The following is a 141,696-nucleotide window of genomic DNA, read 5'->3' on the forward strand; positions in this document are numbered from 1 at the left end:
ACGGACCCACCATGGACCCACCAAGCCCACCCTGAACTGAAGACCATGGATCCAACCACAGACCCATGCCCACAGAGACCCCCAGTGGCCATGGAGACCCCCAGTGGCCACGGACCCACAGCGAAAGACCACCATGAGCTGACGACCACAGATCCAACCATGGACCCATGGCCACAGAGACCCCCAAGCACCATGGACCCACAAAGCCCACCCTGAACTGATGACCACGGACCCAACCATGGACCCATGGCCACAGAGACCCCCAGTGGCCACGGAGACCCCCAGTGGCCACGGACCCACCATGGACCCACAGCGAAAGCCCACCATGAGCTGATGACCATGGATCCAACCATGGACCCATGCCCAAAGACCCCCAGTGGCCACGGACCCACCACGGACCCACCAAGCCCACCCTGAACTGAAGACCATGGATCCAACCACGGACCCACGCCCATGGCCACGGACCCCCACGGACCCACGGCCGCAGCCCCACAGTGGCCACGGGACCCCCACCTGCTCCGCCACAGACCCCCCACGGCCACAGACCCCCGAGACGGGTGGGAGGGGAACCCGGACGCCTGGGTCCCTCCCCGGTGGGGTGGGGGGCGCATTCCTGGAGGGGCGGGGCCGTGGGTGCGGGCGGAGCCCCGGCACCGAACCCTGGGGCCCCCGGCGGGTGCCCACGCCCACGCCCGCCCCACCCGGCGTGGGAACGCGCCCCCGCCCCGGGCACCCAACGGGTCCCGGCCCGCTACTGCCACCCGGCACCCACGGCACCCATCCTGCACCCATGGCACCCATCCTGCACCCAACCCACGGCACCCATCCTGCACCCATGGCACCCATCCTGCACCCAACCCATGGCACCCACGGCACCCATCCTGCACCTGCACCCAACCCATGGCACCCATCCTGCATCTACAGCACTGCACCCACAGCACCCACACCCAATCCACAGCACCTACAGCACCCATCCTGCACCCACACCCAACCCATGGCACCCACGGCACCCATCCTGCATCTACAGCACTGCACCCACAGCACCCACACCCAATCCACAGCACCTACAGCACCCATCCTGCACCCACACCCAACCCATGGCACCCACGGCACCCATCCTGCATCTACAGCACTGCACCCACAGCACCCACACCCAATCCACAGCACCTACAGCACCCATCCTGCACCCACACCCAACCCATGGCACCCACGGCACCCATCCTGCATCTACAGCACCCACCCTGCACCCATGGCACCCACACCCAATCCACAGCACCCACGGCACCCATCCTGCATCTACAGCACTGCACCCACAGCACCCACACCCAATCCACAGCACCCACGGCACCCATCCTGCACCCCGAGAGAGGGGGTCTCACCCTCCAGCACCCACCCTGCACCCCACAGGGGGGTGTCAGCCCCCAGCACCCATCCTGCACACCACCTGGGGGGAGCTCACCCTCCAGCACCCCCAGCACCCATCCTGCACCAACGGGGGGTTGTCAGCCCCCAGCACCCATCCAGCACCCCACTTGGGGGGAGGGCTCAACCCCAGCACCCATCCTGCCCCCCCAGCACCACTGCCCGACCCACGGCACCCATCCTGCACCCACGGGGGGGGGGTGGTGTCAGCTCCCAGCACCCATCCTGCACCCCATGGGTGTAACCCACCCCCCAGCACCGCCCCAGACGCCCGGGCCCCCAGCATGGGTGCCCCCCCCCCCCCAACAGCACCCAGGTGCCCCCCCCCGCCTGGGTCCCTTCCCCGCCCCCCCGGGATCTGGCCCCTCCCCCGGTCCAAAGGGCGCTGGGCGGGGGGGGGAGGGGGGGACTTTGACCGGGGGGGGGCGGGGAATGGGGGATCCCCCCATGGGGGGGTGAATGGGGTCCCCTGAGCCCCGGGGTCACCCCAGCACCCTGGGGGGGCACGGGGGGCCCCCTTCCCGGGGGGGCACATGGGCGTCACCCCAACTCCCGGGGGGGGCACATGGGGGGTCCCCAAAACGCCCGGGGGGGGCACATGGGGGACCCCCCAATATTCGGGGGGGCACAGGGGGGTCCCCCTCTCGGGGGGGAGGGGGGATTGGGGATCCCCCCAGCACCCTGGGGGGGGGGTACACACACGACCCTCCCCCCCCCAACACCGCAAGAGGCGGCGCCGCAGGGGGTCCCGCCCTGTGACGTCACGCCGCGACATCACTCCCACCACGTCACCCCCCCAGACTGCAACAAAAGCACCGGGGGGGGGGATCCTCACCCCCCCGGTACCGAGCATCCCCCCCCGGTACCGGTACCCCCATCCAATACCGGTACCCCCCCTCAGTACCGGTACCCACCCCCAATACCGGTCCCCACCCCCCAGTACCGGGATCCTCCCCCTCAATACCGGTACCCACCCCCCAATACCGGTACCCACCCCCCCCCCCCCCAGTACCGGTACCTACCCCCAATACCGGTACCCCCCCCTCAGTACCGGTACCCACCCCCCAATACCAGTACCCCCCCCCCAGTACCGGTACCTACCCCCAATACCGGTACCCCCCCCCTCAGTACCGGTACCCACCCCCCAATACCGGTACCCCCCCCCCCCCAGTACCGGTACCTACCCCCAATACCGGTACCCCCAGCCTCAATACCGGTACGCACCCCCCAATACCGGTACCCACCCCCCCCAATACCGGTACCCACCCCCCCCAATACCGGTACCCACCCCCCAATACCGGGATCCTCCCCCTCAATACCGGTACCCACCCCCTAATACCGGTACCCCCCCCCTCAATACCGGTACCCCCCCCTCAGTACCGGTCCCCCCCCCCCCAATACCGGTACCCCCCCCCTCAGTACCGCCCCCCCCCGGTACCGGGGCCTACCCGCGCCTCCGTAGCCGGTGGCGATGGCCCAGGCGAGGCTGGCGGCGCTCCGAGCCCTCGCCCCGTCGTACTGGTCGAGCGGGCGGATCTCGGGCACCAGGAAACCCCGGCGCATGGCCGCGGCCGCGGCGGGAGGAGCCGCCACCATCCCCGGGGCAGCGGCGGCCGGTGGCGGGGCCCGGCCCGGCCCGGTTCGGCTGCGATCGGGGCGGGTTCGGAGGCGTTCGGCTCGGCTTCGGGCGGGCTCGGCTCGGCTTCGGGCGGGCTCGGGGGGCTTCGGGGGGGCTCGGCTCGGCTTCGGGGGGGCTCGGCTCGGCTTCGGGCGGGCTCGGGGGGCTTCGGGGGGGCTCGGGGGGCTTCGGGGGGGCTCGGCTCGGCTTCGGGGGGGCTCGGCTCGGCTTCGGGCGGGCTCGGGGGGCTTCGGGGGGGCTCGGGCGGGTTCGGAACGGGTTCGGGCGGGTTCGGCGGCGGGCGCGGCCGCGGGCGGGAGCGTGGCGCGAGCGCCAGGTGCGGGGAGGGGAGGGGGGGCGGGGCCGGGGCACGTGACGGCAGGTGCGCCCCGCCCCCTCCTGCTCGCCGCGCGCGCACCCCCCCCCCCGGGGGAAGGGGCGGGGCTGGGGCACGGGGGGAACTGGGGGCACTGGGGGGAACTGGGGGCACTGGGGCACTGGGTGGACTGGGGGCACTGGGGGTACTGGGTGGACTGGGGGGCAGTGGGGGGGACTGGGGAGGACTGGGAGCACTGGGGGATGCTGGGGGGGACTGGGGATACTGGGGGGGACTGGGAGGGATTGGGGGCACTGGGGGGGACTGGGGATACTGGGTGGACTGGGGGGCACTGGGGGGGACTGGGAGCACTGGGGAATACTAGGGGGGACTGGGGATACTGGGGGCACTGGGGGATTGGGGTTACTGGGAGGACTGGAGGGACACTGGGGATAGTGGCGGGGGACTAGGGGATACTGGGGGCACTGGGGATACTGGGGGAACAGAGCCCTTGTGGAGGCACTGGAAGGACTGGGGAGACTGGGAGGCACTGGGGGCTCCAGGGGCAGTGGGGCACTGGGGATACTGGGAGGGACTGGGGGACTGGGGGGACACTGGGGATACTGGGGGAGCAGGGCCCCTGTGGAGCCACTGGAAGGACTGGGGAGACTGGGAGGCACTGGGGGCTCCAGGGGCAGTGGGGCACTGGGATACTGGAGGGACTGGGAGGGACTGGGGGCTCTAGGGGCACTGGGAATACTGGGGATACTGGGGGGGCGTAGCCTCTATGGGGGCACTGGGGATACTGGGGGGACTGGGGAGGGACTGGGGGCTCTAAGGGGAACTGGGGATACTGGGGACACTGGGGGGACACTGGGGACACTGGGAAGCAGAGCCCCTGTGGGGGCACTGGGGATACTGGGGGCATCTCCCGGGGTCCCCCCCGTGTCCCCGTGTCCCCCCATTTCCCAGCTCAGTGTCCCCGTCCCCATGTCCCCGTGTCCCCCCATGTCCCCGTGTCCCCACGTCCCCCCATTTCCCGGCTCAGTGTCCCCGTATCCCCGTGTCCCTGTCCCCATGTCCATGTCCCCGTGTCCCCATGTCCCCACGTCCCCCCATTTCCTGGCTCAGTGTCCCCATGTCCCCATGTCCCTGTCCCCATGTCCCCCCCATGTCCCATGTGTGTCCCCATGTGTCCTCCATGTCCCCCGTGTCCGTGTCCCTATGTCCCTGTGTCCCCTGTCCCCTGTGTGGCCCCATCTGTGTCCCCATGTCCCCGTGTCCCCCGTCCCCATGTCCTGTGTCCCCGTGTCCCTTGTGTCCCCCGTGTCCCCCGTGTCCCCATGTCCCCCATGTCCCTTGTCCCCCGTGTCCCCGTGTCCAGGTGTCCCCCGTGTCCCCATGTCCCCCGTGTCCCCCTGTCCCCCGTCCCCATGTCCCCGTGTCCCCCCGTCCCCGTGTCCCCGTGTCCCCGTGTCCCCCGTGTCCCCCTGTCCCCCGTGTCCCCCGTCCCCGTGTCCCCTCTCAGCCCCCTCGGGCCCCTCCCCGTGTCCTATTTTCCGCAGCGGCCATGGCAACGCGGGGACCGACACGGGACACGGGGGGGGGCACGGGGGGGACACGGGGGGGACACGGGGGGGGGGCACGGGGGGGGACATGGAGGGGACACGGGGGGGGCACGGGGGGGGCACGGGGGGGACACGGGGGGGGCACGGGGGGGGACATGGAGGGGACACGGGGGGGGCACGGGGGGGACATGGAGGGGACACGGGGGGGGACACGGGGGGGGCACGGGGGGGACATGGAGGGGACACGGGGGGGGACACGGGGGGGCACGGGGGGGACATGGAGGGGACACGGGGGGGGCACGGGGGGGACACGGGGGGGGACACGGGGGGGGGCACGGGGGGGACACGGGGGGGGACACGGGGGGGACACGGGAGCATCAGTGGGGACACGGGGGGGACAGGGATGGGGACACGGAGGGACGGGGACATGGGGACACAGTGGGGACATGGAGGGGACACGGAGGCACAGGAGGGACGTGAAGGGGACCAGGAGTGAGGGGGATGGGGACATGGAGGGGACACGGGGGGGGGGGACACGGGGGGGGACATGGAGGGGACACGGGGGGGGGACACGGGGGGGGACATGGAGGGGACACGGGGTGGGGACACGGGGGGGACATGGAGGGGACACGGGGGGGGGGGACACGGGGGGGGACATGGAGGGGACACGGGGGGGGGGGACACGGGGGGACCCCTCGGTGTCCCCGTCCCCCCGGGGTGGCACCCTGGGACCCTGCCGGGCACCCAACCCCCCCCCCCATCCCCCCCCGGGGACCCAGGCGCTTGGGTGGGGGGAGGGGGCACCCGTGGGTGGGGGAGGGGCCGAGGGTGTGGCCCCGGGGACCCGCCCTGCCCCTCCCCCCCCCCTTCTCCCAGTTCAACCAGTTGAACCGGCTGCACTGGGAAGGGGGGAGGGGCCTCCTCCCGGCCGCCTGGGTCCCACGGGCGGGGGGGGAGGGGCAGCCCCGGAGGCCCGGGTCCCCCCTCCCCCCCCCGTTAATCCCCGGCACCGGCTGGAGCCGCCGGGGCCCCGTAAGAGGCTTAGGGGGGGGAGGGGGCACCCAACTGCACCCCCCGCTCCCATCCCCCCCCCGGGACCCCCGACCCCCCCTCGGCACCCCGACCCCCGCACCCATCCCCCCCCAGCACCCCCCGCCCCTCCCCCCGTCCTCTCCCCGCCCTCAGGCGCGTGCAAGGGGGGCGTGTGCAAGGTGCATGCATGTGCAAGGGCTGCGCGTGCAAGGGGGGCGTGTGCAAGGTGCATGCATGTGCAAGGGATGCATCTGTGCGTGCAAGCCTGTGCCAGGGGTGCGTGCGCGTGTGCAAGGCGTGCACCTGCGTGTGCAAGGTGCGTGCGTGTGCACGGGGCGCGTGTGCACGGGGTGCGTGTGCAAGGGGCGTATCTGTGTGTGCGAGGCGGGAGCGTGCGTGTGCAAGGTGCCTGCGTGTGCAAGCGTGCCTCTGCAGGTGTGCGAGGTGGTCAGGTGTGTGCAAGGCGTGCGCGTGTGCATGCAAGGTGCTCCTGTGCGCGCGCGCGTGCACGCGTGCACGCGCCTGGGTGTCTGCGGTGCGCGCGTGTGCAAGCTCCCGAGCGCGTGTGCAACACGTCTGCATCCTGCGCGTGTGCACCTGTGCAACGTGGGTGCAACGTGTGTGTGTGCAACGTGTGTGCAACGCGCGCGTGTGCAATGTGTGGGCAACGCTTGTGCGACGTGTGGGCAACACTTGTGCGACGTGTGTGCAACGCGCACGTGTGCAACGTGCGCACGTGTGTGCAACGTGCGCGCAACGTGCGTGCAAGTGCGTCTGCAATGTGTGGGCAATGAGTGCACAACATGTGTGCAATGTGTGCACGCGTGTGTAATGTGTGCGCGCGTGTGCAACGCGCGTGTGCGCGATGTGTGCACGTGTATGCAAGGTGTGTGCAACGCGTGTGCAATGCGCACGTGCACGTCTATGCAACGTTTGTGCTACGTGCGCGTGTGCAGCGTGTGCAACGTGTGCAAAGTGTATGCAACGCGCGCGTGTGCATGTGTGTGCAACGTGTGTGCAACGCGCGTGTGCGCGATGTGTGCACGGGTGTGCAATGTGTGCGCAACGCGTGTGCAACGCGCATGTGCACGTGTATGCAACGTGTGTGCAACGTGCGCGTGTGCAACGTTTGGGCAATGTGTGCACAACGCGTGTGCACGTGTGTGCAACGCGTGTGCAACGTGCGCGTGTGCGACGTGTGCAACGTGTGTGCAACGCGCGTGTGCAATGTGTGCGCGCGTGCAATGTGTGCAACGTGTGTGCAAAGCGCGTGTGCGACGTGTGCAACGTGTGTGCAACGTGCGTGTGCAATGTGTGCGCGCGTGCAATGTGTGCAACGTGTGTGCAAAGCGCGTGTGCGCGATGTGTGCACGTGTATGCAAGGTGTGTGCAAGGTGTGTGCAACGCGTGTGCAATGCGCATGTGCACGCGTGTGCAACGTGTGTGCAACGTGCGCGTGTGCAACGTGTGTGCATGCGCGCGTGTGCAATGTGTGCGCGCGCGCAACGTGTGTGCAACGTGTGTGCAACGCGCGTGTGCGCGATGTGTGCACATGTGTGCAAGGTGTGTGCAAGGCGTGTGCAACGCGCATGTGCACGTGTATGCAATGTGTGTGCAACGTGCGCGTGTGCAACGCGTGTGCAATGCGCGTGCAACGTGCGTGTGTGCAACATGTGCACGTGTCTGCACACGCGTGTGCCTGGCCAGCACCCATGGGTGCCACCCCCCCCTCAAGGGAGCTCCCAGCCCCCCCCAGTGCCCGGGTGCCCCCCCAGCCCCCATGGGTGCCCCCCCCCGGTTCCCCTCCCCCCCCATGGGTGCAGCGAGCAGAGGCGGGGGAGGGGTAACTATCCTTTATTGGGGGAGGGGCTGTACAGGGCCTGGCCCCCCCGTGGGTGGGGGGCACCCGTGGGTGCTGGTGGCCGGGGGGGGTGGGGCGGGGTCCAAAGCGCCGGGGGGGGAGGGGAGGGGTGACATCGGGGACACCGGGTGACGTCGTACCTGGGTGGCCCCGGGGGGGGAGGGGGTGCAAGGGGGGGGCGGGGGGTGCTGGGGTGGGGGGGGGAGGGGCTGGAATGTGATGAAGTGCCAAAAATGGGGGGGGGTGTCCAGAGTGGGGGAGGGGCCCCTGGGGGGGAGGGGCCCCAGAGTGGGGGGGGGTCATGGGTGGGGGGACCCCAGGATTTGGGGGGGGGCGGGGTCCCAGTTTGGGGGGGGTCCCAGGACAAAGGGGGGCCCGGGGGGGTCCCCAAGGGGGGGGCTGCACACTCCCCGTACCCAGTGCACGAACGGGGGGGGCCCAGCCCCCCTAAACTGGGGGGCACTGGGGGGTCCCCGGGGGGGGGTGGCAGTGGAGTGCTCAGAGTGGGGGTGTCCCCAAAGTGGGGGGGTCCCTGGGGTGCCAGGGCTGGGGGGGGCACTGGGGTGTCCCCATACTGGGGGTGTCCTTTGGCTGCCCAGTTTGGGGGTGTCCCCATGTGGGTGCTGTCCCTGGGGTGTCCCCAATTTGGGGGTGTCCCCATACTGGAGCCAAATTTGGGGGTGTCCCCCTTTTGGGGGTGTCCCTTGGGTGCCCAGTTTGGGGGTGTCCCTAGTTTGGGGGTCTCCCCAGTTTGGGGGTGTCCCTGGGGTGTCCCCATCCTGGAGGTGTCCCCAGTTTGGGGGTGTCCCTGGGGTGTCCCTAATTTGGGGGTGTCCCCAGGGTGTCCCCACACTGGGGGTGTCCCTGGGGTGTCCCCAGTTTGGGGGTGTCCCTTGGGTGTCCCCATCCTGGGGGTGTCCCCAGTTTGGGGGTGTCCCCATTTAGGGAGTGCCCCTGGGGTGTCCCCAGTTTGGGGGTGTCCCCAGTTTGGGGGTGCCCCTGGGGGACGGGCGGACGCCCCCTCTCAGGCAAAGACCTGCATTTTGGGGGGCTGCTCGGGTGGCGGGGGGGGCAGCTGAGTTTGGGGGGGGCCCCAGCACGGCCGGACTGGGGGTGGCCTCGGACCAATCAGAGAGGGAGCGGGGGGAGGGGCTCGCCCACTGCTCGGGGGACTCGGGGGAGGGCGTCAAATAGGGGTGCTCGCTGGGGACCCCCAAAAACCTCCCCTCCGCCCCCCCGGCTCGGAACCCCCCCGCCGCCGTGGGGTACTCCTCCCCGGCCTTGAAAAAATGGGGGGCGGCGGAACGGGGGGCCCCCCCCGTCTTCGGGTTGGGGACCCCGGGGAAGGGGTTCGGCGGCGGGGGGGGGGCACCCCACGGCGCCGTGGGGCAGCAGCAAGGCGGGGGCGAAAGCTTGAGCGGAGGAGGGGTGTAAAGCGGGGTGCACCCCCCCCAAAGGCGGGTTGCAAGGGGTTCCCGGGGGGACCCGGCTCCGCCACTCGAAGGGGACGGTCACCGCCCCCAAACCCAACCCTAAGCGGGGGGGGGGGACCCCCCGATAATCGCCCAACGCCCAAGGGTGGCCCTAAGGTGACGGTAAAGGGGGGGTCCAACCCCGGCGGGGGGAAGAGCCCGGGGGACGCGGGGTTGGGGACGTACGGGGAGTCCAAGGAGTCGACGGGGGACAACGTCACCGAGCTCTCCAGCCCCGGCGGGACACTCGCCCCCCAGTTTCTTCCCCCGCCCTTTGGGCCCCCCGCTTTTGCCCCCCACCCGCCGGTTCTTCTTGCCGCCGGTGGGGGGTTTAAGACCGGGTAGGAAGGAAGTTGGGGGGCCAAGGAGGGGGGGGTAGAGCGGAACTGGGGGGCAGCGCTCCCGGGGGGCTGCGCCCCGTGTTGTACTCGTCCAGGAGGCGGACGATGTCGTGGTGCATCCGCTCGTGGCCGATGTCCCGCGGGAGGCGATCCAGGTGATCCGTGATCTCGCGGTTGGCGAAATGATCCAGGAGGATCTTGGCGGCTTCGTAGCTGCCTTCGCGGGCGGCCAGGAAGAGGGGGGTCTCCTCCTGGGGGGGGGGGGAGAAGGTTTGGGGGTGATGGGGCGTCTGGCGGGGGCACGGGGGTCTCCTGGGGTCAGTGGGGGTCTTCTGGGGTCATTGGGACGTCAGCTTGGTCAATGGAGTCAATGGGGGTCTTCTGGGGTCAGAGGGGGGTCATCTGGGGTCAGTGGGGGTCTTCTGGGGTCATTGGGGTGTCATTTTGGGTCAATGGGGGTCTTCTGGGGTCAGTGGGGGGTCGTCTGGGGTCAGTGGGGGTCTTCTGGGGTCAGTGGGGTGTCAGCTTGGGTCAATGGGGGTCTTCTGGGGTCAGTGGGGGGTCGTCTGGAGTCAATGGGGGTCTTCTGGGGTCAATGGGACATCAGCTTGGGTCAATGGAGTCAATGGGGGTCTTCTGGGGTCAGTGGGGGGTCTTCTGGGGTCAGTGGGGGTCGTCTGGGGTCAATGGGGGTCTTCTAGGGTCAATGGGACATCAGCTTGGGTCATTGGGGGTCAATGGGGGTCTTCTGGGGTCAATGGGACATCATCTTGGGTCAATGGAGTCTATGGGGGGTCTTCTGAGGTCAATGGGGGGTCTCCTGGAGTCAACAGGGTGTCATCTTGGGGCAATAGGGTGTCTCCTCGGTCAATGGGGTGTCATCTTAGGGCAATAGGGTGTCTCCTCGGTCAATGGGGTGTCATCTTAGGGCAATGGGGCAATGGGGCAGCTCCTGGGGTCCATGGGGTGTCTCCTGAGGTCAATGGGACATCTTCTGGGGTCAATGGAGTGTCATTTTAGGTCAATGGGGGCAATAGGGCAGCTCCTGAGGTCAATGGGGTGCCTCCTGAGGTCAATGGGGTGCCTCCTGGGGTCAATGGGGGTCTCCTGGGGTCAATGGGGTGCCTCCTGGGTCGATGGGGGTCTCCTGGGTCAATGGGGTGTCATCTTGGGGCAATGGCATCAATGGAACAGCTGCTAGGGTCAATGGGGGTCTTGTGGGGTCAATGGGACATCTTCTGGGGGCAATGGGGGCAATGGGGCAGCTCCTGAGGTCAATGGGGTGCCTCCTGGGGTCAATGGGGGTCTCCTGGGTCAATGGGGTGTCATCTGGGGTCAATGGGGGTCTTCTGGGGTCAATGAGGTGTCTCCTGGGTCAATGGGATGTCATCTGGGGGCAATGGGGGCAATGGGGCAGCTCCTGGGGTCAATGGGGGTCTTCTGGGGTCAATGGGACGTCAGCTTGGGTCAGTGGGTCAATGGGTCAGCGTCTGGGGTCAATGGGTGAGCGTCTGGGGTCAATGGGTCAGCGTCTGGGGTCAATGGGGTGTCATCTGGGGTCAATGGGTCAGCGTCTGGGGTCAATGGGGCATCTGGGGTCAATGGGGTGTCATCTGGGGTCAACGGGGGTCTCCTGGGGTCCAGGGGTGTCATCTTGGGGCACAGGGGCAGCTCCTGGGGTGAGTGGGGTCCCCGGGGGGTCCCCTGGGGGGTCCCCTCGGGGTGCAGGGGATCCCATTGGGGGGCACAGGGGTAGGGGGTTCCCACGGGGGTCCCCTTTGGGGGTGTCATGGGGGGGGCCCGCCTGGGTGCAGGGGTTCCTCACGGGGGGTCAGGGTGTCGGGGGTCCCGTCCCACCTTGCTGTCCTGCATGTCCTTGTTGGCCCCGTTCTTCAGCAGCGCCAGCGTCGCCTCCATGTTGTTGACGGCGGCGGCCCAGTGCAGGGCGGACTTCCCTGGGGGCGGGGCACGGGGTGAGACCCTGCCCACCCCCCTCACCCAGACCCCCCCCAACCAGAAGGGGCCCCCCCAGCACCCACTAACCTGGGGGGGGGTGTCTCCCCTTCCTACCCCCAAGCCCCACCCCAGCTCCCACCATCTTGGGGGGTCCCTCAACCTCAACCCCCCCTCACCCAAGGACCCTCCCCAGGATCTCAGGTCCCCCCCAACCACCTCCAAGGGCTCCCCTCCCCCCACCCCTCCCCCTCCCCTCGGGGGTGCCCCCCGGCACCCACCGGTCTCATCGACGGCGTTGACGTCGGCGTGGCAGGCGATGAGCTCCTCCACCATCCCCTCCACTGCCAGCCGGGCCGCCAGGATGAGGGCGGTGGAGCCGTCACCCATGCGGGCGTCCAGGTCCGTGGAGCGGTTCCGGATCAGGATCTGGGGGGGGGGACACAAGTGGGGGGGGGGGCCCATGGGGTGCCCACCCCACGCCGTGCTGGGTGCCCCATGGCAGCACCTCACGCCCCCGCGGCCATTTCTGGTGTTGTGGGACATCACTTGGTTCCCCATGGCCACGTTGGGTGGCCCATGACATCACCTTGTGTCCCATGGCCATGTTGGGCGCCCTATGACATCACCTTGTGCCCCATGGCCGTGTTGGGCGCCCCATGACATCACCTTGTGCCCCATGGCCATGTTGGGCGCCCTATGACATCACCTTGTGTCCCATGGCCATGTTGGGCGCCCTATGACATCACCTTGTGCCCCATGGCTGTGTTGGGTGCCCCATGGCCACGTTGGGCGCCCCATGACATCACCTTGTGCCCCATGGCCATGTTGGGCGCCCTATGACATCACCTTGTGTCCCATGGCCATGTTGGGCGCCCTATGACATCACCTTGTGCCCCATGGCCGTGTTGGGCGCCCCATGACATCACCTTGTGCCCCATGGCTGTGTTGGGTGCCCCATGGCCACGTTGGGCGCCCCATGACATCACCTTGTGCCCCATGGCCATGTTGGGTGCTCCATGACATCACCTTGTGTCCCATGGCCATGTTGGGCGCCCTATGACATCACCTTGTGCCCCATGGCCATGTTGGGCGCCCCATGACATCACCTTGTGCCCCATGGCCATGTTGGGTGCCCCATGGCCACGTTGGGTGCTCCATGACATCACCTTGTGCCCCATGGCCATGTTGGGTGCTCCATGACATCACCTTGTGTCCCATGGCCATGTTGGGCGCCCCATGACATCACCTTGTGCCCCATGGCTGTGTTGGGTGCCCCATGGCCGTGTTGGGTGCTCCATGACATCACCTTGTGCCCCATGGCCATGTTGGGCGCCCTATGACATCACCTTGTGCCCCATGGCCGTGTTGGGTGCCCCATGGCCATGTTGGGTGCCCCATGACATCACCTTGTGCCCCATGGCTGTGTTGGGTGCCCCATGGCCACGTTGGGCGCCCCATGACATCACCTTGTGTCCCATGGCCATGTTGGGTGCCCCATGACATCACCTTGTGCCCCATGGCTGTGTTGGGTGCCCCATGGCCATGTTGGGCGCCCCATGACATCACCTTGTGCCCCATGGCTGTGTTGGGTGCCCCATGACATCACCTTGTGCCCCATGGCCATGTTGGGTGCCCCATGACATCACCTTGTGCCCCATGGCCGTGTTGGGTGCCCCATGGACATGTTGGGTGGCCCATGACATCACCTTGTGCCCCATGGCCATGTTGGGCGCCCCATGACATCACCTTGTGCCCCATGGCTGTGTTGGGTGCCCCATGGCCATGTTGAGTGCCCCATGACATCACCTTGTGCCCCATGGCTGTGTTGGGTGCCCCATGGCCACGTTGGGTGCCCCATGGCCACGCTGGGTGGCCCATGACCGTGCTGGGTGCCCCGTGGCCACGCCGGGTGCCCCGTGGCGGCCACCCCATGGCCATGCCCGGTGCCCTCACCTGGAAGACGCCCTGGGCGTCGGCGGTGACGGCGGCGTGCAGCGGCGTGCGCCCCGTGTTGTCCTGGGCGTTGGTGTCGGCGCCGGCGTCCAGCAGGCGCTTGGCGGCGTCGGCGCGGGCGTAGCGGGCGGCGAGGTGCAGGGCGGTCTCGCCCGTGCGATCCGTTTGGGCGCCCAGGCTGGCGCCCTGGCAGATGAGGTCACCGATGATGCCGGCCGAGGCGTCGTCACCCTCCTCGTCCTCGGTCACCTCGGCTTCCAGGCCGCCGCCGCAGAAGGAGGCCAGCATCAGCGGCGTGAAGCCATCTGCGGGCGCGGGGGGGAGGGGTGAGCGGCTGCCCGGGGGTCTCCCGGCCCCTGTCACCCACCCTCGAGGACCTTCGCCACGACCACGGTGGCCTCTGGACCCTACCTCAGCTCCACCGGGTCCATGGTGCCCTCCACGTCCCCAGTGGCCTCCATGTTTGTCCCACCTGGCCCACGGTGGCCCCCCACACCCACAGTGGCCCCACACCAGCCCTACAAGGTCCGTGGTGGTCCCTCATGGCCCACGTCCGTCCTACCTGCCCCATGGTGGTCCCCCATGCCCATGATGGCCCCCCATGCCTCATGGTGGACCCCCATGCTCATGGTGGACCCCCCATCCCCCACATCCGTCCTACCTGGCCCCATGGTGGCCCCCCATGCCCCATGGTGGCCCCCCATCCCCCACATCCGTCCTACCTGGCCCCATGGTGGCCCCCCATGCCCCACATCCATCCTACCTGGCTGCATGGTGGCCCCCCATGCCCCATGGTGGCCCCCCATGCTCCACATCCATCCTACCTGGCTGCATGGTGGCCCCCCATGCCCCATGGTGGCCCCCATGCCCCACATCCATCCTACCTGGCTGCATGGTGGCCCCCCATGCCCCATGGTGGCCCCCATGCCCCACATCCATCCTACCTGGCCCCATGGTGGCCCCCCATGCCCCACATCCATCCTACCTGGCCCCATGGTGGCCCCCCATGCCCCACATCCATCCTACGTGGCCCCATGGTGGCCCCCCATGCCCCATGGTGGCCCCCATGCCCCATGTCCATCCTACCTGGCCCCATGGTGGCCCCCCATGCCCATGATGGCCCCCCATGCCTCATGGTGGACCCCCACGCCCATGGTGATCCCCCATGCCCCATGTCCATCCTACCTGGCCCCATGGTGGCCCCCATGCCCATGGTGGTCCCCCACACCCACAGTAGCTCCACACCAGCCCTACAAGGTCCGTGGTGGTCCCTCATGGCCCATGTCCATCCTACCTGCCCCATGGTGGTCCCCCATGCCCATGATGGCCCCCCATGCCTCATGGTGGACCCCCCATCCCCCACATCCGTCCTACCTGGCTCCATGGTGGCCCCCATGCCCCACGCGCATCCTACCTGGCCCCATGGTGGCCCCCCCATGCCCATGGTGACCCCCCCATGGCACGTCCATCCCACCTGGCCCCATGGTGGCCCACACCCGCGGTCCCTGCCGTGCCCACCGTCCCCCCGTGGGGTCCCCGGGTGCCCCCACCCCACCTGGCCCGCGAACGTTGACGTCCACGCAGTCGGAGTCGAACTCGCCCTGGGGCGGGGTCAGGGCCATGGCGGGCGGCATGCGGATGTCGGCGGCGACCAGGTGGTGCTGGGTCCACTGCCGGCAGTCGACGGGGTCCTGGGGCTCCGCCTCCTCCACCTGCCCGGGCACCCGGTCACGGGGGAGCCGGCACCCCCACCCACGAGGGCGCCGGGACCCCCACCCACCGCGCTGCTGGGGAGCCCCTGCCCAAGATGGGGCTGGACCTCCTGCCCATGGTGGTGCTGGACCCCCACCCATGGGGGTGCTGGAGACCCCACCCACCCATGAGGGTGCCCGGGTATGGGGGTGCTGGGACCCCCACCCACGAGGGTGCTGGAGACCCCCACCCACAAGAGTCCCAGAGCATGGGGATGCTGGGACCCCCACCCACCAGGGTGGCAGCACAGGGGGGTGCCAGGCCCCCCACCCACCAGGGTGCTGGGGCATGGGGGTGCTGGGACCCCCACCCATGAGGGTCCTGGAGACCCCCACCCACCAGGGTGGCAGCACAGGGGGGTGCCGGGCCCCCCACCCACTGCGGTGCCAGCGCGCAGGGGTGCCAGCACCCCCATCCCCCCCCGTGCCTGGTACGGGGGTACCGGCACCCCCCCACCCCGAGGGTGCCCGGGGTGGGGTCACCGCCCCCCCCGCCCCCTGGGTGCCCCCCGGGAGCCCCCCGGGGTCCCCTGGGTGCCGCGGGGGTACCTTGAGCCTCTTGGCCTCGGGGCAGTCGCCGGGCGCCCACTCCTCCGAGGGTTCCCCCATCAGCGTCTCCCCCTTCCCCATGGCCCTGGGGGCGCGGGCGTGAGGTGGGTGCCCCCCACCCACCCATGGGGGCGGGGGGGGGCACGGACGGGGCCAGCGCACCCCCAAACCCCAGGGAGCGCGGGGGGCCCCCAGCCGGGACTGGCCCAGGGCTGGAACCCGGTGAGCCCTCCCCGGTTGAACTGGGACCCCCCCGGAGCCCCAGTATCCACCCAGTTCCACCAGTCCCCCACCCAGTGCCCCCCACTTGCACTGGGACCCACCCCAGAACCCCAGTAGCCTCCCAGTTCCACCAGTCCCTCCACCCCAGTGCCCCCCAGTTGCACTGGGACCCACCCCAGAGCCCCAGTATCACCCCAGTTCCCCCACCCAGTGCCCCCCCCACTTGCACTGGGACACCCCAGAGCCCCAGTACCCTCCCATTTCCACCAGTCCACCCACCCAGTGCCCCCCACTTGCACTGGGACCCCCCTAGAGCCCCAGGATCCCCCCAGTTCCACCAGTCCCTCCACCACAGTGCCCCCCAGTGCCCCCGCAGTTGCATTGGGACCCCACCAGAGCCCCAGTATCCCCCCAGTTCCACCAGTCCCCCCACCCAGCGCCCCCACCCAGCGCCCCCCCACTTGCACTGGGACCCCCCCAGAGCCCCAGTACCCTCCCAGTTCCACCAGCGCCCCCCAGCCCCTCACTTCATGCCCAGGGCGTCCTGCCCCACGGGCTCCCGCCGGTCCCTCTTGCTGTCCTTGGCCAGGCTGAAGCCCTCGGGGAACCAGAGGGTGCTCTGCTCCCGCCGGCGCCGGGCCACCAGCACCCCCAGCACCGCGATGGCCAGCAGGATGACGCCCCCCACCACCACCAGCGGCAACAACCGAACCGGGTCCGGCGCCTCGGGCAGCTTGTCACCTGCATGGGGGGGGGACAACGTCAGGGGGATGCCACCCTGGGGCGTCAACGGGTTGGAGATGCCACGGCGGAGCTGGCAGCGTGGTGGCACTGGGCGTGTTGGGGACGTCATCGGGGTGATGCCACCATGGGGCACCCAGAACGTCGGGGACACCATCAGGGTGTTGGCACCATGGGGCACTGGGCATGTCGGGGACGTCATCATGGTGATGGCACCATGGGGCACTGGGCATGTTGGGGACACCGTCATGGAGCTGCCACCATGGGGCACCCAGCACATCAGGGACACCATCAGGATGATGCCACCACAGGGGTACCAGGCATGTTGGGGACACCATCAGGGAGATGCCACCATGGAGCACCCAACATGTTGAGGACACCATCAGGGTGATGCCATCATGGGCAATCACATGTTGGGGACACCACCAGGGTGATGCCACCATGGGGCACCCACAAGCTGGGGACACCATCAGGGTGCTACCACCTTGGGGGCACCCGTCGCCACCAGGACACCCCACAGGGGACACGTTACACGGCAGGGTCAAGGTCACCCCCTCCATGAGCTGGGGACATGCCACGTATGGAGGGCCACCATCACCACCAAGACGCCCCGTTCGTCACCCCAGCCCCACACCAGGGCACCCCACCCCTTGCAAGCCCCCATGGCATCATTGGGGCCACCCTCCCCACCGCGGGGTCCTCGTCCCCAAGGGCCACCAGGATGCCCCTCGTCCCCAGGGGCCACCGGGAGGTCCCTCACCCCGCACGGCCTTGATGGGGTAGGGGAACTGGAGACGCTCCAGGGCGGAGAGGGCGGCCAGGTAGTCGGCGGCGCTGCGGGTGTCGGGGAAGCACTTGTCGGACGCCTGGGCGCACAGGCGGTTGTCGATCTCCAGCGTCACCACCGAGCTGCCGGGGGTCACCGGGGGGGGGGTCACAGAGGGACACGGGGGACCCCCAGGAACGGCGGCGCTCGGCGTCCCGTGGCTCAAGATACCCAGCACCCGTGGCCTCATGGCATCCAGCACCCATGGCCCCGTGGCACCCATGGCCCCATGGCCCCTATGGCCCCATGACACCCATGACCCAAGACATCCAGCACCCGTGGCACCCGTGTCCCCATGTCTCATGGCACCCAGCACCCATGACACCCATGACCCATGACATCCAGCACCCATGGTCCCCTGAACCATGGCACCCATGGCCCAAGACACCCAGCACCCATGGCACCCATGTCCCCATGGCTCATGGCACCAAGCACCCATGGTCCATATGACCCAAGACACCAGCACCCATGGCACCCATGACCCATGGCACCCACGACCCATGGCACCCATGGCCCCATGGCCCCCATGGCCCCATGACCCAAGACACCCAGCACCCATGGCACCCATGACCCATGGCATCCAGCAACCATGGTCCCCTGAACCATGGCACCCATGGCCCAAGACACCCAGCACCCATGGCACCCGTGTCCCCATGTCTCATGGCACCCAGCACCCATGGCACCCATGGCCCATGGCACCCACAACCCATGGCACCCACGGCCCCATGACCCATGGCACCCATGACCCATGGCACCTGTGTCCCCATGGCTCAAGGCACGCAGCACCCATGGCCCATGGCACCCATGACCCAGGACACCCAGCACCCCTGGCCCTATGGCCTCATGTCCCATGGGACGCAGCGCCGCCATCCCCAGCACCACCCCCTCCCGTGTCCCCCATCCCCCCCCCTCATGGCCCCCATGTCTCCCATCCCATGGCCCCCCCCACCACCATCCCCACCCCATGTCCCCCAGGCCATCCCACCCAGCACCGCCATCCCATGTCCCCCAGCACTGCCATCCCCACCCCATGTCCCAATGCCACCCAGCACCACCATCCCCATCCCGTGTCCTCCAAGTCTCCCACCCCATCCCACCCACCACCCCCATCCCCATCCCCACCCCATGTCCCCCCCCATCCCACCCACCACCACCACCCCATGCCACCCACCACCACTATCCCCATCCCATGTACCCCACCGCGCCCCCTCATCCCCACCCCACGTCCCCCACCCCACCCCACCCATCCCCACCATCCCCACCCCACGTCCCCCACCCCACGCCACCCATCCCCACCATCCCCACCCCACGTCCCCCACCCCATGCCACCCATCCCCACCATCCCCACCCCACGTCCCCCACCCCACCCCACCCATCCCCACCATCCCCACCCCATGTCCCCCACCCCACCCCACCCATCCCCACCATCCCCACCATCCCCACCCCACGTCCCCCACCCCATGTCCCCTATCCCCACCATCCCCACCCCACGTCCCCCACCCCACATCACCCATCCCCACCATCCCCACCCCACGTCCCCCACCCCACCCCACCCATCCCCACCATCCCCACCCCATGTCCCCCACCCCACCCCACCCATCCCCACCATCCCCACCATCCCCACCCCACGTCCCCCACCCCACGCCACCCATCCCCACCATCCCCACCCCACGTCCCCCACCCCACGCCACCCATCCCCACCATCCCCACCCCATGTCCCCCACCCCACCCCACCCATCCCCACCATCCCCACCATCCCCACCCCACGTCCCCCACCCCACGCCACCCATCCCCACCATCCCCACCCCACGTCCCCCACCCCACGCCACCCATCCCCACCATCCCCACCCCATGTCCCCCACCCCACCCCACCCATCCCCACCATCCCCACCATCCCCACCCCACGTCCCCCACCCCACGCCACCCATCCCCACCATCCCCACCCCACGTCCCCCACCCCACCCCACCCATCCCCACCATCCCCACCCCACGTCCCCCCCCCACATCACCCATCCCCACCATCCCCACCCCACGTCCTCCAAGTCTCCCACCCCCCCAACTCCCCCCGCCCCCGCTCACCCGATGACCTCGGGGGCCACCTCCCTCCTCCGCAGCCGCTGGGGCCGATAGTAGGGTTGGATCATGTAGTTCCCCTCGGGATCCAGGCGGAAGCGCAGGGAGGTGCGCAGGATGGCGCTGAGCCGCTGGAGGAAGGCGGCGCTGGTCCGGCGCAGCTCCTCGGGGGGCAGCAGGACGGTGACGACCAGCACCCCCCGGGCCAGCGCCTCGGGGACCTCCTGGGCGCAATCCAAGCCGTCCCAGCCGCACTCTTCGCTGTTGCACCCTTGGTCGCAGCGCCCGTCGGCGAAGTGGTCGGAGCAGTACTTCTCGTAGACGGGGCTGGGGGGGCAGCGGTGGGTGGGGGTGGGGGTGGGATATGGGAGGGGTGGGGGATGGGGGGAGATATGGGGACATGGGGGGCCCGGGGACATGGGGGGGTGTGGGGACATGGGGGGCGTGGGGGGACATTGGAGGGATATGGGAACATGGGGACATGGGGGACATGGGAGGGGTAGGGGGACATGGGGGGCATTGGGGACATGGGGACATGGGGGGATATGGGGACATGGGGGGGCTGGGGGACATGGGGACAGGGGGACCTGGGGGGCACTGAGGGACACTGGAGGGACATGGGGACACTGGGGGGACATGGGGACATGGGGGGGACATGGCAGGTTGTGGGGACATGGGGACATGAGGGGCATGGGGGGACACGGGAGGGATATGAGGACATGGGGGACATGGGGACGTGGGGCCATGGGGGGCCACGGAGGACAGGGGGGATGCAGGGAGACATGGGGGGACATGGGGGGGACATTGGGGGGACAGAGACACACAGGGGGGCACACGGGGGGCACACAGTGCCACATGGCAGCATGTAGTACCACGGGGGGTGACAGGAGGTGGCCCTGGGGACCAGGGGTGGCCCTGGGGACCGGGGGTGGCCCATGGGGACGGGGGTGGCCCTGGGGACTGGAGGTGGCCCATGGGGATGGGGGTGGCCCTGGGGACTGGAGGTGGCCCTGGGGACCAGGGGGTGGCCCTGGGGACCCAGAGGTGGCCCTGGGGACGGGGTTGGCCCTGGGGACCGGGGGTGGCCCTGGGGATGGGGGTGGCCCTGGGGACGGGGGGTGGCCCTGGGGACCGGGGGTGGTCCTGGGGACGGGGGTGGCCCATGGGGACGGGGGTGGCCCTGGGGACTGGAGGTGGCCCATGGGGATGGGGGTGGCCCTGGGGACTGGAGGTGGCCCTGGGGACCAGGGGGTGGCCCTGGGGACCCAGAGGTGGCCCTGGGGACAGGGGGTGGCCCATGGGGACCGGGGGTGGCCCTGGGGACGGGGGTGGCCCTGGGGACAGGCGGTGGCCCATGGGGACCGGGGGTGGTCCTGGGGACGGGGGGTGGCCCTGGGGACCGGGGGTGGCCCATGGGGACAGGGGTGGCCCTGGGGACCGGAGGTGGCCCTGGGGACAGGGGGTGGCCCTGGGGACAGGGGATGGCCCATGGGGACCGGGGGTGGCCCTGGGGACAGGCGGTGGCCCTGGGGACCGGGGGTGGCCCTGGGGACAGGGGATGGCCCATGGGGACCGGGGGTGGCCCTGGGGACGGGGGTGGCCCTGGGGACACTCACTGGCAGGCCCTGTGGGGGGGCCGGCAGTCGAAGTTGTCGTAGAGGCAGTGGGGGGTGTCGCAGCCCCGGTCGCAGCGGCTGTTGTTGAAAAGGGGGGGACACTCGGGGACCCCGCAGTGTCCCCAGGGGTCCCCCACCAGGAGGGAACAGTCGCCCCCGTCCCACTGACAGCCGGGGGTGTTGCACTCCCGGTGACAAACCCCGTCCCCCGCCTTCCCCCCGCACCCCCCCTGGCACTCGGCGGCGGGGGGCGGGGGGGGGCCCCTCCTGGCAGCGGGGCCCCCCGAAACCCGGCGGGCAGAGGCAGCGGGCGAAGGGGGGCCGGGGCGAGGGGACGCAGGTGCCACCGTGGAGGCAGGCGTCGGGGGCGCAGGTGGCGTTGGTGGCGGGGGGGGCGGCAGGGGGGACCCCCGGCGCCGGGGGGGCGCGGGCAGCCGCCGCCGTTGGCGCAGGCGGGGTCCAGGCAGGGGGGGGGGGCGGCTCTCGCAGTGGGCGCCGCTGAAGCCCTGGGGGGGAATGGGGGGGGGGTCAGGGTGGGGGGCACCCAGGAGTGGGGGGGTGGGCATCCAGCCCCCTGCCCAGCCTGTGCCACCCCAGCACCCCCAGCACCCCCCCCATGGCTCTGGGCGCACCCAGACCCCCGCCCACCCTATACAACCCCAGAGCACCCCAGCACCCAGCCCTATGCCCACCCTGTGCCACCCCCCAGCACCCAGCACCCAGCCCCATGGCCCTGGGTGCACCCAGACCCCCGCCCACCCTGTGCCACCCCAGCGCCCCCCAGCACCCATCCCCATGGCCCTGGGTGCACCCAGACCCCTGCCCACCCCACGCCACCCCCCAGCACCCATCCCTATGCCCACCCTGTGCCACCCCAAAGCACCCCACCACCCACCCAGAGCCATGCTGCACCCAGCCCCCTGCCCACCCCCTGCCACCCCGGCCCCCCCAGCACCCACCCCATGGCTCTGGGCGCACCCAGACCCCTGCCCACCCCATGCCACCCCCCAGCACCCAGCACCCATCCCTATGCCCACCCTGTGCCACCCCAGCACCCAGCACCCAACACCCCCCACCCCCATGGCTCTGGGTGCACCCAGACCCCTGCCCACCCTATACAACCCCAGAGCACCCCAGCCCCAGCCCCCCGGCCCCCGGGCGGGCAGGTGGGTGCGGGTGGGTGCCCCCACTCACGGGGGGGCAGCGGCAGGCGTAGCCGCGGGCGGCCGCGGGGTCGGGCTGGCAGCGCCCGCCGTGGCGGCAGGGCAGGGACTGGCAGGGGCTCGCCGGGCTCTGGCAGCGGGGGCCTGCGGGGCGGGTGGGGGTCAGGGGGCGCAGAGACACCCCCCCCCGAGGGTGGGCACGCGGGGTGGCACCCTGCCCGGCGCCCGCACGGCACCCTGCCACGGCACGGCGCGGAGGGGCCCTGCCCGCCCTGGCACCCCCATGGCACCCCCCATGTCCCCTAACCCACCCTGGCACCCCCCATGGCACCCACCCTGGCCCCCAACCCACCCTGGCACCCCCCATGGCACCCCCCTGGCACCCCCCATGTCCCCTAACCCACCCTGGCACCCCCCCTGGCACCCCTCATGCCCCCTAACCCACCCTGGCACCCACCCTGGCACCCCCCATGTCCCCTAACCCACCCTGGCACCCCCCATGGCACCCCCCTGGCACCCCTCATGCCCCCTAACCCACCCTGGCACCCCCCATGGCACCCCCCTGGCACCCCTCATGCCCCCTAACCCACCCTGGCACCCCCCGTGGCACCCCCTCCATGCCCCCTGCCCACCCTGGCACCCCCCATGTCCCCTTACCCACCCTGGCACCCACCCTGGCACCCCCCTTACCCACCCTGACACCCCCTCATGCCCCCTAACCCACCCTGGCACCCCCCTGGCACCCCCCATGTCCCCTTACCCACCCTGGCACCCCCCCGGCACCCCTCATGCCCCCTAACCCCCCCTGGCACCCACCCTGGCACCCCCCATGTCCCCTAACCCACCCTGGCACCCCCCTGGCACCCCCCATGTCCCCTTACCCACCCTGGCACCCCCCCTGGCACCCCTCATGCCCCCTAACCCCCCCTGGCACCCACCCTGGCATCCCCCATGTCCCCTAACCCACCCTGGCACCCCCCCTGGCACCCCTCATGCCCCCTAACCCCCCCTGGCACCCACCCTGGCACCCACCCTGGCACCCCCCATGTCCCCTAACCCACCCTGGCACCCCCCATGGCACCCACCCTGGCACCCCTCATGCCCCCTAACCCACCCTGGCACCCCCCATGTCCCCCTACCCACCCTGGCACCCCCCATGGCACCCACCCTGGCACCCCCCATGTCCCCTTATGCACCCTGGCACCCCCCTGGCACTCTCCCTTACCCACCCTGGCACCCACCCTGGCACCCACCCTGGCACCCCCCGGTGCCCCGCACAGCACCCACCGGTGAAGCCGGGCCGGCAGAGGCAGCGGAAGGCGTTGGCACCCTGCACGCAGGCCAGGGTGCCGGGGGGGTGGCAGGGCCGGCTGCGGCACTCGTTGACGTCCCCCTCGCAGCGGGCGCCCGCGTAGCCGGGGGGGCAGGCGCAGGCGTAGCCCCCCACCCCGTCCAGGCAGGTCCCGTTGTGGAGGCACTTGGGTGCCAGGGCGCCGGGCGCGGGCGCGCAGTCGTCCTCGTCGATCTCGCAGAGGACGCCTGCGGGGACGGGGAGGTGACAGCGGGGACGCAGCTGGGTGCCACCCTGGGGGGGGGGCCTGAGGGGTGACACCATGGGGCGGGGACGTGGGGACCCTGAGGGTGCCACCCTGGGGTGGGGACATGGAGGGGTGACACTGTGGCGTGGGGATGTGGGGACCCTGAGGGGTGACACCGTGGGGTGGGGACACTGATGGGTGCCACCATGGGGTGGGATGTGGGGACACTGATGGGTGCCACCATGGGGAGGGGACATTGATGGGTGCCACCATGGGGTGGGACATGGGGACTTTGAGGGGTGACACCATGGGGTGGGGACATTGATGGGTGCCACCATGGGGCAGGGACGTGGGGGACCCTGATGGGTGCCACCCGGTGGTGGGGACGTGGGGACCCTGGTCACTGTCACCCTGGGCATGGGAACATGGGGACCAATCCCTCTGCCCACCCAAGGACACGGGGGGTCCCTTCCCACCAGCACCCAAGGACATGGGGACATGGGGACATGGGGACATGGGGACATGGGGACACTGGGTCCCTTCCCACCACCACCCAAGGACATGGGGACATGGGGACCCTTCCCACCAGCACCCAAGGACTTGGGGACATGGGGATATGGGGACCCTTCCCACCAGCACCCAAGGACATGGAGACATGGGGACATGGGGACATGGGGACCCTTCCCACCAGCACCCAAGGACATGGAGACATGGGGACATGGGGACATGGGGACATGGGGACCCTTCCCACCAGCACCCAAGGACTTGGGGACATGGGGATATGGGGACCCTTCCCACCGCCCACCAAAGGACATGGGGACATGGGGACATGGGGACCCTTCCCACCAGCACCCAAGGACTTGGGGACATGGGGATATGGGGACCCTTCCCACCGCCCACCAAAGGACATGGGGACATGGGGACATGGGGACATGGGGACCCTTCCCACCAGCACCCAAGGACTTGGGGAGATGGGGACACGGGGACCCTTCCCACCAGCACCCAAGGACACGGGGACATGGGGACCCTTCCCACCAGCACCCAAGGACATGGGGACACGGGGTCCCTTCCCACCAGCACCCAAGGACACGGGGACATGGGGACCCTTCCCACCAGCACCCAAGGACATGGGGACACGGGGTCCCTTCCCACCAGCACCCAAAGACATGGGGACATGGGGACACGGGGTCCCTTCCCACCAGCACCCAAGGACACGGGGACACGGGGTCCCTTCCCACCAGCACCCAAGGACCTGGGGACACGGGACGCCCTCCCACCCCCGACAGGCGGCCAGGGGGCCGGCCCCCGCGGTCCCCGCGCACCCACCCCGGGTGCCGGGGGGGCAGGAGCAGAGGTAGCGCCCCACGAGGTCGAGGCAGGTGCCCCCGTTCTGGCAGGGCTGCGACTGGCACTCGTCCACCTCCAGCTGGCACTCCCGGCCCGCGTAGCCCGGCGGGCACTGCGGGGACAGCACCCAGGGGTGCCCCGTCACCCCGGGCCACCGCCCCCGCCTCAGGGCCACGGTACGGGGGGTGCCGGGCGCCCAAGGGCACCCCAAAAGGGTCAGCTCAGCCCCAAATGGAGCAGTTGGGTCAGGAGAGCACCCATGGGTGCTCCAGGGTGGAGGCACCCATCACCCAAGGGTCACCATGCCAGGGCGACGCCACCCTCGGTGGCAGGAGGGACATGGGCACCCTGGGGTGTCCCCAGCCTGGAGGAGGACGGGTGCAGGCTGCTTGCACCCACGGGTGCCCATGCACCCAGCTTATGGGGAACCAGGGTGGGAGGGTGCAGGCTGCTTGCACCCATGGGTGCTGCTATCCCCCCCCCAGCACCCAATTCACGGGGAAACCGGGATGGGTGGGCGCGGGGTGCCCAACCCCATGGACACCCCCAACCCCTGTCCCCCCCCAGCACCCACCGGCCCCAAGACCCCCCCCCAAGCAGCACCCATGGGTGGGGGGCGGCACTCACCTCGCACTCGTAGCCCCCCCCGTAGCTGCTGCAGGCAGCGCCGTGCAGGCAGGGGTTGGGCAGGCAGCGGTCGCGGGGGGTCTGGCAGTAGCTGCCCACGTAGCCCTCCTGGCACAGGCAGCGGTGGCCGCCGCCGCCCGCGCCCACGCAGCGCCCGCGCCCGTGGCACAGCTGGGCCAGGGGCACCCCTGGGTGGGGGGAGAGGGCGGAGGGGGAAACTGAGGCGGGGCGGGGGGGGCACCCAGCCCAGGCGCCATGGGGAGGGGAGGCGGGGGGCTGGGGTTATCGACACCTCCCAGTCCTCCCAGTGCCCCAAACTGGGAGGGGACCCAGGCACCCAGGCTCCTTCTAACCCTCCCAGTCCTCCCAGTACCCCAAACTGGGAGGGGACCCAGGCACCCAGGCTCCTTCTAACCCTCCCAGTCCTCCCAGTACCCCAAACTGGGATGGAACCCAGGCCTCTGGGCTTGTTACACCCTCCCAGTCCTCCAAACTGGGAGGGGACCCAGGCACCCAGGCTCCTTCTAACCCTCCCAGTCCTCCCAGTACCCCAAACTGGGAGGGGACCCAGGCACCCAGACTCCCCAGTCCTCCCAGTACCCCAAACTGGGATGGAACCCAGGCATCCAAGCTCCCCAGTCCTCCCAGTACCCCAAACTGGGAGGGGACCCAGGCACCCAGGCTCCTTCTAACCCTCCCAGTCCTCCCAGTCCTCCAAACTGGGAGGGGACCCAGGCACCCAGGCTCCTTCTAACCCTCCCAGTCCTCCCAGTACCCCAAACTGGGATGGAACCCAGGCCTCTGGGCTTGTTACACCCTCCCAGTCCTCCAAACTGGGAGGGGACCCAGGCATCCAGGCTCCCCAGTTCTCCCAGTACCCCCAAATCGGGAGGGAACCCAGGCATCTGGGCTCATTAGCCCCCTCCCCAGTCCTCCCAGTACCCTAAACTGCGAGGGAGCCTAGGTGTCCAGGCTCCCCAGTCCTCCCAGCGCCCCAAACTGGGATGGAACCAGGCCTCTGGGCTCCCCAGCCCCCTCCCAGTCCTCCCAGTGCCCGAACTGGGATGGAACCAGGCCTCTGGGCTCCCCAACCCCCTCCCAGTGCCCGAACTGGGATGGAACCCAGGCCTCTGGGCTCCCCAACCCCCTCCCAGTGCCCGAACTGGGATGGAACCCAGGCCTCTGGGCTCCCCAGACCACTCCCAGTCCTCCCAGTGCCCGAACTGGGATGGAACCCGGGCCTCTGGGCTCCCCAGCCCACTCCCAGTGCCCCAAACTGGGATCGAACCAGGTCTCTGGGCTCCCCAGCCCCCTCCCAGTCCTCCCAGGGCCCCAAACTGGGATGGAACCCAGGTCTCTGGGCTCCCCAGCCCTCTCCCAGTCCTCCCAGTGCCCGAACTGGGCGGCCGCTGACCTCTGCGGGCGGCGGCGGCGGCGCAGGTGACGTTGGGGACGTCGCAGGCGCTGCCCGTCCAGGCGGGGGGACAGCGGCAGGAGACGGTGGCACCCTCCTGCCGGCACTGCCCGCCGTGGCGGCAGGGACCCCCCTGGCACAGGTCCAGCAGCGTCTGCGCGAGGGTGGGGGTCAGGGTGGGGGTCAGGGTGGGGGGCACCCAAGGGGGCCACTGGGGTGGGCGGGGGGCTCAGACACAGAGTTTGGGGGTGCCCGGGTCGGTGGGTGCTGGGGAAACCAGTTGGAGGGGAACTGGGTGGGAATGGGGAGTGGGGAAGGGGGGGTCAGGGTGGGGGTCAGGGTGGGGGGCACCCAAGGGTGGGATTGGGGTGGGTGGGGGTCTCAGACACAGAGTTTGGGGGTGCCCGGGTCGGTGGGTGTGGGGGGAACCAGTTTGAGGGGAACTGGGTGGGTGGGAATGGGGAGCGGGGAAGGGGGAGTCAGGGTGGGGGTCAGGGTGGGGGGGCACCCAAAGGGCACCCAAGGGTGGAATTGGGGTGGGTGGGGGGCTCAGACACAGAGTTTGGGGGCGCCCGGGTCGGTGGGTGCTGGGGGAACCAGTTGGAGGGGGACTGGGTGGGCATGGGGATGGGGAAGGGGGAGTCTGGGTGGGGGGTCAGGGTGGGGGGCACCCAAGGGTGCACCCAAAGGTGCCATTGGTGTGGGTGGGGGGCTCAGGAGCAGAGTTTGGGGGCGCCCGGGTCGGTGGGCGCTGGGGCACCCGGTTGGAGGGGGACGGGGAGAGGGGGACAGGGGGTGGGGGGCACCCAAGGGCGCCCCTTTGGCCGAACCGCGGTGGGGTCGTTGCCCGCCCGCCCGCCGCACCCATGGGTGCCCCGCTCACCTGGCACTGGGCGCCGGTGTAGGCCGGCGGGCAGAGGCAGCGGTAGGCGTCCCCGGCGCTGAGGCAGGTGCCGCCCTGCAGGCAGGGCCGCCCCCGGCACCCGTCCGCCGGGTGCTGGCAGTGGGCGCCGGTGAAGCCGGGGCGGCAGCGGCAGGTGAAGGAGGCGACGCCGTCCACGCAGGTCCCCCCGTTGAAGCAGGAGCTGGGGGGGGGGGGGGGCACGGCTCAGCACCCATGGGTGCTCCCCCAGCGCCCTTGGGTGGTGGTGGGTTGGGCTGGAGAGGGGAGCTGTGGGGTGGCTGGGGGCACCCATGGGTGCTGGAACCTGTGGGGATGTTGTAGGGACAGGGGGAGGCTTGGGGACATCTGGGGGCACCCATGGGTGGTGGTGGGTTGGAGAGAGGAGTTATGGGGTGTCTGGGGGCACCCATGGGTGGTGGTGGGTTGGAGAGAGGAGTTATGGGGTGGCTGGGGGCACCCATGGGTGCTGGAACCTGTGGGGACATTGTAGGGGCATGGGGAGGCTTGGGGACATCTGGGGGCACCCATGAGTAGTGGTGGGTTGGGCTACAGCAGGGAATTATGGGGTGTCTGGGGGCACCCATGGGTGGTGGTGGGTTGGAGAGAGGAGTTATGGGGTGGCTGGGGGCACCCATGGGTGCTGGAACCTGTGGGAATGTTGTAGGGGCATGGGGGGGCTTGGGGACATCTGGGCGCACCCGTGGGTGGTGGTGGGTTGGGTTGGAGAGGGGAGCTGTGGGGTGGCTGGGGGCACCCATGGATGGTGGAACCTGTGGGGACATTGTAGGGACAGGGGGAGGCTTGGGGACATCTGGGGGCACCCATGGGTGGTGGTGGGTTGGAGAGAGGAGTTATGGGGTGTCTGGGGGCACCCATGGGTGCTGGAACCTGTGGGGACATTGTAGGGGCATGGGGAGGCTTGGGGACATCTGGGGGCACCCATGAGTAGTGGTGGGTTGGGCTACAGCGGGGAATTATGGGGTGGCTGGGGGCACCCATGGGTGCTGGAACCTGTGGGAATGTTGTAGGGGCATGGGGGGGCTTGGGGACATCTGGGCGCACCCATGGGTGGTGGTGGGTTGGGTTGGAGAGGGGAGCTGTGGGGTGGCTGGGGGCACCCATGGGTGCTGGAACCTGTGGGGACATTGTAGGGACAGGGGGAGGCTTGGGGACATCTGGGGGCACCCATGGGTGCTGGAACCTGTGGGTGCAGATGGGGACATTGCAGGGGCAGGGGGAGTCTTGGGGCCACCCAAGGCCACCTGGGGCCACCCAAGGGTGCTGATACCTCCAGGTGCAGATGGGGACATCCCATGGGCATGAGGAGTTTTGGGGCCACCTGGGGCCACCCAAGGGTGCTGATACCTCCAGGTGCAGATGGGGACATCGCACGGGCACGGGGTGACCCGGGGCCACCCGGGGCCACCCATGGGTACCTGTCGGTGCAGTCGGGGACGTCGTGCTGGCAGCGGTGGCCGGTCCAGCCGGGGGCGCAGGTGCAGGTGAAGCTGTTGACGTAGTCGGTGCAGGTGCCGCCGTTGCGGCAGGGCCGGCTGCTGCACTCGTCCTCCTCGGCGTCACAGCGGGGACCCCCGAAGCCGGGGGGACAGGAGCAGGAGAAGGTCCCCACCCCGTCCCGGCAGGTGCCACCGTTCAGGCAGGGCTCTGGGGGACATGGGGACACAGCGGGTGGCACCTCGAATTGCCACCTCCCCGGTGGCCCCAGGTCCCCCCGGCGTCCCCAAGCCCCCCAGTGTCCTGGTGTGGCCCCAGGTCCCCAAAGGCCCCGGTGTCCCTGTCCTCCCCAGTGTCCCCAAGCCCCCCGGTGTCCCTGTCCCCCCTGGTGTCCCCAGGCCCCCCAGTCCCCCCAGTGCCCTGGTGTTCCCCCAGGTCCCCAAAGGCCCCGGTGTCCCTGTCCTCCCCAGTGTCCCCAAGCCCCCCGGTGTCCCCAGTCCTCCCAGTGTCCCTGTCCCCCCTGGTGTCCCCAAGCCCTCCAGTGTCCTGGTGTCCCCCCAGGTCCCCAAAGCCCCCCAGTGTCCCCAGTGCCCCCGGTGTCCCTGTCCCCCCTGGTGTCCCCAGTCCCCCCGGTGTCCCCAAGCCCCCCAGTGTCCCCAGTCCTCCCAGTGTCCCCAGTCCCCCCAGTGCCCTGGTGTCCCCCCAGTGTCCCCAGTCCCCCCAGCACCCCTGTCCCCCCCCCGTGTCCCCGTGTCCCCTCACCGGGGTGGCAGTCGTCGAGGTCATGCTGGCAGGTGCCCCCCCCGTAGCCGCGGGGGCAGAGGCACCCAAAGGTGCCGGGGCCGTTGGCGCAGACCCCCCCGTGCAGGCAGGGGCTCTGCCCGCACTCGTCCACGTCCTCCTGGCAGCGCTCGCCTGGGGGGGGCGGGGGGGGGGGTCAGGGTGCCCGGGGCGGGGGGTCAGGGTGATGGGGGGGGGGGGTCAGGGTGCCCGGGGCGGGGGGTCAGGGTGATGGGGGGGGGGGGGTCAGGGTGCCCGGGGCAGGGGGTCAGGGTGATTGGGGGGGTCAGGGTGCCCAGGGCGGGGGGGTCAGGGTGCCAAGGGAGGGGGGGGTCAGGATGATGGGGGGGGGGAGGGTCAGGGTGCCCGGGGCGGGGGGTCAGGGTGATGGGGGGTCAGGATGATGGGGGGGGGAGGGTCAGGGTGCCCGGGGGGGAGTCAGGGTGATGGGGGGGTCAGGGTGGCAGGGGAGGGGGGGACAGGGTGCCCGGGGCGGGGGGTCAGGGTGATGGGGGGGTCAGGGTGCCCGGGGGGGGAGTCAGGGTGATGGGGGCATCAGGGTGGCAGGGGAGGGGGAGTCAGGGTGCCAAGGGAGGGGGGTCAGGGTGATGGGAGGGGGTCAGGGTGCCCGGGGGGGGGGGTCAGGGTGATGGGGGGGTCAGGGTGCCCAGAGAGTTTGGGGTGACAATGGGGGGGGATTGGGGAGGGACCCAGGGGTGCCCGGGGAGGGGGGGGGGGGGTCAGGGTGCCCGGGGGTGTTGGGGGACCCATGGGTGCCAGGGGGTGACCCAAGGGTGCTGGGGGGGGGGGGGGCAGGGGTGTTGGGGGACCCAGGGGTGCTGGGGGGGACCCAAGGGTGCCCGGGGGTCCCAGGGGTTTCAGAGGGACCCATGGGTGCCAGGGGGTGACCCAAGGGTGCCGGGAGGGTCCAGGGGTGTCAGAGGGACCCACGGGTGCCAGGGCCACCCCGGGGTGCGGTACCTTGCCAGCCGGGGGGGGCAGCGGCAGGTGAAGCCCCCGTAGTCGGGGGTGGGGACGCAGACGCCGCCGTTGTCACAGGGGTTGGGGGTGCAGGGAGCCAGCGTCACCTCGCACGCCCGCCCTACGCCCCGGGGACACCGTCAGGCACCGCCGCCCGCAGGGTGACACCCGGCCGGGCACGGCCACCGCGGGGTGCCAGGCAGGGTGGCACCCAGGAGGCTACGGCCACCACCGGGCGCCCAGCGTGGTGGCATCCATGAGGACATGGCCACCACAGGGACACCCAGTGTGGTGGCACCCATCAGGGTACCTGGCATGGTGGCACCCAGGAGGCTACAGCCACCACCAGGCACCCAGCGTGGTGGCACCCATGAGGACGTGGTCACCATGGGGAGACCCAGCATGGTGGCACCCATCAGGGCACCCGGCATGGTGGCACCCATGAGGACGTGGCCACCACAGGGACACCCAGCATGGTGGCACCCATTGGGGCACCCAGCAGGGTGGCACCCACCAGGGCACGACCACCGCTGGGTGTCTGGCATGGTGGCACCCCTCAGGGCATGGGACAAAGCCACCAGGGATGCAGCCCCCCACCCATGGTGCCACTCAGCACCCATGGGTGCCCACCCGTGAAGGGCAGGACGCAGACCCCCCAGCACCCATGGGTGCCCACCTGTGAAGGGCGGGGCGCAGAGGCAGCGGTAGGTGCCGGCGCTGTCCAGGCAGGTGCCCCCGTGGTGGCACGGCCCCGAGGCGCACGCGTCCACCTCCACCTGGCACTGGGCGCCTGCGGGGGGGACGCGTCACCCCGGGGCACGGGGACAGCGGGGACACGGGGATGGTGGGGACACGGGGATGGCGGGGACATGGGGACAGTGGGGACATGGGGACGGTGGGGACATGGGGACACTGGGGGACATGGGGATGGTGGAGACATGGGGATGGTGGGGACGTGGGGACAGCAGGGACATGGGGACAGTGGCATGGACATGGTGGGGACAGCAGGGACATGGGGATGGTGGGGACATGGGGATGGCAGGGGACATGGGGACAGAAGGGGACATGGGGACGGTGGGGACATGGGGACAGTGGCGTGGGCATGGTGGGGATGTGGGTATGGTGGGGACATGGGGACAGCAGGGACATGGGGACAGTGGCATGGGCACAGTGGGGACAGTGGCATGGGCACGGTGGGGACAGGGGGGGACATGGGGACGGTGGCTTGGGCATGGTGGGGACATGGGGACAGCAAGGACATGGGGATGGTGGGGACATGGGGATGGCAGGGGACATGGGGACAGAAGGGGACATGGGGACGGTGGGGACACAGGGACTGAAGGGGCCATGGGCATGGTGGGCACGTGGGGATGGCAGGGACATGGGGACAGTGGGGGACATGGGGACAGTGGGGGACGGGGTGGTGGGGACGTGGGGATGGTGGGGACGTGGGGACATTGGCATGGGGTGGTGGGGACATGGGGGTGGTGGGGACAGGGGGATGGCAGGGGACATGGGGACAGAAGGGGACATGGGGACGGTGGGGACACAGGGACTGAAGGGGCCATGGGCATGGTGGGCACGTGGGGATGGCGGGGACATGGGGACAGTGGGGGACATGGGGACAGTGGGGGACGGGGTGGTGGGGACGTGGGGATGGTGGGGACGTGGGGACATTGGCATGGGGTGGTGGGGACATGGGGGTGGTGGGGACAGGGGGACAGAAGGGGACATGGGGACAGTGGGGGACATGGGGATGGCAGGGGACATGGGGACAATGGAGGGTCTGGCTGGGTCCCCAGGGTGGCCAGGGGGTCCCCAGGGTGACACCAGGGTGGGCAGGGGGTCCCCAGGGGGTCCCCATGGGGGTGGGGGGTCCCCAGGGTGTGCAGAGGATCCCCAGGGGGTCCCCAGGGGGTCCCCATGGGGGTGGGGGGTCCCCAGGGTGGGCAGGGGGTCCCCAGGGGGTCCCCAGGGGGGTGGGGGTCCCCGGGGGCCGTACCCTGGTAGCCGGGGTGGCAGGCGCAGCGGTACCCCCCACCCAAGGGGGTGCAGGTGCCCCCGTGGTGGCAGGGCCGGGTGGCACAGGGGTCCTCCCTGCGGGCGCACGTGGGGCCCCCCCAGCCCGCCTGGCACTCGCAGGTGAACCTGGGGGGGCGGGGGGCACGCATGGGTGCTGGGCACCCAAGGGTGCCCCGAGGCAGCCCCCCCAGGCACCCACGGGCATCCCCATGAGCACCCATGGGCGTCTCCCTTGGTACCCCCCAAATATTCACGGGCACCCACACGCATCCTCTGCCACCCCCATGGGCACCCCCCAGGCGCCCCCCGAGCACCCATGGGTGCCCTTGGCAGCCCCCCGAGGTACCCATCAGCACCCACACCCCCTCCCAGTCACCCTGAACCCCAGCTTGGGTGCACATTGACACCCTCGGGCACCCCCATGGGCACCCACAGACACCCTTGGCCCCCCTCCAGGCACCCATCAGCACCCAGACCCCCTCCCAGTCACCCCTGAACCCCCCATGGGCACCCACCGACACCCTCGGGCCCCCCTCCAGGCACCCAGACCCCTCCCAGTCACCCCTGAACCCCCCATGGGCACCCACCGACACCCTCGGGCCCCCCTCCAGGCACCCAGACCCCTCCCAGTCACCCCTGAACCCCCCATGGGCACCCACCGACACCCTCGGGCCCCCCTCCAGGCACCCAGACCCCTCCCAGTCACCCCTGAACCCCCCATGGGCACCCACCGACACCCTCGGGCCCCCCTCCAGGCACCCAGACCCCTCCCAGTCACCCCTGAACCCCCCATGGGCACCCACAGACACCCTTGGGCCCCCCTCCAGGCACCCATCAGCACCCAGGGCTGCTCCCAGTCACCCCTGAACCCCAACTTGGGCGCCCACGGGCACCCCCATGGTTGCCCACGGACACCCTTAGGCCCCCCCATCAGCACCCAGACCCCTCCCAGTCACCCCTAAACCTCCCACGGGCACCCTTGGGACCCCTCCAGGCACCCATCAGCACCCAGACCCCCTCCCAGTCACCCCTGAACCCCCCATGGGCACCCACGGGCACCCTGGGGCTCTCCCCAGCCACCCCTGGCCCCTTCCCAGCCTCCCCCCCAGCACCCAGTGGGCGCTCACACCGTCGCCGTGGTCGCGGCAGGTGCCGTGGGCGCAGGGGCTGCTGCGGCAGGGCAGGGTGCCGGGGCGGCACTGGGCGTCGCGGGTGCCGGGCGGACAGAGGCAGGTGAAGCCGTTGGCGCCGTCCACGCAGGTGCCACCCTCGTGGCAGGGGTTGGACGCGCACTCGTTGACCTCCACGTCGCAGCGGGGACCTGGGTGGGGGGGACACGGGGTGAGGGGTGGGGGCACCCTGGTGGGCACCCAACTGGGGGATCCCGGCGTAGGTAGTCAACACGGGCGCCCAACAGGGGCACCCAATAAGGGGCCCCAATGTGGATGATCAATGGGATGTCCAAGATGGACACCCAACGTGGGCACCCAGCATGGGCACCCAGCGTGGGGAATCAATGAGGCACCCAACAAGAGCACCCAACATGGGCACCCAACATGTGCAATCAACAGGGGCACCCAACATGGATAATCAATGGAACACCCAACGTGGACACCCAACATGGGCACCCAGCATGGGTAATCAATGGACACCCAACATGGGCACCCAACAGGGGCACCCAACATTGTCACCCAACAGGGGCACCCAGCATGGATAATCAATGGGGCACCCAACATGGGCACCTAGCATGGGTAATCAATGGGTGCCCAACAGGGGCACGCAACATGGGCACCCAGCATGGGTAATCAATGGGCACCCAACAGGGGCACCCAACATGGGCACCCAACATGGATAATCAATAGGGCACCCAACATGGGCACCCAACATGGATAATCAATAGGGCACCCAACATGGGCACCCAACAGGGGCACCCAACATGGATAATCAATGGAACACCCAACGTGGGCACCCAACAGGGGCACCTAGCATGGGTAATCAATGGGCACCCAACAGGGGCACCCAACATGGGCACCCAACATGGATAATCAATGGGGCACCCAACAGTGGCACCTAGCATGGGTAATCAATGGGCACCCAACGTGGGCACCCAACAGGGGCACCCAGCATGGGTAATCAATGGGCACCCAACAGGGGCACCCAACATGAGCAATCAACATGGGATGGGCACCCAACAGGGGCACCCAACAAGGGTGGTCAACAGGGGCACCCAGCATGGATAATCAATGGAACACCCAACAGGGGCACCCAACAGTGGCACCCAGCATGGGTAATCAATGGGGCACCCAACAGGGGCACCCAACACAGGTAATCAACACGAGCACCCAGCGTGGATAATCAACAGGGGCACCCAGTATGTGTGATCAATGGGACACCCAACATGGGCACCCAACGTGGGCACGCAGCATGGGTAATCAACAGGGGCACCCAACATGGGCACCCAGTGGGTGCTGAGCCACCCCAGCACCCATGGGAGCACCCAGTGAGCACCGTGCCCCCCCCCAGCACCCAAGGGAGCACCCAATGGGCACCAAGGACCCCAGCACCCAAGGGAGCACCCACTGGGCACTGTGGCCCACCCAGCACCCATGGGAGCACCCAGTGGACTCCGTGCCTCCCCAGCACCCATGGGAGCACCCAGCGGTCACTGAGCCCCCCCAGCACCCATGGGAGCACCCAGGAGGCACCACGGACCCCCAGCACCCATGGGAGCACCCAGTGGACTCCCTGCCCCCCCAGCACCCATGGGAGCACCCAGGAGGCACCACGGACCCCCAGCACCCACGGGAGCACCCACGGGAGCACCCACGGGCACCCACCTGTGAAGCCGGGCTGGCAGACGCAGTCGTAGCGGTCGATGCCGTCCTGGCACACGCCGTGGACGCAGGGGTCGCTGGCGCAGTCGTCGGGGTTCACCTCGCAGTTGACACCTGGCACCCAAGGGTGGCCGGGCCTCAGCACCCACCCCATGACCGGGGTGGGGCACCCAGGGGTGCAGGGCTGAGCCACATCAGGTGGGTGCCCAGGTGGGGCACCCCGGGGACACCCATTCCTGGCCCATGCTCAGGTGGGAGGTGGTGGCACCCAGTGACCACCCTGTGGTGTCACCCACTCCGTGCCCCGGTGGGACCCAACGCCATGACCAGCACCCACCCTATGTCCAGCACCCACCCAGTGCCCTGATGGGACCCAGCACCCACTTCACGGTCAGATGGGACCCAATGCCATGTCCAGCACCCACCTTATGACCAGGTAAGACCCAACGCCATGACCAGCACCCATCCCCTGACCAGTTGGGACTCAACACCATCTCCAGCACCCACCCAGTGCTCAATGGGACTCAACACCTTGTCCATCAACCACCCCGTGACCAGATGGGACCCAGCACCCTCGCCAGCACCCACCCCATGCCCAGATAAGAACCAACGCCATCGCTAGCACCCATTTCATGGCCAGGTGGGACCCAACACCATCTCCATTGACCATCCCAAGACCAGTTGGGACCCAAAAACCCCACCCAGCACCCACCCTATGCCCTGAGAAGACCCAGCACCCACCCAGTGCCTTGATGGGACCCGACACCATCTCCATCAGCCACCCCATGGACAGCTGAGACCCAACACCACCCCCGGCACCCACCCCATGCCCAGATGGGACCCAATGCCTTCTCCAGCACCCACTTCATGCCCAGATGGGACCCAGCACCATCTCCATCAACCACCCCATGACCAACTGGGAGGCAAGGCCATGTCCATCAACCATCCCATGCCCAGAGAAGACCTTATGCCTTGTCCATTGGCCACCCCAAGACCAGTTGGGACCCAACGCCACGTCCAGCACCCACCCCATGCCCAGAGAAGATCCAGCACCTTCTCCATCAACCATCCCGTGCCCAGGTGAGAGCCAACACCACTCCCAGCACCCACCCCTCGCCCAGAGAAGACCCAACACCATCTCCAGCACCCATCTCATGACCAGATGAGCCCCAACGCCACCCCCAGCACCCACCCCATGCCCAGATGAGACCCAACACCACACCCAGCACCCACTCCATGCCCAGAGAAGACCCAGCACCTTCTCCATCAACCACCCCATGCCCAGAGAAGACGCAACACAATCTCCAGCACCCATCTCATGACCAGCTGGGACCCAACACCACACCCAGCACCCACCCCACGCCCAAAGACCCAACACCACACTCAGCACCCATCTCATGACCAGATGAGCCCCAACGCCACACCCAGCACCCACCCCATGCCCAGATGAGACCCAACACCATCTCCAGCACCCACTCCATGCCCAGATGGGATCCAACACCACACCCAGCACCCACCCCATGCCCAGATGGGACCCAACACCACCCCCAGCACCCACTCCATGCCCAGAGAAGACCCAACACCATCCTCAGCACCCATCTCATGACCAGATAGGACCCAACACCACACCCAGCACCCACCCCACGCCCAGAGAAGACCCAACACCATCCTCAGCACCCATCTCATGACCAGATAGGACCCAACACCAGACCCAGCACCCACCCCATGCCCAGCTGGGACCCAACGCCACACCCAGCACCCACTCCATGCCCAGAGAAGACCCAACACCATCCTCAGCACCCACCCCATGCCCAGAGAAGACCCAACGCCACACCCAGCACCCATCTCATGCCCAGGTGAGCCCCAACACCACACCCAGCACCCACCCCATGCCCAGGTGAGCCCCAACACCACACCCAGCACCCATCTCATGCCCAGGTGAGCCCCAACGCCACACCCAGCCCCCCCCCCCCCCCCCGAGAAGACCCCCCACCCCTCAGCACCCTACCGGCGGTGCCGGGCGGGCAGTTGCACTGGTAGGCGGCGATGCGGTCGATGCACTTGCCGCCGTTGCGGCAGGGGCTGCTGTGGCACTCGTCCAGCTGGAGCTGGCAGCGGTGGCCGGTGAAGCCGGGGGCGCAGGCGCAGGAGAAGCTGGCGATGCCGTCCAGGCAGGTGCCGTGGTGGCAGGGGTCCGGCGAGCAGTCGTCCACGTTGCGCTCGCAGAGAGGACCCTCGAAACCTGGGGGGAGGGGGGGAAGGGGGTGCTGGGGGCACCCATGGGTGCAGGGTGGGCAAGGTCGGGGGGCTGGGGGCACCCGTGGGTGCAGGGTGGGCAATGCCAGGAGGTCAGGGACACCATGGGTGCAGGGTGGGCAACACCAGGAGGTCAGGGACACCATGGGTGCAGGGTGGGCAACACCAGGAGGTTGAGGACACCCATGGGTGCAAGGTGGGCAATGCCAGGAGGTCAGGGACACCATGGGTGCAGGGTGGGCAACACCAGGAGGTTGAGGACACCCACAGTGGCCAATGCCAGGAGGTTGAGGACACCCATGGGTGCAGGGTGGGCAATGCCGGGGGGCTGGGGGCACCCATGGGTGCACAGTGGGCAATATCGGGGGTTTGGGGACATCCATGGGTGCAGGGTGGGCAACACCAGGAGGTCAGGGACACCATGGGTGCAAGGTGGGCAATGCCAGGAGGTTGGGGACACCCATGGGTGCAAGGTGGGCAATGCCAGGAGGTCAAGGACACCCATGGGCGCAAGGTGGCCAACACCAGGAGGTCAGGTACACCCCTGGGTGCAAGATGGACAATGTCGGGGTTCCATGGCCGCCCATGGGTGCAGGATGGTCAATGCTGGGTTCCTTGCCCACCCATGGCTGTTGCGTTGTCAGTGCTGGCTTCCATGCCCACCCATGAGTGCCGGGTGGTCAATGCCGGGTTCCACGCCCACCCATGGGTGCTGGGGGTCCTGGGGTGGGGTGGGGGGCTCACCCTCGGCGCAGCGGCACTCGTAGCCGTTGGGGCGGTCGAGGCACTTGGCGCCGTTGCGGCAGGGGGTGCTGGCGCACTCGTCCATGTCCGTCTGGCAGGTGGGGCCCGAGAAACCTGGGTGGGGAGCACCCATGGGTGGTGGTGGTGGGGCCAGATGGGGTGGGTCCCCCCCCATGGACCCCCCCCAACTCCCCTCAGGGGACCCCCAGGCACCCCCAGAGCTCCTGCACCCCCAAGCCCAGGAGCCCGGAGGTGGTGCCCATGGGTGGGTGCCCATGGGTGGGTGCTCACGGGTGGGTGCCCACGGGTGGGTGCTCACCGGGGGGGCAGGAGCAGGAGAAGCCGTTGACCAGGTCGTGGCAGCGGCCGCCGTTGGCGCAGGGGCTGCTCTGGCACTCGTCCACCTCCAGCTCGCAGAGGGGCCCGCTGAACCCTGCACCCACCGGCACCGTCACCCCCACCCTGGCACCCACGGACACCCTCACCCCCACCCTGACACCCCCTTGCCCGCACGGGGCACCCACTGCCTGCGCAAGCGGAGGTGAATTCTGCTCGGCCCCACCAGGACCCATGGCAGGACCCATCCCCCTACCACGTCCCGTAGCAGCACCCTCCCTAGGTCCCACCCCATGTTCCACACCCATTCCAGCACCCATCCCAAGTCCCACCCCAAACCCCACCATGACCCACACCAGCACCCATCCCAGGTCCCACACCACATCCCATAACCCCACCACGACCCACAGCAGGTCCCATACCAGGTCCCATAGCCACCCCAGCACCCATCCCAGGTCCCACACCCATCCCAGGACCACACCAGGTCCCACATCCCCACCAGGACCCTCTCCAGGTCCCATAACCACACCAGCACCCATCCCAGGTCCCACCCCAGGTCCCACCCCAGGTCCCATGTCCACCCCAGCACCCATACCATGACCCACACGCACCCCAGCACCACCCTCGGTCCCACACCACGTCCCATAACCACACCAGCACCCATCCCAGGTCCAGCACCCATCCCAGGACCACACCAGGTCCCACATCCCCACCAGGACCCTCACCAGATCCTGCACCCACCGCAACACCCATCCCAGGTCCCACACCAGGTCCCATATCCCCACCAGCACCCATGCCAGGTCCCACCCCCACCCCAGGACCCTCAACACATCCCACCCCAGGTCCCATGTCCACCCCAGCACCCATACCATGACCCACACGCGCCCCAGCACCACCCTCGGTCCCACACCACGTCCCATAACCACACCAGCACCCATCCCAGGTCCCATGCACATCCCAGGTCCCACCCCAGGTCCCATAACCCCACCAGGACCCTCAACAGGTCCCATATCCCCACCAGCACCCATCCCAGGTCCTGCACCCATCGCAGGTCCCACCCCAGGTCCCACCCCAGGTCCCACATCCCCACCAACACCCATCCCAGGACCACCCCAGGTCCCACATCCCCACCAACACCCATCCCAGGTCCTGCACCCATCCCAGGTCCCACATCCCCACCAGCACCCATCCCAGGACCACCCCAGGTCCCACATCCCCCCCAGCACCCATCCCAGGTCCCACCCCAGGTCCCACATCCCCCCAGCACCCATCCCAGGTCCTGCACCCATCCCATTTCCCACATCCCCACCAGCACCCATCCCAGGACCACCCCAGGTCCCACATCCCCACCAGCACCCATCCCAGGTCCCATCCCAGGTCCCACATCCCCACCGGCACCCATCCCAGGTCCTGCACCCACCCCAGGTCCCACATCCCCCCCAGCACCCATCCCAGGACCACCCCAGGTCCCACATCCCCCCAGCACCCATCCCAGGTCCCACCCCAGGTCCCACATCCCCACCAGCACCCGTCCCAGGACCACCCCAGGTCCCACATCCCCACCAGCACCCATCCCAGGACCACCCCAGGTCCCACATCCCCACCAGCACCCATCCCAGGCCCCACCCCAGGTCCCACATCCCCCCCAGCACCCATCCCAGGTCCCACCCCAGGTCCCACATCCCCCCAGCACCCATCCCAGGTCCCACCCCAGGTCCCACATCCCCACCAGCACCCATCCCAGGACCACCCCAGGTCCCACATCCCCACCAGCACCCATCCCAGGACCACCCCAGGTCCCACATCCCCCCAGCACCCATCCCAGGCCCCACCCCAGGTCCCATATCCCCCCCAGCACCCATCCCAGGACCACCCCAGGTCCCACATCCCCACCAGCACCCATCCCAGGCCCCACCCCAGGTCCCACATCCCCCCAGCACCCATCCCAGGACCACCCCAGGTCCCACATCCCCCCAGCACCCATCCCAGGCCCCACCCCTGGTCCCACATCCCCACCAGCACCCATCCCAGGACCACCCCAGGTCCCACATCCCCCCAGCACCCATCCCAGGACCACCCCAGGTCCCACATCCCCCCAGCACCCATCCCAGGACCACCCCAGGTCCCACATCCCCCCCAGCACCCATCCCAGGACCACCCCAGGTCCCACATCCCCCCCAGCACCCATCCCAGGACCACCCCAGGTCCCACATCCCCACCAGCACCCATCCCAGGTCCTGCACCCACCCCAGGTCCCACATCCCCCCAGCACCCATCCCAGGTCCCACCCCAGGTCCCATATCCCCCCCAGCACCCATCCCAGGTCCCACCCCAGGTCCCACATCCCCCCCAGCACCCATCCCAGGACCACCCCAGGTCCCACATCCCCCCCAGCCCCCATCCCAGGCCCCACCCCAGGTCCCACATCCCCCCAGCACCCATCCCAGGACCACCCCAGGTCCCACATCCCCCCAGCACCCATCCCAGGCCCCACCCCTGGTCCCACATCCCCACCAGCACCCATCCCAGGACCACCCCAGGTCCCACATCCCCCCAGCACCCATCCCAGGACCACCCCAGGTCCCACATCCCCCCAGCACCCATCCCAGGACCACCCCAGCTCCCACATCCCCCCAGCACCCATCCCAGGTCCCACCCCAGGTCCCACATCCCCCCAGCACCCATCCCAGGTCCTGCACCCACCCCAGGTCCCACATCCCCCCAGCACCCATCCCAAGACCACCCCAGGTCCCACATCCCCCCCAGCACCCATCCCAGGTCCCACCCCAGGTCCCACATCCCCACCAGCACCCATCCCAGGTCCTGCACCCATCCCAGGTCCCACATCCCCCCCAGCACCCATCCCAGGACCACCCCAGGTCCCACATCCCCCCAGCACCCATCCCAGGACCACCCCAGGTCCCACATCCCCCCCAGCACCCATCCCAGGACCACCCCAGGTCCCACATCCCCCCCAGCACCCATCCCAGGACCACCCCAGGTCCCACATCCCCACCAGCACCCATCCCAGGTCCTGCACCCACCCCAGGTCCCACATCCCCCCAGCACCCATCCCAGGTCCCACCCCAGGTCCCACATCCCCCCAGCACCCATCCCAGGACCACCCCAGGTCCCATATCCCCCCCAGCACCCATCCCAGGTCCCACCCCAGGTCCCATATCCCCCCCAGCACCCATCCCAGGTCCCACCCCAGGTCCCACATCCCCCCCAGCACCCATCCCAGGACCACCCCAGGTCCCACATCCCCCCAGCACCCATCCCAGGACCACCCCAGGTCCCACATCCCCCCAGCACCCATCCCAGGACCACCCCAGGTCCCACATCCCCCCCAGCACCCATCCCAGGACCACCCCAGGTCCCACATCCCCCCAGCACCCATCCCAGGACCACCCCAGGTCCCACATCCCCCCCAGCACCCATCCCAGGCCCCACCCCAGGTCCCACATCCCCACCAGCCCCCATCCCAGGTCCCACCCCAGGTCCCACATCCCCCCAGCACCCATCCCAGGTCCCACCCCAGGTCCCACATCCCCACCAGCACCCATCCCAGGACCACCCCAGGTCCCACATCCCCACCAGCACCCATCCCAGGACCACCCCAGGTCCCACATCCCCCCAGCACCCATCCCAGGCCCCACCCCTGGTCCCACATCCCCACCAGCACCCATCCCAAGACCACCCCAGGTCCCACATCCCCCCAGCACCCATCCCAGGTCCCACCCCAGGTCCCACATCCCCACCAGCACCCATCCCAGGTCCTGCACCCATCCCAGGTCCCACATCCCCACCAGCACCCATCCCAGGCCCCACCCCAGGTCCCACATCCCCACCAGCACCCATCCCAAGACCACCCCAGGTCCCACATCCCCCCCAGCACCCATCCCAGGACCACCCCAGGTCCCACATCCCCCCAGCACCCATCCCAGGACCACCCCAGGTCCCACATCCCCCCCAGCACCCATCCCAGGACCACCCCAGGTCCCACATCCCCCCCAGCACCCATCCCAGGACCACCCCAGGTCCCACATCCCCACCAGCACCCATCCCAGGACCACCCCAGGTCCCACATCCCCACCAGCACCCATCCCAGGACCACCCCAGGTCCCACATCCCCCCAGCACCCATCCCAGGACCACCCCAGGTCCCACATCCCCACCAGCCCCCATCCCAGGTCCCACCCCAGGTCCCACATCCCCACCAGCACCCATCCCAGGTCCCACCCCAGGTCCCATATCCCCACCAGCACCTATCCCAGGTCCCACCCCAGGTCCCACATCCCCACCAGCCCCCATCCCAGGTCCCACCCCAGGTCCCACATCCCCCCCAGCACCCATCCCAGGTCCCACCCCAGGTCCCACATCCCCCCAGCACCCATCCCAGGTCCCACCCCAGCTCCCACATCCCCCCAGCACCCATCCCAGGACCACCCCGGGCCCCGCCCCAGCGCCCCCATGGGTGGCCCCCCACCGGCCATGCAGATGCAGGTGAAGCGCCCGATGCGGTCCAGGCAGGTGGCCTGGTTGCGGCAGGGCCCCGACAGGCACTCGTTGACGTCGCTCTCGCAGCGCGGCCCCGCGTAGCCCCGCCCGCAGCGGCACTCGAAGGACCCTTGGGTGTTGACGCAGCGCCCAAAGTGCTCGCAGGGGTTGGCGCCTGGGGGGGAAGGGAGGGGTCAGCACCCATGGGTGGCACCCACCCATGGGTGCTCCCCTTCTTGGGTCCATTGCTGTGGTGATCACTCATGGAGGTGCACCCTCGCCTCTGCTCTCTGCCCATGCGTGCCCATGGGGGTATCACCATGACTGGCGGTCCTACCATCACCCATGGGTGCCCCCCACCCATGGGTGTCCCCAACACCCATGGGTGCTCCCCTGCCATGGCTATTGCTCATGGAAGTGCAGTCCTGCCTGTGCTTTCTGCCCATGGATGACCCCCCCCACCACCACGAATGGATGTCCCACCACCACCCATGGGTGCCCACCACCCCTAGGTGCCCCCCCACCCATGGGTGCTCCCCTTCTTGGGTCCATTGCCATGCTTGTCATTCATGGGCGTGCATCCTTGCCTCTGCTCTCTGCCCATGCGTGCCCACCATTCATGGTGACATCACCATGACTGGAGGCCCTACCACCACCCATGGGTGCCCCCAACACCCATGGGTGCTCCCCTTCTTGGGTCCATTGCCATGGTGATCACTCATGGAGGTCCACCGTGCTCTCTGCCCATGCGTGCCCACCATTCATGGTGGTATCACCACGGTGGTGTCACCACGAATGGATGCCCTACCACCACCCATGGGTGCCCCCCACCCACCGATGGAGCACTCATCGACGTCCTGGTCGCAGGCGCCGCCGGTGAAGCCGGGGGGGCAGGTGCAGATGGCGCGGCCGTTGACGGGGTTGGTGTCGCAGATGGCGTCCTTGTGGCACGGGTTGCTGACGCAGGCGTCGTCCAGGTGGCACAGCAGGCCTGGCACCCACCGGGGCGTCAGGGCACCCATGGGTGCAGGACCCCCCCCCAGTGGGTGCTCACCCCATGCTGGGGCCACCCGACCTCTGCCAAAGCCACCCCAGGGTGCCCAAAGGGTGATGGCCGTGCCATGTTGGTGCCACCCAACCCATGCCAAGGCCACCCCAGTGGGTGCTCACCCCATGCCAGGGTGCCCACCCCATGCTGGGGCCACCCAACCTCTGCCAAAGCCACCCCAGGGTGCCCACCCCATGCCAAGAAGGGTGACCATGGGTGCTTAACCCACACTGGAGGTGTCCACCCCATGCCAGTGCCACCCAACCCATGCCAAGGCCACCCCAGGGTGTCCACCCAATGCCTGGGGTGCCCATGGGTGCTTGACCCATGCCAGGGGTTCCCACCCAAGACCAGGGTGCCCAAGGGTGGTGCCCACCCCGTGCTGGTGCTACCCAACCCATGCTGAGGCCACCCTAGGGTGCCACCCCACACCAGGGTGCCCTTGGATGCCCCCACCCCATGCCAGGGTGCCCTTGGGGATGTCCACCCCATGCCAGGGTGCACTTATGGGTGCTCACCCCATGTCAAGATGCTCTTAGAGGTCCCCAACCCCATGCCAGGGTGCACCTATGGGTGCCCACCCCATGCTAGGGTGCTCTTGGAGGTCCCCACCCCATGCCTTGGTCCCCTGGCAGATGTCCACCTCATGCCAGGGTGCCCTTGGCTGTCCCCACCCCAGGGTGCACATGGCGGGGGGGCTCCTACCCCACACCAGGTTGCCCTACGAGGTCCCCACCCTCAGGGGTGCCCCCCCAGCACCCTCCCTCTCCCCTCACCCGTCTTGCCCATGGGACAGGCGCAGTAGAAGGAGGCGACGCGGTCGTGGCAGGTGGCCCCGTTGAAGCAGACGGTGGTGGCGCAGTCGTCGATGTTCTCGCTGCAGCTCTCCCCCGTCCAACCGTTGACGCAGACGCAGGTGTGGCCACCTTGGGTGTTGAAGCAGGTGCCCCCGTTGTGGCAAGCGTTGGGTTGCAGTTGGCACTCGTCCACGTCCTCGGTGCAGAACTGGCCTGGGGGGGGTGGGGGGTGGGACATGGAGGGGGTGGGGTCAAGCAGGTCTTGGTGAGCAACCTGAGGAACCTTCTTGGAGATCACCTGAGAAGATCTCAGGGACCCCCTTGGGCTGCCTTCTGCTGACCACCTCAGGGGCCGCCTTGGTGACCACCTCTAGAGCCACCTCAGGGACCACCTTGGTCACCACCCCACTGACCACCTCAGGGACCACCTTGGTGACCACCTCAGGGACCACCTTGGTCACCACCCCACTGACCACCTCAGGGACCTCCTTGGTGACCACCTCAGGGACCACCCCACCGACCACCTCAGGGACCTTCTTAGTGACCACCTTGGTCACCACCCCACTGACCACCTCAGGGACCTCCTTGGTGACCACCTCTAGAGCCACCTCAGGGACCATCCTGGTCTGCACCTCACTGACCATCTTGGAGACCACCATGGGCACCTCCTTGGGGACCACCTTGGGGACCAGCATGGGGCCGCCCGGGTCCCCACCCTGCTGACCACCTTGAGGACCACCTTTGGGGCTGCCTTGGGGACCTCCTTGGTGACCACCTCAGGGACTACCCTGATCTGCACCTCACTGACCACCTTGGGGACTACCTCTGGGACCACCATGGTCCCCATCTCCGTGACCACCTTGGGGACCTCCATGGTGACCACCTCCAGGACCATCTCAGGGACCACCTTGGTCCCCACCCTGTGGACCTCCTTGGTGTCCACTTCTGGGATCATCTCAGGGACTATCCTGGTCCCCATCTCGGTGACAACCTTGGGGACCACCTTGGAGGCAACCTCAGAGACGGCCTTGGTGGTCACCTCGGTGCCCACCTCGATGACCACCCTGGTGCCCACCTCAGTGCCCATCTTGGTCCATGCCCAAGTGCCCACCTTGCTGCCCACCCTGGTGACCACCTCCCTCCCTATCTTGTTGCCCACCCTGGTCTCCGATGGCCACCCTGGGGTGCCCACCCGGGTGCCCACCTCAGTGACCACCTTGGTCCCCACCTTGATGCCCACCCTGGTGCCCACCCTGGTGCCCACCCCAATGCTCACCCTGGTCCCCACCTTGACACCCACCCTGGTGACCACCTCCCTCCCCACCTCGATGCCCACCTCCATGCCCACCCTGGTGACCACCTCCCTCCCTATCTGGTTGCCCACCCTGGTGTCCAATGCCCACCCTGAGGTGCCCGCCCTGGTGACCACCTCAGTGACCACCTTGGTCGCCACCTTGACGCCCACCCTGGTGCCCACCTCCCTCCCCACCTTGGTCCCCACGTCCATGCCTGCCCTGGTGACCACCTCACTCCCTATCTGGTTGCCCACCCTGGTGTCCAATGCCCACCCTGAAGTGTCCGCCCTGGTGCCCACCTCAATCCCCACCTCCATGCCCACCCTGGTGACCACCTCACTCCCTATCTGGTTGCCCACCCTGGTGTCCAATGCCCACCCTGAGGTGCCCACCCTGGTGCCCACCTTAATCCCCACCTTGATGCCCACCTCCATGCCCGCCCCGGTGACCACCTCCCTCCCTATCTGGTTGCCCACCCCGATGCCCGACGCCCACCCTGAGGTGCCCGCCCTGGTGACCACCTCAATCCCCACCTCCATCCCCACCTCCATGCCCACCCTGGTGACCACCTCCCTCCCTATCTGGTTGCCCACCCTGGTGTCCAATGCCCACCCTGAGGTGCCCGCCCTGGTGCCCACCTCAGTGACCACCTTGGTCCCCACCTTGACGCCCACCCTGGTGCCCACCTCCATCCCCACCTCCATGCCCGCCCTGGTGACCACCTCCCTCCCTATCTGGTTGCCCAGCCCGGCGCCCCACGCCCCCCCGGGCGCCCCCCCGGGCGCCCCCCCGGGTGCCCCCTACCCGTCCACTCGGGGGGGCACTGGCAGTTGTAGGTGTTGACCCCGTCCACGCAGGTGCCCCCGTGGAGGCACTTGTGCCCGGGGCAGTCGTCCACGTTGGTCTCGCAGGTGGGACCCTCGAAACCTTGGGCACCCCGAGGGTCAGGGTGGGGCCCGGGACCCCCCCCCCCACGCCCGGGACCCCCCCCCCCCCATGACAGGGACCCCCCCCCCCCCAATCCACGGCCACCCTGGACCCCCCCAACCCATCACCGGGGAGCCCCGCAGATGCCGAGGGTGATGGGTGCCAAGGACCCCCCACCCATGCCAGGGGCCCTCGGAGACCCCCACCCGCTTCCAGGGACCCCCAAGGACCCCCCCCCCCAGTTTTTAGGGCTCCCCAGGGACCCCCACCCACTTCCAGGGACCCCCCGCCCAGTCCCAGGACCACCCATAACCCCCAATAGGTGCCAGGGACCCCCCAGGGACCCCCACCCCGTCCCAGGACCACCCATAACCCCCGCCCCCCAGTGCCAGGGACCCCCAGGGACCCCCACCCAGTTTTTAGGGCTCCCCAGGGACCCCCACCCACTTCCAGGGACCCCCCACCCAGTCCCAGAGACCACCCATAAGCCCCCAGTAGGTGCCAGGGACCCCCACACCCAGTGCTAGGGACCCCCCTCAGGGACCCCCACCCACTTCCAGGGACCCCCAGGGACCCCCACCCAGTTTTTAGGGCTCCCCAGGGACCCCCCACCCACTTCCAAGGACCCCCCCCCCCCCAGTTTTCAGGGCTCCCCAGGGCCCCCCCGCCCCCCATTGCCCCCTCCCACCCCAAGCGAGCCCCGGCCCCGGCGCCCCCCGCCCCCCGGCAGCACCCATGGGTGCCGGCACCCACCGGGCAGGCAGGCGCAGTCGAAGGACCCCTCCCCCAGCTGGCGGCAGGTGCCCCCGTTCAGGCAGGGGGAGGGGGCGCAGGGGGGGGGAGGGGGGCGTCTCCAGGGGGGTGCAGTCGGGATCTGGGGGGGGGGTGCTGTTGGGTGGGGGCTGGGCACCCATGGGTGCCCACCAGCACCCTCCCCATGGAGCCCCCTCCCCATAGGACCCCCCCCTGCACCCCCCTCTTGGCCCCCCCCTCACTCCATGGGACCCCCCCCCAATGGGGACCCCCCCCCCCACCCCATTGGGGTCCCCCCTTCACCCTTGGGGTCCCCCCCACCCATGGGACCCCATTGGGACCCCCCCCACCCATGGTCCATCCCCCCCATTGCCCCCCAGGACCCCCACCCATGGGACCCCCCCCCCACCCATAGTCTGCCTCCCCTCGTTGTCCCCCCCACCCATGGTCCCTCTCCCCCCCATTGCCCCCCAGGCCCCCCCCACCCATGGGACCCCCACCCCTGGGACCCCCCCACCCATGGGACCCCCACCCCTGGTCCATCCCTCCCCATTGCCCCCCAGGCCCCCCCCACCCATGGGACCCCCCCTACCCCTGGGACCCCCCCCCCCCCCATGGGACCCCCACCCCTGGGACCCCCACCCCTGGTCCCTCTCCCCCATTGCCCCCCGCCCCCCCCCCCCGGGACCCCCCCCCCATGGTCCCTCTCCCCCCCATTTCCCCCATGGGACCCCCACCCCTGGTCCATCCCCCCCCATTGCCCCCCAGGCCCCACCCACCCATGGGACCCCCCACCCCTGGGCCCCCACCCATGGTCCATCTCCCCCCCATTGCCCCCCCCATGGGACCCCCCACCCCTGGGCCCCCCGACTCACGGCGGGCGCCGGGGGGGCAGAGGCAGCGGGGGCGCAGGGTGCCCTGGCGCAGGGTGCTCTGGCAGAGCCCCCCGGGGGGGCAGGGCGAGGGGGTGCAGGGGTCCCGCAGCTGGCACCGCGCCCCCAGCACCCCCGGCTGGCACCTGCGGGGCGGCAGCTGAGACCCCCGGCACCCATGGGACCCCCGGCACCCGTGGGGGACCCCAGCACCCATGGGAGACCCATGGCACCCATGGGAGACCCCAGCACCCATGGGAGACGCACGGCACCCGTAGGGGACCCCCGGCACCCATGGGAGACCCCAGCACCCATGGGAGACCCATGGCACCCATGGGAGACCCTCAGCACCCATGGGAGACGCACGGCACCCGTAGGGGACCCCCGGCACCCATGGGAGACCCCAGCACCCATGGGAGACCCCAGCACCCATGAGACCCCCAGCACCCATGGGACCCCCAGCACCCATGGGAGACCCATGGCACCCATGGGAGACCCCAGCACCCATGAGACCCCCAGCACCCATGGGAGACCCATGGCACCCATGGGGGACCCCAGCACCCATGGGGGACCCGCAGCACCCCTGGGACCCCCCAACACCCGTGGGAGACCCATGGCACCCATGGGAGACCCCCGGCACCCATGGGGGACCCACGGCACCCGTTGGGGACCCGCGGCACCCCTGGAACCCCCCAACAACCGTGGGAGACCCACGGCACCCATGGGAGACCCCCAGCATCCATGGGATGCCCCAGCACCCATGGGAGACCTGCGGCACCCGTGGGACCCCGCGGCACCCGTGGGAGACCCATGGCACCCGTGGGGGACCCGCAGCACCCCTGGGGCACCTGCATCCCCATGGGACCCCCCGACACCCATGGGACCCCCACCCCACCCATGGGCCCCCCACCGCCCCCCAAGCGTGGGGGGCTCCCATGGGTGCCCCCCTCCCCCCCCGAGGGACAGGGACTGGGGGGGAGGGGCAGGGTGCCAGGGCCGCGCCCCTCCCCCCCCGGGGAACCCAGGCGTCCGGGCGGGGGGGGGAGGGGCGGGGCGGGGGGGGAGGGGCGGGGGGGCACCCTGGGAACGTGGCCCCGGGCGGGCTCCCACGGCCCCTCCCCCCCCCGCCCCGTCCTGCCCGGGCAGGCAGCGCCCCTCCCCCCGCCCGCGGGGGGGCCGGGGTGCTATGGGGGGGTATGGGGGTGCTATAGGGGGGTGTGGGTGCTGTGGGGGGGTATAGGGTGCTATAGGGGGGTATGGGTGCCATGGGTGCTGGGGGGTGCTATAGGGGGGTGTGGGTGCCATGGGGTGCTATGGGGGTGCTATAGGGGGGTGTGGGTGCCATGGGTGCTGGGGGGGGTGCTATAGGGGGGTGTGGGTGCCATGGGTGCTGGGGGGGGGTGCTATAGGGGGGTGTGGGTGCCATGGGGTGCCATGGGGTGCTATAGGGGGGTATGGGTGCCATGGAGTGCTCTAGGGTGCTATAGGGGGATATGGGGGGGGACGGGGTGCTGGGGGGGGTATGGGTGCCATGGGGTGCTATAGGGGGGTATGGGGTGCCATGGGGGGGGTATAAGGGTTCTATAGGGGGGGTATGGGTGCCACGGAGTGCTCTAGGGTGCTATAGGGGGGTATGGGTTCCATGGGGTGCTGTGGGGGGGTATGGGTGCCATAGAGTGCTCTAGGGTGCTATAGGGGGGTATGGGGGGGTACAGGGTGCTGGGGGGAGTATGGGTGCTATAGGGTGCTATAGGGGGGTATGGGTGCCATGGGTGCTGGGGGGGGTATGGGGGGGTGTGGGTGCCATGGGGTGCCATGGGTGCTATAGGGGGGTGTGGGTGCCATGGGGAGCTATAGGGGAGTGTGGGGGTGCTATGGGGGGGGTATGGGTGCCACGGAGGGGGTGTGTGGGGTGCCATAAGGGTGCCATGGGGGGTTATGGGTGCCATGGGGGGGCTGTAGGTGCCATGGGGGGGTATGGGGTGCTATAGGGGTGCTGTGGGGTGCGATAGGGGGGGTATGGGGGTGCTATAGAGGGGGGTATGGGGGGGTGTGGGTGCTATGGGGTGCTGGGGGGGCTGTGGGGGCCCTGGGGGGGGATGGGGTGCTGTGGGGGGGGGTGTGGGGTGCCGTAGGGGAGCTATAGGGGTGCTGGGGGGGTGCTGGGGGGGTGCTGGGGGGGGGTGTGGCAGCCACGGGGGGTATGGGTGCTGTGGGGGGGTGTGGGGCGCCGTGGGGCACCCGTGGGTGGGGGTCACTCACAGGCAGGCGGTCCGGCCCTGGGGGTCCAGCACGCAGAGCCCCCCGTTCTCGCAGGGCGGGGGCCCCCTCGGGGCACGGCAGCACTGGGGGGGCGGGGGGGGGGGTCAGCCCCACGGCACCCCCCGCCCCACGCGCTGCCCCAGAGACCCCCTGCCCCATGGACCCCCCCCCGCCCCCATGGACCCCCCCCGCCCCCACGGCACCCCCGCCCCACGCGCTGCCCCAGAGACCCCCCGCCCCAGAGCCCCCCCCCGCCCCATGGACCCCCCCGCCCCATGGACCCCCCCCCGCCCCACACGCTGCCCCAGAGACCCCCCCCTGCCCCATAGCCCCTCCCCCCCGCCCAACACGCTGCCCCAGAGACCCCCCTGCCCCATAGCCCCTCCCCCCCCGCCCCACACGCTGCCCCATAGACCTCCCCCTGCCCCATGGACCCCCCCCCACCCCACATGCTGCCCCATAGATCCCCCCTGCCCCATAGCTTCCCCCCCCGCCCCATAGACCCCCCTGCCCCACACACTGCCCCATAGACCCCTCTGCCCCATAGACTGCTCCATAGATCCCCCCCCGCCCCACAGATCCACTGCTGTCCCATGGACCCCCCCCTGCCCCATAGATTCCCCCCCCGCCCCATGCACTACCCCATAGATCCCCCCCTGCCCCATAGATCCCCCCTGCCCCACACGCTGCCCTCCACATCCCTGCCCCCCACCCCCCCGCCCCTCCCCCCCCGGAGGGACCCAAGGGTCCCAAGGCCGTGGGAAGAGCGGGGGAGGGGCAGCTGGGGTCACCCGGGGTCACCCACGTCACCCCCAACCCGTTGGGGGAGGGGGGGAGGGGAGCACGGGGTCCCGCGGGGGCGGGGGGAGGGGGGAGCGTGAGGGGCGCTGCACACGCGCGGCCTTGCACACGCATCCGGCACACGCATGGCACACGCAGCCTGCACGTGCACACGCATCCGACACGTGCACACGCATTGCACACGCATTGCACACGCGTCCTGCACGTGCACACGCATTGCACACGCATTGCACACGCACCCTGCACGTGCACACGCATTGCACACACATTGCACACGCACCCTGCACGTGCACACGCATTGCACACGCATGGCACCACACACGGCACACGCACCCTGCACGTGCACACGCATTGCACACGCATTGCACACAGCATCCGGCACGTGCACACGCATTGCACACGCATGGCACACGCATCCGGCACGTGCACACGCATGGCACATGCATGGCACACGCAACCTGCACACGTGCACGCATTGCACACGCATTGCACACGCGTCCTGCACGTGCCCACGCATTGCACACGCATGGCACACGCATCCGGCACGTGCACACGCATGGCACACGCATGGCACATGCGTCCTGCACGTGCACACGCATGGCACACACACCGCACACACAGGGCCTTGCACACACACCGCACGTGCGTCCTGCACACGCACTGCACACCCACATTTTCTGTGCGTGCATTGCTCGTGCACACTGCACACGCGTGGCCTTGCACATGCATTGCACACGCACCCTGCACACGCACACATGTTCTGTGCATGCATTGCACACGCATCCTGCACACGCACAGCCTTGCACACGCACCGCACGCGCATCCTGCACATGCACACGCATTGCACACGAATTACACACACATCCTGCACACGCACACGCATTGCACACGCATTGCACACGCATCCTGCACACGCACACGCATTGCACACGCCTTGCACACGCATCCGGCACGTGCACACGCATTGCACACACATTGCACACGCATCCTGCACATATGTGGCCTTGCACATGCACTGCACACGCATCCTGCACACGCACACGTGTTCTGTGCATGCATTGCACACGAATCCGGCACATGCATTGCACATGCACGGCCTTGCACACGCACCGCACGCGCATCCTGCACACGCACACGCATTGCACACGCATCCCGCACACGCGTGGCCTTGCACACACACTGCACATGCATTGCACACGCATTGCACACGCACGGCCCAGCACATGCACTGCACACGCACCCTGCACATGCACACGTGTTCTGTGCATGCGTTGCACACGCACGGCCTTGCACATGCACCGCATGCACATCCTGCACACGCGTGGCCTTGCACACGCACCCTGCAGATGCATCCTGCACGTGCATTGCTCATGCACAGCCTTGCACAGGCATCCCGCACACGCGTGGCCTTGCACACACACTGCACATGCATTGCACACGCATTGCACACGCACGGCCCAGCACATGCACTGCACACGCACCCTGCACATGCACACGTGTTCTGTGCATGCGTTGCACACGCACGGCCTTGCACATGCACCGCATGCACATCCTGCACACGCGTGGCCTTGCACACGCACCCTGCAGATGCATCCTGCACGTGCATTGCTCATGCACAGCCTTGCACAGGCATCCCGCACACGCGTGGCCTTGCACACACACTGCACATGCATTGCACATGCATTGCACACGCACCCTGCACACGCACACGTGTTCTGTGCATGCATTGCACACGCATCCTGCACACGCACGGCCTTGCACACGCACCGCACACGCATCCTGCACGTGCACACGCATTGCACGCGCACCCTGCACACACACCCGTGTTCTGTGCATGCACTGCACACGCATCCTGCACACGCACGGCCTTGCACATGCACCACACGCACATCCTGCACGTGCAAAAGCATCCTGCACACGCATTGCACACGCATGGCCTTGCACATGCATCCTGCACACGCGTGGCCTTGCACAGGCCCTGCACACGCACTCCGCACACGCATTGCACACACACGCGTATCCTGCATGCACGTGGCCTTGCACACGCACCCCGCACCCGCCCTGAGCATGCACACGCATTGCACATGCGTGGCCTTGCACACGCACTGCACGCACGTTGCACACGCCCCCTGCACGCCTGCAGCAGCCCGGTGCCTCGCACCCCCCTTGCACGCGCACGTGCACTGCACCCGCGCTGCCGCCTGCAGCAGCCCCCGCGGCCCGGGCCTGGCACCCCGCCGCTGCGCCCGCAGCCCGCTGCCGCCTTGCACGCTCACCGCACGCCCGCTGCACCCCGTGCTCGTGCCTTGCACGCTCGCTGCACCCCACTTGCGCCTTGCACGCTCCCTGCAGGCTCACTGCACCCCGTGCTTGTGCCTTGCACGCTTGCTGCATGCCATGGCTGTGCCTTGCATGCTTGCTGCACGCTCGCTGCATCCTATGCTTGTGCCTTGCACGCTCACTGCACCCCATGCTCGTGCCTTGCACACTCACTGCACGCTCACTGCTCCCCTTCTTGTGCCTTGCACGCTCACCGCACCCCTGTTTGTGCATTGCACTCTGAGCGCACGCTCGCAGCACCCCGTGCTCCTGCCTTGCACGCCCGCTGCATGCCGTGGCTGTGCCTTGCACACTTGCTGCACGCTTGCTGCACCCCGTGCTTGTGCCTTGCACGGTCACCCCATCCTCCCTGCATCCCATGCTCGTGCCTTGCACGCTCGCTGCACGCCGTGCCTGTGCCTTGCACACTCGCTGCACGCTCACTGCTCCCCTTCTTGTGCCTTGCACGCTCACCGCACCCCTGTTTGTGCATTGCATGCTCAGTGCACGCTCGCAGCACCCCGTGCTCCTGCCTTGCACGCCCGCTGCATGCCGTGGCTGTGCCTTGCACACTTGCTGCACGCTTGCTGCACCCCGTGCTTGTGCCTTGCACGGTCACCCCATCCTCCCTGCATCCCATGCTCGTGCCTTGCACGCTCGCTGCACGCCGTGCCTGTGCCTTGCACACTCGCTGCACGCTCGCTGCACCCTGCTTGTGCATCGCACTGACCGCACGCTCGCTGCACCCCACCTGAGCCTTGCACGCTCGCTGCACGCCTTGCTTGTGCCTTGCACGCTCACCGCACTCTCGCTGCACCCCGTGCTCGTGCCTTGCACGCTCGCTGCACGCCATGGCTGTGCATTGCACGCTTGCTGCACGCTCCCTGCACCCTCATCGCACCCCATCTCGTGCCTTGCACGCTCGCTGCAAGCTCGCTGCACGCCGTGCTTGTGCATTGCGCACTCACTGCACCCCGTCTGCGTGCCTTGCACGCTTGCTGCACGCTCACAGCACCCCATCGTGTGCCTTGCACGCTCGCTGCAAGCTCACTGCACGCCGTGCTTGTGCATTGCACGCTCATTGCACCCCACGTGCGTGCCTTGCACGCTCACTGCACCCTCATTGCACCCCATCTCGTGCCTTGCACTCTCGCTGCACCCTGTGCTTGTGCATTGCACGCTCATTGCACCCCATCTCGTGCCTTGCACGCTTGCTGCACCCTCACTGCACCCCATCTCGTGCCTTGCACGCTTGCTGCATGCTCACTGCACCCTGTGCTTGTGCATTGCACGCTCGCTGCACCCCGTGCGCGTGCCTTGCACGCTTGCTGCACGCTTGCAGCACCCCATCTCGTGCCTTGCACGCTCGCTGCACCCCGTTTGCATGCCTTGCACGCTCACTGCACCCTCATTGCACCCCGTGCTCGTGCCGTGCACGCTCGCTGCACCCCGTTTGCATGCCTTGCACGCTCGCTGCACGCTCGCTGCACCCTGTGCTTGTGCCTTGCACGCTCACCGCACGCCCGCTGCCCCCCAGTTGTGTTGCACGCCCCTTGCACGCCCCTTGCACGCCCGTTGCACCCCGCGCTCGTGCCCTGCCCCCCCCCCAAGTGGCGGCCGGGCCCCCCCCTCCCATCGTGCACCGCGGGGGGCACAGCCCTCCCCTCCCCCCCCCCAAATCCCCGCACCCCCAAACCGCTGCCCCTTCCCCTCCCCCCCCAGCCCCGTTCCCACGGCCCGGCCCCTCCCCCCCCCAGGCCCCTCCCCCCCCGGCCCGGCCCCGCGTTCCCACGGTCCCGCCAACCCCCCCCTCCCCCCCCCGCCGCCACCGGCGGCTCCCCCCTCCCCCCCCCCCCCAAAACCGGGTCCGGACCCCCCACCCCACCCCTCCCCCACCTCCCCACGGTCCCGCTCCCCCCGCCCCACCCCCACCCCTCCAATTCCCCCCCCCCCCCGCCCCCATCGGACCCGGTTGAGCCCAACTGAGCCCGGCTGAGCCCGGCTTAAGCCCACTTGGGCCCGGTTTTAGCCCCGGTTTAGTCCCGGTTCCGCCCCTCCCCCCCCCCCCTTTTTTTTTTCCCAAACTTTTTTCCGCGCCGCCAAAGTGCGGCCGCGCCGCCCCTCCCCCACCCCAGCACCCAACCGGGACCAAACTGGGACCCAACCGGGACCAAACTGGGACCAAACTGGGACCCAACCGGGACCAAACTGGGACCCAGCCGGGTTCGGGTCGGTCCCGGCGGAGCAAAAGCCGCTCCCCCCCCCCCCAAGCCCGGTTCGGTTAAGCTCGGCTCGGCTCGGCTCGGCTCGATCCGGTTCAGCTCGCCCCGGTTCGGCTCAGCCCGGCTTAACTCGACCCGGCTCGGCTCGGTTCGGCTCGGTTGAGCTCCCGGCTCGGCCCAAGTCGCCCCGGTTCATCCCGGCTCAGCCCCGTTCGTCCCGATTCGGCTCAAGCTCGGCTCAGCTCGGCTCGGTTCGGCTCAAGCCCGGCTTAACTCGGCTTAACTCGGCTCGGTTCGGCTCAAGGCCAGCTTAACTCGGCTCGGTTCGGCTCAAGGCCGGCTTAACTCGGTTTAACTCGGCTCGGTTCGGCTCAAGCCCGGCTTAACTCGGCTTAACTCGGCTCGGTTCGGGTCAAGCTCGGCTCAGCTCGACCCAGCTCAGCTCGGTTCGGCTCAGTTCGGCTCGGCTCGGCTCGGTTCGGCTTAGTTGGGCTTAGTTGGGCTCGGTTCGGCTTAGTTGGGCTCAGCTCGACCCAGCTTAGCCCGGTTCGCCTGAACTCCGCTCAACTCGGCCCCCGCCCCCCCCCCCCCCCCCCGACCCGTTACTCCCGACCCGCTTAGTCCCGATTTAGTTAGTCCCGACTTAGTTAGTCCCGACCCGCTTAGTCCCCCCCCCCCCTCACCTGCCGTCGCCCCGAGTCGCAGCAGCAGCAGCAGCGCCGGGGCCCCCCCCGGGACCCCCCCCCCGCCCCATGGCGGCAGCGGGGCCCGGCTTAGCCAGGCCCGGCCTAACCCGGCCCGGCTCAGCCCCGCTCCGGCCCCGCCAGACGGAGCCGCCGACCCCGCCGGGAGCGGGCAGCCGCCCCTCCCCCACGCGGGCGCAAGCCCCGCCCCCCTCCCGGACACGCCCAGGGGGCGGGGACGAGGCGAGGGACACGCCCACTCGGGCACGCCCCACGTGGGGGGGGCTCAGCCCCATAGCGCCCAGTGTGGGTGCTCAGCCCCATAGCACCCTATACATGGGTGCTCAGCCCCATAGCATCCAGTGTGTGGGTGCTCAGCCCCATAGCGCCCAGTGTGGGTGCTCAGCCCCATAGCACCCTATACATGGGTGCTCAGCCCCATAGCATCCAGTGTGTGGGTGCTCAGCCCCATAGCGCCCTGCATGTGGGTGCTCAGCCCCATAGCACCCTATATATGGGTGCTCAGCCCCATAGCACCCTATACATGGGTGCTCAGCCCCATAGCGCCCTGTGTGGGTCCGCAGGCCCCCGCCCGGCCCCTCCCCCCCCCCCCGCCCGCTGCCCGGTCCCCCCGGGTGGGGGAGGGGCTGCAGCTGTTGCCCCCCCCCCTCCCCCCCCCGCCCCTCCCCCCCCAGCAGCTGCCGGGCCCAGCGCCAGCGCGGGGGCCCCGGGTTGGGGGGGGGGAGACCCGGACCCCCACCCCCACCCCCGCCCCTCCCCCCCCGGAGGGACCCGGGCGGCCGGGCCCGGCCCCGCCCCCACCCCCGCCCCCGCCCCCACCCGGGCGGGTTCGGGCCCCGGAAAAAAGGGGGAAAATAAGAAAAAACAAAAGAAAAAAGTGGCTGGGGAACGGGCGCGGCGCGGAGCCGGCACCCATGGGTGCTGCCATCGGCACCTGGGGGCTGCCATCGGCACCTGGGGCCGGCACTGGCACCCATGGGTGCTGCCATCGGCACCTGGGGGCTGCCATCGGCACCCGGGGCCGGCACTGACACCCATGGGTGCTGGCTATGGCAGCTGGGTGCTGGCAGTGTCACCCTGGGGCTGGCATTGGCACCCATGGGTGCTGCCTCCCCTCCCCCGGGTCCCCTCCCCCAACAGCACCCAACCCGCTGCCGACACCCGACTTTATTCAGGCCACGGGGGAACAGAGGTTGGGGTCCTCGCCCAGATGTTGGGGTCACCCCCACCCATCCAGATGTTGGGGTCCCCATCCAGATGTTGGGTGCCCCCCCAGATGTTGGGTGCCCCCCCATGGGGTCCTCACCCAGCCACCACGGCCCCCACCCAGATGTTGGGTTCCCCACCCAGATGTTGGGGCCCCCACCCAACCACCATGGCCCCCACCCAGATGTTGGGGCCCCCACCCAACCACCATGGCCCCCACCCAGATGTTGGGGTCCTCATCCAGATGTTGGGTTCCCCACCCAGATGTTGGGGTCCCCACCCAACCACCGTGGCCCCCACCCAGATGTTGGGGTCCTCATCCAGATGTTGGGGCCCCCACCCAGATGTTGGGGCTCTCACCCAGATGTTGGGGTCCTCATCCAGATGTTGGGTTCCCCACCCAGATGTTGGGGTCCCCACCCAACCACCATGGCCCCCACCCAGATGTTGGGTCCTCACCCAGATGTTGGGGCCCCCACCCAGATGTTGGGTCCTCACCCAGATGTTGGGTTCCCCACCCAGATGTTGGCCCCCCCCCCCCCATCCACCTCCCCTCCCCACCCCCGCCCCGCAGGGAGCACCCATGGGTGCCGCTATGGGTGCTGGCCGCCCCCACCCAGGAAGTCGTTCATCAGCTGGGCGAGGGGGCGGGGCTGGTCCTCGGGCAGCCAATGGCTGGCGCCGGGCAGCAGGCAGAGGCGGGCCTCGGGGCGCAGGCAGCGGTGCAGGCAGGGCGCCAGGCGGGCGTCCAGGAAGGCGTCGTGGGTGCCCCACAGCAGGAGGGTGGGGGCCGGGGGGGGCTCGCGGGGGATGGGCGTGTCCCTGGGGGGGAGGGGAGGAGGTGAGGGGGAGGCACCCCAATGGGGGGACCCCAAAATGGGGGGGGGGGGCCCAATGGGAGCACCCAAAATTGGAGAACGTCAATGGGGGCACCCCAAAATGGAGCAGCCCAACGGGGGCACCCAAAGCTGGAGCACCCCAAAATGGGGGCACCTCAATGGGAGCACCCCAAAATGGAGCACCCAAAATGGGGGCACCCCAAAATGGAGCAGCCCAATGGGGGCACCTCAATGGGAGCACCCTGAAATGGAGCAGCCCAATGGCGGCACCCAAAGCTGGAGCACCCCAAAATGGGGGCACCCCAATGAGAGCACCCAAAGTTGGAGAACGTCATGGGGGCACCCCAAAATGGAGCAACCCAATGGGGGCACCCAAAGCTGGAGCACCCAAATGGGGGCACCTCAATGGGAGCACCCCAAAATGGAGCACCCAAAATGGGGGCACCCCAAAATGGAGCAACCCAATGGGGGCACCCAAATGGGAGCACCCTAAAATGGGGGGACCCCAATTGGGGCACCCCGAATTGGAGAACCCAAATTAGAGCACCCCAATGGGGGCACCCAAAATTGGAGCACCCAAATGGGGGCACCTCAATGGGAGCACCCCAAAATGGAGAACCCCAATGGAGGCACCCAAAATTGGAGCACCCAAAATTGGAGCACCCAGCTGGGAGCACCCCAAAGGGATCCCACCACCACCCACGCCCCAACGTGGCACCACCCAACCTGGCACCACCCAACCCACAACACCCCGCTCAAGAGCACCCACCTCAAGAGCACCCACCTCAAGAGCACCCAAATCAAGAGCACCCAACTCAAGAGCACCCAACTCGAGAGCACCCAGCTCAAGAGCACCCAACCCACAACACCCAGCTCAAGAGCACCCACCTCAAGAGCACCCAACTCGAGCACCCACCTCGAGAACACCCAACTCAAGAGCACCCAACCTACAATACCCAGCTCAAGAGCACCCACCTCAAGCACCCAACTCGAGAGCACCCAACTCGAGAGCACCCAACTCAAGAGCACCCAACTCGAGAGCACCCTACTCAAGAGCACCCAACCTACAACACCCAGCTCAAGAGCACCCACCTCAAGAGCACCCAACTCGAGAGCACCCAACTCAAGAGCACCCAACTCACAACACCCAGCTCAAGAACACCCACCTCAAGAGCACCCACCTCGAGCACCCAACTCGAGAGCACCCAACTCAAGAGCACCCAGCTCAAGAGCACCCAACTCGAGAGCACCCAACTCGAGAGCACCCTACTCAAGAGCACCCAACCTACAACACCCAGCTCAAGAGCACCCAACTCAAGAGCACCCAACTCGAGAGCACCTAACTCGAGAGCACCCTATTCAAGAGCACCCAACCTACAACACCCAGCTCAAGAGCACCCAACTCAAGAGCACCCAACTCGAGAGCACCCTATTCAAGAGCACCCAACCTACAACACCCAGCTCAAGAGCACCCAGCTCAAGAGCACCCAGCTCAAGAGCACCCAACTCGAGAGCACCCAACTCGAGAGCACCCACCTCAAGAGCACCCTACTCAAGAGCACCCAACTCAAGAGCACCCAACTCAAGAGCACCCAACCCACAACACCCCGCTCAAGAGCACCCAACTCAAGAGCACCCACCTCAAGAGCACCCAAATCAAGAGCACCCAACTCAAGAGCACCCAACTCGAGAGCACCCAACTCAAGAGCACCCAACCTACAATACCCAGCTCAAGAGCACCCACCTCAAGCACCCAACTCGAGAGCACCCAACTCGAGAGCACCCAACTCAAGAGCACCCAACTCGAGAGCACCCTACTCAAGAGCACCCAACCTACAACACCCAGCTCAAGAGCACCCACCTCAAGAGCACCCAACTCGAGAGCACCCAACTCAAGAGCACCCAACTCACAACACCCAGCTCAAGAACACCCACCTCAAGAGCACCCACCTCGAGCACCCAACTCGAGAGCACCCAACTCAAGAGCACCCAGCTCAAGAGCACCCAACTCGAGAGCACCCAACTCAAGAGCACCCAACCTACAACACCCAGCTCAAGAGCACCCAACTCAAGAGCACCCAACTCGAGAGCACCCAACTCGAGAGCACCCTATTCAAGAGCACCCAACCTACAACACCCAGCTCAAGAGCACCCAACTCAAGAGCACCCAACTCGAGAGCACCCTATTCAAGAGCACCCAACCTACAACACCCAGCTCAAGAGCACCCAGCTCAAGAGCACCCACCTCAAGAGCACCCAACTCGAGAGCACCCAACTCGAGAGCACCCACCTCAAGAGCACCCAACTCAAGAGCACCCAACCCACAACACCCAGCTCAAGAGCACCCAACTCAAGAGCACCCCCCTCGAGCACCCAGCTCAAGAGCACCCAACTCAAGAGCACCCAGCTCAAGAGCACCCAACTCAAGAAACTCAAGAGCACCCAACTCAAGAGCACCCAACCTTGGCACCCCAAAAATCTGGGTGCCCCCCACCTACCGGAAGAGGTTTCGGTAGTAGTGGATGGTGGGCGTCAGCCCCCCCGGTTGGGAGAGGCTGTAGAGGTAGGCGTCCACCTCCTCCTCCGTCAACCGCTGCGCCGGGTTCCGGATCCCCGCCCAAGCTCCCGTCAGGACGGTCTTCACCAGCTACGAGGCCACCAAGGGTGACAAGAGGTCTGGGTGCTGCCACCACCCCAAAAGCGGGTGACAAAGGGCCCTCGCTCCACACCTCGGGGTTGGTTGGGCCTCCTCAAAGTTCTCGAGGAGCTTCTTGGGTTGGGGAGGTGCAGACGGTGCCGCGGAGCAGGCGAGGGGACCCCGTGGGGACCCCGTGGGGACCCCGCGGGGAGAAGGAGACGTGGGGATGGGGGCTCACCTCAAAGTCCGCCAGGGAGAGGAGGAGCTCGGGCAGCCAGGGCAGCTGGAAGAGGAAGACGTAGCTGGAGCGGAGGAGCTGGGTGGGGTGGCAGGCGGTGAAACCTGCGCCGGGAGAGGGGCAGCGGGGTCAGCGGCCACCGCCGGGGCCCGAGGCCGGGCGCGGGGTGGGGCCGGTAGCCGGTGGGGCCAGCAGAAGAGGTGGCACCTGATGGTGTGGCCGTGGGAGGTGGCATCCAATGGTGTTGGCCATGAGATGGCACCCGATGGCACGGCCATGAGATGGCACCTGATGGTGTGGCCATGAGATGGCACCCAATGGCACGGCCATGAGATGGCACCCAACAGCGTGACCATGAGATGGCACCTGATGGCACGGCCATGGCAGATGACACCCACCAGCGTAGCCATTGGAGATGGCACCCACTGGCATGGCCATGAGATGGCACCCAATGGTATGGCCGTGAGATGGCACTCGGTGGCATGGTCATGAGATGGCACCCAACAGCGTGACCATGAGATGGCACCCAATGGTATGGCCGTGAGATGGCACCCAGTGGCATGGTCATGACAGATGGCACCCAATGGCACGGCCATGAGAGGTGGCACCCAACAGTGTGACCATAAGAGGTGGCACCCAACGGCATGGGCCATGAGATGGCACCCGATGGCGTGGTCATGAGATGGCACCCAATGGTGTGGCCATGAGATGGCACGGCCATGAGAGATGGCACCCACCAGTGTGGCCATTGGAGAGGGCACCCAACGGCATGGCCATGAGATGGCACCCGGTGGCACGGCCATGAGATGGCACCCAACGGCATGGCCATGAGATGGCACCCGGTGGCACGGCCATGAGAGGGCACCCGGTGGCACCGCGGGGGCACCTCGCAGCCCTGAGAGCCGCGCCGCGCCGCGCCACCTCCGGTGGTGGAACCCCGCAGCACCTCCACGAGAACCAGCACCCATCCGCGGCACAACCGCGCGAGCTCCCACCCCGCGTCCCCGCCCGAGAAGCCACCCGTCACCTGCCATGACGGCCCGGTGGGGCGCCGCCATGATGACCAACTTCTCCACCAGGTTGGGGTGCTGGGTGGCCAGCTCCCAGGCCAGCAGCCCGCCCCAGTCGTGGCCCACCAAGATGCACTTGGGGGACGCCTCGCTGGCGTCGGCGCCCGTCGTCACCTCCCCCTGCCCCTCGCTTGTCCCCAGGCTCTCGATGACCTGGCGGATGTCCGCCAGGAGGACCTCCAGCCGGTAGCTGGCCTTGCCCGCCGGCTTCTCCGAGGCGCCGTAGCCCCGGAGATCCAAGGCCACCACCCGGTAGCGGGTGCCGAATTCCAGCAGCAGGTGCCTCCAGCAGAACCTGGCGGGAGGAAGAGGCCGGTGACGGTGACACCGGTGACGGTGACACCGGTGATGGTGACGCCGGTGACGGTGGTGGCACTTGGGCCCCCCCCCCGCCTTGGTGGCACCCACCAGTTTTGGGGGAAGCCGTGGAGCAGCAGCAGGAGCCGGGCGCCGGGGGGCCCCCGGGTGACGTAGTGGAGCCGCAGCCCCGAGTCCTGGGGGGGGGAGGGGGGGTCAGCGGGGTGCCCCCACCCCACAACTGACCCCTCCCCCACCCATACCCCCCCCGGGACCCCCAACCCCCCCAACCTCCCCTCAGGACCCCCCCAGAGCCCCCCCAACCCCCCCCGGACCCCCAAAACCCCCTCAACCCCCCAAGTCCCCACCCAAGCCCCCCAAAAGCCCCCAGGACCCCCCCAACCCCACCCCCCACCCCCTAAGCCCCCCCCAAAGCCCCCCAAGACCCCCCAGGACCCCCCAAAGCCCCCCTCCCCCCCAAGTCTCCCTCCAAGCCCCCCCCAAGCCCCCCAGGACCCCCCAAGTCTCCCCCCAAGCCCCCAGGGCCCCCCAAAAGCCCCCCAAGACCCCCCAGGACCCCCCAACCCCCCCACCCCATTTCCCCCCCCCAAAAGCCCCCCAGGACCCCCCAACCCCCCCCCAAACCCCCCAAGTCCCCCCCCAAGCCCCCCAAAGCCCCCCAGGGCCCCCCAAAAGCCCCCCCAGACACCCCCAGGACCCCCAAAACCCTCCAGGACCCCTCCAAAGCCCCCCCAAAACCCCCCAAGTCCCCCCCCAAAAGCCCCCCAGGACCCCCCCCCCCCCCAAGACTCTCCCAAGACCCCTGCAAAGCTCCCCCCCCCCCAGCCCCCCAGGACAACCCCAGGGCCCCCCAAAGCCCCCCAAGACCCCCCAGGACCCCCAAAACCCCCCAGGACCCCCCAAAACCCCCCCAAAAGCCCCCAAGTCCCCCCTCAAGCCCCCCAAAAGCCCCCCAGGACCCCCAGCACCCCCCCAAGCTCCCCCCACCCCAATTCCCCCCCAAGTCCCCCCCCAAGCCCCCCAGGACCCCCCAACCCCCCCCCACCCCCCCCCCAAACCCTCCCCCAAACCCCCCAAGACCCCCCAGGACCCCCCAAAGCCCCCCAGGACCCCCCAAGTCCCCGCCAAGCCCCCCAGGGCCCCCCAAAAGCCTCCCAAGACCCCCCAGGACCCCCCAACCCCCCCACCCCATTTCCCCCCCCCAAAAGCCCCCCAGGACCCCCCAAACCCCCCCCAAACCCCCCAAGTCCCCCCCCAAGCCCCCCAAAGCCCCCCAGGGCCCCCCAAAAGCCCCCCCAGACACCCCCAGGACCCCCAAAACCCTCCAGGATCCCTCCAAAGCCCCCCCAAAACCCCCCAAGTCCCCCCCCAAAAGCCCCCCAGGGCCCCCCAGGACACCCCCCCCCCCCCCAAGACTCTCCCAGGACCCCCGCGAAGCCCCCCCCCCCCAGCCCCCCAGGACAACCCCAGGGCCCCCCAAAGCCCCCCAAGACCCCCCAGGACCCCCCAACCCCCCCCCCCCAAACCCCCCAAGACCCCCCAGGACCCCCCAAAGCCCCCCAGGACCCCCCAAGTCTCCCCCCAAGCCCCCAGGGCCCCCCAAAAGCCCCCCAAGACCCCCCAGGACCCCCCAACCCCCCCGCCCCAAGCCCCCCCCAAAAGCCCCCCAGGACCCCCCAATGCCCCCCCACCCCAGGTCCCCCCCCAAGCCCCCCCAAAAGCCCCCCAAGACCCCCCAAACCCCCCCCGAACCCCCCCAGACCCCCCAGGACCCCCCAAAACCCCCCAGGACCCCCCCCAAGCCCCCTAGGACCCCCCAAGAGCCCCCGGGACCCCCAGGAGCCCCCAAAGCCCCCCCCCGCCCCCCCACCTTGAGGCGCAGGTACCGGTGCTCCCCAAAGGTGCCATCGGCCAGGCCGGGGGGGGGGCGGTCCCTCCCCCGGCACCCGAAGGTGCCGCGGGGACCCCGGCGCAGCAGCACCCCCCAGCCCCCACAGCCCGTAGGCCACCCCCGCGGCCAGCGCGGCCACCGCCACCCCCAGGCGGGCCAGCAGGCGCCGGAGGGCCAGCAGCAGGCGGGTGGGGGCCAGCAGCAGCGAGCAGAGGGACAGGAGCATGGCGGGGGGCCACGGGTGTCACCTGGGGGGGGGCACTGTGTCACCAGGGTGGCCATGTCCCCATGGTGGCCCACCCCTATGGTGGCCCACCCCCATGGTGGCCCATCCCCTTGGTGGCCATGTCACCGGGTTGCGATGTCACCTGGAGGCCCCATCCCCTTGGTGGCCCACCCCCATGGTGGCCCTGTCCCCTTGGTGGCCATGTCCCCATGGTGGCCCACCCCCATGGTGGCCCATCCCCTTGGTGGCCCATCCCCTTGGTGGCCATGTCACCGGGTTGCGATGTCACCTGGAGGCCCCATCCCCTTGGTGTCCCACCACCAGGGTGTCCCATCCCCATGGTGGCCCTGTCCCCAAGGTGGCCCTGTCCCCATGGTGGCCCATCCCCTTGGTGGCCCCATCCCCAGGGTGGCCCTGTCCCCATGGTGGCCCTGTCCCCAAGATGCGATGCCACCAAGCGGTGCCATCACCAGGGTGTCCCATCCCCTGGGTGGCCATGTCACCGAGGTGGCCATGTCACCAGGGTGTCCCACCCCCGTGGTGGCCCCATCCCCTTGGTGGCCATGTCACCAAGGTGGCCATGTCACCAGGGTGTCCCATCGCCATGGTGGCCCCATCAACAGGGTGGCCCTGTCCCCAAGGTGGCCATGTCCCCAGGGTGTCCCACCCCCGTGGTGGCCCTGTCCCCAAGGTGGCCACGTCACCACGGTGTCCCACCCCCGTGGTGGCCCCCCATCGTCCCCACGGTGGCCCATTCCCGGGTGCCGTGTCACCAGGCTGCCCCGTCGTCAGGGTGTCACCGTCAGGGTGTCACCGTCACCGGGGTGGCCCTGCCGCCACCGCGTCCCATTCCTGGGGTGCCACGTCACCGGCGTGGCCCTGTCACCAGCGCGGCCCCGTCACCGGGGTGTCCTGACCCGGGGGGTCCCATTGTGGGGGTGTCACCGTCACCGGGGTGTCCCGACATGGGGGGGCCCTGTCACCGGGGGTCCCCGTCACCGGGGGGACCCACAACCGCAGTGTCCCTGTCACTGGGGTGTCCCGACATAGGGTGTCCCTGTCACCCGTCACCAGGGTGTCGTGACATTGGGGTGTCCTTGTCACCGGGGGTCCCTGTCACTGGGGGGGGTCCCGTCATGGGGGTGTCACCGTCACCGGGGTGTCCCTGTCACGGGGGGTCCCTGTCACCGGGGCGTCCCGACATGGGGTGTCCTTGTCACCTTGGGGTCCCTGTCCCTGGGGTGTCCCGACACCGGGGTGTCCCTGTCACCGGTCACCAGGGTGTCGCGACATTGGGGTGTCCTTGTCACCGGGGGTCCCCGTCACCAGGGGTGTCCTGACACCGGGGGGGGGTCCCATCATGGGGGGGTCCCTGTCACCGGGGCGTCCCTGTCACCAGTCACCGGGGTGTCGTGACATGGGGGTGTCCTGTCACCGGGGTGTCCCTCCTGTCACCTCAGTGTCCCTGTCACCCTCTGTCATGACAGGCGGGTGTCCCCGTCACCCGTCACCGGGGTGTCCCTGCCACCAAGGGGGGTCCCTGTCACCGAGTGTCCCCGTCACCAGGCTGTCACGACACGGGGGGGTCTTTGTCACCAGCGGGGTCCCTGTCACCGAGGGGTCCCATCATGGGGGTGTCCCTGTCACCAGGGCTCCCTGTCAGCGGGCTGTCGCGACATGGGGGGGGGGTGTCTCCCATCACCGGGGCGTCCCCGTCACTGGGGCGTGGCGACACCGGGGGGTCCCGGTCGCTGGCCTGTCGCTACACGGGGGGTGCCCTGTCACCGGGGGGGGTCCCTGTCACGGGGGTCCCTGTCACGGGGCTGTCGCGACACGGGGGTCCCTGTCACCGCCCCCCTCCCCCCCCCGCCCGACCTTCTCGCGCCGCTTCCTCCGCCCGCACGAGCTCGGCCACGCCCGGCCCCGCCCCCTCCCGCCCATTGGCCGGCGCCGGGCGCGGGGGGAGGGGGCAGAGGGCGGGGCCGCGCGGGCGGCAGCCAATGGGAGCGCGGCGGGGGGAGGGGCAAGGGAGGTCACGTGGGGAGGGGGAGGGGCGGCGCGGGGGGGGAGCTGCGGGGTCGCCTCGGTCCCCTTTCGGCCCCTCCCCCCCCCGGGGCCTTTTTCGCCCGTTTTCCCTTTTCTTTCCCTTTTTTTTGCCTTTTAAACTTCGTCTTTTGCCGCTTTCTGCGGGTTTTGCCTTTTTTCCTCTTCAATTTCCCTTTTTTGGGCCTTTTTTGGGCCGTTTTACTTTTTTCGCTTTTGCCTTTTTTGGTGACTTTCTCTCCCCCCCCCTTTTTTTTTTTGGCCTTTTCCCTTTTTTCCCTTTTTTTTTAACCTTTTTTACTTTTTTTTGCCGATTTTTTAACCCTTCCCCCCCCTTTTTTTAATCTCCCCTCCCCCCTTTTGCGCCCCACCCGCCGCCCCTCCCCCATCGCTGATGGCACCGGGGCCCCTCCCCCCCCCCAAATTTAGAATTATGACCTCATGGACAATTTATAGAACCCACATTATAATTTCTAATAATTTCTAATAATTTCTAGTAATTTCTAATAATTTATAATAATTCCTAATAATTAATTTCTAATAATTTCTAAGAATTAATTTCTAATAATTTCTAATTCTATAATTTCCATAACCGGATCCCCTGCCACCGATGAATTCTTTAGGATCCGGCGGAATTTATTTTGCAGCGCCGGGAACTGCGAAAGACGGCCACCATTTTAAAAATTTCAATTTTAAAATTTTAATTTCAAATGGAAATTTTGGAAAGTAAAAGTTTACTCGGCCGCTTTAAACGGTCAATTGAGCTTTTGAAATGTGGACGTTGCAGATGTAAGGGTAAAATTAAAATTTAAAGAGGTCGTTAAATGTAAAATTTAACTTTTAGCGTTTTTTAAAAATTGAAAACGTCATGCTCAAGTTCCAATTTAAATTTTAAATGTATCAAACCTTAGTTTTTAAATGTTAAATTTTAAATTTTCAAAGGTGTCTCTCCGTTTTGAAGCTGAAATGAAAGGTTAAGCCGTCGGCCCTGAATTTACGTTTACATGTTGAAATTTTGAAATTTCAAATGTGATTTTCCACCTGCAATTTTCAATTTCACCTTACATTTTTCAGTTTTAAAATTTGAAGTCAAAAAATCAACCTTGGGGGTGCCGCCGGCGGGGGAGGGGAGCGCGGGGGGGGGGGGGGTGTCACCCCGGGGTGGGGGAGGGGACCCAGACGGGGCGGGGGCTGGGCGGCCCCACCCGGGGAGGGGGTGGCAAAGAAACGGGGCGAAAAGCGGCGATTTTTTTTAAAAAACGAAAAGAGCTGCGTTTATTCCATGATCGGCACAGACCCGACGGCGTTTTCCTGGGAAAAAGGGGGGGAAAAAAAAAAAAAAACCGACCGACGGCTCCGGAGCGGCGCCCGCAGGGGGGGAGGGGCGGGGGGAGGGGCTATGGCACCGAGTGGGAACGAAACCGAAAAAAGAATAATATTAATAATAATAAAATTAATGGCGGGGGGGGGGGGGGGGGGAGGGGAGGAGCGTCCGCCCCCGCCCCCGCTCGAAAAAACCGGGAGATTTTTGCGAGATTTAAAAAATTTATATAAAAAAAACCAACACAAAATTAAATCAACCCGAAGAAAGCGGGGGAAAATGAATAAAAATAAGAAAGCGGCGGCTTTGGGGGGGGGAAGGGAGAAGGGGGGTGGGGGGAGGGGAAGGCAAAAAAGGCGAGGGGGGGTGGGGGAGGGGCGCGGGGGGGGGTTGGCCCCGAGCTGGGATGGAGAAGGCGGGGGGGGGGGGAGGGGAGAAAGGAGAAAAGGAAAAAGAGGGAAAAAAGGGGAAAATCAAAAAAGGGAAAAAGGAAAAAAGAGGAAAAGCAAGAAAACGGGGAAAAGGAGAAAAAAAGAGAAAAAAAATGGAGGGAAAAAGGAGGAAAAAGAAAAAAAACGGAAGAAGAAGAAGGGGGGAAGAGAGAAAAGAGAAAAATGAAGAAATAAAGGGGGAAAAGGGAGAAAAAAGAAAAATAAATGGAGAAAAATAGGAGGAAAAAGTGAGGAAAAAATTGGGAAATAAAAAAGGGAGAAAATTTAAAAAAAAAAAATAGAAAAAAGGAGGGGAAAAAGGAGAAAAAAGGAAAAAAGGAGAAAAAAGGAAAAAAGGAGAAAAAAGGAAAAAAACAGAAAAAAGAAAAATTCAGAAAAAATCAGAAAAAAGAAAAAAAATCAGAAAAAAGAAGAGGAAGAAAAAAGGCAGGAAAAAACGACGGAGAAAAAAAGAATTTTGGTAAAAAATAAGGGAAAAAAGGAGAAAATTTTAAAAAGGGAGGCGAATCACCCCGAAATCTCGGGGCGGGGCAGGGCTCCGCGCCGCTCCCCCCCCGCGCCCCTCCCCCCGCCGCCCCTCCCCCCCATTTTCTCCCAAAAGGCAAAAAAAAAAAAAAAAACCATCCAAAAATCGGATTTATTTCGAAGCGCCCGCCTCGCCGCCGCCCCTTTTCCTCACGAAAAACCCTCAAAATATGTGAAAAATAAGACAGCCCCCCCAAATTATCCCGAATATACAGTGAATAACGGGGGGGGGGAGGGGAGAGCGGGGGGAGGGGCACCGTTTCCCGGCGGTTTCGCATCCGGATTCCCTTGGTTTTCGCTCCGATTGGAATCGTGAATTCTGCATCCTGGGTTTTTTCGGTGTGGAGAAGAAGAAAAAAAAAAAAAAAAAAACCGAAGGCGGAAAAGGAGGAAAACCAAAAAAACCACCCCAAAAGTCCCGGGGGAGGCAGCCCCCGCCGATCCCTGCGCCGCTCGCTGCATGCGGGACGATCCCCATCCCGGGTTTTTTTTACTTTTTTTAACACTTAACGGAGAGTCCGAAGCTTTTTTTTTTTTTTTTGGCCGGGGGAGGGGGGAAAAAGGAGATTTTTTTTTTGTTTTTGTGGTTTTTTTTTTCCCGTTTCTTGGTTTTTTTCCTTTAAAGAGTCCAATCGGGAGGAAAGAGCCCCAATATCCCGGCGCCGTTAGAAAAGGTTTTCTTCGAATATTGCCAGTAAATCGCTCTGGAAATTCATGTCGATCGTCGCCGCCATCTGCAAGAGAAGGGGAGAAGGCGGTAAGCGGCGCGCCCGGAATTTTTCGGCATTCCCGGTAAAGTTTGGGGGGGGATCGGCCATTTTTTGGCGGAATTTCTACCCCTTTTCTTTGGAATTTTCATGGCGTCGGCGCTGATTTTTTTTTCGGCGGCCCTGACGGTTTTCCGCCCGCAAGGCTTTAGGTTTGGGGGATTTTTCGCCGTTCCCGGGATATTTTTTAGCATCCCAGTGCATTTTTCACCATTCCTGGGAAATTTTTGGCATCCCAGCGGATTTTTCGCCATTCCCGACATATTTTTTAGCATCCTAACGGATTTTTCACCATTCCCGGCATATTTTTTAGCATCCCAGTGGATTTTTCACCATTCCCGGGATATTTTTTAGGATCCCAGTGCATCTTCTGCCATGCCCGACATATTTTTTAGCATCCCAGCGGATTTTTTGTCATTCCCAGGATATTTTTTAGCATCCCAGCGCATTTTTCGCCATTTCTGGGAAATTTTTGGCATCCCAGAGGATTTTTCACTGTTCCCGGGATATTTTTTAGGATCCCAGTGCATTTTCTGCCATTCCTGACATATTTTTTAGCATCCTAACAGATTTTTCACCATTCCCGGGATATTTTTTAGCATCCCAGTACATTTTTCACCAATTCCCAGGATATTTTTTAGGATCCCAGTGCATCTTCTGCCATTCCCGACAGATTTTTTAGCATCCTAATGGATTTTTCACCGTTCCCGGGATATTTTTTAGCATCCTAATGGATTTTTCACCATTCCCAGCATATTTTTTAGCATCCCAGAGGATTTTTCGCCGTTCCCAGGATATTTTTTTAGCATCCCAGTGCATTTTTCGCCATTCCTGTCATATTTTTTAGCATCCCAGCGGATTTTTCACCATTCCCGGCATATTTTTTAGCATCCCAGTGCATCTTCTGCCATTCCCGACATATTTTTTAGCATCCTAACGGATTTTTCGCCATTCCCGGGATATTTTTTAGCATCCCAGTACATTTTTCACCAATTCCCAGGATATTTTTTAGGATCCCAGTGGATTTTTTGCCATTCCCGACATATTTTTTAGCATCCTAATGGATTTTTCACTGTTCCCGGGATATTTTTTAGCATCCCAGCAGATTTTTCGCCGTTCCCGGGATGTTTTTTGGCACCCCCAAGGATATCTTGGCATCCCCAGCCATTTGTTGGCATCCCCAGGGAATTTCTTTTTGAAATCCCCGAGGATTTTTCGGCATCTTGGGGAATTTTTTGGCATCCTTGAGGACTTTTCAGCGTGCCCAGGATTTTTTTTTTGCCATCCCCAGGGATTTTTCAGCATTCCCGGGGTATTTATTGGCATCCTCAAGGGGTATTTTGGCATCCCCAGGGATTTTTTGGCTTCCCAGGAGATTTTTCAGCATCCCTGGAAATGGATTTTTTTGGCATCCTCTGGGATTTTTTGGCATTCCCGATTTTTTTTCGGCTTCCCCACCAATTTTTCCGCATCCCCAGGGAATTTTTTTGGCATTCCCAGGATATTTTTTGGCACCCCCAGCATTTTTTTTTTGGTGTTTCCAGGGATTTTTGCGCTTCTCCCCAGATTTTTCAGCCGCCCCGAGGATTTTTTGCAACCTCGGGATTTTTCAGGATCCCCGGGGATTTATTTTGGCATCCCCAGGAATTTTTCAGTATCCCAGAGGATTTTACAGCATCCCTAGGGATTTTTCCGTGTCCCTGCGGATTTTTCCAGCATCCCCAGGGATTTTTCAGTGCATCCCTGGAGGTTTTTCAGCATTCCCAAGCATTTTCAAACATCTCCAGGGATTTTTCAACATCCCCGAGGATTTTGCTGCATCCCCAGGGATTTTGGGGCATCCCCAAGGATTTTTTTTGCTTCCTGGGACATTTTTTAGAATCCCTGGGGATTTTTTTTCCCAGCATTCCAGGGATTTTTTGGCTAGAAGATTTTGGGGTATCCCCAAGGATATTTTTTTCCGCATCCCCAGAGATTTTTCGGTGCATCCCTGGAGGTTTTTCAGCATTCCCAAGCGTTTTTCAACATCCCAGAGGATTTTGCTGCATCCCCAGGGATTTTTGGGCATCCCTAAGGATTCTTTTTCCGGCATTCCAGGGATTTTTTGGCTAGAAGATGATTTTTGGGCATCCCCAAGGATATTTTTTTCCGCATCCCCAGAGATTTCTCGGTGCATCCCTGGAGGTTTTTCAGCATTCCCAAGCATTTTTCAGTATTCCCAAGCATTTTTCAGCATCCCCAAGGATTTTGCTGCATCCCCAGGGATTTCTGGGCATCCCCAAGGGTTTTTTTTTCGGCATTCCAGGGATTTTTTTGGCTAGGAGATTTTTGGGCATCCCCAAGGATATTTTTTTTCCGCATCCCCAGGGATTTTTCCGCATCCCCGCGTGATTTCAGGGCAGGAGCCGTCCCGGTTTCCCACTCACCGCTTCCCGGCGCCTCCGTTCCTGCTCCCGCTTCCTGGCCATCTCCCGCTGCTGATCCAACATGGATTGGGAGGATTGGGGCTGCGAGCTCTGGGCTTGGGGCGCCGCCGCCGCCGCCGCCGCCGCCGCTTGCTGCTGCTGCTGCTGCTGCTGCTGCTGTTGCTGCTGCTGCTGCTGCTGCTGCTGCTCCTGGCGCCGCCGCACCTCCTCGTGCACCCGGCGCGCCTGCTCCATGGCGTCCTCGTCCTCCCGGCTCCTGCCAAAAAACGCCGGGAGATGCCGTCAGGCGCCGGGCACCCTCGTGTAACCCCCCGCCGCCACGGTGGCGTCCGGGCCCCATTTGCTCCCCGCCGTGGGGTAAATGCTGTAACGGCCAGGGGATGGGCGTCTCCGGCCCCGAGCACCCGGTTTTGGTGCGCCGCGGCACGGCGTGGCGGGGGATCAGAGCTGCCAGTGTGGATTTGTGCCGAGAGATGAGATTGGGCCAGGAGATCGGATCGGATTTGTGCCACGAGATCGGATTGTGCCAGGAGGTCGGATCGGATTTGTGCCGAGAGATGGGATCGTGCCACAGATCGGATCAGATCTGTGCCGCAAGACCGGATGGGATTTGTGCCGGGGGGATTGGATCGTGCCACGGATCAGATCAGTGCAGATCATGCCACAAGATCGGATCGGATTCATGCCACGAGATGGGATTCGTGCCACAAGATGGGATCAGATTTGTGCCACGAGATTGCATCGTGCCACGGATCAGCCTGGCGTAGATCGTGCCACAAGATGGGATCAGATTCGTGCCACCAGATGGGATTGTGCCACAGATCCACTCCGATTTGTGCCAGGAGATCGGACTGGATTCATGCCACGAGATCAGATTGTGCATGGATCAGATCAAGTTTTATGCCACGAGACTGGATTTGTGCCAGGAGACTGGATCATGCCACGGAGCGGATCGGATTCGTGCCACGAGGTTGGACTGTGCCATGGATCAGATCAGCGCAGATCGTGCCACGAGATCGGATCGGTTTTATGCCACGAGATCGGATTCGTGCCACGAGATCGGATCACGCCATGGGCTGGTGGGGATCGTGCCACGAGAGCGTACATCTCCCGTGCCCTTGGCCAAGGTGAGGGTGCCCCAAGACGCCTTCACCATGATGGTGGGGATGGTAATGGTGGTGATGGTGGTGGGGATGGTGTTGGTGGTGATGGTGATTGTGGTGGTGGTGATGGTAATGGTGTTGGTGGTGGTGATGGTGGTGGTGATGATGGTGGTGGTGATGGTGGTGGTAATGGTGTTGGTGGTGATGGTGGTGAAGGTAATGGTGGTGGTGATGATGGTGGAGGTGATGGTGTCTCACCTCATCCTCTCCTGCTCCCGCCTCAGCCGCTCCTTCTCCCTTTCCACCTGCTCCGCCTGAGCCTTCAGCGCCTTCTCCCGCTCCTCCTTCTCCCGCGCCGCCCTCTTGAACTGCTCGAAGCTGTCGCTGGAGGACTTCGCCGTGGAGGAGGGAGTGGTGGGATGTTTCTGGACCAAACTCGCCCAGGAACCCATGTTCTTGATTTTCAGGTCCTACAGAGAGAGGGGCGGGTGGCTTAGGGAGAGCCGATCCGGCAAACGCCCATCCCGCCGCGACCGAAAAGCCGTTCCCCACCACCGTGTCATCCGTGGAAACCCCTTTTGCTTCCCCGGGGCTGGAGGAGGCCGAAGGAGGTGGTGGACCCACACCAGGCACCATCTCCTCCCCCGAAACCAAGTGGGCGGCTCTGACGCCTTCCCGGGAACGCCGGGAGCGGGACCGGCTCCTCCGGCACCTCCCATTTTCCGTGCTCTTGGAATCATCGAATCACAGGATGGTTTGGGTCGGAAGGGACCTTTCAAGGTCACCCAGTCCAACCCTCCTACCATGAGCAGGGACATCTTCACCCAGATCAGGTCGCTCAGAGCCCCGTCCAACCTGGCCTTGAACAGCTCCAGCGATGGGGCATCTCCCACCTCTCTGGGCAACCTGGGCCGGTGTCTCACCGCCCTCAACGTAAAATATTTCTTCCCTAGGTCCAGTCTAAACCAACGCTCTCCCAGTTTAAAACCATGGCCCCTTGTCCTACAGGTCTTGGTCAAAAGTCTCTCTCCATCTTATAAGCCTCTTCTAGAAGAAGACCCAAGAAGGTCTCCCTGGAGCCTTCTCCAGGCTGGACAACCCCAACTCTCTCAGCCTGGCCTCACGGAGAGATGCTCCACCTCTTGGATCATCTTCACGGCCTCCTCTGGACCTGCTCCGACAGGTCCATGTCCTTGTCCTGAGGACCCCAGAGCTGGACGCAGGGCTCCAGGATGGGTCTCAGGAGAGCAGAGGGGGAGCATCGCCGAGCTCACGTCCAGCTTTCCATCCCCCAACACCCTCAAGTCCTTCTCCATGGGGTCGCTTCTCCACCCCTTCACCCCCCAACCGGTGTTGATACCACCCCAGGTGCAGGACCTTGCACTCAGCCTTGAGGAACCTCATGAGGTTCTCACGGGCTCACTTCTGGAGCTTCTCCAGGTCCCTCTGGATGGCATCTCATCCCTCAGCTTGGTGGGGGTCCCATCTCCACCTCTCCCAACCTCCACCAGACACTTTCCACCTCCAAATGGGAAATTTGGAGGTGGAAAACACCAAATCTTGGCCGTACACCAAGGTTCAGGCAACCAACAGGGTCCTGCTTAATTTGGGGAGGTTTAATTCTGAATTTGGGGAGGTTCTCCCCCAATTTTTGCCAGGGTACGTTACCTTTTTGGGGGCGACGGGTGTTTTCGGCTCCTGTTTCTGCCGATCTTTCTCCTGCACTCCCGGCGGCGGGGGGTTTTGCTCCGGGGGTCTGATGACGGGTCGTCCCCCCTCCATGGGTTTCATCTCCGTCCCTAAAAACCAGCGGCTCCCGTCAGAGGTTGTGGGGGTCCCCCAGGAGCCCCACGGTGAGGGGGAACCACCCAGGGGTGATGGGGGTCTCCACCACCAAAAACTGGGGGGTGATGGGGTCTCCACCACCAAAACTGGGGGGTTGATGGGGTCTCAACGGGGTCTCAGCTACCAAACTGGGGTTAATGGGATCTCTGCCACCAAAATGGGGGGTGATGGGGTCTCAATGGGGTCTCAGCTACCAAAATGGGGTTAATGGGTTCTCTACCAACAAAATGGGGGCTGATGGGGTCTCCACCATCGAAACTGGGGGGTTGATGGGGTCTCAATGTGGTCTCAGCTACCAAAACGGGGTTAATGGGATCTCCACCACCAAAATGGGGGGTGATGGGGTCTCAGCCACCAAAACTGGGGGATGATGAGGTCTGTCACCAAAACTGGGAGGTGATGGGGGTCTCTGCCACCAAAATGGGGGTTGATGAGGGTCTCCACCATTGAAACTGGGGGCTTGATGGGGTCTCAATGGGGTCTCAGCCACCAAAATCGGGGGTGATGGGATCTCCACCACTAAAATGGGGGGTGATGGGGTCTCAGCTACCGAAATGGGGGGTAACGGCATCTCCACCACCGAAATGGGGGGTGATGGGGTCTCAGCTACCAAAATAGGGGGTGATGGGGATCTCCACCACCGAAATGGGGGGTGATGGGGTCTCAGTCACCAAAATGGGGGGTGAGGGGGTCTCGGCCACCAAAACTGAGGGACAGAGGAACCGGCGCGTCCCCGGACTCACGTTGCGGGATGTGCGCGGGCGGTTTGATGCTCTCGGGGTGTTTCGGCGGATCTTGCCGCAACGGGGGACTGAAGGTCTCGTTACGGATGACGGGCGAATGCATCTTCTCCTCCTTCCCCACCATGGGTTGAGATTGGACGACGGAGGCGGCTCTCATCTCCTGCCACGGGAAAGAAAGGATCAAGAAACGTTCGGTGATGCCCTTCCCTCATCCCCACATCCCCAAATTCCCGAGGCAAACCGCTGGCCAACGGCCCCTGGGCTTTCGGCGCTTGCTCCCAAGGCGGTGGTGGGAAGATGATGGTCCCCGTTGGTCGGGACCCCCGCGGTTGGGTGCTCTGCTTTCCTTTTTACCTGTTTTTTTGGCTGGATAGTTTGTTGAGGTGGCGACTGGTGGACCAAACCCTGGAACTGCGGCATCTGTGGGGAATGCATCATGAGAGGGGAAGGGGCTTCCCTCAAGTGACCTGGGAACAGTTTGGCATCAATCAGTTAACCGTCGTCACCACCGGCACACCAAACATCACCCGAAAAAGCCGGTCGGCGCACGCCATCGCCCCGTGGGCCAATCCCTCTTCCCGGCTGAAGTCTGGCGGCCCTGGGATGTCCCCAGCGGACCCCAGCCACCTCTTCCAAAATTCGGCGCTGCCGTGAGCGAACGCCGGGGAGCAGAAGATGCTCCAAGGCTGCGCGGTGGCTTGTCCTGCCTTGGGGATGCCCATTGGTGGTGTCCCCCCATAATTCGATCCCTTCTTCTTGTTCTCCTGGTGGTCCATCAACATTCCTGGCTGTAAAACTGCTTCCCCAGGATATCCGAGCACCGACGCTGCCCTGCCTGCACTTCTCCCTGCCTGCACTTCTCCCTGCCTGCACCTCTCCCTGCCCAGAGCCACGGAGGCAGGACGCGATGGCTCCAGGCGCAACGGGAGCTTTTCGGGAGCCGGCGGGCTCCATCTCAGCCACCACGTCCAGCCTTGCCGTCTCGGGCACCACGTCCAAGCTGCCTGCGGCAGCTCTGCAGGCAGGAGAAGCGGCTCCAAGCGCTGCCTGCCCTCACCTGGCTCCATCCCTTCAAATCCATGGATTTTGTCCTACCTACGCCCGTGGGGATGACTTTGGGAGCGAAGACCCAAAGGGCCGCGACCCAAGGAACCACGCGGCCAAGCAAAAGGAGCGAGACCTCCCCAAACCGCAGAGGTTTTATGGGTGCCCGGTCTCGAAAGCACGACGCTGCTGGAGTTATCCCAGCTGGAGACGTTCTCCATCAGGAACGTCGGTGGTGGCACCACCGAGCCCGTGGCCATCGTGGAGATCTGGGATCTCCCAAGCCAACCTTGAAGGTTGAGCCCCGTGGCCACGTCACCCCAGCTGCTTCCTCCGATTTCTGGGATGGCTGGAGGTCATCGCACCGGTTTTTCCCCCAGATCATCCCTTCTCCTCCGCCTGGCAGCCAAGCAGCGGCGTTATCGGAGGCCGTGCTCCGAAAAATGCTGGGAAGCCCCCGTGGGGGATCCGCGGACCCCCTGCCTCCGAGAGAGAGACCACTCGATGCTGGCACCCGGCTGGGACGGCGACGAACACAAGGCCAGCGCTCGCTGAGATCAGAGCTGCGCCGAGCCTCAAAAACCTGAGAACCTTGAGGTCTGCAAAGATTTGAGAACCTTGAGATTCTCAAAAACTTGAGATCCTCCAGATCCTCAAAGCTTTGAGAGCCTTGAAATCCTCAAAAATGAGATCGAATCCCTCAAAAACTTGTGACCCTCAAGATCCTCAAAAACTTGAGATCCTTGAATTTCTCAAAGACTTGAGATTTTCCGAGTTCCTCAGAAAACAGAGAACCTTGTTCCTCAAAAATGAGGTCCCCGAATTCCTCAAACATTTGAGATCAAGTTCCTCAAAGATTTGAGAACCTGGAGATCCACAAATACTTGAGATCCTCGAGATCCTCAAAAATTTGAGGTCCTCGGTCTTCAAAAATTTGAGATCCTCAAAAATTTGGGATCCTCAAGATCCTCAAAAAATGGAGATCATTGAGTTCCTCAAAGATCCGAGAACCTCGAGATCCTCAAAAATGAGATCCTCAAGATCCTTGAACACTTGAGCTCCTCAAAAATTTGAGCTCCTCAAGATCCAAGATGGAAAGAGGCCTCGCCGGGCCGTTACGTCAGGCTCCGGCCATCCGGGGCTTCCTCCGCACCCACCACCGTCTACCAACGGGTGCTGGCGGACCCCGAAGGACGCGTGGAAACCACCCCCCCACCCCCACCGCCCCTCCTCATCGCACAACGCAACTCGGCTCAAGCCGCAGACTCGACCGCCGTCCCCGACTCCCGCTCACCGGTCGAGTAGGGATCAGGCTTATGGTGCCGCGGCGATGGGTGATGCTGGATGACCTGCTGCGGTTTGGCCGGCTGCGGCGGCGGGGGCGGCGGGGGCGGTTGCGGGGGCGGATGTTGCTGCGGCGGCGGTTGGGGTTGGGGGATGTGGGATGGGAAGGGCATGGGTTGCATGTGCATGGGCCGGGGCGGCGGCTGGTGCTGCAGCTGCTGCACCGCGGGGTGAGCCGGCGGCTGCAGGGGCGGCTGCGGTTGCGACTGGACCTTCACTGAAGGGAGAAGAGGAGTCTGCGGCTGCACTTTTTGCAGCTGCTGAAGGTAGAGCTGCATCTGGCTGGTGCTCAGAGGCAGGTTGTGGTGCGGTGGAGGAGGTTCTTCGTCCTCCAGCAGGACCTGGGGAGGCTGGGGCAGAGGCGGTTGAGGAAGCATGGGTTGCTGGCTGATGGCGGGCGAGACGGCCGGTGGACGCGAAGGCTTCGGGGGTAGCGCCGCAGCTCGGTTACTGGGTCTCGAGGGCTGCTGAGGCAGAGCGTTGTGCAAAGCTGGGGAGAAAGGGAAGGACACGGTGGCACCGCGGACATCGGGAGCGGAGAACCTCCCTTTGCCCACCCACCGCTCCTCCATCCCGGTCATCCTCCAGGATAAAAACCCCCCGAACCGCCATCCTCTTCCTCCCAACGTGAGGAAGGCCCGGGCGCTGGGCTTGTCCCAAGAAGCCGCGCTCACCTGGAGGAGACACCACGGCATGCTGGTTGAGGTGGGGAGGAGTGCTGTGCTCGGGCGGCTGGGGAAGATGGGGCGGCATCTCCGGTTGAGGAAGATGCATGATGGGTTGGGTGAAATGCGTCATGGTGTCGAACATATTCCCCGGCAGCGGGTGCTCCAGGACGGGGACCTGCGCGGGGACGAAAGGCGGAGGAGAAGACTTCATCGGCGGAGGAGCTTGTTGAGGGACGGGCGGCGGCGGGGGCGGCGGCGGGGGCTGCTGGGGCGGTAACGGCTGCGGCGGTAAGGGCTGCGGCAGCGGAGGGGGCGGAGGGGGCTGCTGCGGTTGCGGCGGCGGAGGAGGCTGCGGCGGCGGCGGTTGCTGCTGCACCGGTTGATGGTGGTGATGGTGATGCTAAAGGAGGAGAAAAAAAAGACACCGGTGAGTTACCAAAACACCTTTTCGGTTGCCGAAACGCCTTTCCAGTCACCGAAACGCCTTTCCAGTCACCGAAACGCCCTCCCAGTCACAAGAACACCTTCCCAGTCACCGGAACGCCGTCCCGGTCACCGGAACGCCTACCCGGTGTCTCTTAAACCATAGCCCCCCAAATCGGGGCTGGCTCGGGGGAGCTTCCAAGCAACCAAAAGCCTTTTTGGCCAAGCTCGACCCAGCCGAGCGTGCCGGCAATGGTCCTGCCGGCATTCCCGGCGCTCCCAAACCTCCCTGGGGATTCAATCAACTCAAGCGAGATGAGAAGGACGCTCCGTCTCCTACCTTTTTTTGCTCTCGCCCCGAATGCCCTTTTTTCTTCAATTTCGGTGCCATTTCTGCCAAAAAAAAGGGGAACAGAGCAAACGTTAGTACCCCAGCGGTGCCGCTCCACCCCAGCGCCCCCGTAAAAACTCAACAGCAGTGATTCGGTACCAACGACGGCAAAGGAGAAGGTTTTATCCGATCGAGTCGGATTTCCCCGGGGACATCTTGCCCGGAGGCTCGGGGTTTTCAGCGCCATGCTGTCGCAAAAAGGAGGAGAAAATCGTAGCGAAAAGGAGAAGAAAATGAAGGCGAAGACCCCCGGTCTCCCGCCACCAGCGTCTTCGCGGTGGACAAGGACCCAACGGCCAAGAAAAACCATTGCTCAACCAGACTCAGCTATTCCAGGAATGCCGCCTTGCTCCGGAGGGGGAGATAAGGAGCGAGAGACTTGGCAGGAGGAATAAAAAAAATAAGATATCAAATATCCCGGCTACGCAAACAGCAATTTTCCATCCCCCCCTTTCCTCCTCAATCCGTGGAGGGTTTGGGTTTGCCAGCTTCCCGCGGGATCATCTCTCACGCCTCCTCCCCTCCGGAGATATTTTTAAAGCATCGTCATCGAAAACAACTGGCTTGAGTTTAGGTCCAGGGCGACGATTTCCCAGGATTTCCTCCGCAAACCATGCCAAGAAACAGCGAATTCACAAAAATACATCGTCCGCGATGGCTTATCCAGCCCCAAAAATCCCACGGCGGTGGGATTTTTGCCTTTATTTGGTGCGGTGTTCGGATGCGCCGGGCAAAACGCGACGGATAAAACCCTCGCGGTGACGATTTGGTGGGGGGGGGGAGCTCCCGGTGCATGGGAAGCGTCTCCCAAATGGGATTTTCCGTTAAATCCCTCCAGAAATTAAATTGATTTCTTAAGTTTACTCCTTTATCTCTGTTTTTTTTTAATTATAAGGCAGCACCGGTGACCGGTATCGGCACCGGAGTGTGCCCAGACGCCTGGTGATGGGCTGTGCCGGGCCGGTGGCGCCGTTTTGTAGATTTTAAGGGTGAAGTAGATAAAAAAGTAGGGTTTTTTGGGAAAAAAACCCCAACCATAAAATGGTTGGGAAGGGGAGAAGGGAAAATCTCTGTGCTGGGCACTCCGCTCCTTTTAATCCGCCTGCAAATGTTCGGTTTGAAATATCCAAAGTATTTGGTTTCGAGGTGGAAAAAGCTTTTTGAGCCCGTGGTTGACGATTCCCGATGTGACAGCCCGGATCCGGCAGATCCGCGGATAACGGAGGAGCGGGAGAGGGGAAGAGGAAGGTCGCGGGGGATGCCGGTGTCCGGGGAGCTGGGGTGTTGGGAGAGGAGAGGGGGGATTCCTCGGAGCATCGCGAGGCCGGGCTTGGGCGGTCACAGATGTGGATGGACGGCCACGGCTCCAAACGGGCATTACGGCTCTGGATGGGTGTCCACAGATCCGGATGGGTGTCTATGGATCTGGATGGGTGTCCATGGATCCGGATGGGTGTCTATGGCTCTGGATGGGTGTCCACGGATCCAGATGGGTGTCCATGGCTCTGGATGGGTGTCCACGGATCTGGATGGGTGTCCACGGATCCAGATGGGTATCCGTGGATCCGGATGGGTGTCTGTGGATCCAGATGGGTGTCTATGGCTCTGGATGGGTGTCCACGGATCCGGATGGGTGTCTATGGATCTGGATGGGTGTCTATGGATCTGGATGGGTGTCCACGGATCCGGATGGGTCTCTGTGGATCCAGATGGGTGTCCACGGATCCAGATGGGTGTCTATGGCTCTGGATGGGTGTCCATGGATCCGGATGGGTGTCTATGGATCTGGATGGGTGTCCACGGATCCGGATGGGTCTCTGTGGATCCAGATGGGTGTCCACGGATCCAGATGGGTGTCTATGGCTCTGGATGGGTGTCTATGGATCTGGATGGGTGTCCACGGATCCGGATGGGTCTCTGTGGATCCAGATGGGTGTCCATGGATCCAGATGGGTGTCTATGGCTCTGGATGGGTGTCCATGGATCCGGATGGGTGTCCACGGATCTGGATGGGTGTCTATGGCTCTGGATGGGTGTCCATGGATCTGGATGGGTGTCCACGGATCTGGATGGGTGTCTATGGCTCTGGATGGGTGTCCATGGATCCGGATGGGTGTCCACGGATCTGGATGGGTGTCTATGGCTCTGGATGGGTGTCCACGGATCCAGATGGGTGTCCACGGATCTGGATGCGTGTCCACGGATCCGGATGGGTGTCCATGGATCCGGATGGGTGTCCACGGATCCAGATGGGTGTCCATGGCTCCTGATGGGTGTCCATGGATCCGGATGGGTGTCCATGGCTCTGGATGGGTGTCCATGGATCCGGATGGGTGTCTGTGGATCTGGATGGGTATCTGAGGATCCCGGTTGGCATCCACGGCTCAGGATGGGTGTCCACTGATCCAGATGGGCATCCACGGCTCCTGATGGGCGTCCATGGATCCCGATTGGCATCCACAGCTCCAGGTGGGCATCCATGGATCCGAATGGGCATCCACGGCTCAAGATGGGCATCCGCAGCTCTGGATGGGCATCCACTGATCTGGATGGGTGGCCCACGGCTCCAGATGGGTGTCCATGGATCCGAATGGGCATCCACGGATCCGAATGGGCGTCCACAGCTCCGGATGGATGCCAGGCGTGAACCCACCTTCCAGAAAGACCAAGACTTGACGTCTTCACCCATCAAGAGGGCTTTTCAGGGCTTCCCCGCTCGTCCCACTGATGCCGGAGAAGAAGCAAGGACAAGAAGTGGAGAGAAGTTTCTCCGGCAAACGCTCCTTACGGATAAGACACAGCCGGGCGCAGCTATTGGGGAGTGGAAGGGGCTGCATGGAGCCCCCCAGTTTCTGTCTCATCCTATCTGATCAGGATAAAAGCGCTCACAGAAAGAAACCCCAAAATCAGGAGAAAGCCGCAGAGCGCGGGTGTCGGGTGGGAAGAGAGGAGAAAAGCTGCGGACTAAGCCCGGATCAGGAGGGATTAAGCATCGGTTCCTGAAAAAAGCCACGTGATATGACGGCGTCTTGGCCGAGCATGTCCCTGCTCCGATTTTGGGTGGAAAGAGGAGCTGCTACAGCTCAACCGTGAGCATCGGCTGCTCCGAAACCCCCTTCTCCAGCGCTGCTCCTTCGGGGAAGATGGTTGCACCCTTCTCCATCCATCCTCTGGCGTGCCACAACCCAGCGGTTCTCCCAGGGCGGTTTTTTCCGGCGCAGGCTTTGCCATCGCTCTTGGTACAAGCCGAATATCGCCACAACGAACCGAGGCAAGACCTCGGAGCAGGATGGGTCAATCCTGCCGCTTGAATCACCCAATCGACCGCAAATGGGGCCGAAAGCATCCGCCGGTGAAAGGGTGCTTTGGGAGACCCTTCGGCAAGAAGATGAAGCCAACGGAGACCATGAGCGGCAAAGCCACGACGCTCCCAGGGGGATCACCCGGTGGCACCGGTGACTTCGGAGATGCCAACCCCACCGAAGGATGAAGCTTCTTCACCGTTGAGAACGGCTGTTGGGTTACAGTCGGTATCGTGTGGTTTGGCATCTCCCCGCGGAGCAAGAGCATCGAGAAGAAGCCCCGTCCCATCTCCGACCCCGACGCCGTTTCACGCTGGCCGATTAAATCTCATCGGCGGGGCTAAAAATCACCGGGATTTAAAAAGAAAAGTCATTTCATTTCATTTCAAGATGTTTTCGGAGCAGAACGGTTCAGTCGGTGCACAAGGCTCCGCTCCTGCCGGCGTGTCGGCAGCCACGTGGATATAGTTTATTTTTCCCTAAATCCTCAGCTCTCGCTCCCACCCAAATTTACCCGGAACAGCAAAACACCGACATATGGTTCGCTATCATCATAATTTCCACGTTATTGGTTAAAATAACGGTTAAAATTCCATGATTATACAAAAAAGTGCATTTTCATAGCAAGCCACTTTATTGATTTTATTATTTAAAAATCAAAAGATCAACGCTATACAATTTTTATCTGTTTTTTGGGGGGGGGGAGAAGCTGGTGGTTACATGGCTGCGAAATCTCGAAGCATGCGGAGAGAATATAAAAATAAACAGGTTTATATAAAGTCTTTGTAGCAGATCAAGGTTAAGGGGGGGGGGAATCTAAATAAAAGCGGTTACGGAAACAGTTTGTTTGTAGTTAAATTCATCCCGATTTTCCAACAGGCTGGTGCATTCAGGGAAAAAATAGATCTAAAATTACAAGTTTGCTAAAAACACGCAGTTACACATTCCAATAAAATCACGATCCCACGTTAATTCCCCCTGCGTCTCCCGGGAAAATAACAAACTTATTTGGGGAAAATATTATGAGAAATGCTAGAAGTGACTTGAGTTTAAAAAAACCCACCCAAAAAGCAACTTTTCGATATGATATTGATTATAAATGGAATTTTTTTGATAGAAAAGGGGATCTCTGTTATCTGTTATGTTTTAGGGCAGCAGAGCCGCGACGGGGCCTCCTGGATTTGGGGGTGGATGGGTTTTTTAGTGGAAAATATTCAGTTTACCTATTTCTGCTCTTGGAGATGAGAGCGGTGGCTTCCTCCACCCTACAGACCCCGCAAATCCCCCCAAAATCGGGCACGCCGGTGACTGCGGTGCTACCGGAGCAACGACCGGGTTGGCCGTTAATTCCCCAAATCCCATTAAACACACCAAAATTTGTCTAATTTGACCCGCAAGGCGCTTGACGGGGCGCTGGACACCGCACCCACGGAGGGGACGCTCAACCCGGAGCCGGCGCAGCCGCTCCACCGCGGCAAAGACGCGTCGCTGCCGGCAAGCCGGGACCCCGCGGCGTAACCGCGAGATGCTGTACAGCACTTGGGAGCCTTTTTGGTGAGGCCCATCCTTGAGCAAAGGCATCGGGAAGCATTTCTAGGGTAAAACTGAAGGGATTTGGGTTTTTCTCGGCACCGCTATCGGCACAGAGGTGCTGCCTGCAGGCAGGGCTGCCTGCGGCGGTGTAAAGCCACGTGATGCCTCGCTGCCTGTTGCCCGACTCCCTGCCTGCACGCTGACTATCAGCCGACGATGATCTGAGGTTCTTCTAAGTCAAGATTAACCGGCACGGCCGCGGTTCCTGCCTGTACCTGCCGGACTTGTGCCGTGGCACCTTGCCGTGGGCATACGCGGCTAAGCCGAGCCTAACAGACCTCTGTCCTCTCCTGCCACGTGAAAAAGGTGGCAATGAGTTAGGGAAGACTCGCGGTAGGTCAACGAGGGACTCTTAAGTCCCTCCTATCGTACACCGCGGCAGAGAAACCCAGCCTGGGAACGGGGCAAAAAGGAGCAAATTCTTTCCAAAAGCACAAATTTACTTGAAAAAAAAGAAAAGGTTGGGTTAAACCAGCCCATCTCTCTCAAACGCGAAGGAAAACGGATCGAGGATTAAAACTCGCTAAAAGAAGCCAGCGCGTGGAGGACACGGGTCCATCCCGGTGGCTGGGACTGAGCTTCACCGGTGCCCACGCCGCAGCTACAGGTACCTGCGGGTCAAACCCTGGGACCTGTGATTTAAAACTTTAAATTAAACCCAGGTGCCTGCGAATTAAACCCAGGTGCCTGCGAATTAAACCCATGTGCCTCTGCATTAAACCCAGGTACCTCTGAATTAAACCTGCAAATTAATCCCACGTAATTTTGAATTAAATCCAGGTAGCTGCGGATTAAACCTGGGTACCTACGGATTAAGCCCGGGTAACTCTGAATTAAACCGGGGTACCTTCGAACTAAACCCAGGTATCTGAACTAAACCCAGGTATCTTTGAATTAAACCCAGGTACCTGCAATTTAAAGCCAGGTACCTGTGAATTAATCCCCTGTAACTCTGAATTAAACCCAGGTACTTGCGGATTAAACCCAGGTACCCACGGATTAAGCCCGGGTAACTCTGAATTAAACCGGGGTACCTTCGAACTAAACACAGATATCTTCAAATTAAACACAGGTACCTGCAATTTAAACCCGGGTACCTGCGAATTAATCCCATGCACCTTTGAATTAAATCCAGGTACCTGTGGATTAAACCTGGGTACCCACAGACTAAGCCCGGGTAACTGAGAATTAAACCGGGGTACCTTTGAACTAAACCCAGGTACCTGTGAATTAAACCCAGGTACCTGCAATTTAAACCTGGGTACCTGCGAATTAATCCCATGTAACTCTGAATTAAATCCAGGTACCTGCGGATTAAACTTGGGTACCCACGCATTAAGCCCGGGTAACTCTGAATTAAACCGGGGTACCTTTGGACTAAACCCGGATATCTGTGAACTAAACCCTGGTATCTTCAAATTAAACCCAGGTATCTGCAATTTAAACCCGGGTACCTGCGAATTAATCCCCTGTACCTTTGAATTAAATCCAGGTACCTGCAGATTAAACCTGGGTACCCACGGATTAAGCCCGAGTAACTCTGAATTAAACCGGGGTACCTTCGAACTAAACCCGGGTACCTGTGAATTAAACCCAGGTGCCTGTAAATTAAACCTGGGTACCTGCGAATTAATCCCATGTAACTCTGAATTAAACCCAGGTACTTGCAGATTAAACCCGGGTACCCACAGACTAAGCCCGGGTAACTCTGAATTAAACCGGGGTACCTTCAAAGTAAACCCGGGTATCTGCGAATTAAACCCAGGTGCCTGCGAATAAATGCGGGGTACCTCTGAATTAAACCCGGGTACTTTTAAACTAAAACCAAGTACCTGTGATTTAAACTCAGGTATTTCCGAATTAAACCCGGGTACCCAGGAATTAAACCCGAGGGATCTTCAACTCTGAGACGCCACGGAGTCCTAGCCCATTATTAACCCAGGCTTATGTTAACGCCGCTCCTCCTAAAGACAGAACCGGTAACTCGTTAGCCGAAGCACTTAAAAGATTTGCCGAAAGCAGCTCCGCAACCCCAGGAACGGGTTTTCCAGCATTGCTGAGCCAGCTCTAACCCCGACTTTTAATCTTTAATGCACTGTAACCGCGCCGCCGAAGCCTTGAGCAAGCTGCAAAGCTTTTGCATTTACGCAACTGCATAAAAGGCGCAGGTAAATGCAATTTTCCTTTGGGAAATTTCAGAAGAAAAGCAAAATTAGCGACGGCGAACTAACTGAGGCTCAGATTTAATTGCTGACGGTTTAATCGCTACTATTAATTATTGCACCTGCGGGATTTCTCCCCCCGACCGGTCTTTCGGGGGTCCTGGGAAGCATCTCCCAACATATCCGGGGGATAAAACAACCCCGCTCAGCCGAGCGGCGAGGATGAACGTGCGGAGCCTAGGTTTGCCGTTAAATAACCCCACATTTGGTGCCTACCAAAAATAAGCCAGGTTTTAAGTTGCCCAGTAGGGCAACAACCCGGCTAAACCGCGGTCCAGCCCAAGCGCCGACGCTTGAAGCCGGGAGAAGCATCCGAGATGCTCGGAGAGCTCGTTCCCGGCCGTTTGCCAGCAAAAAAACCCTACCTAGATGCTTCCAGGACGGAGTTCGGAGCCATTTGCATCCATTAATTGCTAATTACAACAAGTTAAACCGGAATAACCCTCTCGATCGGCGGCTCCGGTTTCTCAGAGCTCAAGGCAAAGGCTCAGTCCCATCTCCTACGCCACAAAACCGGTATTAGGATATTTTTTTCTCCCTTTGAAGCCTCCTATTTTCGGAGTTTCAGCAGATTTTCAGCAAAACGCTCCCGATTTAATAAAAGAACAGGTTTAATTGCCAGCTACGCGGAGGGACGGAGACGTCGCATGGGTTCGAGTGGGCGAAATGAAAATAATTCCCGTTTTAAAAGCTCTGGGTTGCAAAAAAGCAAGAAGCAGCTCACGGGAGCCGCTGCTGAGCAGCAAAACCCCACTTTAAAGAGAATAAAACGGAGTTGGAATTAATTACAATTAATTCTAGTTTATCATTTCATCGCGCCCGCATTTGCTTATACGCATTAGCATTAACCGCCTCGGTTTTTTTTACAATAAACCCAAGCAAACGCAAAACTCAAGGTAAAAAAAATCCACGTTATCGACGTTCGCCGCTCATTTTAAAATCACAAATATCCATCGCACAAAGGAATTCCACCGTACGGCGGCTCAGGGGGCAAATAAAAGCCTCGCTAATAGAAAATACGATCCTCAAGATGCCAGATTTTATTAAAAATGGCAGGGCAAATTCTGAAGCTTGCCAGCAAATTTGACATCGAATTCTCCGCTGAAGCCAGCGCAGGCATTGCGACGACTATCCTCCCGGGAAAAAAGAAAGATATGCATATTTTACCACAGCAAAACTAACCGCCCCGTCCCGCTCAGCGTCGTTAAATTAACGTCATCGTCAACGCACCGTGTCAAAAATACGTCTTAAAACATCTTAAAAGGTCTTTTAAAACGTCTTAAAAGGCCTTAAAGCAGCTCAAAACATCTTTTAAAACATCTTAAAATGTCTTAAAGCATCTTAAAAAGTCTTTCAAAAGGGCTTAAACATCTCAAAGTGTCTTAAAAGGCCTTAAAGCAGCTCAAAATATCTTTTAAAACATCTTAAAATGTCTTAAAGCGTCTTAAAATGTCTTAAAGCATCTTAAAATGTCTTTCAAAAGGGCTTAAAACATCTCAAAGTGTCTTAAAACGTCTTAAAAGGCCTTAAAGCAGCTTAAAACATCTTTTAAAAGGTCTTAAAATGTCTTAAAGCATCTTAAAATGTGTTTCAAAAGGGCTTAAAACGTCTCAAAGTGTCTTAAAAGGTCTTAAAGCATCTTAAAACATCTCCAAGCATCCTGAAAGGTCTTTGGAAAGGTCTTAAAAGGTCTTAAAACACAACTTCAAAGTGATTCAACGGCAACGTTGCCAATGGAGACGGAGAAGATCTGCGGAATATTGGGCAAATCCCTGCGGTCGAGGGTTTTCTCCGTGTATTTCATCAGAAAGGGAGAAAGAAATGGTTTAGGAGAGCGAAAACCCATCGGCATTGGAAATTAATTGAATAAAATAGATGAAATCTCTTAATTCACCTCCTACCCAAAGCGATCTGGGTCAGCTTCATCCCCCGATGGCGAGATCTCCGGCGTAGACCGAGGGTATCCGTGCCGGAGCCGCGCTGATTAAGCCTTTTCCAAGCACCGGAGCGGGAGCCCAACAAGGATAACGTCGGTCTACGTCGGCCAAATGAATCCTAAATACTCACAGCCGGGACGGCAAACACCGGCGAGACGTCGGATTTGGGGAAAAGTAGCCAAAAAGAAGACAAAAGCATTTAGAAACGCCAACGCAAGAGCAACCCGCGCTCCTCCGCATCCACCGTTTGGGGAGAAACACCCAAAACCGAGCGTTTTCCGCTCCACGGGAGGCCGGTTTTGCCGGAGCGAGCGGCACGGAGGAGATTTTGGGGCCTTTCTAGGTTTTAATTAGTGCTGCTGGTTGAAACGAGAAGGGTTTGGCATCGGCGCATCCCGAAAATTCCCACCTTACGCCTCGCGTCCCCGCCGCCGCGCTCCGGAGGGAATCCCTGAGATCATCCCTATAAATCGTCCCCCGAAATACAACCGCGTCGAGGATCCCGCTATCCGGTTGCGGATCCATCCTCGGCTTTGGGCGGGGAAAAAAAGAGAATTTTAAATAAAAGGCAATTTGGGGATTTGCAGCGGATGGGTTTAGCGGGGAAGTTTTATCGGATGGGTTCGGTTTGGAAACGGGCCGCCGGGCTCAAGGCTCTGGATTTGGGATGAGCTGGTGTCGGCCCAGGTTAACGCTACGCCAGGTGGGGTGAATAAACCCGGTTGCTCCGGTTTATTCTGGCTGATGCGCTCGTGAGCTTGGCAGAAATAACGATAAATTGGGTAAGAACTGGTTTAAGAGCATAAATAGGGCAGGTTTTGCCTGCCCCCACCAAGCCAGGGGAGAGTTTAGCACCGAATAATTTAATTTTCCGATGGCCGAGAGTCGCCCCGAAACGCTGCAGCGAAACCTTTCAACCTCCTGGAAGAAAACAAAAGCCCGATTCCATCAAAAACACGTTCAAGTAGGTAAATATGTTCAAAGCTATCAGATTCCGGACTTATCCCAGACAAACGCATCCCTAAAAAGGGGAGGATCGCTGGGAAGCGCTGTCAGCGCCGGCTCAAAGGCGAGTCCGATCGATCCTGCTTTTTTTTCGGAGGTTTATTTTCATTTTGGGGGGACTTGCGCTCTTTTTTGCAGTGCTGTTTGCCCTACGCACCCAACCCAGCTAGGAAAAGAAATCCGGATTCTTTTCCGTGCATCTCCTCATTTCCCAACCCCTTAAGTCTTACCGTTGACTTAAGTGCTGGGATAAGCCCAGCTTAACCTCCAGAGTCCAAGCCGAGAGGAGGAAAAACCAGCTTTAAGCGACGGCACAAGCTTTGCTTCCCTAAAACCAAGGAGGGAACGCTAGCAAGGAAAGCCTAATCCTTAAGACGAACGTGAGAACAGCCTAACTTAAGCCCGAACGATGGCGGCACGAGGGAGAAGAGTTACGCAGCCGCCGCTCCGGTGATTTAAAATTGTAAAATTCAATTTTAAATCGGTTTTAAGCGAGACCTGCCCGTAAAAATAAGGCTTTTACACGTCAAACCCCCTTTCCTCCGTCTTTCTCCGCCCTCTGCGGCGCAAGCGGTGCCGGTGAGAACGGTTTATATCTCTTTTTTGAGTGAAAAATACAGCGTTTTTCTAAAAATACCGATCTAGGGCATTCAGCAGACAAGGAGCTACCTCGGCGCACGCTGGGTTTTTGGCTCCCGCGCTCGCGTCCAAGTTCAGCAAGGAAAAGCTTATGAAAAAATCATCGGCGTCGGGCTTAAGAACCGCCAGAGACAACATCGCTACCGCCAAGTTGTCCGTGCCGAGCCCAAAGCCGAGCGCCGTGCGGCTGCGTAGAGCGTTTTTTGTCGTGATAAAGGCCAACAAAAAAAAAAAAAAGAAAAAGAAGAAAAAAAAAAAAAAAAGAAAAAAAAATTAAAAGACCGAGCCAGGAATGAAAACATATTTATTTATACAGAAAACCAGGTCTAGGACTGAGTCGTTAAATAAGCTGCGTCTAACCTGTTTCTGAATCTTCGCTGTCGGAGGAGCTGGACTCGCTGGTGCTCTCAGACTCTGAGGAGGAGAACCCCTTCATTTTAGAGGAACCAGCAATTACATCCACTTTCTCCGCTGCAAGAAGACAACAGTACGACATCGTTAAAGGATCATTAACAACTGATCGTTAATAATTTATTCCTGCCCGGTGCTGCCTGCTCCTCCCCTACCGACACCAGCGGCCGCCCCGGGGGCTGCGCAAGACCCGCGGCGGCCGGCTATTCCCGCCGAAGGGCTGAGCCGAGCTTTAATCCTGCGTCTCGGCTTATTTCTCTCGCCGGTTTGAACTAGCGGGGGTCTCGGAGGTCTTTGGGGTGATGATTTTTGACGGGGTGTCGCCTTGCGTCGCCATCCGAAGCGGGACGGGGACACACCGATGGGCGCCAGTTGGGATTTAAGCCCGGCCTAGCAGACGTCCGGCTGCACGGCACGCGCCCGCTTGCTCGAGCAAGGTCGTTCTTTGTCCTAAACCCCTCCGGGGTAGATAGGCCTGGCTTTACCCAGCCGCTTTAGGCTGGCCTAAGCCCAGAGGGGTCTTGGCCTGCAGCCAGCCGGGAGCCGGTGCTTAATCCCGCGTGGCTGCGGGATACGGGGCTGAAAACTCCCTCATTTTTATTTTAGCTGCCTCGATTTGCTGGTCTGAGGAGGTGGCAGGAGGCCGAGGCAGTGGAAAAGGATAAAATCCCCTTTTTTAATAGCTTAAATCAAAATAAAACCGGGCAGCCACAGCCTAGGAGCTGCTCAAGCCGCGGCTGGACCCCTTTGCTAAACCCCTCAGCTACAGGAAAATATAAAATATCGATGTTTTGCTCGGGTACGGAAGGACGAAGAAACCTTCCAGGATTCGGGCGGGTTTGTTTTCCGCTCGGATTTATCCCGGGAAGGAACCGCTGCCCCTTCGGCCCCGGGAAACCCAGAGATTCCCTTCCAATTCCCTTATTTCGCCCCCGGCCGCTGCCGCGTCCCCTTTTGCTGGGGGCGATTTACGTAAAAAAGCGTTTATCTGCTCTTGGGTCATGAATAAATACGTGCATTTATTGGAGAAAGATGTATTTTAAAATATATTATCAATAAAAATGGGCGTAAATTAGATTTAAACTAGATTTTAACTGGATTTTAACTAGATTTAAACTAGATTTTAAACTAGATTTTAAATAGATTTAAACTAGATTTAAACTAGATTTTAAATAGATTTAAACTAGATTTTAAATAGATCTAAACTAGATTTAAACTAGTTTTTAAACTAGATTTTAAACTAGATTTTAAATAGATTTAAACTAGATTTAAACTAGATTTTAAATAGATTTAAACTAGATTTTAAATAGATCTAAACTAGATTTAAACTAGTTTTTAAACTAGATTTTAAACTAGATTTTAAATAGATTTAAACTAGATTTAAACTAGATTTTAAATAGATCTAAACTAGATTTTAAATAGATCTAAACTAGATTTAAACTAGTTTTTAAACTAGATTTTAAACTAGATTTTAAATAGATTTAACTATATTTAAACTAGAGTTAAAACTAGATTTAAACTAGATTTTAAATAGATCTAAACTAATTTAAACTAGTTTTTAAACTAGATTTTAAATAGATTTAAACTAGATTTTAACTAGATTTTAAACTAGATTTTAAATAGATTTAACTCTATTTAAACTAGAGTTAAACTAGATTTTAAATAGATTTAAACTAGATTTAAACTATATTTAAACTAGATTTAAATTATATTTTAAATAGATTTAAACTAGATTCAAACTATGCTTTAAATATATCTAAACTATATTTAAACTACCTTTAAAATATATTTAAACTAGATTTAAATTATATTTATATATATTTAAAGTATATTTAAACTATATTTAAAACATATTTAAAATAGATTTAAAGTATATTTAAACTATATTTAGAACATATTTAAACTAGATTTAAACCATGGTCAAACTATATTTAAACTATCTTCAAAATATAAACTATATTTAAAATATATTTAAAACCTATTTAAAAGATACTTAAACTATATTTAAAATGCATTTAAAACGTATTTAAAAGCTATTAAAATAGATTAAAAGATTAAAATCGATTGAAATGGATTCAAGTATATCAAAATATATCAAAATATATCAAAATATATCAAAATGTATCAAAATAGCCATTAAAAATTAACCCCGGGTGTATTAAAAAAGGGGGAAACCCCCTCCTCGGCCTCCAGAAGCGGAGGTGCCGCAGCCCCTCGGCCCGAATCCCTGCTCCGCGTCCGACGTCCGTCGGGAACGCCGGCCTCCCGCCACGCCGAGGGGGCGGAACCGCCCCGGCCCAGAGCTCCGCCGCTCGGCACTGGCTTTCATAAAGCCGGATCGAAACGCGCGCCTCGCGGCTCTCCGGCGAGGTATTCATTGGAACGAAAATAAGGATATTTAGAGGGAATTTGGGAATTAGCGGTTTCGTATCGGCCCCGCCCAAATTCCGGCCCCACCAAATTCCGGCCCGGCGGCAGGATTTAGCGCGCGTCTTGCCGAGTCGTGAGGGAACAGCGGCTCTTCGAGAAAATCCTCTTTTTCACTGGACAAACACCCGCACCCGGCTTTTTTTCCACCCGGCTCTGCCTCGAGCCTGGGAAACCATCGCTGGATTAAGGAGAAAAAACCGGGTTTGAGGTTAAAAGCTACCTTGAGGTTTCCTCTTCTTCCGTAAACACGACGTGACGTATCTCTCCAGCTCCCGCAAGGTGGATGGTTTTAACGTCTCAAAGTCGATCTCGATCTCGTCGGGATTGGAGTTTTTGAGGGAGGGTTCTCTCGACTGGATGATATGGACGACGCGGCCCAGTTTCTCACCGGGGAGTTTATTAATGTCCAAGCTCAGCTGCCTCTTCTCCTCGTAGGACATGGGCTTGCACTTCTCCTCCTCCTCCGACTCGTAGGCTGGAGGGGGCTTGCTGTTCTTCACCGGCACCGGCTCCTTCTTACTACTTAAGAACAAGCATAAACCGTTACTAAGGCACACGCCGAAAAGCTGCCGCTTGGGTCTAAGCGCTTAAGCGCGACCGCTAAATCGCCCTGGTTTTCCTTGCCAGCCTGGAAACGAGCGGCTTTTTTAGCTCGAGCTTGGGGCTCAATCACGAGGCTGGGACACAGAAAGCTGAGCTCAACCCGCTGGTAGACAAAATCCACTGTTAGACTAGAAGGCTGGGCTCGAGCTGCTGTTAGATGTGAGAGCCGGGCTCAACGTGTCCTTAGACAAGAAGGCTGGGCTTAACCGACTGTTAGAGAAGAAGGCTGAGCTCAGTCTACTGTTAGAGAAGAAGGCTGAGCTCAGTCTACTGCTAGACAAGAAGGCTGAGCTCAAGCTGCTGTTAGACATGAAAGCTGGGCTCAACCTGTTCTTAGACAAGAAGGCTGAGCTCAAGCTGCTGTTAGACAAAATCTACTGTTAGACAAGAAGGCTGGGCTCAACCTGCTGTTAAGACAAGTAGGCTGAGCTCAATCTACTGTTAGACAAGAGCTGAGCTCAACCTGCTGTTAGACAAGAAGGCTCAACTCAATCTGCTGTTAGACATGAAAGCTGGGCTCAACCTGTTCTTAGACAAGAAGGCTGAGCTCAACCTACTGTAAGACAAGAAGGCTGGGCTCAGTCTACTGTTAGACAAGAAGGCTGGGCTCAACCCACAGTTAGACAAGAAGGCTGGGCTCAACCTGCTGTTAGCCATGAAAGCTGAGCTCAAGCTGCTGTTAGACAAAAAGGCTCAACTCAATCGGCTGTTAAGACATGAAAGCTGGGCTCAAGCTGTTCTTAGACAAGAAGGCTGAGATCAACCCGCTGTTAAGACAAGAAGGCTGGTCTCAACCTGCTGTTAGCCATGAAAGCTGACCTCAATGCACTGTTAGATAAGAGAGCTGAGCTCAACCTGCTGCAAGAAGGCTGAGCTCAAGCTGCTGTTAGACAAGAAGGCTCAACTCAATCTGCTGTTACACATGAAAGCTGGGCTCAACCTGTTCTTAGACATGAAGGCCAAGCTCAACCCGCTGTTAAGACAAGAAGGCTGGGCTCAACTCACTGTTAGACAAGAAAGCTGAGCTGAACCTGCTGTTAGACAAGAAGGCTAGGCTCAAGCTGCTGTTAGACAACAAAGCTGAGCTCAACCTACTGTTAGACAAGAAGGCTTAACTCAATCTGCTGTTAGACTCCCAAAGCTGAGCTCAACCTGCTGTCAGACACCCAAAGCTGAGCTCGACCTGCTGTCAGACACCAAAGGCTCAGCTCAATCTGCTGTTAGACACCCAAGGCTGAGCTCAACCTCCTGTCAGACACCCAAAGCTGAGCTCAACCTCCTGTCAGACACCCAAGGCTGAGCTCAACCTGCTGTCAGACACCCAAAGCTGAGCTCAACCTGCCGTCGGACACCCAAGGCTGAGCCACCCGTCCCAGCGCTCGCTCCCCCAGAGATGAGCGGCTCCAGGAGGCAATTTGGAAAAGCAGGAGCCGCTGCGGAGCGGAATTCCTTCCATCTGCACTTACACGGACCAAAGCTCAACCCATGCTGCCCGTTTCTCGCCGGGAAAGGCAAGAGCTCGGGCTGTTTCGAGCCTGACGCCACGTGCGGAGAAGTAAAACCCAGCATCCGTCAAAAAATAGGTTCAGAAGGAGAGAAAAAAACCCGGCTCCGGGGACTCCTCGACGTCACCGTCGGGGTTCTCTACACCGATAAAACCGACGGAGGGAGATTTGCAGAGATTTATCCCACCACGTGCAGCAGAGGCAGCGCTAACGCAGTAAAATAAATGAAGTCGGGGTAGAAAATCCCCTCAGAATGAGAAAGGATGAGGTTAATGGTGTCAGAGACGGTCCGTTGCCCTAAAATAACCCGCTGCCGCGCCCGCCGGGGCTTGGTCAAAGTCTGGACCCACTGAACGCACGCTCCGAGATCTCGTTATTTCCTTCTTTCTTAATTTCATCTGATTACGGCTAAATAAGCCAAACCAACTCCTTTTCGCCTCGGGTTAAATACCAAGATCCTGCCTCCCCTCCGAGCCGGCAGCTGACGAGCGGTAAAGACTCGGCTGTCGCCATCTTACCTCTCAATTTAAAACCTTCCAAAAAAAGGGAGAAGGAGGAAAAATTTATGGGATTCGAGGGTTTGAGATCCACCAGAGCGACTCCACGGGCTGGTTTTTTTTCCCCCCTCTCTCCTGTACTGAGCGCGTTCCCAGCAGCCCCGAAAAACGAAGCGTGAACTCAAGGTTGGGACTCGACCCCGAGCAAGGCCCGCGTCGGCCCTAGCCAAGGCGTTCCTCGTCAAGAATCCTGTGCATAATTAAGTTCATTAGCAAAAGTATACGCGCCGGGAGGTCAAGGGGATTACGTGGGGGGCTGACCTGGAGGTACTGCTGTTGCTGTTGCTCTTCTTCGCCTTCTTGGGCGGCGGCTCCTTGGCTTTGCTTTTCTTGGCGTCTTCCAGCTCCTCCTTCTTTTTGTGCTTCTCCTTCTTCTTCTCCTTCTTGTCTTTCTCTTTTTTCTTTGGTTTGTTCTGCTGCGGCTGGGACAGGGCCGCAAGCTGTTCGTGCACTGCTTTCAGCTGAGAGGCAGACAAACAAAATCAAGATATTTTTACCCGGCACCTCCTCCTCTTCCATATTAATTCATTTTTTTCTCCACTCCAGCGCTTTCTTATCTTAATTAAGTCAGTTCTTCCCGCTTTTCATCACACTGCCGTTATTCTGTATTAAATTATCGACCGCTGCCAGCAGGCGCCAACCTCTTGCGGGGGATTTCTCCCCGCGCGGGCAGCAGCGGGCGGCTCGCGGCGTCAGCGCTAGCGATGCTTTAATTCCCAGCGCTAAGGATGCCGGGAACAGGGAGGACAGGGAGAAACGGCGACGGCCCTGGAGTTCGGGCAGCCCTGGAGTGTCCCTGCCTGCTCTGGGGTGCCCCTGCCTGCTCCAGGGTGCCCCTGCCTGCGCCAGGGTGCCCCTGCCTGCTCTGGGGTGCCCCTGCCTGCTCCAGGGTGCCCTGCCTGCTCCAGGGTGTCCCTGCCTGCTCAGGAGCATCCCTGCCTGCTCCGGGGTGTCCCTGGCTGCTCAGAGGTGTCCCTGCCTGCGCTAGGGTGTCCCTGCCTGCGCTGGGGCCTCTGCCTGCTCCGAGGTGTCACTGCCTGCTCAGGAGCATCCCTGCCTGCTCAGGGGTGTCCCTGCCTGCACTGGGGTGTCCCTGCCTGCTCAGGAGCACCCCTGCCTGCTCAGAGGTGTCCCTGCCTGCTCAGGGGTGTCCCTGCCTGCTCAGAGGTGTCCCTGCCTGCTCAGGGGTGTCCCTGCCTGCTCAGAGGTGTCCCTGCCTGCTCAGGGGTGTCCCTGCCTGCACTGGGGTGTCCCTGCCTGCTCAGGAGCACCCCTGCCTGCTCAGAGGTGTCCCTGCCTGCTCAGGGGTGTCCCTGCCTGCACTGGGGTGTCCCTGCCTGCTCAGGAGCGTCCCTGCCTGCACTGGGGTGTCCCTGCCTGCTCAGGGGTGTCCCTGCCTGCGCTGGGGTGTCCCTGCCTGCTCAGAAGACACCACCCAAGTGCAGACAGCAAATTCCTGCCGTCGGGGACCATCTCGTGTGTCCTAACAGCAAGGACCGCCCTGAAAAGCGCCGATTCCTTCGTGCATCGCTTTAAAACGACCAATTTTGGAGCAGCTGAGGGTCACTACCACACAACCAGAAAGCCTACGGCTCGGGCAACGTCCCCGAGGCCACCAAGTCCAAGAAGGACACGCCAGCCAGCCCCGATCCATCAGGAGGGAGGCGGTACCTGTTCCTGGAGCTCCGCTAACCGCTGAGCTCGCTCTTCCTCGGAGTCATCCGACGAGCTGTCGCTGTCGGAGGAGCTGTCGCTGCTGCTGTCGCTGGACGAAGGGGGAGCCACCTTGGTGGGAGGCGGCACCACCACCGGAGAAGAAGCTGGAATCACAGGTTCTTCTGGTTCATCCGGCATCTTGGCGAAGCGCATCTCGAACACGTCCTGAAAACGGAGGGGAAAAATAAAATACAGGGGAAAAATAAAATACGGGGGGAAAAAATAACGCAAGGTTTGGCAGAGTAGGGTACCACAAGCGTGGCTGCGATCCCCCGGGTGTTCCCTACGCATCTGTGGTCTCTCCCCAACCAACACCACGATGCCGCGTGTCGCAGACAAGATAATTTCCGGAATGCTCCAAATCCGCTTGGAATTTTGACCGTCTTCAAGATGGTTTTGGGGGAAAAAATTACCAGCAAGAAGGACAAGACTCATTTAAAAGCCGCATCAGCCACGTTCTTGAGATTGCCTACGTCTTCTTCCGTTATCCTCAAGAGCGAGGGATGCGAAACCGGTTTCGTCCCAGTTTATCCCAGTGATTTTCTCCTAAAGCCTGATCTGAAAATCCATTTCCATTTAAAGCCAAGACAAGGCAGACAAGGCGGGAAAGCCTGCTTAAATTTAGAGCCTGGTTATATTTCTCGGTGCCTGTTGACTTCACGTGAAGGACGGGTTTTGAGCGTGGTTTTTTAGTTTCCCAGAAGAGGAACTTGCACCCAAAAAGAGATTTTTTTCCCCTAAGGTGCCACCTTGTGAAGGGCGAAGCACTTGCAGACAAAAAAATGCCGTTTTTTTGCATCTCCTACAAGGCGAGACCTGAAAACGGGCTCGGTTCACCTGCTTTTAGGTGTTTAGAAGTCAGGTATTTATTTCTGAGCTTAGCAACTCGCCCCAGGCTCCTTTCGGAGCCCGTACGGAGCCCGGCAACTCCCAGAAGATGACTCCGGTGATGGCGGGAAGAACGACCCGAAGGCGGCCCAAGCGTCGGTGTCCACCTCTTCAATACCGAGTCATAAAAATTGAAAAGATTATTTCTCCTCCCACCCAAAGGTTTGACTTTCCCTCTCCAGTGACTCTTTATTTTTCCGGTTTTCCACCTCCTGGGTGCGTGGCCGTGATCACAACCCACCAGACAAGACCCGCCGTTTATTTCTAAAACCCAACGGACTGCAAATACGAAGCGGGTGTGCGTTCACGTAGATTTACACGACTTCTCCAAAATCCTTCAGCAAGTCCAACGCCCCGCGATACCGAACCGCGCTGCTTTAACTCGGCGCTCGAGCGACGTTTTTCCCTCCCGAAGGCTTCCAGCTCCTCCCGTTCAGGCTCATCCTTGCGATTTTAAGGGCCCGTTGGGCTCTCCCCCACCTCGACGTACGTTATTTTTCCACCCTCCTTCCTAAACGCGAGCAGGCGGAGCGCTGCTGGACCGCGTTTCTCCATCCTCAGCCTCCTCATGCCTTTATTCAGGGTTTCTTTTTTCCCCAGCAGCGATGTTTTTCCGGGCGCTGTGGATGTTGTTTTGCTGCTTCCATCTGCTGGCAGAAATGCCGTCGCCTTCATTTACGCGCCCAGGCTCAAATTTCAGGGGAAGGAGCAGAAAATGTTGGAGGAAAGGGAGAGATTTCCCAGCTCCTCCAGCGACGGCATCGTTTATGGGATGACGGAGGCAGCCGCAGCCATTTCTCGCTGATTCACCCCACTTAATGGCTGTTTACACCCTAATTATTGTTTTCCACAAACCAGAAAGTCCGGTGCTTCGTCACCACCGGCAGGCAACGCTACACCACCCTCTAAACTCCATTTTTAAATTCTCTAGGGTGAGAAATAAAACCTTCTTCCTTTTTTTTTTATCTCTACCTAGTCTTTTAACGAACAGGAAGGCTAATTTAAAGTTCCTTTGGGCAAAGTTAAAAAGCCATTTATCAATTTCGATGAATTGCTGGGTTATGAGAAGCAGCTGGGTTACGCGAAGCCCGCGGTGTCCGACGGATCCCTAGGAATCCACTCGGGAAAGGATGGAAGAGAAAAACCCCTGGGAGCAGATAACGCGCTAATTAATGCCTTTTTCATCAAGGATTTGTACTGCTGCTCTTTGGTACGTGGCCGGTCCCGCTGACCCGTCCTCGCTCGGACAAATATCAACCATAAACTTTTCACGAGCCAGCGTTAACCTTGAAAATCCAAGAAATCCTTTTCCGACGATGAAGCAGTAACAAAAAGCAGAAAAACCGAGTTACTGCAGAGGTCGATGTTCCCGGGGCGGAGGGATAACGCAGCAGGCCGCGAGCGGGGCCGCGTCGCTCCTTTACGGGGAACTCAAGTCCAAACTCGAATCCTCGGCCTCGTTTCCAAACCTCAGCAGCGCGCCAGAAACCTCCCTTTTTTGCCGTTTTCTTTCTGAAATCAGTTCTCTGCGGGCGGGAAAAGCAAACGGAGAGGTGCCACCTCGGGCTCAAGCAGGTGGGGAGCGGGATCCAGTTGGTGTGGATCCGTCGCCATCGCCGCTACGGGGCTGCTCTGAAATTTAACGCCCGTTTTCTGGGGATTATTACATTCCAAACCCCACTTTTTTCATCTTTAGGTCAGAAATAAAGTTTCCCGAGTGGTTCCCGAGCCTGTCCACGGGATCGATGCGGGTGAAACCCCGATCTCATACCGCCCTCGGTCCAAACGGCGTTACCCGGTCGCTGAGGATTTTCCCAAATAAAATGGGGTGAAGAAAAGAAAAAGTCACGAGTTTCCATGAAACTTTTCAGCCTGCGATGAGAACGATCGGAATTTCAGATCAGATTCATTCGGCTGCTGGTTCGAAAACGCTCCAAGACGTCGCTTAAAGAGGCCGCAAAGTTCTTCGTTAGACCAAAACGAGAAGAGAAGAGCAGCCAGAGGGCGAGCAGCGCGTTTTCCAGGCATCTGCTCACCATAAAATCCCCCCAAAATAGGCATAAGATGCTGAATTCTACCAAATTCACGCTAAAATCAAGCCGAAACACACATTTACTGCGCAGTCGTCTCAAATTAAACCAGCCCAAACCGGAGCTGTGATTTTATAAAAGCACCAGGAAAAAATACGAGCGTCTAAAAACCGAGGCCGCGCCTCGGAGGCCGCGCGGGCCGGCTCTGCCGCCGCTTCGGCTCCTTGAAGCCTGGTGGCAGCTTCACATCTGGCTCGAAGCGAAACAGCTGGCAGGAAGGTCACGAGCCGCTCTTCTCCTCGACGCTCCTTCGACTTCAGCGGAGGGGGAAGCTGCGTCGCGCGGAGGTTTTTACCCGAGGTTTCCACTTCGCAAAAGCCAACCGAGCTATTAATATCCAATTTCTGCTTTTCTTTGGTTGTTTCTTGAGTCAAACGTCCTGCACCCTAGCAGTTTTTCCCCCAATTTAAGAGCTTTCTCCCCAATTTCATAGCTTTCCTCCCAATTTAACAGCTTTTCCCCCAACCTAATGATTTTTCCCAGCTCTCCGGTGCTTTCTGGTGTAACTCAGATTCCTCCTCAACCCGTTTTCTGAAGGTGAAAGCAAACCACGCCGATTTTCTTCTCCTTTCACGTGGCGAGAGCTCCGCCGCTTCGTCCTTGTCGCGGGAATCGCACTTTTCTAGGCTAATAAAACCTCTTCCCTTACGGATTTGGCTCCCGTGGCCTCACGGACATCTCGCATCCCGGCCTGCGGCCCCTCCTCGCCGCGGTCGAGGCGTCTTTCCGGCATCCGACGCGCAGCTCCGCCTGGATTTTGGGGACTCCGCGGCGGCTCCCAGCCGTTTGGTTGGTATCAAATGTGACGCGGTGAAGTTATTAAGGAGCGACCGAGCGACGTAGGCCAGGAAAGCTTATTGCTTTAGAAAACGCCAACGCAATCCTCCCAAGGCAAAAAAAAAAAAAGGGAAAAATCAGCATTTAAGCGAACGAACTGCCTGAAGTCACGGATACGGGGAACGCCTGAGTGTTTTTAGTGATAGATGTTGAAGTATTTGGGTCAAAAAACCAAATGTAGGAGCTTTTTGTCCCCTCGCAGTGCTTCTCCGCGGCTGCTGCGAGCTCCTTTAGCACCGGCACGAGCTCGGTCTCTCCCAGATCCGCTCGGAACCAAGTGGTTTTCCCCGCTTCGGCCGGGCGACCCCGCGTAGCGGCTCCGAATTACTGAGAAACGAGGGAATGGAGGTGATTTTTTGGAGCGGCGGAGTGTGCGCATTAAGCCGAGCGCTTCACTCGAGACGTGTGGCTTCTTCATCGGCTAGTTAACTAATTTATTCATTCCAAACCCTTCAGGAACGAGCGGAGAGCAGAAAACTTCCCCGTAGGAACGACGGAAGAGGTAATTAGAAAAGCACAACCAAGCAGGTATCGTCACTTCTTTTCTTTCTAGGTGTTTTGGGGAGAAAAGTTGACATTTCAGAGCTGCACTTTATCAAAAAGGTACGAGGACACGAAAAAGACACTATTAAACAAAATAAGTTTCAAGAAGGAAATTGGGCTGAGTCAGCTCAATCCTTGTATCACCGCCACAGCAAAAAGTATCATTTTTTTACCGTTATCTACCACGCTGGCGGGTTTTTACGTTATTTCAAGACTACGTGGGCCTTACGCTGGAAAAAGAAGTCAAAGAGAGACGCCGGCGCTCATCAAAAACCGAAGTGGGTGGCGACGCCGCGCGTCCTTACCTGCAGTTTCCGTGCCATGGCCACCACCTCGTGATCAGCGGGGTTGTACTTATAGCAATTGGAGAACATCAATCGTACGTCCGCCGCGAATTCCTGAGCATCTCGGTATTCCCGGTTCTCCAGTTTAGACTAGAAAGGAGGAGAGAATAAAAAACAAACAAAAAACTCTCCGCTATTAACAGCGCAAATCCAAAAAAAACGGATCGAGTGAATGAATACGGCCCCGTGGCGCCCGCGGATTTCACGCACCCGTTTGCTCCCTACGCCGGAACGCTTAATTTTGGTCAAATGAGGGATTGCGGTTGGTTTATAAAAAATTGGAGCCGACTACGGGCGTCTTCGGTGACGTTCAGAAGAGGACCACGTGCTCTCCAAGCCACCTTCTCGCCGTCTACGCGGCTGACAGCAGCCAGGCGGTTTGGATGCAGAACTGACCGGGGAGAAGAGCGGTGGTGAAGGCCGGGAGGATGAACCCTGGCTCTACCTGACCTCAACCAAGAAGGGCTGAACCTCCGCGTGCGCCCGAGATCGTGCGTTAGCAGAAGAACAAGGTGGGCTTCGCTCAGATCGTTCCCCTAGAAGAGCTCAGGAGTTGTTTTAACGGCGCAGCCTGGTTGGAGGGACAGAGGACACCAGGATGGTCCTCCACCCAACGATGGAAGATGATTTTGTTGACGTAGGGGACAGGATTCAACCATTTCACCTGCTTTCAACCACCAACCCTTCCTCCAGGAACCAAGCTGGTGTCTCTAGAGCTTGGCCCTCCACCCTAGGAGGGCACGGACCTCTCCTATGGCTACCTGCTCCTCTCCCAAGCCTCCGTGGAGCTGGGAGGACCAATCCGGGTGGAGACAGCCTTGAGATGACCCCCTCATCCCCCCCAAACGCCACGTCCAGCTGTGGCAACGCCAGCTGAGCCAAGAGAAGCTTCACGCCTCTTTCTCCCTCCCTGGGAAAGCGAGGTTGAGTTGGACAACTGAAAGACAAAGAACGCTCAACAGCTGTCCCGGCAACATCTGCCAAGGGTGACCTCAGACAGACGGCGCTGCCAGACAGTTGGGCAGCGAGATGTACGGGCAGCTACGGACGTGCAAGACCTAACGCTCATCGCCGGCCAGGCCGGAGGAGAAAGGAGAAAGCCAAAGCCAAGAACTGAAGTCGGCGTCGCCAAGGTTTGGCCCACCGAGACCCTACAGGTCCGAAACACCGTGACAAAGGAAGAGCCGCGATCCTCGTTGCCTTCGGCCCCGGTGCAACCTCGGCGAGGAGCGGGCTGCGGGAAGGGAAAATTCAGTCCTCTGGTTTTAAAACGCAGGCCCAAACTGGGCGAAGCAGGAGTTAGAGCTAAGCTTAAACTCTTTGCACGCGAGTTCATCCCATAGCTACACAGTTAAGACTTCTAAATAACAAATTAAGGTTTGGTAACTAAAAAGTTCAAGACTTTTAAATAAGGAATTACGGTTTCCTAGCTAAAAAGCAGACTTCTAAATCGTGAATGAACATTTCAAGGGGAAACGTGGAACGTTTGCAGTCGCTCTTTAAAATGAAGCGACTCCAATCATGAATTAACGTTTCAAGGGGAAACGTGAGTGAATTCGCAGTCGCTCTTTAAAACGAAGCAAATTTCAAGGGGAGGGAACTACCTGTGCTGAACAGAAGACTGATTTAGACAGACAACTTCAGAAAGACGGGCCTTTATTTTAAAAAGAATTGAAAATGGGCTTGCTTTAAATCAAATCCTCTTATTGCTGTGATTTCTGCTCTCTGAGGCCATCTCCTGGGCTAAAAAAAAAAGGGTAGATTTATACAGTAATGGAAATTTTCTATAAAAAAACCCGTGCGAGCGTTTCCTAAGAGCCCTTCTGGAAGGATGCCGGCTTGTTTGTTTTTCCCAAATGTCAGGATAACAGCAAGAGGCGAAGAAGAGAGACCGAATGTACCAGAACCCCACGGCCAAAATAAATCTGGCAGACCCATGAAGACGCCTGGTGCGCACGCGCGGGGAGAAAATGACGTTTTTCCTACTCAGACCCCCACCTCCCCCTTCCTATAAACCTGAGCTTACTTTGATTGTGCTCAGATCCATGGGATGTTTAATGATATCGCAATAATCGTGCAGTCCCAGTGCTTCCACGTCCACAGGTTTGTAGAAGGGCCAGGCGTAGGCAGCGTGTTTCTTGGCGAACATCTCTTTGATGATGCCGCTGCAGTATTTTAACTGCTCGGATATTTTGCTACTCTTTTCTACCACGTGTTGTTGAGAGTCTGGGACATCCTTCTTTGGAGGCTTCACCGGGCGGCTGCTTTCCCGACGCGGTCCCAACTTGGTGGACTTGGGTTCGGCGGGCAGCGATGACGATTCATGAATTGGGTCGATGGTCGTTGGTGTCGTGGTGTCTGCTTTCCTCTTCACCCCTTTTTTTGTCTATAACCGAGCAAATAAAGCAATATTACTTTTGGCATCAGACTTTTGGCTTCAATCGAGTTGCGTTTCTTGTAGCGTTGACTCGGATTGGCCATCGCTAGTGACTCAAGCCTCACGGCAACGCTACGAGAAGGACGCTGGAAGCCTTTCCAAAAATATTCAGGTATTGTTGACCTGTACCGAGCTCTACAGAAAACCAGAGGGATCATCTCTGTCATACCAGCAAAGGTCAAGGGCGTGAGTCACTTCAGCAAGCCAAGATTTTCTTCCCGAGTCATACAAAGCTCAAGTCAGGACGGTTTTAAGGAGGATGAACGTGGTTTCCACGCAAACCTGGGTGGAATTCATCACGTCTGACTTAAACCGGTGTCAGAGGGGGTCACCGTAGGCTCCTCACGTTTCTCAAAACATGAATTTTTTGACCAAACTGCGGCCGTTCCCCTTAAAATGAGACTCCGGCGGCAAAGCAAAGGGCGACCACTTGACCACCCGCAACATTGCTACGCCAGATAATTTAAGGTCTCACGTTAAGATAATTAAGGAATCACTCACCTTCACGGGCTGGGCGGGTGTTGGGATAACGGGAGGGTGAGGCTGGATGGGCTGGGGAGCCGGGGCCGGCGGCGCGGGGGCCTGGGGAGCAGGCGGAGGCGGCGCAGGAGGTTGAGGAGGCACCATCGTCATTACCGGGGTCTGGACGATGAGGTCGGGGGTGACGGAAGGAAAGGAATGAGTCGTCTGCACGGACTGGAGGTTTTGCTGCGGCGCCTGCGTCTGCGCCGGGGACGATGCTTGGGTTGCGTTCGGTACCGTGGATGATCCTGGTTTGGATGTCACTGCCAAGAGAAAAGAAAGAAAAGGTTGCTTCTCTCTTCAAATGTCATTGTTTTAATGGGAAAACCAATATTTCGCAATAACACCATTTAAAGAACATTGCTCATTAGATCATTAATTTCTTGCGGGTCCCGTTCTTGAGCAACCAGTCAGGGACAAACGTTCGCCAAGTTTTCCTTCACGAGGATTATTTTTACGGCTCGCTAGCTGAAATGGTGAAGCAGCTCAGGACCTAACGGTGCCAAAACCCCTCCCGAAAAAGACCAAGATCAGGCCAAACGCGTCCTCCTCTCTTCCCCTTCCCTTCCCACCGGATTTCTTGCAGGCAGGGCAAGGCGATGAGCACCTCTTTTCCCGCCTACCCTTTTTTCCTCGGCAACGCTTCTTGACTATCATCATTTTGGAGCCCAAACTGGGCAGCTCTTCCTTCAGGAGCAATTTTGTGCTCCGTTATCAAGAAAACTTTCTCAATTTTTGGTGATTTAAGGCATCGCAGCTCCTATTGTCCGGGGAAAATCTCTCCCGACGGCTGGAGAGCGAGGTCTTCGTTAGGCGATTTCAACCGTAGAGGGTGGGACGCGAGGTTGGAAACGTCAGCGTTGTCCTTGGCCCTTCCAGTGGCCCTGGGGAAGTCACCTCCTTGCTGGAGCTGCTGTCGCTTCGCAGGGCAAAGCTCTGACCAAGCTTCCAAACTTTCCGGCATGGAAAAGAGGAATGCTGCAACGCTTGGATGATGCTGGGACACGCCACCGGCAGACCTTCAAGATCGTCAGCTATCCAACATACCTCGTTAGCAATAACTGGGTGTAAATCTTCAGCAAGAAGCGAGTTCGGTATTTTTTAAAACACGGGGACTATCCTTTACGCACCCCCTGGAAATCCCGCCGCTCGAGCCGTACCCGCGCTCACCTCCCAGGCTGCAGAGACTGGATTTTGGCTGCTATTTCACCGCTGGCTCAACGAGGAGACTCCCCCGAGCGCGACACGTTAGCCGTGTGTCCTGCCCTGCCGGCTATCCACCACCTCTGCCATGATTCTCCCAAAAAATAATTAATTAGAAAAGAAACGCAGCCGGATTTGCTCCCGGTCAGTCCCCAGGAGCTGCAATTATTGCAATCCCACTTGAAAAATGTCACGTATTAAGAGAGATGCTCAACTACGACCGCTAGCGAGCTTATTTCCGCTAAAACCAAACCAGCCGCCTATTAAGAGAATAAAATCGGGAGTTTTCATCGCGGAGAAGGTCTGCATCGCTTTGGCAAAGCCGACACGCTTCACCTCCTACCTTACCCGGGAGCTCGAGGTTTCGATTAGAAACCCGCAGGCGGGTTTGCAGCGAAGCCTTCCAGCCATCCGCCCACCTGGGTTTTCATAATTTAACCCCAAATCGGTTACTATACGCTGAATTTGGCGCACAAGATGATTTAACAGGAGGCGTAGCCGACTAGAGGAAAATGATCTTGCAGGTCCCTGGAGAGAGATTCTATAGAGTAAATATATAGTTATTCTGTTATTCTAGTCTATTATTCTGTTCTATTATTCTACTCTATTATTCTATTGTTCTACTATATTATTATATGGTTCTATTACATGTTCTACTATATTATTATGAACTGGCTGGCGGCCGAGCCCAGGGAGCGGTGGTGAATGGAGTCAAACCCAGCTGGCGGCCGGTCACCAGTGCTGCTCCCCAGGGCTCGGTGCTGGGGCCGGTCCTGTTCACTATCTTTACTGATGATCGGGACGAGGGGATGGAGGGCACCCTCAGCCAGTTTGCAGGGGACACCCAGTCGGGCGGGAGCGTCGATCTGCTGGGGGGCAGGAGGCTCTGCAGAGGGCCCTGGCCAGGCCGGGTCGTTGGGCCGGGGCCAACTGGGTGAGGGTCAGCAAGGCTCAGGGCCGGGTCCTGCCCTGGGGGCACAGCAACCCCAGGCACCGCTGCAGGCGTGGGGAGGAGCGGCTGGGAGCTGCCCGGCGGGAAAGGGCCTGGGGGTGCTGGCCGACAGCCGCTGGACATGAGCCAGCAGTGTGCCCAGGTGGCCAAGAGGGCCAGTGGCACCCTGGCTTGTATCAGGAACGGTGTGGCCAGCAGGAGCAGGGCAGGGATCGTCCCCCTGTGCTGGGCACTGGTGAGGCCGCCCCTCGAGTGCTGTGCTCAGCGCTGGGCCCCGCACCCCAAGGCGGCCATGGAGGGGCTGGAGCGTGGCCAGAGCAGGGCAGCGAGGCTGGGGCAGGGGCTGGAGCACAAGGCTGGGGAGGAGCGGCTGGGGGAGCTGGGGGGGCTCAGCCTGGAGAAGAGGAGGCTGAGGGGAGCCCTCATCGCTCTCTGCAACGGCCTGAAAGGAGGCTGGAGCCGGGGGGGTCGGTCTCTGCTCCCCAGGAACAAGCGATGGGACGAGAGGGAACGGCCTCAAGCTGCGCCAGGGCAGGGTTGGGTTGGGTATGGGGAAAAACTTCTTGCCCCAAAGGGCTGTCAGGCCCTGGCCCAGGCTGCCCAGGGCAGGGGCCGAGTCCCCATCCCTGGGGGGATTTAAAGAACGGACAGACGTGGTGCTCGAGGACACAGTATAGATGGACTTGGCAGTGACAGGTTAACGGTTGGACTCGATGATCGTAAGGGTCTTTTCCAACCTTAACGATTCTATGATTATTCTATCACGACGCCAAAGCACCATATACGCGGCACATATACGGGCCGTATAGGGTCCCTGGATGCACCTATGCCTTCTTTCGGAGAGCTGGGCAACCCTATAGGCGAAGCTGGAGGGCGCTGAGCTCGGCACCTACGTGTCGTATACGCTACAGGGTCGCGGCAGAGCAAAGGAGCCCTGGGTCTGTAAGCGCCTCTCTACGCCGTGTAGGTAACTACAGCTTCTCTACGGGCGATTTCATCGCTTCTCCTGCAAAGAGAGGCTGAGAAAGGGGATGGGCAATCTTTTCTAACCAAGGAGGGCTTCTCCCCGCGCGTGGTACTGGAATATCGGGGATAGTGCCTAAAAAAAATAACAATTAAAAAAAAAACCTCTCAGCTACAAGTAATCGCGACTTGGTCACGGGCAGAAAACAAGGGTAAATTGGGTTTGCTGGTGCCGCAAATTGGATTTCACGAAGCTGAAAGGACTCGGTAACACGGGGAGGAGGAGAATCAGAGGCGCGCAAGAAAAACCCGCGTGGACGCAGGCTCGGCCCTGTAACGGAGAGACGCGGGCAGCGAAAACGGCCGAGGGAGGGGAAAAGAAAAGAAAGCCAAAATAATTAAAGCAGTTTGAGGTGTTTGGCTTTACGACCCTTTTTTTTGTTCCTCGGTGGTTTAGGCGACAAGGTGTTCGGGAAACGGCAGCAAGCCCCTCGCCGCAGGAAGACGACGAGCATCAGTAATAAATCGGGGAAGACTCAGGGGATTGGGTAAATATTGCTGGGTTGAATTTGCCCTCGCTGTCCGGGCGATGGCAGTGCAGAAAGGTTTTCTCTTCCAACAGCTCCTGAGAACGTTCAACAGCAACTCCCAACGTCCAACTTCTTTTTTATGACCCGGACAACTGGTCCCTAAACCCTTCGAGGGTCAACCGTCAAAATCCCTGGCCATCTCCTGCCGATTTGCCAGTAAACCTCGGAGAAGAACCTGTTGGGATCCCAGCAGGACCAGTCCAAGGCCGAGGCAAGAAGAGGCGCGAGGATCCGCAGCGTCCCAGAAGGGTCGCGGGCTGCTCGCACCAGCTCGCGGGCAGTAAATACCGTCAAAGCTGCTTTTTTTTTGGCGACGCAAGCTCGGTGACGCTCCCGCACGTGACGTTTTCCTCGGTTACGGCACGGCGTTTGGGTTAAAAGAACGAGAACGCGACGAGATGGGGATGAGAGATGGTTTGAAATTCAGAGGGGGATCTCGAAAGCGGATGAGGTGCCGTTGAGATCAAGTCATGGCCGGGATGTTCTCAGCCCTCTGAGGAACGATCCGACGGCGTTGGTAGCTGATGTTGAGCCTGGGGAATGGTTGATATCCCCCAAAAATGAGCAAATGAAATCCTTGAGGGATAACTAAGGGAATCAGGAGGCTGTTTTACCTCTAGCAGCAGTCACATCTATGTCTGGTTGGGGTGTGCACGGTTCTTGACGTGAAAAATTGGAGCGGGTTCATAGAAGAGCTGTAAAGGAGGACTAAGAGATTGGAAAAAATTCCTTATAGTGACAGAATTTGATTCTTACGGAAAAAACAGATTCGAAACCAGGGGAGCCTTCGATACAACAAAGTTATTTAAAGAGGAGACGGTGCTGCAGAGTTCAGAAACGTTATCAGGAAAAGCCCAGACCTGGCAGCTGGTTAGCGCGCTCCTCCTCTAACGTGCCGGCAGAGATCTGGTTTTTACTCTATATTAGATATTCTTCTACGAGACAGACCGTAAATAAATGAAGCGGCGGTTGAACTGTGCTTTTATACCACGTAGCAGAGAGAGGATTGGATTAAGCGAGCAAAACGGTACTTTTTGATCCTGTAAATGACGGATCCGGGAGCAAAGCTGCAACACAAAAGCCTCCGTCGTTAACGCGAAGCCTTAAGGGATCAACGGACGCAAAGACAGAACATCGTTTTACCGATTTATAACCTTAAATGGGGTTCGAAATGCTGCGGTTCAACTTTACGCAGAGCCTGAAGCGTGCCGGTTAATATTTCAGCCCTGAAAAAGAGCAAGACAAGGTAAATCCGTCAGTCTGGCCGCAAAAAAAGGGATTTCTGGGATTCTGGCCGAGCACAAAGTGAATTCATCTTCAGGGAGCGGCGTTCCCCTCGCTTGGGGCAACGCGTCCTTGCGACGGACGAGAAGCTCGTCAAGCATCGTCGTCTATCCCCGATCATTGCGAAATTAATAAACGAGGTGTCGAAATTATCACTCGAGGAAGTTCGATGGAGGACGGCGGTGGGTTGCGATGCTCGGAACCGCTTCCAGACGCTCTCCGCGCCAGGATTCCCCCCGTCGGCCTGCAGCCGTCACGTTGCCATCGGTTCCTCTGGCGTCACCGACGCTTTTCTAACCCAACGTGGGTTTTTACGGCAGCGAGTCCGTCCGGGAGGACGCGAAAAGCAGCTGTGAAACTCCACGAGGTTTGATCCGGCAGAGTTTGTGCTGCTTTTACCAGCCGTGCTTCATCCTCGAGGTATCGCGAGCGATATTTCATCACCTCGGCTCCCCGACAGCGCTAATTAAACCCTTTTACTATCGCTCTCGGCTTTTTACCTTCGTGGAAAAGCAGGGAACGACGACGTTTCACCGGCACGATAAACGCGCGCGCCTCAGCAGCGCTGTATTGACTGCGAAGTCTGTCCCCAACGCTCCTCCTCCCCCCCAAGACGATGCCCAGAAGCCACGGACGAGGGGCTTGAAGCCCTCGCCCAGCCCTGCCTTTCACCGGAGAGAGCCTCACGCAGACGGGCAAGAGCACGAGGCAGCCGCCCTCCTTCCCACCCGATTTTAGACGCCCTACGCAATAAATCGAGGCGCCGAGAACGCCGACGACCACGGCAATCCTGTGGAAGGACGGCTGGGTTTAATTAACACCTCGATTAAAACCCCCCCCCAATTTACGTAGGACGAAACCAGGTCCAGGGCTTGGGGTCCAGACGCCGCGTGAAGCTGAGCGGGGTTTAACGGCCGACGTTAGTACGAGTAAGCATCGTACCTGCTTCCTTCCTCGCGCGGCCTCTTCCTTTCGTCTGGGCTATAACGATTTCCGTTTCCTCCTGGGTCATTTCGGAGATTTTCTGCAGGAAAAGCTTTTCTAGAGCTTCCGCCATTAAGACTATGTCATCCCCTGGCTGGAGGAAAAACAGATAACGATAAATTAGGCAAAGCGTATATGGAAAGCGATGTCTTTATATGAATAAATATATGAAATTTCTCTCTGGAAATATCTCCAGAGAGAGGACTTAGGGTTTTCACCCTCCTCAGGGCCGCTATTTCCATCGCGGGGCGGCGGAAAGGCGTACGGGACGCCGTCCCAAGCGCCGAACGCACGGACAAATCCTCACCCTAAAGCCCGTGTATTTTATAGGTAAAAGCAGACGAGGGGCCGGGACGTCGCCGAGCAGACGCATCGGAGAATCAACCGACGCAAGGCGTTACCTGCATGCGGCAAAGGCTGTTTTTTGAATGAAGGGAGGAGGGGGAAAAAAAAAAGAGGGGAAAAAGTGGAAAAAGAAGGAGTTGGATTGATGCCAGCCGGTCGTTTCCACCGCGCGAGATGGCCCTGACGCGGTGGGTCTCATGGAAGAGCCGTAGCGCATCAGGGTAGGGGATAAAAAGAGCTCGGCACGGGCCTGCGAGGACATTTCCTCCCCAAAAAAGGAGGTTTTTCAGGAGAAAGCTGACCGTTCTGCGCCTTTCTTTGCTGCTGAATCGGTGCGGGAGGAGAGGACGGCGCTCAGCGGTCCTTCCAGATCCGGAGGAGAAGCCTGTATTTGCAACGGTCAAGGAAAGCGGGAAGGAGGAGGCCCCGAGAGGATGAGATCTTCGTCCAGGGGCACCCTGCAGCACCGCAGGGGAGAAGAGACGAGAGAGATGAAGGCTGGAAGTTGTTTTGCGGACAGTAATAAACTTTGGCGGAGAGGGAAGGGCAGGCAGCAACAGAACAGGAGTCGGGATCGACGGCTGGACTGACATCAAGACCGTAAACCAACGGCCGTCGCTGTCACGACACGGTGACGCCACGAGAAGGCAGCTCCAGCTCTGCCGTCGCCGCGAGGACGGTTAAAACCACGCTCGCCCGTCGGATGGCGCGCGCCAACCCGGCTGACGCTTTGCAGGCTCCGTGCGGTCCACGGAGACGTTTCTTGAGCTGAGATGATTTTCTGCCTTCCAGCCCGGAGGGGATCGGTGAAGATCAGGGAGGGCAAGGGAGATCAGGGAGAAAGCTGGCGGGGGGAGACACCGTGGCGGCAGAACGTGGCACTCGAAAGCGTCTATGAATAACGTGAAGCCTTTAAGAACCTACCCTCGGTCCAGCTGCACCACGCTGGTTCAAAGCAGAAAGGTCAACGGCCAAGGAGATGGTTTTGAAGGACCAAAACTGCTTAACGACTACTTATTTGGAACAAACTAGAAAGGTCTTGTGCAATATTTCTGAGAGGAGGAGGAAAAATAAAGGTCAAAGCGCAGGAGGGCGAAGCAACGGGGATGGAGAGAAAAGACCGGGGAGAAACGAAGAGCAGAAACCCAGCGGGAACCGAAACACTCGGGCCAGCGTTCTCCAACTCTCCGAGCTCCACCACCACCCACCCCAGGTTTTGGCCGACACAGGCCACTGTCCCACCACCACCGGCTGTGGAAATGCCCTGGGATGCTCCTCATCCCGCCGGATATTCCTTCCGGCACCCCAGGCGGTTGCACAACTGTTTATAAAATGGTTTTCGGGATGTTTTTTAAAACCAGCCTGAAGTCGGCTTCTTAAGAAAGCTAGAGAAAACACGAAGCGCAGACCTACTGCTCAAGTATTTGAGAACGTTCGTGGCTCTGCTCAAGTCAGAGCCGAAGAAAACCTTCAAAATTTCCTTTTAAGATTAAAAAAAAAAGAAGAGAAACAACGTCTAGACTGAGGAGATCTGCTAATAATTCTTCCGGGAGGGAAGGCTGCTAAGGCAGCCCTGTCTGCGCTCCCATCCCTTTAATCCCGCTTCTTTTCCTAAAGAAGCCGATCTCGGCGGCGGCTCCTTTTAAGGACCATTCGACCAAGCAACGCCTGCATTTCCGCGCCGGGACTAACGAGGACGGGGAAGATTTCCCTTGGAAAAAAATGCAGATTCGGGAACTTTTCGTACCTTATTGTAGATGTAGCAGTTTGTAAACATCGTGTTAAAATCCTGGATACATTCTTGAGCATTCCAGTAGTAGTTATTCTCCAAGCGCTTCTTTATTGTTCCCATATCCATCGGAGTTTTAATTATCTTATAATAATCCTGCAAAGGGCAAAGAGGGAGATGTCAGGGTGAGAAGTAAAACGTCAGCCAAGCACGTGTTTGCACGGAGTTTACGCCCCGGGATTCCTCCATCTCCCCCGGCCCCGCCTGGGCGCGATCCTCCGAGCCCCGCAGATCCTTAGCTGCCAGACTTTAGTCCCCATCAGCCGGGATTTTTAATTAAACAGAAGGACAAAGCTTTGGTAGAGGAGCAGTTTACCCTCAGAGGCACCAAAATTTCCTGATTTTGGGGTTGGTAAAATGCTGAGTAATCCCTAAAAATCTTACGGGAAACGAATGCCCCTTCGCAGGAGGTCACACGTCGAATGCGGCGACAGGAGAAGCGGGGAAATCAGATTTACTACAGCTCCTTAAACGCAGCCGGATTAATACAAAAGAAGGTGTTTCTATTTTTAGGCAGACTCTTTAGGAAAAAAATAAAGGGCTGGGAACGCCGTCGCGATAGAACCGATGTTCTCCATGGGCAACAGGGAGCTCGTTCCTACCACGAAGAAATTAAATCGCCTCACGCCCGGGTAACAGATGATATATTTAGAGTTATTAGATCTTAAAAGGTAAAACAGAGGAGGGAAGCGGGCGTTACGCAGAAACGGCTCCCTCAAGGGAGAGCATCTCAAGGGAGGGAGGGACAAACCTCATCTGGAGGGAGCTGGAAGGGTCCGAAGCCGACGCCGCTGTGATTTACCGTAAGAAAAGATCCCTACACGAGGCTTCGGTTTGTGCTCAGCTGCCTGGGGTTTATTCTAACTCCTCCTGGTGAGGGGCCTGGGTAGAGGGGGGGAGCGGGCAGTGGGAAGGGCTGCACCGTTCCCTTTCCCGTCCGTGATGGGGCGGGCAGCGACGCAGCCCTTGCGCAGCAGGGGAAGGCTTCCGTGCCGATTCGGGATCATGGAACCGTTTGGGTTGGAAAAGAGCTTTCAGGTCACCGAGCGCCATCGCTAAGCTAAAGCTACCGACTCCGCCACAAAGCGGGTCCCCGAGCGCCGCGTCCGCAGGGCTTTGAGCTCCCCCCCGGGCGGGGACTCAGCCCCTGCCCTGGGCAGCCTGGGCCGGCGCTCGACAGCCCTTTGGGCGCAGGAATCCTTCCCGAGATCCCACCGCATCCCAGGTCCCATCCAGGACCTGTTCCTTCTCCTGTCGCTGCTGGGTGGGCAAAGAGCCCGACCCCCCTGGCCTCAGCCTCCCTTCAGGCAGCCGGGGAGAGCGCCCAGGGCTCCCCTCGGCCTCCCCCGCCCCAGGCGGAGCCCCCCCGGCTCCCCCGGCCGCTCCTCCCCGGCCCCCCAGCCCCTTCCCCTCCGCCCCAGCCCCTTCCCCGGCCTCGCTGCCCTTCTCCGGCCGCGCTCCAGCCCCTCCGCCTCCTCCTTGGAGCCGGGGGCCCAACGCTGAACACGGCGTCCCAGGGGCGGCCCCCCCAGGGGGACGATCCCTTCCCCGGCCCGCTGGCCACGCTGCTCCCGACACAAGCCAGGATGCTGGTGGCCCCTTTGGCCACCTGGGCACGCCGCCGCCTCCCATCCAGCCGCCTGCCGACCACCACCCCCAGGCCCTCTTCCACCAGGAGCTTCCCAGCCACTGCACCCCCCCCGGCGTCACCGGGGGTCCCCAACACCAGCGGGTGGCCGAGGACGTTGTGCGGGGGCAGGCCAGCCCCGTGGGCTGCCCGTGCTTGGGGACACCCAGCTGGGGACATCCTGGTGGCACTGGGGGTCCCTGTCCCCATGGGATGCCCATGCTTGGGGACACCACGGTGGCACCGAGGGTCCCTGTCCCCATCTGGTACCCGAGGATGCTGTGCAGGGACATGGGGGTGGCATCGAGGGTCCCTGTCCCCAGGGGATGCTCATGTTTGGGGACACCACGGTGGCACCGAGGGTCCCTGTCCCCATCTGGTACCTGAGATGCTGTGCAGGGACATGGGGCGGCACTGAGGGTCCCTGTCTCCAGGGGATGCCCAGCTGGGGACATCCTGGTGGCACCGAGGGTACCTGTCCCCATGGGATGCTCAGTTGGGGACATCCTGGTGGCACTGGGGGTCCCTGTCCCCATGGATGCCCAGCTGGGGACACCACGGTGGCACCGAGGGTCCCTGTCCCCATCTGGTACCCAAGGATGCTGTGCAGGGACATGGGGGTGGCACTGAGGGTCCCTGTCCCCAGGGGATGCCCGTGCTCGGGGACACCCAGTTGGGGCCACCAGGGAGCCACCGAGGGTCCCCGTCCCCACGCCTCCGCCTCCTCCCCGCGCCCGCAGCGTGGCCGGGGGTCGGTGGGACCCATGCGCAGGACCCGGCGCTGAGCCCTGCTGGCCCCGGGCCCGCGGCTGCGGCCCGGCCCGGCCCCAGGGCAGAGCCTCCCTGCCCTCGCAGCCCAACGCTCCCGCCCAGCTCGCGGGTGGTGGCAAACCGACCCAGGGGGCACTCGATCCCCTCGATTTACTGCAAATTAACTTAAAATTGGCATCCCTTACGAAACGAGGCGTTTGTTACCGACAGTGCCACAAGGCACGAGAAGCGCAGCGGTCGGTTGAGTACTTGGATGCTTTGTGAAAAGCTCCGAGTGTTTTTATCTCAAAAAAAAGACTCGGATAAAGCAGCGGAGATCGAGTCAGGGTTTAAGCGAGGCACAGAAAAATGTGCTGGGCTTTGGGGAGCAGTAAGGCAGAGCCCGAGCTGACGGACAATTTGCTTAATGATCTTTGATGCTTAATAATTTTTGGCGCTTAATAAGTTTTAGTGCTTAATAATCTTTGACGCTTAATAATTTCTGGTGCTTAATTATTTTTGGTGGTTAATTTTTGGTGTTTAATAATTTTTAGTGCTTAATCATTTTTGGTGCTTAATCATTTTTGGTGCTTGGCTGGGGGAGGGAGGACTGCAGACTCACCCTCCCTGCCTCCTGAAATATTATTCCTACTTTCTACTCCGCGTCCCAGCGGAAAGAGGAGGGTGGTAAAGGGCAAAGCAGTAGCTGAGCCAGTGGGGATTCCTCCTCGTGCGTGTATTGTCTAAAAGATTATAGAATCATGCAATCATTTAGGTTGGAAAAGATCCTTAAGATCATTGAGGCCAACCGTTAGATCTAGTCCAACCGTTGGATCATCAAAGCCAACCGTTAGATCATCGAGTCCAACTGTTAGATCATCAAGGCCAACTGTTAGATCACCGAGGCCAACCATTAGATCCTCGAGGCCAACGGTTGGATCATCAAGGCCGACTGTCAGATCATCAAGGCCAGCCATTAGATTGAGACCAACCATTAGGTCATCGAGGCTAACTGTTAGGTCATCGAGGCCAACCATTAGATGGAGGCCAACCATTAGGTCATTGAGACCAACCGTTAGGTCATCGAGGCTAACTGTTAGGTCATTGAGGCTAACTGTTAGGTCATTGAGGCCAACTGTTAGGTCATCGAGGCCAACCGTTAGGTCATCGAGGCCAACTGTTAGATCATTGAGTCCAACCGTTAGATCACCAAGGCCAGCCGTTCGATCGAGGCCAACCATTAGATCATTGAGACCAACCGTTAGATCATCAAAGCTAACCGTTAGGTGATCAAGGCCAACCGTTAGGTCATTGAGGCCAACCGCTCGATCATCGAGGCCAACCGCTCGACCATTGAGGCCAACCGCTCGACCATCGAGGCCAACCGCTCGACCATCGAGGCCAACCGCTCGACCATCGAGGCCAACCGCTCGACCATCGAGGCCAACCGTTAAAGATGGATTCTGTGACTTCAGAAGGGTGGCGGCAGGCGCCAGACCCCAACGGTCTCACTCCTTCCACCGAGAACCATCGCCTGGTCTCTCGACCTCTACTTACAGGGAGGTTCAGCTTGACGGCATCCACGGGCTGCTGGAAAGGCCACGCAAACTGGTGCTTCCATAGCGTCTTCAGCACCACCTTGAGCAGATACTGCAGCTGGTTGGTCTGTCGCTTGGGTTTGTTGGGGTTGGAGGTCTCCGGCGGAGGGGGATTAACGCCTACAGCACTGCCTTGTTGGGGTTGAGCCTGGGACTGCGTCGTAGACATTTGGGTGGTTTCTAGTCCATCCCCCATTACCGGCAAATTTCTCAGTCTCGTTCCAGGGCCGCTCTCCGCCGACATGCTATTGATCCCATTGCATTCCTCACCGGACACCCTGCAAAACAAGAAGGGAGATGAGGTCACTTCAATCCCAGGCTTTTGGTACAAGGCGCTGCTTAAAAATAAACCGGCGGACTAGCTCGGGCAACTAGACCTTGCGCCGCCCCGCTTGCTTAGTGACAGCGTTGTGTCGTCCCAACAAATGATGTCAGCGTTCCGCATCCCGGGGTAAGAAAGATCATTCTGAGGGAATTTGCTGCCTCTTCTCACCTTGCTCCTTAGGGAGCGTGAGTTTTACCCCCGTTCTTGCCTAATCTGGGCAACGAGGACTCCGATGGTCTCCATAAAGAGTCTCCGTTGCCTCGCAAACGAGGCTCTTAACGAGCAAAACGCTGCAGGTACCAGCTTCAGCTCCAGGGTTGGGTTCGCCACCACTGGGAAGAGACGTTAAGTTGGCGTTGGCCAACTTTGAGTTCCAGCTAAAGGAGCGCAGGGTGACGCCTTCATCTCCTTTCAGCTTCTCGGGAGCTCTCCCCCCCCCCCCACGGGTCAGCTCACCCCAATTTCACGCCAAAATCTGCCTTTTAGGTGACCGTTGAGCTTCCGCGGGATGCTTCAGCTGAACCATGCAGGGGACAGACCCACGTTTAATTCACACTATCTGCTGTCGGTAGATAATTTAGGTAGATAATAACTTCAGGTGGTTAATTTAAGTAGATAATAACTTTAGGTAGTTAATAATCTAGGTAGACAATAACTTTAGGTAGTTAATGTAAGTAGATAATTTAGGTAGATAATCTTTAGGTAGATCATCTAGGTAGATCATCTTTAGGTAGATCATCTAGGTAGATCATCTAGATAGGTAATCTTTAGGTAGACAATCTTTAGGTAGATAATCTAGGCAGATAATCTTTAGGTAGATAATCTAGGCAGATAATCTTTAGGTAGATAATCTAGGTAGATAATCTTTAGGTAGAGAACCTAGGTAGACAATCTTTAGGTAAATAATCTAGGCAGACGATCTTTAGGTAGATGATCTAGGTAGATCGTCTTTAGGTAGATCACCTTAAAGTAGATCATCTTAAAGTAGATAAGCTAGGTAGATCATCTTAAAGTAGATAACTTCGGTAGATAGTTTAGAGAGATAATCTTTAGGGAGATAATTTAAATATCATTCTGAAGACCAGAAACTTGGGCAAAAAGGCATTTCTGGGCTTCTCCCAGGGCCTGTTGCGGAGCCCTCCAAAGACCCCACGCAGCCCGTCCGTCCTCTTAAGCTACAGCTGCGTGAAGGGGTCACCGCCGAGCCAGGACCAGCCGCCGTCAACCGGCGGCTTCCCCACCGCCACGCGGTGAATCCCCACCCTCGCTGGGCAGGCGGGACCTTCCTCGTGTAAAGACACCCTCCGTGACGTGCGGCCTTCGTCTGATTTAACGCTGAGCACACGTAGCGCACGTTAAGCTTAAGACCTGCAGCTGTTAATTAGAGAAGACCACGCTATATTGTGCGAGATGAATTAAGAGCCTCGTTATTCACCCGTTTCGAGGGATACCCGGGGGAAAAGTGAAGAAGAAAACGTTTCCCATCTCTCCACTCGTGGGGTTATCGAGTGCTTTCTCAGCTGGGGCAGAACTGATTTGGTTTAGGACTGCCAGCCCTGCGGGATCTGGAAAAATCCCACTCGGCACCGAGGCATTAACCTCGGCGGAGCAAATTTCAGCACGTATAGTTGGCCTTGAGTCGGTATATAAGTATCTATAGGTGCGTATATGCGCACGACAAGCCGTATACACGGGTTTGGGTTTTTATTCCGCTGCCGTAGAGCAGCCCCGTGTCTCCGGTCGTGGTCTGGACGCGCAGACGCGGTCTCGGCACGGACCGCAGCAAGGGACGAAGAGCCAGAGAGATGAAGCGTCCGTGCCGTTTTACCTGCCGTGTCCCTCAACTGCTTCCGAGTCCCCGTAAAACCTCAGCCGGTCTTAAATCCCTGCTTAAAGTCTGCGGTCCGTTGCTTTTTACTGGCCTAAACCCAACACCAACCCACTAACGCGCCAGGGCAACGTTAGATTTTGGTCTTTAGATGATGGGTTTTAACTTTTCAGCGAGTTGAAGCGTCGCTCGAGCGGCAAGATCGCTGCGGCAGACTCCCTTCCTTCGCCCGGGATATTTTACGGGAGATTTTATAGCTGTGGATATGGGAGTATCGCGTCCGGAGAGCTGTTAGCTCAGCTGTCCGGCGAAACCTCTCTCCTCCCAGCTCTCATTTTGCTCCTGATTTTCCTCCCCATTAGCAGGGTGGCCTGCCCGCTCCCCGCAACGGAGATTTAACTCGACCACGACACAATTTGGAGGCCATTTGGGATTTCCCTCGCTTGCAAAATTCCTCGAATTTTGCTTCGGGGTGGTGCTGATTCCTCTAGGAGTGAAAAGGGAAACTCTCGAGCGAGAAACTGCTCTTACGGAGTGGTGGCCAAGCAAAAGGAATCCTCTTTACTCACTGCAAGGGGCTACGTTACCTTGTAGGATACATTGCCATATAATTTTGCCCCAGAAAATGATGCAGAGTCAGAAGTTGCTTGGCTTGTCCATCTATCTTCCGTGGCTTCAGGCACAAATGCCTTTAGATACTGTATCTGATGAAACAAACAAAGCAATTAATCTGAGGCATCAACCCGAGGCATCAGAAACGAAGGCTACCTCGTTTTTAACGTCCATCCGTAGCCCAGCGAAGCAAAGAGTCTACGGACACCGGCGAACGCGAGACACCTACGGAAAACCGAGGAAGCGGCACCGGTATTTTCAGTTTTTCCCAGGGATTTTTCCACCTTTAGGGGAAGCTCCTTCCTGAAATTCATCACTGCAAGGGCTGCGCCCGCCTGATTTCCTCCTGCTCCCTCCCCGCACAATAGCTCTCCCCGAGCCTAAGAGGAAGCCAAGGAGCCGGGATTTTTTTTTAAAAGAAGGGAAAATATTTCATCATGGGTTTAATTTCTTCCCCTTCCACTTAAAAGCCAAGGCTCTAACTGCCCATCCCGGCGGTTAAGCCTTATATCAGATTTACCCTTTTATTTTCACTTATTTCATTTATCCCGTATCTTTTTCACTCTCTTCTTGCTCCTTTGGAGGGATCCTACCCATCTCCTCAAACCCTAACGGCTATTTTTTTTAACGGATTGGCTGGAAATACTCCAATTCGCACCATTTTTCTCTTCTCTTCCCCAAGACGAGGATGCTGAGGCTCTCTCCCCCGCCCTGCGGTTACGTTACGGCTCCTCTCATACGTTATCGCCCCACCCGCGTGTCAAAATATCACCCAAAAATCAGAAAACGGCAATTTTGAACCGTTGCTCGGCCCGTCCCGATGGGCCAAGGGCTTGCAGCCCAGCTCGACCTAAAGGCGAGCGCGCCCTCGCCCCAACTCAGCCCTGGCCTCTCGCCAGAAATACGGATATCGCGGGAAAAACCTACAATTATTGGTACGGAGAATCTGGGAGAGGGAAGAGAAACGTCGGGGGGTTCAGAGAAACGGGGTTTGATGGAGCTGTGCCGCCTCTGCCGGTAAAAATCGGCAGCGAGCTGGGAAGGAAGAGCTGCAGGGTGGAGAACGTAAAGCCAGGCTTTACCGCACAGCGAGGTCTGGCCCGTAAAGCCAATCTGGAGCACGGACTGCACTACGGACGCTAGGTTAGGCCTTTCTTAAGCTGTAACGTGCTACGGGTGGGATTTCTTAAGCTAATCTGCGGTCTAGATTAGAAATCTGGTCAGGATTAGATTAGATGAGATGTCTAATCTGTATTTGAGATTGTGCTATAGATGGTGCTGCGTTGGGGTTTTCTTAATCTATAGATTAAGATGGTGTTTAATTCGTGTTAAATTCGTGTTAAAGATTAAGATGGTGTTAAATTCGGGGCTTTTACTCTAATCTCTATTATATAGATTTAGATTAGATATCTTATATACTATATATATAAAATATATATATTTAGATTAGATATAGATTAATCTATATTATAGATTAGATTAAGATTATATAGCTATATTATACATTAGATAGAAATCGATATTATAGATTAGATAGAAATCTGTATTATAGATTAGAAATCTAATCTCGATTAGATTAGAGATCTAATCCATACTCTAGATTGTGCTACAGACGGTGCTACGTTTGGGTTTTCTTAATCTATAGATTAAGATGGTGTTAAATTTGGGTTTTCTTAATCGAATCTAGATTATAGATTAGAAATCTAAATTGTTAGATTAGAAATCTAATCTCTATTAGATTAGAAATCTAATCAGTATTACAGGTTGTGCTATAGATGGTACTATGTTCAGGTTTTCTTAATCTGTAGATTAAGATGGTGTTAAATTCAGGTTTTCTTAATCAAATCTAGATTATAGATTCAAAATCTATATTATAAATTAGAAATCTAATCTAGTTTAGTTTAGTTTAGAAATCTAATCTGTATTCTAGACTGTGCTATAGATGGTGCTGTGTTCGGGTTTTCTTAATCTATAGATTAAGATGGTGTTTAATTCGGGTTTTCTTAATCAAGTCTAGATTATAGATTAGAAATCTAATTTATTAGATCAGAAATCTAACCTGTATTAGAGATTGTGCTATAGGTAGTGCTACGCTTGGGTTTTCTTACCCTAACGTAGCAGCGCTTTAATCTCGCCTCTTAAAAGCTTCAGAAAATAATGAGTGAGAAGAAAATAATTAATCTGTAGATTAACGATAGCCGCGGGTAGCACCATCTCGTGACGCGGTGACCGCAAGCCTTCGTTAACCTCACCGGTAAGAGCCAGACCGACGCGCCCCGCGCCAGACCTTCCCGTTCGGCCGAAGCCGACGCCGTTATTCACGGCAAGGTGGGGAAAAATCCGGAGAAACGCTTACTTCATTCCCGCCGTTAACGCTTACGCGCTTCGTTAGGTAAAGGTAGAAACGAGACGCGGGAGGACGGAGCTCGCCGGGACGGTATCTGGCGCGGGGAGGCTCGAGTTCACCGGCGCCGCGCTCCCTGGATCCACGTGATTTTAAGGCCGCCTGCCAACAAAAATCCTGTTTTTTTTCCCCCTGAGGAAGAGGCGGGAAGGGAAAGGGCTGTAATGCGGAGCGGGAGCCGGCAGAGGGAACCGCCAGGCCAGGAGGAGGCCAAGAACCGCTCCTTCTTCCACCCCGACGCTGAGCTGGGGGAGATGGGGGGGAGCAGAGAGGACATCGGGGGGGAAAAAATGGAGAAACGGGTCTGGAAAAGTCACCGGGTTGATGGGATAAAAGGGAAGGCGGCCACGGGTCCGGAGGAGGAGGTGAGCAGAGACAGGGACCGGCCACGGCAGAGGAATCACAAGGGAATAAATTTGAGGGCTTTGCGGGGCGCGAGGCGGCGGTCGGGACGCAGAAGGAAGAGGAAGGCCCGGCTCTGCGCGGGACAAAACGAAGCGTCGCCGAAAACCCAGCCCGCCCGAGCGGCGACGGGGGCAAAGCCCGAAGAGGGGGGTGCCGAGGATGGAGGAAGGCAACGGGTCCGAGAGTGACGGAGCACAGCTCCATGGTGGGCGCGTTCCGTTTGGGAATATTTTCCAGGTGAAAAGGAGGAGAAATGAATAACCGGGGACACACGGCGGGCTGTCGCAGCACCAGCCTCCGGAAAATCATCCTAAGGGGGGGAAAAATATCTCCTAACGACTTGAAGAGGGCGGCACAAGCAAGGAAACCATCGCAAAATGCTGGTTTTGATGCAGGAAGATGGATTATTTCAGGCTGGCTGGAAAAGGCAGATGTTTGAGACTGGAATAAGAGGCAGATGCGCAGGAGCAGAGCCGCCGGAAAAGAAACCGCGCCGAGGATTCGCTTGATCGGGGACGTATCCGGCTGAAGACGACTCTACCGCCCACCTCAGCGGAGCGACCGACGGAGATGCTCCGAGATCGGAAGACGAGAGCGGCTGCGTTCGCAAGAAGCCGCCCTCAATGCTCCTCCTCTCTTGCCTCAGCTTAAATAAAAACATTAAAATAGAAATCTTTAAAAAAAGCCCTGAGAAATGAGCGTTATCAAGCGATAAAGTGATTTTATAGGTTTTTTTTTTTTAAAAAGAGTTACTTTGAGGTTATCTACCCGTCCTGGACAGCGCCTGGAAGGTGAACTGCTGAAGTAAAAAACAGATTTTAATGTATTTTGAGTTGGTGATGTTTAACTAAAGATATTAAACGCAACTATTTCTATCGCGCAGGCAGCCGGCCGCAAGTTACAGCGACGTTTGCGGCGCTGGATCCACCCGCAGCAACTTTAATTCCAAGAAAACAGAAATACTTAAATCCCGCTTTTAGAACACGCACGAGGTTTAGGACGCCCAAGGAGCAAAACGAAGGCGGTCTCGCCGGACCGCAGCACGTGCAAGGAGAAGCTGGGACAGGCGTGAGCGTGGATTATCGACTGAATTTAATCTTAAACCCGGTTTTTGCTCTGATAACCGGAGCTTATCGCCGCTGCTCTGCTCTCCGCGCTAACCAGGCGTGCACGCGTGCTCCAAAATCGGCGCGATTTGGTGGGTAAAAAGCGAAATTAGCTTATAAAAACGTAACAGAAAAAGCATCGCACCTGAATAAATACTAAAAATGAAGCGATCCGCGTGTTTTCGTGCTCTGGAGGGAGATGATCCGCTCTCCGCGGGTTATCGGGAAGCGATCGGCGAGTATGAAGCGAACGGGATTTACGTCGCGCCCCGGTTTCGGGCTGACCGTCTCCCTTCTGTGAATCTCTCGAGGCACTCGCCCCGATTCACTCTGCCCGCAGCGGCGCAGCCTGAAGACAGCTTTGCGACCCTTGGCAGCAGGCGAAAGCTGCGTTTGAAAGGGAAAATAAAGCCGTAGGTTTCTTCGGCGGGAGCGCAGGAGGAGGGAAGGACGGGAATTTGGTTTGGAAAGGTAAATCCGAGCCCCGAAATCCAAGCCGGGGTGGTACGGCGGGTATCGCTTGACTGACGCGGGCTCCTTCGATGACCCGCTTGGTCGGTGAGGGAAAGGCCGTGGATGCTGGACTTTAGTAAAGCCTTTGGCATCGTTTCCCACAGCGTTTTCCTGGAGAAACCGGCTGCTCGTGGCGTGGACGAGCGAACGCTTCGCTGCGTAAGAAACCGGCTGGGCCCAAGGAGTCGTGGTGAACGGAGTTAAATCCAGTGGGCAGCTGGTCACCAGTGGCGTCCCCAGGGCTCCGTACTGGGGCCAGCTCCGTTTAACGCCGTTATCGATGATGGAGTCAATGGCGAGGGGATTCGTGCCCCCGAGGTTTGCGGGAGCGTTGGGCTGCGAGGGCAGGGAGGCTCTGCCCTGGGGCCGGGCCGGGCCGCAGCCGCGGACCCGGGGCCAGCACGGCTCAGCGCCGGGAACTGCGCGTGGTCCCACCGACCCCCGGCCACGCTGCGGGCGCGGGGAGGAGGCGGAGGCGTGGGGACGGGGACCCTCGGTGGCTCCCTGGTGGCCCCAGCTGGGTGTCCCTGAGCACGGGCATCCCATGGGGACAGGGACCCTCAGTGCCACCCCATGTCCCTGCACAGCATCCTTGGGTACCAGATGGGGACAGGGACCCTCGGTGCCACCCCATGTCCCCAACTGGGCATCCCATGGGGACAGGGACCCCCAGTGCCACCAGGATGTCCCCAGCTGGGTGTCCCCAAGCACGGGCAGCCCACGGGGCCGGCCTGCGCCCGCACAACATCCTTGGCCACCCGCTGGTGTCGGGGACCCCCGGTGACGCCGGGGGGGGGATGCAGTGGCTGGGAAGCTCCTGGTGGAAGAGGAGCTGGGGGTGGCGGTCGGCAGGCGGCTGGATGGGAGCCGGCGGCGTGCCCAGGTGGCCAAAGGGGCCACCAGCATCCTGGCTTGTGTCGGGAGCAGCGTGGCCAGCGGGCCGGGGAAGGGATCGTCCCCCTGGGGGGGCCGCCCCCGGGACGCCGTGTTCAGCGTTGGGCCCCCAGCTCCAAGGAGGAGGCGGAGGGGCTGGAGCGCGGCCGGAGAAGGGCAGCGAGGCCGGGGAAGGGGCTGGGGCGGAGGGGAAGGGGCTGGGGGGCCGGGGAGGAGCGGCCGGGGGAGCCGGGGGGGCTCCGCCTGGGGCGGGGGAGGCCGAGGGGAGCCCTGGGCGCTCTCCCCGGCTGCCTGAAGGGAGGCTGAGGCCGGGGGGGTCGGGCTCTTTGCCCACCCAGCAGCGACAGGAGAAGGAACAGGTCCTGGATGGGACCTGGGATGAGGTGGGATCTCGGGAAGGATTCCTGCGCCCAAAGGGCTGTCGAGCGCCGGCCCAGGCTGCCCAGGGCAGGGGCTGAGTCCCCGCCCGGGGGGGAGCTCAAAGCCCTGCGGACGCGGCGCTCGGGGACCCGCTTTGTGGCGGCCTCGGCAGCGCGGGGTTAACGTTGGACTCGATGCTCTGAAAGCTCTTTTCCAACCGAAACGAGTCTATGAAAAGCGCAGAGCGATGAAACATGAAACTGAAATTCATGGTTACATTGCATCATTCCGGATCCCACCCCAGGATTTATAACCTAGAAATAGCCTGGAAAAGGCGGCCGGGCTGGAAAAGGCGGCCGCTGGGAAGAGTAACTGGCCCATCTGCGGTGGCCAGCACCGGCTTTGATTCTGAGCCTGCCGAGGCGGGGATCAACGCGTGCGGCGGCCGCCCCGTCCCTTCGACGGGCGAAAGGGAAGGGCGAGAGGCGACGTTAACAGCTAACGGCGCATTGAACGCTTCCCAGCCTCCAAATTCTTAGTTTAAGACTTAATTAACGACGGTTTAGCCTGTTTTAGTTGATGTCTCCGGTGAACGCTGCTGGGAAAATGCAAATTTGGAGATCTCCTGACACGAGACGGGGACGTTCAGCTGCTGTTGTTAAAATTGCACCGGGAGCGTTCCCGGCCTCCAGCCCAGCACGTGCTGCTCCCTGCGGGAGTAATTTCCCAACAAAATGACCTCGCCACTTCAAGTTTCATCTGAAAACGCCCAAGAAGGCGTTTGCTTCCAGCTCCCGTGTTATTAAGCGTTACTTTTGTTTGCATGCACGTAGCGCGATGAATACGGGGGCGGACCGAAGAGCAGTATTTGCTCCTCAAGACCTGCTTGGTATCGGTTTAAAACGATGTTTAAATCCCAGCTCAAAGAGTTTCCCCTCTCCATCATCCTCGCTTTCAGGAGACGCAGCTCAAAGTCGCAACCGGAGCCAGAAAACCCACGCGAGGGGAAAATTCCCACCCCAAATTCAGGCGGGGTGGGATAAAACAAATCCCCCCCCCCCGTCCCCGAAACTCACCGGCGGCGCGAGGAGAACACGCCGCGTCCCCGAGCTTCCCCGCGGGCGGTGGTGACGGTTTAACGAAGGTGAAGTCGGGAAGACCCAAAGCGGGAAAGGATTTTTGCTATCGATGTATCTACACATGAGCAGCGGGGATTAATTAGTCGGAAATTAAGGCGGCGGCGGTGTGTCTGCACTGGAAAACACTCGGTTTTTAATCGGATAAAGGAAAAATAGAGCCCTCGGACGGCTGCAAAAGTAAAAGCCCTGCAGATAGAGGAGGGAAACTGAGGTAAGAAAAGGAATAAGACAAGATCCAAGAGATTTTCCAAGGAGGAAAATACAAAACGAGCTTTTTTCCCAAGCCACTGATCTATTAAAAAATCAAAAATCCTACACTTCCTACAGGGGAAAGAACATGCAAGCTGGGTTTATGATTATTTTTGGAAAAGGTGGTTACATTTTTATTAAAAGAGAAGATAAAAAGAGATCGTTGAGATCCTCTCGACTCCGCTAAGGGCCGGGAGCGTCATTTTAAGTGTGAAACAGGGACGAGGAGGTGGCAGCTGTTCCCATAATCCACGTTTCCAACCGTTTTCTCTCCAGGCTCAGTTTTGCTGGCACACCAAGTCAGCAGAAACCACCTACAGGCGGCCACGTGCGAGAACGCACCCTCTAAAATACCTTTGATTAATTAGAGACTCAACGGGAACCTCGTTCCCATCCATCATTATTAACATAATTTAGGAACAGCTTGGAAAACCCAACGGAGGAGGGTGCAGAGTTTGACTTTATTCCACGGCGCTCAGGCGGAGACGGCGATGGAGACCGATGATAACGCCTTACCCGCCGTCTGCTCCCTCTCCCGCGCCGCTGCCATTATTTTGGGGGGAAAATAAAGCCGCGGGGGTGTTGGAGAGGATCCTTTCTTTGCGAGATGCCGGCCTGAGCTCGGCACTTCGGCACGACTCCGCCGGACAGCGTGCAGCGGGATACAAAATGCGAATTTTTCTGAGTATCAAAGCTGTTGGAGCAGATTTATGCTGTATTAATTGAATATTTCAGGCTTTGGCTACTGGGCTTATACAGCAATATATAATTTTTTTCTTCCGGGTACCTGCAACACAAGACCAAGCGCTTCGGAAACGTTCCCGGTGCCGTTGAAAGGCGCTGGATGCTGCAGGGGATGCGTGGAATCCGCGGGATGGCGTCTCCCATCCAAACCCCGTTGCAGATCCGAGCCAGGACGAGGGGAAGCAGCCACCCTGAATCAGACACCCACATTTAGCGGGGCTGGGGTTTTTTGGGGCGAATCATCCGAAAAAGAGACGCCCCAAGTGGCGCAAACGTCGGTGTATAAAAGGAGAGAGGGGAAATCCCACCTCGGTATCTCCCTTTACGTATTAAGGTGTAGAAATCGGTGCTGTTATTTAAATATCCATTAATAAATATGGAAACTTTACTCTTGCCTTAAACTCTGCCTTTTTTTTTTTTTTCCCCTCCTCCCACTTTGCTCTCCTGGCCAAACCGCTCCAGCTCCTTCCCCTCGCCATTTCTTCTTGAAACTCCTCAACGAAAACGGCACAAGAATCCCAAGACAGGATACAGACCATTTAAAAACTAAAATATCCCCAAATATCAGAGGGGATCGGAAGGTTGAGCCGCCCGCGAGCCCTCCCCCGAGCCGCAGGGGAGGCAGCGTCCCTGCAGCCCTCGACGCCGTTGCCCTTCGGCAGCGATTTCTGCGAGAAACGCGACGTTTCGCCCCGTCAAATCCAAGGTCGAAGGCTCAAGCTCGACCAGGCTCCTACAGAAACTCCCTCGGCCCGGTCGAGCGACCCTCAGCTTCAAACTTTATTTTCTTTCTTTATTCCTACCTGACCAGCGCAGAAATTACTTCGCCGCTGCCGTAAATGAATTTCTTGACATCCAAAGGAAGAGAATTTGCAACCCTTACGCCCACGGCGTCGCTCCCCACCTCTGTGCTCTTGGCATTTTGATTTCCACTTTAGTTTTTAACCGTTCCCTGCAGAAAGGGGACGGTGAAATCCTCCCTCGGCGGCTTGCGGGGGGATTTTTTGGGAGCTGTCGTAACCCTTCGTGCTTCGATGGCGCCTCGGCTCTCAAAAAAAACCCGCTCGTCGTTAATTCGCGTTCACCGCTCCGTTTTAGCGACGCAATCCCGTGCCTGGGGAAGCGCACAGGGGATTTACTCCTCCATCTGACCGATTGCAGCAGCCGGGGAGCGCGGGCGTCCGTGGCACCGGCCAGACGGCGTCGCCTGGATCCCATCCAAGCCTCGCGCCGCCGGCGGCATCCCGAAATCCTCGCTCCCGTGCCGACGGGGACGCCGACCTCCGCGGCCGCGCGGGTGTTATCCCGGCTCCTTTTTGCGTCCCGCGGGATGAGTTGGGGGTCAGATGTTGAATTCTGCGATCGCTTGGGTCCGCTCTGCACCCTAAATCCAGCGGGTTTCACACGCCAGGAGAGTTTTATTTATTCCCGTGCCTGAAACCACGGGGTTTCCCTCTGCTTTTTAGGACGTCTATGCAAGAAAAACCACCTTTACTTAAGGTTATTTCATTGTCCCCGCTGTTTTTTGGGGGGAGCAGCTCTTTCTAGGCTCGTTTTCCACGGCTCCAAGGAAAAAAGACAACGTCGAAGTGGAATCTGAGCAGTTTTATACCTTAAACAGCCGCAGACCCGTGCGGTTTTGCACAACTCCCACCTGCTTAACAGCCAACAAAACCCATCTACGCCGTGAAGATTTCGCCGCATTTCAAGGAGCGCAGAGTAATCAGCTCTTATTGACGACTCCCTTACAATATTATTACAAAACTACTGAGCGCAAAGTTAGTCCTTATTAAGCAGCAGGAGACGTTCGGTTTTCTGCAGCGTCAGGGTTTTACGCATCATTTTACCGCAGATGTTGGAGGACGACGGGTGTGTAAGCCAGCACATAAATTATTTGAAACTTAAAAGTAGCTGGCGTTTGGTTCAGCCTCCCGGTTTTAAGGCAGCTTTTAAGTCTCGGTGAATATTTTCTCGGCTTTCTCCCCCGCCTCAGCAGTTACATATTTGAGTTTACAACTCCGACAGATCCTCTTGGCACCCACGGGCAGTTTCCAAGATAACTCTGGGCGAGATCCATTTCTGCTGAAAAAATGAATGATCCCAGCACCCAAAAAAACACCTGTGAAGGGTGATTTCTACCAAATGTTAGGCTAGACTTAAGGGATGAAGAGCCGCTGCCTTAACCCTGAACTGTCCCCATCCAGCGGGATCAATGGAGACGTCCCCGGCACCACCGAGGGACAGGACCCCTGTCCCAGATCTGGAGGTGAATTTAGGTCCCACCACCGCTCTACGACGCCGTCCAAGGCCGTTGCCTGCCCAGCCTCCTGTAAGCTCGACACCGTGTCCTCACCTGCGAGGTCCACGGTGGAGCAGATGTCCACCCCGCAGCCTGTGGTGAAGACCACGGTGCAGATGTCCACCCTGCAGCCTGTGGAGGTCCACGGTGGAGTGGGTGTCCACCCTGCAGCCTATGGTGAAGACCACAGTGGAGCGGGTGTCCACCCTGCAAGCCCATGGAGGTCCACGGTGGAGCAGATGCCCACCCCGCAGCCTGTGGTGAAGACCACAGTGGAGCAGGTTGTCCCCCTGCAGCCTGTGGAGGTCCACGGTGGAGCAGATGTCCACAGCGCAGCCCCCAGAAATCTGCAGTGGAGCAGACATCCACCCTGCAAGCCCGTGGAGGTCCGCGGTGGAGCAGACGTCCACCCTGCAAGCCCGTGGAGGTCCGCGGTGGAGCAGACGTCCACCCTGCAAGCCCGTGGAGGACCCCACGTGAGAGCACGTGGATGTGGCTGAAGGAGGCCGTGACCTCATGGAGAAAAGCCCGCACTGGAGCAGGTTTGCTGGCAGGACTTGTGACCCCGTGGGGGACCCACGCTGGAGCAGGGGAGGAGCGTGAGGAGTCCTCCCTCTGAGGAGGAAGCAGCAGCAGAGACAGCGTGCGATGAACTGACCGCAACCCCCATTCCCCGTCCCCCTGCGCCGCTGGCGGGGAGGAGATGGGGAAATCGGGAGTGAAGCTGAGCCCGGGAAGAAGGGAGGGGTGGGGGGAAGGGGGTTTCAAACTTGGTTTTATTCCTCATTATCCTTCTCTGACCTTTGATTGGCAATAAATCAAATTAATTTCCCCAAGTTGAGTTTGTTTTGCCCATGACGGCGATTGCTGAGTGATCTCCCTGTCCTCAGCTCGACCCACGAGCCCTTCCTCGTATTTCTTCTCCCACCCCGCCCGGTTGAGGAGGGGAGCGATGGAGCGGCTGGGTGGGCACCCGGCATCCAGCCAAGGCCAACCCACCACAACCCTATCCACTGGGATCAACGGTGACGGCCCCGGCACCACCGAGCGACGGGTCCTCTGTCCCCCAGCCCAAGATCTAGAGGTGCGGACTTAAGGTCCCACCACCGCTCTACGACGCCGTCCAAGCTTGGCACCACGTCCTCACCTTCCGGCGCATCCCAAACTGCCACCGGCTCCCGTTACGGCAGACGGACGGTGCCAAAGGCTACGGATTTGCACGTCGACGCATCTCACCGTAGCTGCCGCGTGAGTAAAGTCCAAACTAGTTGGCTGCCAGTTATCTTCATAGTTAAGACAAGTCTGAGCCTTCCCCCAAACATCTATTTCAAGACAGCGGCACCCACCATCGTTATCCCAAACTCAATTCCAGCAATCCCCAGAGCACCCGGTGGACGGAGAAGACGGCAGAACCTGGGTGTAGGTGACTATACAACTCGGAAAAGTCATGGCGGAGAAATGCATCTGTTTTAAGTCAGAAAAATGACATTTTTTAACCCGTTCTACTATCGGTTTTCAACTATCGTGCCAGACTTAAGCATCCTATAGGCACGACCCCAGCGTGAGGCTGTTTCCACCCTTGCAGTTTGAGAACAAAAAAGGATCCGATGCCCGCTCTCTGCTCCAGCCTAATACTTGCGAGAGCTGCTCTTTTCCTGGAAAGATGAAGGTTTTTTTCCTCCCATTTTACTTCTTGCTGTCCACTAACAGAAAACCCTCCAAGGTCAAGGCATTCCTAGAGCAGCCGGATATTTAAAATCCCACCCGAGACTGCAGAAAGCTGATGGCTCATCGTGTCTGGGCTGAGTCTGTAGCCATACACACCTTGGAAATTATTATTATTGGAGATAATAAATCTCCAATCTTGCCAAAATATTCAGATGTCACAAAGCTAACCAAACACTTTTAAAGCCGAAACCATGAAAAACCAGTAGTTGTGTATTTGCGGTGATTTTCCCCATTTATTACCAAGTCTTTTAGGGCAAACTACGAGAAACAAAACACGTTTAAAAGAGCCAATTCTGGGTAAAGGCACCAAAACCCATCACATTTGTGTCCTATTTTCCTCAGCTGGAAGCAGGCTCCCAAAAACACCCAACTGAGCACAAAGTGGCCAAATTCGGACTCGGTGGCAGCCGTGGGAGACCACCGGGACTCGCTCAAAGCGTTGGCCGAGGGGCATGGGAGATACAGCTACCCGCGTACGTCAGGGGGAGCAAAAAACCTTGGGTCTGATATTCTTAAATACCAGAGAAATACACCGAGAGACAGAAAACTCTGAATTATTTCACGTATGTGAAGCTTCTCCCTGACCTCGCGCTCTCACCTCAGCTCTCCGCTGTTTCTGCCTCGTATTTTCCCTGCCGGAATCAGCTCCCCGGGTAAAGCGGATTTAAATTCGGCATCTAACGTAGTATCAGGACAATCAAGTTCGATCCAGCCTTAACGAAGCTGAAGGTTCACGTAACCCCGTCTCTACTCACTCGCGCCGGCAAACGCCTATCGATAAATCCGGCAAATCCAGGGATGCGTTCGCTGCGGCTCGTACGAGGTTTACTCAATCCAAAGCACACGAGAAGACAACGAGCGCGGCTCATCCCCGACTGTAATTAATTCCTGCAGTCCCGCTTTACATCACCTTCCCTCCGGTGACACCCCCAAAAGAGACACTGCTGCCCCCCAAACAAGCCGCACCCCGTAAATCACGCACTTATCGGCACAGGAGTAAAATTCCGGATAATTACCTGAAATCGGAGTTGACCCTTCGAGGTGTTTGGTGGTTCTTCACCAGCTGAATCCTCTGACCTTCATTTTTGAAGCTACTATTGAAAGAAAGATCTGTAAGGAAAAGAAACACGGGTTAATTCAGAATTACAGCCAAAAAAACCACCGCTAGCTTTTATCCTTTGCCTTTTTCCTCTCCAGATTCCTGGTTTTATTTGTCGGTAACGATACGTATGAGATGGAAAACCAGGAACCCTTGATGATGAAAAGCATCGCCACGCAGATGCGGCTGGGTGAAGGGATCCAAGCCAACGGTCCAGACCGTCATCCAAAGCCTGCGCGCTTTGGAATTTAAATATACTGAGAGAAATGATTTAATTTGAGCTAGCCAACCCGATAAATCTCTTTTTGAGAGCTCCAATAAGCCCAACTCCATTCCCTTGTGTTAAGCTTTCCCCAAACAAGAAAAAACAACCTGCAGATTACTCAAATAGGTCTTTCCAGCCCAGAAAAGTCCTTTAAGCCGGTTCCAATACCTGGGTTTAACCCAACGCCTGGGACCGCTGCCCAGCTTTAGGCATCTCAAAGCCTGGCTTAGCAGCTTACGAGAGGTTTTGAACCCATCGGCAGCCCTAACGCAAGACCAGCACCAGCTCACGCTCCGTCTTTTCACAGAAATTACCTAAAAAAAAAAGCTTCAAACGCGAGATTTAAGCTCCTGCTGCAAAGGCGATCTCTAGGAAGACGACCGTAACCACAACCAACGCCTCTTCACCATCGCTTGCGCTCGTGAAACACCCACCACGCCTCCGGAGCCAGCTCGCCGTATATTAGAGCCAATAAATACATGAAACGATTTCGAGAAAGTCTTTAATTTCATTTTCAGGGGTAGGACAGACCACAAAGGATACGGGAGACGCAACGCTTCTTCCCCCAACAAAAGGAATTCAGCACATAGTAACGCATACAAAAGCCAAGAGGTCAAAGAAGGACCGGCTTAACAGCTCCGACTAACTTTAGGCTTAGCCCTAGCAAGCGGGCGTGGAAAATTTAGCTAAAGGAAAGCAAGACTCACCTGCCCGTGGGCGAGAAATGCTGAAGGTTGAAAGGGATGTCTGGAGGTCTCCTGCTCGCAGCAGGACTGACTTCCGAAGCTCAGCCAGGTCGCTCAGGGCTTCGTCACACCGCGGCAATTACCGCCAGCTTTTAATTGACATTTTAGTGCTGGTTTTTCAGAGGTTCAGCTGATCGCACGACTGCCAGACTCACTCTTTACTCACAGTTTGCTACCGGTTCGGCTTCCTAACAAAGTCCACCCCGGGGGAAGGCGGACAGCAAGGCAGCTGGAAGGAGAAACGACGAACCAAACGCTGCGCCCAGGCCAAACGAGCTCATTAAATCCTCACACCGCCATTTCTGCTCGCTCGGAGACGACCCGGCAGCTCCCCGCAGGAGGTAAATCCACCCAAAGCGTGAAACGCCCAGCGGCGGCGCGTGTTTCTGCCTACCTACGGCTGCTGCCACAACTCGTGGTCCCTTCCGGCCACTTCTGGTTCTTTTTAGTGATTATAAACCTTAAAAAAATGCCTAATTCCATTCGCATTGCTGTTTCACAAGTATCTCCATTAACAGACCTGCTCCACGGATGCCACAAATTACAATTATATCACTAACCACACTTATCTGATAACATAAACCAGATGAAATCTCAAATACGGGTGGTTTTTTTTCTCGCAAATGCTATTTTTTTTCCACCTAGTGACAGCCGCAGCCTCAAACCGATGAAGAAAGGACTTGTTTTCATCTCTGGTTTCCAAAGATCAACGTCAGAAGCTTGGAGGAAGAGGTCATTTGCTTAAAATATATTTTTTAAAGAATATAATTTACCTTCTGCGTGTTCAGGGGCTTTTAAATTTCCTTGGGGGGGGGGGAGGGATAACTCCGAAGAGCAACTCTTCCTTCAGCAGCAGAATTCACCAGTTTCCTACAAAAACACTCCCATAGTATTTAAATAAATAAATATTGAACTAAATAAATCAATACTTTCAGTCTTCTTCAAAAAATCAACGCGATTTGACCGCTGCGGCACCAGTAACTGAAGTTTTCAGGCTTGTTCATCTCCTAGTAAGGTTTGCAACTACAAAACCAAACTAAAAATCAGTGATTTACAAGGTTTATGTCAGCGATTTTTGCTTCCCCCCCCCCCAATCAGGATAAATCTGAAGGAGCAGGGATCGGTTAGAGGCCGGCAATCGCGCTAACTCGGGGGGGAAACGTTTCAACCCTGATTAACGCGGGAATTTAAGTCAAGACTTGACGAGTACGGGGCGTAAGGGACGTCATAAAAAACCCAGGAAGAGGGAAAATAAGGATTTTTCCCTAAAGAAAGGGAAACAAACGCTGTGATACCAGCAAACAATTCACGTAGTATCTGGAAATAGGGTTACGTTATGAAAATGTTCGTCTTAAAGCTGGACTAATCACCTTATAACGAATTATCCCTTAATTGAAAAGCTTGGGAGAACAGCTAGAATACATTTACTCCGATTTACCTGGAAAATCAGAGGCAAAATTAGGATTTAGCAGGTACTTTGCTTCAAAAAAGTGGGTTTTAACTCAAAAAGGTTGGCATTTGTAATCGCGGTGTTGTTAAATTCCAAAGTTTTCCTACAAATTCACTTTTCCCATCAGATCCTGACTTTTTCATACCGAATTAGCGAAAACCAAGGCATCGTACAAACACCCTGGTCGCCTGCTCTTCAGAAAGAGGCATTTGGGTATTAAAAAATCACAAAACTTGGCATTTTTAAGGAGAAGAACACCCATTCTGCAGCACCCCGGGGTTTCAGGTGCCGCTTTCTCGCCCAACGAAACCAACCGCATGCTGCGGACCTCTAATTTCCGCGAGAGCGAAGACTAACGACGCGTGCCAAACGAGTTACGGCCATTCCCGGTGCTCTTCCACACCAGAAAAATCCCATCGTATTTAATCACCTCCACAACCAACGAACACACACGAGATTTTATACTCAGAGCAAGTACATACGCATAACGTGATTAACCTTAATCTTCCCAGTGGCCCAGCTTTACTCAACAAAATCATTTTACTGAAGCATTCTTGCGTTTTCCACTGAAATTCACCCTTAATATTCCCCCAAATTTTCCAGCCGCACGCTTCCTAACGAGGAACCTGCTAATATTGGCCCTAGAAATCATTTAAGTGTTTCTCCTCACCTGGAAGCTCCCATTTCAAGATGATTTCGCTCCTAGAAATCCATCGAGATCCCATTTATGTTCCCTTAATGAGGAAAAACGCCTGGGAGAAGGCGAGACAGCGCTCACCCGGCACAGAGAAGAGCTTCAAACTCTCGTAGGAAAGCAAAAAACCTTTGCAGCCACTCCAAGGTGATAAATACGGTGGCAAAAAGGCAGATTTAGGTCTCGCCAAGGCTCGCCTTGGATCTGCAGAGCAGGCAAGGTCTTGGGTCTCTCCCACCGATGTCTCCACCTCCGACGTCCATTCTGGGACAGCTCTCCAAGCTCCATGGCCCCCCAAACCTCTCAGGTTTGGCTTAACCTCAGACGAATCCTCACGTCGAGGTTTCTACGCTCTTTCTTCACTTCTGGAGAGTCCTGAACTTCTCATCGTGTCATCAAAAAGGCTTGAAGAGAAGCAGGAGACCCTCAAAAAGATGTCGCGTTCCAGCCAGTGCGCTGCGTCCAGCCTGGAGACCGTTCTTTACCTCTCCACTTTGAGTCTCTTCTCCATTTAAGAGGCCGAGCCATCATCAGCTGAGAGGAGGTCACCACCAAGAGACAGCCCAGGCTTCAACGTCTCCCCTCCGTGGGACAGATCAGCTCCGGCTCGATGCACAAGGCCATCAGGCTCCGCGCTCGCCAAAAAAAAATCGACGCCGAGAGCGGATATCTTGCCAAAACCCACTTATTTTTGTCTGGGGAATCCTATCTCCATGAAGGCTGTTGAAGCAAACGAAGGCTGCGCTCTGCAGGGTTCATCTAGCTCCGGGACAAAAAGACAATTTAGTTGAAAACAGTCACAAGACTCAATATTTTCCACGTGTTGCGGTTGGATTTTCCTCACCTCAAGTCACCTCTAACACAGAAGCGATGCTCTACCACCAAGATCCCCTGCTAGGATTTCAAAGCTTGTATAAATCAGCATTAAAACCTCAATTTCCCAGCAAATCGGGTGGGGAAAACCCACCCAAAACAAGCCCGAAAGTCAGCACATGCGTCCAAGAAAACGTGCATCTCCATTTGTGGTCGTCACCGCAAAATCAATTCCGAGGTTGTCTTGGGTCCAAAGATTTGTGCGGGTACAGAAAACGGCGCCAGGAAGCACCACGGAGTCCGGTGGCCACCGATTTCTTCCGGCAAGCGCCCTCTGATTTTTTTAAGAGCCACGACAGCCCGCGCAGCTCTGCCATAACGCAGCGGGAAGCCGAATTTCAGTTCCATACATACGTACGTACCTCTTCTATACGTTTTCTCAGCTTGCAGCCACACGTTTTATCTCCCGCGACTCGGCGTCGGGCTATCTCAGCCCTCCAGATCTGAATTAATTCATCCACCTAACACTTCCAAACCAGATTTTTCTATTAATTAATGCTTCCCAACTTCTCGCACGGAGCCTTTTCCCCCCCTTAATAGTCGCGGTTTCTATTCCAAGCACAATTTCTTTCGACTTTAGCGCTCCTCTAACAACGCCCCGAGTTTGACGCTTGACTGGGAAGCGGCGCCCGAGCGACCTTTGGTCCAAGAGCCCTTCCCAACACCGCAAACAAAGGAAAGGAAAATATTGAATTTGATCCAGGAATTGAATCCAAAAGCCTCGGTACGAGACGGTTTGTTCGTAGAGTTGCTGCTGAATCGCTCCCGGACGCTGACTGAACGAGAAGAGTTGACTTCAGGGAAAATAAAACCCAATTTCGCTCAATATACCTCTTTTTGCTCCTTTTTTTAACTCCGCGACCAGGCTGTTCTGTACCGAAAACAGCCACCGCGCCGATAAAGATACGAGCGTACACGGGCGCCATCCGATTGCGCAACTCGAAAGCGGCCTTATCTCTCCGTTTGCGTTCATAAAGCCCGTAAACACCGAACGAGAAGCGACGTAGAAGGAAACGGGGAGGATTTAACTCAAAACATCGCTGTCGCAGTCCAGGCCGCTCACTCTCACGCTGTTTTGCGGTCAGGGAAATAAAAAACCAAGCACTTTCGGTACCTGATTCTCCCGGATTTCTGAATTTCCACATCAGCATCCAAAGCCAAGGGCGGCCGCAGACCCAGACGCGACCCCAGGGACGTTCTTTTGATGATCCAAAGTCCGAGTCCGTACGTTGGATATTGCTTGCCAACGGCAGCCTGGGCTGAAGCCAAGGATAAGGCTTTTCCTAGGAAAAGCTAGTAAAAGAGCGGATAATAAAACAAAATCAGGAGTTACCGGCGTTTTGGATGCCGGGCAAGGTCTTCCTCCTCCTTACCCTCACCTCAGACTCCTCCTGTGTTCCCAGACCTTCGTCAGACGCCAGCACTAAACAATTTTTAAGCCTTTAAACAAATCCGTGCCTGGATGGAGCCTGAACAGGAGCGAACGTGCACCAAATCGCGCCTATAATTCCTGTTCTAGGATACTCAGACCTGCGTAACAACAAACAGCTGCCAAAACCACAGTTGCATTCAACGTAATGCTCCAGTGGCAGCCCCAAATACACCGCAGCCTTTTTATTTTGGGGTAAAATCCGCAATTTTCCACGGCAGGAGAACCTTAATACCTCTGCAAGAGTTGCTCTGATTTTAAGGCAAGAAAATCTACAGAAAAATCAGCTCTTTTTAGCAAAACCAACAGGAAAGGAGGAGAAACGTGAGCAGGTTGGTCGCTCGTCAAACTGGTCTGCTTCTCCGAGCGGAGGATTTCTGATGTTTAAGGGAGGGGAGGACACGGATGAGCGATATCCCACAACCAGAGTCAGAGGCGAAGTTAAAACTGTTGTGAAACCCGGCAGAACCTCCGCAAAAATCAACATTTTTGGTCATATAGGCAATGTCGTAGGTCATTACAGGGGAAATAATAAGTATGTTAGTCCATGTTGGGCAAATATAGATATCCGATACGCCATACAAGGCAAATCCAATACATGCAGCCAAGAATTTGGTTTAAAATAAGTGGGAAACGTAACACAAGATACATTTTTCAGAAAGTATTTTGCTTAAATTTCTCCTGCTTTTAGTGCTCCATGATTTCCTCTATACCCTACAGGTAAATTCCCATTTGTATCAGCACATTACCTAGCCCTAATATCAGATTTTCCCCACTTTTCCAGCGAGTTACGTACAGAATCTTGAAATTTTTGCAGAAAAGATGAAATTTCTCATTCTTGAGACGAACGGAACAAACTTCACCCCATCCCATCCGGCAGGAGCAGAATTTAAAATTCATAACGTAGATTTAATAGAGAGTAAACTGCTTAAACGTGCTAGGTATGAGATTCAATTCAGGTCATCGACCAGCTTACGCGCTGCAAGCGCGTATTAGCGCTCCGCAGCCTGGAAAGAGTTTTCCAACAAAACCAATTTAGCCTCAAATCCTTTAATTAGCGGTTGGAGAAGCGGAGTATCCAGCTACGGAGATCCGCAGGTTCAAAGCGGGATTAAAGCCGCGGGGATGGG

The 141,696-nt window shown here is 60.3% G+C and overlaps 3 protein-coding genes across 15 annotated transcripts in view; all 3 read right to left on the minus strand.

Moving 5' to 3' along the window:
• Positions 1-7,975: 7,975 nt before the first annotated feature.
• Positions 7,976-58,329, minus strand: NOTCH3 (notch receptor 3). The gene is given in 43 exon segments (XM_082334151.1): positions 7,976-8,910; positions 8,912-9,136; positions 9,138-9,365; positions 9,367-9,531; positions 9,533-9,664; positions 9,666-9,881; positions 11,488-11,585; positions 11,865-12,012; positions 13,540-13,844; positions 15,095-15,251; positions 15,840-15,924; positions 16,589-16,802; positions 17,563-17,711; positions 19,708-20,028; positions 21,318-21,583; positions 21,585-21,708; positions 21,710-21,795; positions 21,797-21,823; positions 22,512-22,624; positions 23,768-24,019; positions 25,345-25,477; positions 25,993-26,180; positions 27,407-27,560; positions 28,290-28,491; positions 29,747-29,975; positions 30,528-30,680; positions 31,527-31,542; positions 31,544-31,647; positions 32,203-32,316; positions 33,529-33,674; positions 34,677-34,869; positions 36,386-36,496; positions 38,391-38,624; positions 39,383-39,496; positions 39,702-39,815; positions 44,207-44,392; positions 45,053-45,208; positions 46,042-46,275; positions 48,162-48,284; positions 49,038-49,158; positions 49,913-50,055; positions 52,172-52,254; positions 58,197-58,329. Coding segments are annotated over 43 exon segments (6,702 nt in total). The 5' UTR covers positions 58,268-58,329; the 3' UTR covers positions 7,976-8,841.
• Positions 58,330-60,016: 1,687 nt separating this feature from the next.
• On the minus strand, positions 60,017-66,699 carry EPHX3 (epoxide hydrolase 3; the record flags this gene model as incomplete). Its single annotated transcript, XM_082334060.1, is given in 8 exon segments — positions 60,017-60,245; positions 62,761-62,909; positions 63,139-63,242; positions 64,166-64,503; positions 64,617-64,702; positions 66,397-66,510; positions 66,512-66,657; positions 66,660-66,699. Coding segments are annotated over 8 exon segments (1,206 nt in total).
• A 4,378-nt stretch (positions 66,700-71,077) lies between these two features.
• The window catches only part of BRD4 (bromodomain containing 4), an 84,739-nt gene continuing 14,120 nt past the window's right edge, over positions 71,078-141,696 (minus strand). For 3 of the 13 annotated variants that reach the window (XM_082334031.1, XM_082334022.1, XM_082334032.1), the window contains exons 2-21: positions 135,027-135,120; positions 119,364-119,682; positions 115,388-115,525; positions 113,254-113,389; positions 107,299-107,582; positions 106,387-106,746; positions 104,322-104,450; positions 99,614-99,823; positions 98,204-98,403; positions 95,498-95,799; positions 92,797-92,907; positions 81,688-81,740; positions 80,931-81,324; positions 80,207-80,746; positions 78,223-78,335; positions 77,869-78,028; positions 76,949-77,079; positions 75,539-75,750; positions 74,178-74,433; positions 71,078-71,718 (exon numbers count right to left, since the gene is read on the minus strand). In XM_082334031.1, the coding sequence (XP_082190157.1) occupies positions 71,650-71,718; positions 74,178-74,433; positions 75,539-75,750; positions 76,949-77,079; positions 77,869-78,028; positions 78,223-78,335; positions 80,207-80,746; positions 80,931-81,324; positions 81,688-81,740; positions 92,797-92,907; positions 95,498-95,799; positions 98,204-98,403; positions 99,614-99,823; positions 104,322-104,450; positions 106,387-106,746; positions 107,299-107,582; positions 113,254-113,389; positions 115,388-115,525; positions 119,364-119,648 (4,083 nt within the window). In that variant the 5' untranslated portion in view covers positions 119,649-119,682; positions 135,027-135,120 and the 3' untranslated portion in view covers positions 71,078-71,649. The other 10 variants (XM_082334026.1, XM_082334027.1, XM_082334028.1 and 7 more) reach the window with 9 other exon arrangements.

This window comes from Platalea leucorodia, assembly GCF_965183815.1.
Source record: "Platalea leucorodia genome assembly, chromosome: 29".
NCBI classification, from domain to species: Eukaryota; Metazoa; Chordata; class Aves; order Pelecaniformes; family Threskiornithidae; genus Platalea; species Platalea leucorodia.